The sequence below is a fragment of the Peromyscus maniculatus genome, chromosome 20, assembly GCF_049852395.1.
Source record: "Peromyscus maniculatus bairdii isolate BWxNUB_F1_BW_parent chromosome 20, HU_Pman_BW_mat_3.1, whole genome shotgun sequence".
In the NCBI taxonomy this organism is placed as follows: domain Eukaryota; kingdom Metazoa; phylum Chordata; class Mammalia; order Rodentia; family Cricetidae; genus Peromyscus; species Peromyscus maniculatus.
Window position 1 is genome coordinate 68,600,057 of NC_134871.1, and position 141,245 is coordinate 68,741,301.

General features: G+C 47.5%; 5 protein-coding genes and 2 long non-coding RNA genes across 10 annotated transcripts in view; 4 read left to right on the forward strand and 3 right to left on the reverse strand.

Moving 5' to 3' along the window:
* Positions 1-3,491: 3,491 nt before the first annotated feature.
* On the reverse strand, positions 3,492-17,520 carry Lmbr1l (limb development membrane protein 1 like). 4 transcript variants are annotated; one of them, XM_076556727.1, is made up of 16 exons: positions 17,146-17,520; positions 14,445-14,529; positions 13,098-13,131; positions 11,742-11,881; positions 11,526-11,629; positions 10,754-10,880; positions 9,627-9,695; positions 9,475-9,539; positions 9,111-9,183; positions 8,871-9,031; positions 8,124-8,201; positions 7,761-7,834; positions 6,801-6,891; positions 6,513-6,579; positions 4,254-4,415; positions 3,492-4,069 (listed from the first exon to the last, which is right to left on the reverse strand). In XM_076556727.1, exons 1-16 carry the CDS (start codon positions 17,215-17,217, stop codon positions 4,002-4,004), a joined length of 1,470 nt encoding a protein of 489 aa, XP_076412842.1. In that variant the 5' UTR covers positions 17,218-17,520; the 3' UTR covers positions 3,492-4,001. The 4 variants fall into 4 exon arrangements, with proteins under 4 accessions (XP_076412842.1, XP_076412841.1, XP_076412843.1 ...); XM_076556726.1 differs by lacking the exon at positions 17,146-17,520 and adding an exon at positions 16,819-17,110; XM_076556728.1 differs by lacking the exon at positions 17,146-17,520 and adding an exon at positions 16,646-16,846.
* Positions 17,241-22,415, forward strand: LOC143269817 (uncharacterized). Its single transcript, XR_013046581.1, has 2 exons — positions 17,241-17,361; positions 18,206-22,415. It is a non-coding gene; the product is annotated as an uncharacterized LOC143269817 (long non-coding RNA).
* A 9,255-nt stretch (positions 22,416-31,670) lies between these two features.
* Tuba1b (tubulin alpha 1b) lies at positions 31,671-34,785 on the reverse strand. Its single transcript, XM_076556730.1, has 4 exons — positions 34,630-34,785; positions 33,197-33,419; positions 32,920-33,068; positions 31,671-32,822 (listed from the first exon to the last, which is right to left on the reverse strand). Exons 1-4 carry the CDS (start codon positions 34,630-34,632, stop codon positions 31,842-31,844), a joined length of 1,356 nt encoding a protein of 451 aa, XP_076412845.1. The 5' UTR covers positions 34,633-34,785; the 3' UTR covers positions 31,671-31,841.
* On the forward strand, positions 34,729-42,207 carry LOC107400885 (uncharacterized). The gene is made up of 3 exons (XM_076555690.1): positions 34,729-34,793; positions 34,855-35,148; positions 41,597-42,207. Exons 1-3 carry the CDS (start codon positions 34,729-34,731, stop codon positions 41,718-41,720), a joined length of 483 nt encoding a protein of 160 aa, XP_076411805.1. The 3' UTR covers positions 41,721-42,207.
* Positions 42,208-58,146: 15,939 nt separating this feature from the next.
* LOC102927592 (tubulin alpha-1A chain) lies at positions 58,147-61,906 on the reverse strand. The gene is made up of 4 exons (XM_076556731.1): positions 61,721-61,906; positions 59,858-60,080; positions 59,581-59,729; positions 58,147-59,331 (listed from the first exon to the last, which is right to left on the reverse strand). Exons 1-4 carry the CDS (start codon positions 61,721-61,723, stop codon positions 58,351-58,353), a joined length of 1,356 nt encoding a protein of 451 aa, XP_076412846.1. The 5' UTR covers positions 61,724-61,906; the 3' UTR covers positions 58,147-58,350.
* LOC121824250 (uncharacterized) lies at positions 61,841-94,599 on the forward strand. The gene is made up of 3 exons (XR_013046582.1): positions 61,841-61,970; positions 84,797-84,873; positions 94,399-94,599. It is a non-coding gene; the product is annotated as an uncharacterized LOC121824250 (long non-coding RNA).
* Positions 94,600-133,738: 39,139 nt separating this feature from the next.
* LOC102916382 (tubulin alpha-1C chain) overlaps positions 133,739-141,245 on the forward strand; it is a 9,243-nt gene continuing 1,736 nt past the window's right edge. Inside the window, exons 1-4 of the mRNA XM_006974390.4 lie at positions 133,739-134,052; positions 134,167-134,245; positions 139,293-139,515; positions 139,644-139,792. Coding sequence (XP_006974452.1) covers positions 134,243-134,245; positions 139,293-139,515; positions 139,644-139,792 — 375 coding nt within the window. The 5' untranslated portion in view covers positions 133,739-134,052; positions 134,167-134,242. The remainder of the gene's footprint in view (positions 134,053-134,166; positions 134,246-139,292; positions 139,516-139,643; positions 139,793-141,245) is intronic.

The window sequence follows — 141,245 nt, forward strand, 5'->3', positions numbered from 1 at the left end:
TAAAGGACACAGGTTCTGCTCCCAGCTCCCAACCATCCATAACCCCCGTTTTAGGGGATCTGACACCTTCTGACCTCCCCGGGGGAACCAGGCACATGCACGGTAAACATACACACACACATACAGAGGCAAAACACTCACATACATAAAATAAAAGCAATAAAAATCCAAAGCAGAAGCCTCAAGGGGGGAACCTGGAGGAAGGACCCAAAGCAGAGGCGATGGAGGAGTGCAGGCTTGTTTTACTGTTTCCTCGTGCAACCCAGGACTGCCTGCCTGGGTTAGCACTGCCCAGTGGGCTGAGCCCTTCTGCATCAACTGTTAAAGAAAATGGTCTAGAGTTGCCTACAGGCCAATCTTATGGAGGGGATTCTCAAGTGAGATTCTTTTCCCAGGTATATCTAGATTTGTTTCAAGTTGACAAAACCAACCAGGACAATAACAAACTCTGTTTGCTTCTGGAAGGCAATTAAAGGTGGAGAGATGGGTCACCTGCTTCTCCAAAGGACCAAGGTTTAACTCCCAACACCCACTTGGCAGCTGATCAGTGGTCCGTATCTCCAATACCAGGGGATTCAACACCTTCTGGCCTCCTCGGGCACTGAATTCATGTGGTGCACAGACATACATCCAGGCAAAACACTCATAAGCATAAAATCAAAACAAAACCTAAATAAAACATTTTAAAGTCAATTAAAAATTTAAACTCAAGCCAGGCGGTGGTGGCCCATGCCTTTAATCCCAGCACTCGGGAGGCAGAGCCAGGTAGATCTCTGTGAGTTCAAGGCCAACCTGGACTACAGAGCGAGTTCCAGGAAAGGCACAAAGCTACACAAAGAAACCCTGTCTCCAAAAAACAAAACAAAACAAAACAAATTTAAACTCGGGTAATTGGAGAGATGGTCCAGCATGTAAGACTGCTTCCTGCTTTCACTGAAGATGCAAGTTATCTCCTAGCTCATAAGTGACTGTAACTCCAGCTCCAGGGCATCCAACACCCTCCTTCTCTGGCCGTTAAGAGCACTTGGTGTTATTGCAGAAGACCTGTGTTGGCTCTTAGCATCCCCTTGGTGACCCACAACTTCCTGTAATTCCAGTACCAGAGAATATGATGCCCTCTTTTGGACCCTCTTCTGGAGGCACCAGGCATGCACACAGTACAAACACATGCATGCACACAGACATTCATACATGAAAGCTAAAAACAAATAATTTTATTTATTTTTGTTTTTTGAGGCACGGTTTCTCTGTGTAGCCTTGGCTGTTCTGGAACTCACTCTATAGTTCCAGGCTGGCCTTGAATTCACAGATTTGCCTGTCTCTGCCTCTCGAGTGCTGGGACCAAAGGCATGTACCACTAATGCCAGGCTAAAAGCAAATCTTTTTTTAAAAAAAAAATTGAAGCCCTGTGGCAGTGGTGGCACACGCCTTTAATCTGAGCACTTGAGAAGCAGAGACAGACGGATCTCCGTGAGTTCTAGGCTATCCTTGTCTACAGAGTGAGTTCTAGGACAGCCAAAGCTATTACACAGAGAAACCCTGTCTCGAAAAACAAATAAAAATTCTAAGATAGAGTCTGTGTATCCCTGACTGTCCTGGAACTTGCTATGTAGACTAGGTTGGCCTTGAACTCAGAGATCTGCCTACCTCTGCCTCCCACATGCTGAGATTAAAGGTGTGTGCCAGTATACCTGGCCAAAGTTTATTTCCTTTTGTTTTTTTTAAAGGGGCTCAGCATGGTGTTGCACAACTTTAATCCCAGCACTCAGGAGGCGGCAGCAGGTGGATCTCCGAGATTTGGAGGCCAGCCTGGGCTACATAATGAGACCTCAAAACCAAACAGGGCTGGGAAGATGGCTCAGTATGTAAAGCACTTGTCACCAGACCTGCTTCCAACCCAAACTCATGTGGCAGAAGGAGAACCAAATCAAGTTGTCCTCTGATCTCTACACTTGACACCATGTGTGCCCATGCGCCCATGCGCCCAATAAACATTACAAAGTTAAAAACAAAAAACCTTCCTTGATGTCCTGACACTGTGACCTACGTCCCCTTGTAGGGCCCCGATTCACTGCCACAGCACTACAAGTATTAAATACTGGCATCCTTTAGACAAAGCAACTCTTCAGCCCAGGCTTGTTTATCGGGTATTCCAAGGTCGTCTAGCTTAAAGTACTGTACTTGGCAAGTATTTGTGGAATCTACACTTTCGTATTCCACGTTCACCCTCCCTCCACCCAGTTCCAAGGCTAGCACTCAGTGACTTTCTATGAACTAGGAGAAAAAGCTGAAAAAACCCTTCTGACCTCTGACTTCCATCTACAGGGAGATGATCATGGTGATGGCCATGTAGCTCAAGGGTAGAGCCAAGTGCCTAGCAAGTGTGAGGGCCTGGGTTTGACACCTCCCCCAGGGCTGGAAAGGTCAGGACAGGAGGGCCAGCCCAGCAGACAGAGGCATTTGTTGAATTTGATTCCCCAGGATCCACAGACTGGGAGAACGGACTCAAGTTATCCTATGAACTCCACACACACCATGATATTCCTGATCCCAACAATAGAATTTTTAAAGTTCTAGGGACAGATATGGTAGGGTAGTACACGCCTTTAATCCCAGCACTAAACAGGCAGGAACAGGTGGATCTTTATGAGTTCCAGGCCAGCCTGATCCACACAGTGAGTTCCAGGCCAGCCAGGGGCTACATAGGAACTCTGTTGCAAACAAAACAAACAAAACAAATAACTATGGGGAAATGGCTGCCTTTGAAGCTCTGCAATGCATAATCTGTAGATGTCTGCAGAAGGTTTGTCCTTGAGGACATCAAGGAATTGATAGTCTTTACAAAAATGAAGTCAGGTTCTTCTCTAAGGGAGGAATAAAAACCGTCAGCCAATCACTTTTACTCTACAATTGTTAAGTATGGGAGGTCAGGGCTGAAGGTGTAGGTGGACAGAGGATGGGATCCATATGCCATAGTACCCCAATTTCCAAGGTATAGAAACAAAGCCCCAAGTAGTAGAGTGCATCCAGGAGACTAGCCAAGTTTGTTTGTTTGTTAAAAAAAAAAAAAACAAGCCAGGCGGTGGTGGCGCACGCCTTTAATCCCAGCACTCGGGAGGCAGAGCCAGGTGGATCTCTGTGAGTTCGAGGCCAGCCTGGGCTACCAAGTGAGTTCCAGGAAAGGCGCAAAGCTACACAGAGAAACCCTGTCTCGAAAAACCAAAAAAAAAAAAAAAAAAAAAAAAAAGAAACGAGGTCTCACCATGTAACCTTGGCTGGTCTGGAACTTGCAATTAAAAAATAGAGACCCCTTCACTCCTGAGCGCTGGGATTAGAGGTGTGGGTCGACACACCAGCTGAGACCAGCCAGCTTGAAGTGAACCAAGGAAGAACAGCATCTCTCTGCACTGGAAGCACTGAGGGGGAGGGAAGGCTTTCCTCGGCAGACTCAGGACCAGCAGGACAGGTGTTACAGACACAGAGACAGGCTCTTTACAAAAAACCAAGAGAACCCTGGGATCAACTTTATTGCTGATGGGTGCGGCTCTTCCTCCCTGCACCCTTGGTCTCTCCAGTGGTCCAAAGCCCCTCCACAGGATAGCACAGTGCTTAGGCTCTGCTGGGCCGGAGGCAGGGCAGACAGCCTGTCTCCAGACCCTACCCCGGCCTAGACCCCCCCCCCACTCCCACCCACCCTATTGCACATCATCATGTAAACATGGCTTCAGGCATGGCCTGGAACAGGATTGAGGCAGATTGATGTGTAAACGGATCTGGGACCAGGAACTAAAGCCAGTGCCCCGGCTCCACCTTCTGCTGAGGCCACAGCTCCGTCTGAAAAGGCCGGAGGCCGGGTCCCCAACTCTGGCTCAGATTACGCAGCAGTACAGATGGTTCGGTTCCCTCCTCCACCCACCCTCTCAGATTCCAACCACCCTGGCTCGCCTCCAGGCCTAGGCAGTGTCCAGTTTTCTCCTTCTCAACCCCTAGCGAGGGGTCGGTCACTGGTGCTGTTTCTTCCCGGAAGCCCGGGGGAAACCAGAGACAGGCAGTGGCAGTCTGTCCAGCCCTAGAAAAGAGAAAGCAGACAGACAGAGTGGACACAGGTCCAGCTCCTCAGAGGTGAAGCAGCCAGGGCATGCAAGGGCTGAGCGAGACAGGTAACATGCAAACAGGGAACACACCCTCTCCTCTGCTGGGGCTACCCTTGGTTCAGAATGAACATCCCTAGCCCACAATTCAAACTCCCTTACCAAAGGCTCGAATCAGCTCTGCCCTCACAGCTGCAGTGAAGGTCTTCACCAGACAGAGTGTGGTGAGGCCAGCAAAGGCTGCATTGTAGAGGAACACGATGTAGAAATTGCCCAGCCAGTTGAAGCGTCCGAAGTCACCCAGCAGGTCAAAGCGAGTCAGCCCTGAAGTACAAAATCCATAAGAAGGGGGAATCCCCCAAGCCCTCTCCTCAGAGGAGCCCAGCTTTCTGCTGCCCCCTCGTGGCCACATCCGAACATCACATCGGCTAGCATGGCGGTGCATGAACTGCTACTCTCAAGCCCATTCCAAGGCCAGTTCAGGACTACTGAATGAATGCATCAGCAGCTAAAGTTGCTCCTGTTCCTCCTTCCAGAGACTCGAATCTTTTCCGTCAGTAGGGCTGCCTCTAGCCTCAGGTATCTCTAGGAGTTCCCAGGATGACAAGTGGTTCCTAGCTAAGAGTCTACAAGTTGGCCATTAAGTTTTCAGTAGTGCACAGTTCAGTAACTAAGAAAGACTAGAGTGCAAACTCTGTCATCACGCCTTTTTTTTTTCAATCCCAATTCCACTTCTCCATAGCTGGGTGATGCATGGCAAGTTCCTTAAATGCTCTGGACCTCAGTTTCCTCAATCTTAAAACAGAGAAAACAATGGGCTATAATAATTAAGGCAATACACACATTTACCTGTTTGTACCAGGCACTCTTACAATCTCCCCGTCCCCTTTTTTCTCTCTTCTGAGACAGTCTCCTGTGTTCCAGCCTGGCTGTGCTATGTAGCTGAGGATCACTAAGAACTTGAGGTTTGTTTGTTTGTTTGTTTTTTCCGAGACAGGGTTTCCCTGTGTAGCCCTGGCTGTCCTGGAACTCACTCTGTAGACCAGGCCGGCCTCAAATTTAAGAGATCTGCCTGCCTCTGTCTCCCAAGTTCTGGAATTAAAGGTGTGAGTGTGCCACCACCGACTGGCTCCTGCCCTCTTCTAGCCTCTTCTGGAACCAGACACACAAATGGCACATAGACACACATGCATATACAACAAACAAAGCCAAAAACAAGCCCCCAAAGCTTGGTGTAGGCCTTTATGGAGCTACCTTTTCTCCTTCTGCACAGCAGGCAGCAGCTCTTTGTGGGTGTTTTGTGGACACTAGGGAGCACATTAATTACAAAGCACTTTTTCTTTCGTGTGTGTGTGTGTGTGTGTGTGTGTGTGTGTGTGTGTGTGTGTGTGTGAATGCACATGCATGCACAGGTAAAAGACAACTGGAGACAGTGGGTTCTCTCCTCTCTTGTGGGTTCCAGGGATTGAACTCCAGTCAAGAGGCTTGATGGTGGCAACTGCCTTTACCCCCTGAGATATCCCCTTTTGACCCTGACCCGTGAATACCTTCTTTGAGTACGTACTCAAAAAAAAAAAAAACAAAACAAAAAGCCCGGGGCTAGAGCTGGTTCATCAGTTAAGAGCACTGGCTGTTTTTCCAGAGGACCCAGGTTCAATTCCCAGCACCTGCATGGCAGCTCACAACTGCCTGTAACTCCAGTTCCAGAAATCAACACCCTTACACAGACACACATGCAGGCAAAACACCAACGCATACAAAAAATATTTCAAGAAAAAACAATTCTGGGACTGGAGAGATGGCCAGTAGTTAAGAGCACATGCTGCCCTTGCGGGAGTACCTGGGTCAGTGCCCAGCAGCCACCAGTGGCTTACCACCATCGGAATCTCCAGTTCCAGGGCATCTCACCCTCTTCTGGCACCTCCACAGGTACATGCATGAAAGAGGTGCAAACATGCATACAGGCAGAACACTCACACATAAACTAACAAATCTTAAAAAAATAAATCCCAGCTGGGTATGGTGTTTGGTGTTATATCACATAATTCCAGCATTCTGGAGGCCGAGGCAGAATGATTAGTGAGACCTTGGAAGTTCTGTTCTGTTACAGGGTCTCCCTATGAAGCCCAGACTGGCCTTTAAAACTCGTTTGTTTTTAAACTGTTTTTTTTTTTTTTTTAATTTTTTATTTTATGTGCATCGGTGTTTTTCCTGCACATCCGTGTGAGGGTGTCAGATCCCCTGGAACTGCAGTTACAGACAGCTGTGAGCCACCATGTGGTTGCTGGAAGTTGAACCCAGGTCCTCTGGAAGAGCAGTCAGTGCTCTCAGCCACCGAGCCACCTCTCCAGCCCCCAAACCTCATTTTTAAAGCTATGAAAACAAAGCACATCAGTTCTCTTCCCGACTGCCAGTTCTTACCGAGGGTCCGAGAGAAGACTGGAAGCGCGGAGCTCAGGACCAGAAGGCAGACGCAGTTCCCGATTATCTGTGACAGAAAACAAAGAGGCAGCAAAACAGTAAGAGCTGCCAGCACGCAGAAGGCAGAGGCAGGCCGACTCTGAGTTCCAGGACAGCCAGGACTGCACAGAGAAACCTGTTGGGGGGTGGGCTGCCAACACCCAGTGCTCACCCACCCAGGAGGCTTCCTCTTTCCCCAGCATACCTGTGTCATAGCTGTGTCATGCATGTGTCATAGCTGTGTCATACCTGCGTCATAGCTGTATCATGCCATCTAGGCCTCAGGCTTCGGAAAAGTGGAGAACTGTAGAAACCCACGACCGAAGACACCATCAGGTAACTGTTGTCGCTGGGTTAGGGAAAAACTGGCCAGCTTCTAAGTAACAACTGCCTGTCTCAGAGAAAGGACTCCTCAGACCTCTTTCCAAGGCGAAATTTTTCTGTGTGGGGTATGTAATGTCCATGTGTATGCAGAGGCCACAGGTCAAGGCTGGGCGTCTTCTCCTATCATTATTAATTTTATTTACTATTATGTTGCGTTGGTGTGTGTGAGGGTGTGCTACAGAGAACAACTTTCAGGGGTCAGTCTCTCACACCACTGTGAGTTCCCAGGGGTAGAACCCAGGTTGTCAGGCTTACAGGGTAGACACTTTTACCTACTGAGCCATCCTTTAAAAACACTTTCCTCAGTGTGTGTACGTGTGTGGGGTATGTGCATATGAGTGTGGACACCTACAAAGGCCAGAAGAGGGAGTCAGATCCTCTGGCGCTAGAGTTACAGGTGGTTGCGAGCCACCTGAATTCGGGTGCTGGGAACTGAACTCGGTGCTCTTGCAAGAGCTGCTATCAATACCCCTCCCCGCTGACTCCTCTCCCAGCCCTTGCTCAACCATCTCGCCAGCTTACTTACTATTTTCTGAGACGGGCTAGTTCAAGCCTAGAACTTACCAGTTTGGCTAGACTGGCTCTCGAACAAACCACCAGATCTTCCTGTCTCTGCCTCCCAGCACTGGACTACAGGCAGATGCACTTAGCTGACTGAGTTATCTCCCCAGTTCTCAAGATCAAATATTTCCTTGTCTGAACCCAAGTTAGATGAAGATTTCCCCCTTCCTCCTCCTCCTCCTCTTCAGTGTTCCCAAGGAGTCTATTGGAGTCCTGGGAGGCAGGTTTGGTAAACAGAAGCCATGGGAATTTCCAGAAGGATACAAGATCAATATGACCTGGATGATGGCACCAAAGGATCCCAGTTTGGAGAAGGAGACCTGGCCCAGGGAGGCATCCTGTGGAGGTGGGGTGGCATGATTTAGGGACATCCCCACCATGAGTACCACCAGCTCTACCCAGCCTCCCTTCTGTCCTCGGCTTCTGTTTCTCTCTCTCTCCAGCATCCCCCCCACCCCTCTTAAGACATTATACACAATGTAGCCCATTCTGTCCTCAAACTTGTGGCAATCCACCTGCTCCAGCCTCCAAGTGCTAGGATAATAGGCCTAAGACACCATATCCAGCTTCCCTAGCCTTTCTCCATTAAGTCCTCTCCAAAAGTGGTGGGAAGGAAGAGCCCTGTACCTGAATGCCCCGCGGCATGGCGGCCTCGTCGATGAGCAGCTCCAGGATGTGGATGGCCACAATCAGCACAGACAGGCCCTGTGTGCAGCAAGGGCACCAGCTCCCATCACCCCTGCTCCAGCCCACAGCCGTGCTCTGAGCTCCACGGTAAGAGCATTCTCTTTAGTTCAGCGTTTTGTTTGTGAGAGTACTGTCCAAGCAGCGTTAGGGACCTCCTCCAGCTGCTGCTAGCAACACAGCACTCTGAGGATAGTACTGGATGGACGGACTGCAAAGCCTAACCAGAGAGCACACCTATGGGGTGGGGGTGTAACTCTGCAGAGCTCTGAATACATGCCAAGGCCTGGTCCAACCCCAGCCATACACACACACACACACACACACACACACACACACACACACACACACACACACACACAACAGACTGGAGAAAGGTACTGTTTCCTCTGAAACTATTCCTGAAGTCCTAATCCAGTACAGAGGAGACACTAGATTTCAACCTTTGTTCTCATTCCAAGGCCAATCTGTGTGTCTTCCCAATGACTGTGTGGGATGTGGGGCAAGTCAGCTGTGTTTCTTCCTCTACAAAATGGGGATTAATGCTCTTAGCACAGGAAGGGACACAAAGCAGGCACTCTGACAGGCATCTACCACAATGGACGACAATCATGTGCACGTACACCTTCGTCCTCCCTGGGATGCTCAAGGACCCGTACTCCCCATGCCCACCGAGGCCGGTGAACCCACCGTGAGCAGCAGCAGGCACAGCATGGCCAGGGGGTAGGCCAGGTTCCGCTGCCAGGCTGAAGCCTTCCGCCGCTTTTCCAGGAGGACCCTCTGTGTCTGCAGGGCCAGGACTTGTCTGTGCAGCAGCTCCATGTCCAAAGGCAGCCAGCAGGAGGTGGGATCTGAGGGCAGAGAACACACTTCCCTTCAGCGCTTGCCAAGGCCAGGCCACCACCCAAGCCAGGGAGTATTTGAACTCACTGCAGATTCTTCGAGTCAGAGCTGCCTCCTCAAACGCTGAACAGTTCAGCTGTTCTTCCAGATCTTCTAGTAGCTGAGGGCAGGGGGGAGGGGGCGCTGTCAGGGGCTCTCTGACCCCGACAGCCCTCTGCAGCCCCAGTCTTGGCTCTAACTCTCCTTCACACCCCGTGCCCAGCAGCTCTGTCCTATCCCTTCCAATCCCTCACGTTCTGACCGGCTCAAGAGGATGGGGCAAGGGACACGGAAGCCAACCCAGGCGGTGGCCCTCTGCAAGCCGTGCACAGCACAAATGCAGGTTCATTTCATGGCTCGGCTTCAGATGCACAAGATTCACCCTGTACAGAAGGCAAGGGGCACGACATACCCGAGGCTTGACCAGCAACTTCCCAGTGACGGAGAACATGCGGGCGAGACCCAGCGGAGTGCACACTGTGGGACAAGAGCTGGTCAGTCACCCCTCAGATCCTTCCCTGCCCTTCCCCCCCCCCCCCCCCCCCCCCCCGACTCTGCACTCACCCAGGAGGAGGAGGACTCCGAGGAAGGAGATACAGGAGTAGAGGTAGGGGAGGTAGTACTCCCAGAAGTCTAGAGACAAGGAAAGGCATGTCAGCTTGTCTCACGCCTCCTGAGTACCAGGTGACAAGAACACGATTCAAACACCGCAGGCTACAGGCAAGGAACACACATGGGGAGAGCCGGTCCAGGTGAGCGGTAGTGCTGGGCCAACTAGAGACCCCGAATTACACAAGACACAGCTGCTGTCAGGTCCAGGTGAGCAGGGTTAAGTACAGCCAGATCCTCTCCCTTGTCAAGCAAGGCAGAAACTGAGATGAAACGTCTCAGTTCTAAAGTGGGAGGCCAGGTATGGTGGTACACATGCCTGGTAACCCCAGCAGAATCAGGAGGTCGAGGCAGAAAGATTTCAAGGCCAGCCTGGGCTTCATCGTCAACAATTGGTTATCTATTATTTATTTGTTTATTTTTAAACAAGGTCTTTCTATGTAGTCCAGGCTGGCTTGGAACTCACAGGGGTGCACCTGCCCCAGCCTCCTAAATGCTGGGATTAAAACTGTGTGCTACCATGCCTGGCTGATTATCTATTTTTTAAAATCACTGAGTGGACCCAGGGGAATATTTCTATGTGTTGGATGTGTCCAAAGTCCATCAGTTTGGAACTTCAGCCTACAGGAACGCTACCTGTCTTCTCCACTTAGGAGGACTACAGCTGACCAAATGCACATGGCCAATTCAAGGGCCAGGATTTTTTTCTTTTCTTTTCTCTTCTTTTCAAACAGAATCTTAGATGGGTGGGTGGTGGTGGTGGTGAACACCTTTAATCCCAACACTTGGTAGGCAGAAGCAAGCAGATCTCTGTGAGTTGGAAAATAGCCAAGGTTTCTTTGTGTACCAAAAGAGAGAGTGAGAGAGAAAGAGTCTCTTCCTCTGTATCCCAAGATGCAAACTCACTGTATGAACTCATGGCAGTTACCCTTAGTCCCAAGAGCTCAGATTACAAGCTCTGAAGAGGAGGTGGAAGGACACAGCCCATAAACCAGAGCCGAATGACCACAGATCGAAACCTCTGAACCCATGAGCCAAAACTGTTCCTCCTTTAGATCCGTGACAGAAAATTGAACTCTCACCATAGAGTGATTCCCTGCTGGCCTTGTCATTATCTACAATGGCGGATGCCACCCACACCATGCCCAGGACAAGCAGAGTGAGGAGTATCAGCATCACCACTGTCTCGTAGACCCGGCCCAGGACACCCTACAGGAGGAAGAAACGGGGAAAGCAGAGGAGAGGGGGTCAACTTTACAGAAGGAAGGAGACATTAGAGCTGTGGCTGGGGGTGGGAGACCAAGGAGGTCTGGATTCAGCAGGCAGGAGGGGCTGTTTCTCTCTTCTAATTCTGAATCACTCTGCCCTCCTACTCCCCAGTCTGGGTTCATTCCATATCCTGGGGATCCACTTGTAAACCCATCCTCAAGTCATTCAGTCTCCTCGTGTGTTCCGAGGAGATGATCCCTGACATCTGCATCACACAGGCTCTCTGCTCTGACTTCTGGTTCGGCCTGCCCAATGCAAGGATCAGCGGGGAAGTGGAAGGCGGTGGAACAAGTCTGGGATTTCCCACGCTTTCTTTCACCTGTGGCATAATGGCTCCCAGCAGCAGCTACGACAGTTAAGACAGTAACTTTTCTGCTAAATGAGCTCATGTTCTCAATTTTACCTGCCAACAGTTCCAGAAATGCCCTGTAGGCTAGGGGTGACAATGACTTCTCATGTTGCTACAGCCTCAGACTCCCTGTTCCATCCCTTAACTCTGACTGAAGTCTGCAAATTATCTCCTGTGTCAACTCCCCAGACCAGAGTTCTGCTTCTGGCCTGAGTTGACTAATAGTCCCACATTACCTTTCTGGAGCCAGCGAAGCCCTCAGACTCTGTGAAGAAATATGCAAAGGGCATGAGGAAGATGAGGGACAGGTTGGAGAAGAGAAAAACGAGGTTCCAAAGACCTAGAGCCAAAAAGGAAAAGCAGAGTTGGTCATTAAGGGGACAATGGAGGTGGGCGCCATGGCTGATTACCTGCCCTACTCCCTGCCCCAGCTCCAGTCCAGGGCCACGTACCGTGGATGAGGGAGCCGTTGAGCCACTGGATATAGTAGTTCCGTGGCAATGAGAGCAGCACCTCATTGCTGATGATGGAGAAGGGTAAGAGTAAGACGGCCCCCAGGGCGACTGCCAGGGTAAAGGTGCACAGCTCCAGCCTAAGAAGGGAAGAGGACGGGTCGGCCCAGCACTCACCGCCCTGCTGCCCTAGAAGGCCCATTTCCCCCAAGGGCATCCATGGCTTCTAGAACCAGCCAGGGCAATGGGAAGGAGCTATCCAGCTGGGCTCTGCCCACTGCTATCCCACCCTAGTCCTCACCTCCAGGGCAGCCTTGGCACCCGGGATGGATGCCAACTCAGGCATCCATGGGCACCTGATCACCGGCCATGTCGCTTGTTTAGCCTATCCTGGGAATGTGATCTTCCCATACGAGTCCACAGGGCATGCCAGGAATGCTCACAGAGCCAGGGGCTGGCCCCTCCTCTGCTCAGGGATACAGATTTCTGAGCTTGCCTCTTTCCCTACGGCTAAGAGCTCAGTCCCTCCATATGGCGATGCCGTTTAAGAAGGCATTAGTGCAGAGGATAAAGACAAGCTAAAACCCAACTTCACAAGCAAGGCCTGTGCCATGGGCTACACCAGCCGGAAACAAATTCAAAAGGAGAGTGCTGCCTTCTAGTCTGTCAAGGCAGAGGGCGTCTCCACATTTCCTCTGTATGTGCTGCTAGTGAATAACAACTGTCCATAGGAGGCTGGAGACATGGCTCAGTGGTTAATTCCCAGCAACACACGGCAGCTCACAGCTGTGACAGTTCCAGGGGACTTCACACCCATGGCAAAACACCAATGCATATAAAATAAATACAAATAAGATTTAAAAAAATGTCCATAATAAGGGTCTTCCTCTAAGAACCAAGCATTTTTTGCCCTCAGGGTGTGTGTGTGTGTGTGTGTGTGTGTGTGTGTGTGTGTTTTGGGAAAGTGGGCGTTTGAGACAGGGTTTCCCTGATCCCTCAGGGGTTTTTTGATCTTCACCAAACCCTGTCCTGTTTCCTTAGCCTGTCTCCCCCTTCCATTCCCCACCCACACTGACTGCTGGGAAGTGAGGCCAAGCTGAAGCCATTTCTTGGTGACTCAGGCAGGTCCCAGCCAACATCCTGATCATGAAGCTCCTGGCCCAACCAGGGAGACAGGAACAGCAGCTTTTCTGAGCATCCCCAGCATAGGGCAATGCCGGAAGAAGTCAGAGACAGGGTGGCAGTAGGAACTCTTTCTCTCTTGGGCAGATGACAGCTTCTCCCGCTGCCCTAGAGGACTTTCTAGATCCCAGCGGTTAAGTCACTGGACTGGGGGGTTGAGGGAGCGACACTCACGCGATCTTGTTAACGGTGGCATCTTCATCATCCACTGCAAGAGACAGACAGGAAGGGGCTCAGCAGGACAGCAGCGGGCAGTTCTGGCAGTCAGATGCATCGTAACGTGTCCCCTGTCCCCACCATTGACGACAGTGCTGAAGAAGAGGCTCTGGGGGATCTTACATTATAAACCTCACCCTGTTCTCCAACCAAGGCGGCAGTTTAATCATCAGTGGTCCTAGGTACACAGAATATAAGCCCCAAAGTCCCCTCCTCCTCCCTCTCCTCCCCCCCTTCACTGTCACCACAGGTTCCTCTTTAGAGAGGCTCAGACTGCAGTCTGTGAGGTTGTTCACATCAGGGGCTGGGTGAGGGGAAGAGGGGATTCACAGAGAAAAGTCCCCGAGGGGCAGCACTACTGGAGACAACTTGCTGAGTGTGTTTCTCCAGCCCCACTGAGATCTATGGGACCCAAAGCCACACTCGGAGAAAACTCAGCCTCTCCACAAAGAGAAAGATGAACGTTGCCAACCCTCGGGAGGTGCCAGGTGCAGTGGGAAAGCACTAGGAAAGAAGATGGCACAAAGCAAGTGCCCCTGACACTCAGCCGGCGGCTGCCCACTTCAGGGTCGCAAACGGCTCTCATTTGGTCCTCCCAGTGACAAAGTACTAGGTGGACTTAATTATGCCCATTTTGTAGGGTGAAACTGAGGATTAGAAAAGCTACATGGATGCTGGCCAGTGGTGGCGCACATCTTTAATCCTAGAACTTGGGAGGCAGAGGCAGGTGGATCTCTTGAGTTCAAGGCCAGCCTGGTCTACAAAGCGAGTTCCAGGAGGGCCAGAGCTACCTAGAGAATCCCTGCCTTGAAAGGAAAGACAGGAAGGAAGGAAGAGGGAAGGAAAGAAAAGAAGGGAGAGGGAGGGAAGGAGGGAGGGAGGGAGAGAGAGAAAGAGAGAAAGAAAAGCTACATGGATAGGGATGTGGTAGCACACACCAATACACCATGAAGCTCAGTATTTGGGAGGTAGAGACAGGAGTTCAAAGTCACCCTTAGCTACATAAAGAGTTTGAGGCCAGCCAGGACTACATGAGATATGTCTATAAAACAAAATACAACATTATTTTGTACTCTAACTTAAAATATATAGAAATAAAGTAATTAAGTAACAAGAAAGAAACGAAAGCTATTTCCATCTAGGCCACCTTAGCTCTACCCATGGAAGGACGGGCTGAGGCAGCCAAGCTTCCAGCCCAGCCCAGCCCAGCCACCTCTCCTGTCCCCACAGGCACCGTCACCCCTCCTCTGAGGCTAGCTCCATGGCAACTGGCACTCTGGCTGAAGGTAGGGAAGTCAAAAGCACCTGTGGTGAATTCAGCGGGCTTCTTGAAGCGGGTCAGGAAGACATGGCAGAGGATGTAGAGTGTCGCAAACAGAAGTATCGAGATCTGTGGCAAAAGACAACCTGGAATGAGAACTTCTATAGTTTCCAGCACATTCCACAGCCCCAAGGGCCTCAGTATAAAGCTCCATACATCCGGGGATTCTACAATTCTCACAGATGCCTTCCTTCTAGATAAGAACCAAACAGAGGATGTCCCAAGTCCCTGGGGAAACAGTGCCAACCCAGCCCCAGTACTCTGCTGGAGCGACAAGCTTCAACCGTATCTTTAGAGGGGACAGAGACACTCCTAGAAATGCATATACTCATGCACACCCCATACCCTAAATCAGGCCATAGAACAAGAGAGACTGACTATACTTTGAGACTATCTGGGAAAGTAACAGGCTTGAGGAGAGGTGTGTGCATTGTCTTGGTATGGCCTCAAGGGAGAGGATACTCCATGAACTACTATGTGAGAATCGCGTCTCTAGACCACATCAGAACTTCTACTGTTTCCTCAGGGCCTGAAACATCAGGTCTGCTCTGTGCTAAACTAGAGCCCGTTTAATTATCATTTAGCCTGAGATGTCAGGCCCAACATTTCCAGAGCTGGTTTTCTGCCACTTTAGTCAGTCCTCAGACCCTACCACAAGTGACGTCCAACTTCAGGGCCCCCTACCCACGGCCCTGAGTGGTTAGACCTCCAATTGACAGGACAGATAATTAGTGTGTGGGTTACATCTCTACACTACCTCAAAGCCGGAGAATGCAAAAAAAAAAAAAAAAAAAAAAAAAAAATGTCATTGCAGCTGAGGTAGGCAAAGGCAAGATCAGCCTCATGTGTCTTCTAGTCCCCAAGAGGAACCGACCCTATAGGAAATCTGTACAGTGACAAGGAGAAAAGAACCAAGGAAGTCCTGTACCTAGAACAGAGCTGGAGCTTTTGACTCAGGGAAGCCCACAAGACTGTAACTGCATTTTTACAGCCAAGTGCTCTGCCTTATTCCTCCCTGAACTTGCGTAATAGCCAAGGAGGCAGAAGGGCTCAAAAGGTCAGGCGTGGGGTTCCACCCAATCCCAGTAGATAGAGGAAAGGCTGGTGCTGTCTCTCTCTCTTTCCTCTCTCTCTCTCCCTCCTTCCCGGGTTCCTCTGTGTAGCCCTGGCTGTCCTAGAACTCACTCTGTAAATCAGGCTGGCCTCGAACTCAGAGATCAACCCTGCCTCTGCCTCCTGAGTGCTAGGATTAAAGGCGTGCACCACCACCACCTCCACCTGGCCTAGGTTCTCTAACTTCTAGATGGGAGCCATGTGGAGGAGGTAGCAGAAACCTTCAGCTGCCCTTGGCTGGTGCCGATGTCCTAAGCTAATGCTTTAGAAGGCAGCAACATACGAGCAGTTTCTGAGGGCTCATCCCTCCAGGTTGTCAGCCCCTATACAGCATCTCAAGGCCTAGATGTGCCTTCGTGATATGTCCCAATGAGTACCTCTCTACCAAGGAACACACCAGGGATGCTACTTGATTCTTACAACTCACAGGCCATACACTTGTACTTTCTAGCCCTCACTGATAAGGCAGACCTAGGTATATCCTGTTTCCCTCTACCTTCTCTTCAATCTAAGCATGCCTAGGGGTAGCCTAAAGCTCAGCCTGAGAAAAATGAAGGATGACTCCATCTGTGTCTCCCCTCAATTTAGTAAGACTTCTTTTCATTCCTCCAGACCCTTCTCTTTTCATTTAATACGTGCAGAGCTCTGTGGGAGAAACAGCCGACAGAGAGATGATCCAAGGAAAATATGTTTCCCTCGGTTCCACTGGATGTTGCTATCCTGGAGCAGTATACCACTGTGCCTTGGAAGGTTCAGCTGCAATTACGGACTACCCCGAAGGAGTAAGAAGAATCCACTAGATGTGCTCAGGACTACTGCGGACCCCCTCACAGAAGAACCCCCTGAATGGCCAGAAAGCTGGACACCCAGTCTTCCAGAGTGTCAAACCAATGACCAGGAAGTGTTGCGGGGTGTGCGTCACTGTGTTGGCTTGTGTTTGGCATGCTGCACGCCAGAGGCCCAGGGTTCAATCACAACACAAATGAAAACAAACCATCATCCCAGAAGGGGAGAGAAAACAGGCGCCGCCGAGACTCCGGGGTTTCCCCATCTCCCTATCTGACAAACCCACCCCGGACGGGATAACTTTCCTCCTCAGTGGGAGGAGGACCCGCGGCATGCCTACTCTGCTTCCCTCGCGCCACCAGAGCAGGTCCCTCGTTAACTGCTCAATGTGACCGGGTCTCCGCTCCAGCACCAGCTACGATCGATCGCCCTCCATCTACTTTCAAGGGGAACACGCACATCATCAACTTGTCCCGAAGCAAACCCATCCTTTTCCAGAAGATCGGACTCTTCCCCGCAGGAGGACCCACCGCCAGGAACGCCCACCGGGGTGGAGTAGAAGGGGGCGGGGGGAGGGGCGAGCAGCGGAGGAACGGAAACCCTGCGGCTTTGTTTACGGCTCAGGGACCCGGCAGACCCGACTCCGGAGTTCGCCATCCCGGCCCCGGGCCCTCTCGGGGACCCAGGGGCTGGGAGCCCAGGCAGCAGGACTTCCTGTCCCCGACGCGGCCCGCCCGGCCCCTCCCACCTCGGCCCGGCCCCTTCCCGCCCCGGTCCCGCACTCACGATGCACTCGCGGACCCTGTCGTGGAACAGCTGCTCTCGCACGGATAGCACTTCGTAGTCAGCTGCTTCCATACTCTGCTCAGCATGACTGGGGCGGGGGTGTCTCCGGGCCCGGGGAGGACGAGCGGGGATGAGGCCGCCGCCGCCGCCGCCGCCCGCCAAGCACCCGGACCCAGCCGAGGAGCCGCTCCTCGCTGCCCGTGACGGAAACTCAAGGTAATCTGGGGATCGTTTTCAGCCGTCGGACGCCCCGCCCTTAAAGGGGCAGGTCCCAGCCCGCCTGGTCTTAAAGGGCTCTGGTCCCCCCGCTGCCCCCTCCCCTTTAAGGCGGGGCCACTCACAGTCACGTTTCAACGCAAGTACCGGCCGCCCAGCTACGCGGAAGCGCCCGGCTCGGTGCGAGCCTTTTAAGAGGCCCGGTGACGACACAAGGCATGGGCGGGTTTCTTCCAAAGAGCGGAACTGATTGGCTCCTCGTCGGCCGTCGCTCATCGCGAGGGGTGCGCTGATAGGATATTCTGGGAAGGGAGGTGGGATATTTTTGACCTGTCGAAGCTGTTCCAAAACTTAAGAATCCACTTGATCCGCGGGTGAGATGGGCTGGTTCCGGGATACTAGTGAGTGTCAGCCGCGATTTTAGTTTAAATGAATGGTTTGCATCCGGACAACCAGTCTAGATGTAAGAGCACCACCGAGCTTTGAGAAAGAGCCGCTGCCCTGGCACCCGTCAAGGGCCTATAGCTTTTTCTCGAGGTGCGTTTGCATTGGAGTCCCCCCAACCACTCCTGAAAGCTTTCACTCAGTCATTTGTATGGAAGGCCTAGGGTATCAGAGGACACATAGTAAAAGCAAAACAAAGACTGGATGGGGAAGCCTTTCATCCCAGGAGGCAGAGACAGGTGGATCCCTGAGTTCAAGCCACCCTGGTCTACAGAGTGAGTTCCAGGGCAGCCAGGGCTACACAGAAAAGTCCTGTCTCGAAAACAAACCAAAATTAAAAAAAAAAAACGGATAGGAGACTACAGAAAAATGTCACAAAACTTTTGTTTTGTTGAGACAGGTCTTGCTATGCAAACCAGGCTATCCTTGAATTCTCAGCGATCTTCCTCAGCCTCCCAGTTGATTGCTAGATGATAGGCATGTTCTACCAGGCCCGGGGTTTTCCTGAAACCCTGTGAGGAAATGTCCACAGGGAATACTGGTGAGCGGATTGAGCCAAACATTAACTAACTACCAAACATTAACTACCTACCTGCTATGTGCCGTTCTCTTTATAGCCTTTATCTGATTTTAACATCATAGCAAGAGTTTGAGACTAGAAAAGAAAGGTTGTCACGGTCCTACTTAAGACTTAGATTATAGCTGGGCATTGTGACAGATGCCTTGAATTCCAGCAATAGGAAGGCAGAAGCAACTGGATCTCTAAACTCAAGGCCAGCCTGGTCTACATATCCAATTCCAGGCCAACCAGAGTAACATGATGAGAATCTATCTCAAAAAGCAAAAAATATATGCAGATATATGCGTGTATCTGTGTGTGTAGCAACAGTTCATGTTGGACTATCTTTGGATTGCCAGATAACAACATGGAAACTTATTAATTATGAAAACTTGGCCTTAGCTTAGGCTTTTCTCCAACTCGCTCTTTTTTTTTTTTTTTTTTTTTTTTTTTTTTTTTTGTATTTTTGAGACAGGGTTTCTCTGTGTAGCTTTGCACCTTTCCTGGAACTCACTTGGTAGACCATGCTGGCCTCGAACTCACAGAGATCCGCCTGGCTCTGCCTCCCGAGTGCTGGGATTAAAGGCGTGCACCACCACTGCCCGGCCCAACTCGCTCTTATAACTTAAATTAACCTATCTTTATTAATCTACCTTCTTCCACATGGCTCGGTTGCCTCTCCTTTGTACCATATGTCTGACTTCTTCAGTGTCTTGTTGTTGTCTCACAAGATCCTAGATTCATCCCGAGTTCCTCTCCCTGCCCAGAGGTCCCACCTATTCCCTCCTGCCTAGCTATTGGCCATTCAGCTCTTTTTTTTTTTTTTTTAAGTTTCTTTTTTTTAAAGATTTATTTATTTATTATATATACAGAAGAGGGCACCAGATCTCCTTACAGATGGTTGTGAGCCACCATGTGGTTCCTGGGAATTGAACTCAGGACCTCTGGAAGAGCAGTCAGTGCTCTTAACCTCTGAGCTATCTCTCCAGCCCCTCAGCTCTTTCTTAAACCAATCACAGTGACACATCTTCACACAGTGTAAACAAATATTCTGCAACATGTATATGTACGCATAGTTGGCCCTCCATATTGTTGAGTTCCACATCTGTGGGTTCAATTAATCTCAAATTTAAAAAATCTAAAAAAAGCCGGGCGGTGGTGGCGCACGCCTTTAATCCCAGCACTCGGGAGGCAGAGCTAGGTGGATCTCTGTGAGTTCGAGGCCAGCCTGGGCTACCAAGTGAGTCCCAGGAAAGGCGCAAAGCTACACAGAGAAACCCTGTCTCGAAAAACCAAAAAAAAAAAAAAAAAATCTAAAAAAAAAACAAACCTTTGGGAGGGGTAGCTGTCAAGATGTCTCAGTTGGTAACATGCTTCTCTGCAGGTAGGAGCTAAGATCCATTCCTAGCAGCCACAATTAGTAGTGGGTGCTGGTGAACCCAGCATTGGGGCTAGGGAGGTGGAGACAGGAGGATCCCCAGGGCAGGCTGCCTAGCCAGCCTATTCTATTCATATAGCCCCAGGTATAAGAACATTTGGAGTACAAAGAGGGAACCTGTCTCAAAAAACAACAGCAAGATACATTTGGGGTAAATGTAACTCAGTAAAGAACTTAGCATGTGCAAGGCCTTGTGTTTGGTCCCTAGTACCATGAAAAAATACAATTTGGGAACAAATCATGTCAGTACTGAACATGTATAGACTTTTAATTTCTTGTCATTATTCCTGAAACAATAGAGTATGATAACTATTTACATAGCATTTACATTTTATTAAGGATTGTAGGTGTTCTGGAGATGGTTTCAAGTATTCTTCTTTTGTTTTTTTGTTTTTTTGAGACAGGGTTTCTCTGTGTTATTTTGGTGCCTGTCCTGAATCTCGCGCTGTAAACCAGGTTGGCCTTGAACTCACAGAGGTCCACCTGGCTCTGCCTTCTGAGTGCTGGGATTAAAGGCACCACCACCGCCCAGGGGTTTAAAGTATTCTGGAGAATATAAATAGGTTACATGCAAATTCTACCCCCCCCCTTTTTTTTTTTGAGACAAGACCCCCCTCTCTCTCTGTGCTTTCTTTCCTGAAATTTGATATTTAGACCAGGCTGACTTCAAATTCACAGAGACCTTCTGCCTCTGTCTCCTGAGTGCTGGAATTAAAGACATGTGCCACCATGCCCTACTCTACACCATTTTTAAATTTAAGTTTTACACATATTATACTTGTGTGAGTGTGTATGTGCACACTCACAAGTGTGCACAAGAGCAAGTTCATGCCAAAGTGCATGTGTGGAGGTCACAGGACAACTTGTGAGAGAGAGTTTTCTCCTTCCACAGTGTGGGTCCCAGAAATTGAACTCAGGTTATCAGATTTGGCAAGCAAGTGCCTTTATAGGCCAAACCATCTGAGTCCTCAGATAATTATTTCAACTATGAAAAGCATTGTGCTTTAATGACTGTATTGAAATGCAAGTCAAGTTGAGGTCGCATGTGTTGGTACATGCCTGTGATCCCAGCATATGGAAGGAAGGCTGAGGCAGAAGGATGTGAGTTGGCCAGCCTGGGCTAATGAGTTCCAGTCCCACCTGGGCTACCTAATATGATCTTGTCTCAAAAATAAAGAAATTGACATTGTCTCAACAAAATAAAGCAAAAATAACTAAAAGACTTAGAGCAACAATCATACCACAAAGATACATGCTCAACTATGTTCATAGCAGCACTATTCATAATAGCCAGAACCTGGAAACAACCTAGATGACCGTCAACTGAAGAATGGATTAAGAAAATGTTGTACATATACACAATGGAATACTACTCAGCAGAGAAAAACAATGACAGCATGAAATTTGCAGGGAAATGGATGGAACTAGAAAATATCATCCTGAGTGAGGTAACCCAAACCCAGAAGGACAAACATAGTATGTACCCACTCTTAAGTGAATACTAGATATAAAGCAAAGAACAATCAGACTGCAACCCACAGATCCAGGGAGGCTATATAGCAGGGGGGACCCTAGGATGACTGTGGCTTAGAATAAGTTTTGGTTTTACTCAATCACTGAACAAGCCTAAGTGAAACATTTCACTATTAGGATAAAAATTTCGACTGTATCGAGCTTATAATAGAAAAATAAACAAACAAATAAATAAGTAAATAAAATGAAAAAAAAGACTTAACATTTCATTCATATTTACTTAATTAGCATGCATAATATTAAGGTCCATAATGTGCCAAGGACTAGGCATGGATAGTAGACAGAAATGAAGGATGGAGCTCCTGCCCTCATAGAGCTTAGAATAATAATAAAGATCAGTGAGAAGGAGCTTGCAGCCACCTGTGACTCTAGTACCAGTGAGATCCGATATTCCTGGCCTAGGAAACACCTGCACTCATGTGCATTTACCCAACATACAGACCCACACGTTGTGGTGGTGTGAATGAGAATGGCCCCCATAGGCTCATTGTATTTGAATGCTTGGTACCCGAGTGGTGGAACTATGTAGGGACTTTTCTCTGTCCTACCAGCCAGGGCTCCAATAACCACACAGAGACTTCTTATTAATTATGAAAGCTTGGCCGATAGCTTAGGCTTCTTTCTAACTAGCTCTTATAACTTAAATTAACCCATTTTTATTAATTTATGTGTTGTCATATGGCTCACGGCTTGTTACCTCATCTCCGCCTCTGGCTGGCAAGCCCTTTCTTCTCAGAGTTCTCTCTGCCCCCCAAATCCTGCCTAGTTATTGGCCATTCACCTTTTTATTAAACCAATCCAAGTGACACATCTTCCCAGTGTACCAAAGATTATTCCACAACAGAACTCTTTGGGAAGGATTCGGTATGGCCTTGTTGAAGGAGGTGAGTCTCTAGGGGTGGACTTTGAGATTTCAAAAAGCCCAGGTCACTCCCTCTTTATCTGCTTCCTGCTTATGAATCAGATGTAAGTTCTCATCATCTGCTCCACAGCCATGCCTGCCAGCCTGCGGCCATGCTCCTCACCACGATGGTCATGGACTCACCCTCTGAACCCCCCAATAAACTTTTTCTACAAGTTGCTTTGGTCATAATGCCTTATCACTTCCATTTAAAAGTAACTAAGATGTAAATTGGTACCAGGAAGAGGGTTATTGCTGTGACAGACCTAACAGTGCTGTATTTGGAGGAATGTGGAAGACTTTGGGACTTTGGGCTAAGAAGTGGTTGAATGCTGTAATTGGGGCCTAACAGTCAATAGTACTGAGAGCAATTTGGACTATGGAGACCCAGCTCAAAAGGTTTCAGAGAGAAACATTAGTAATTATTGGGCTAGACTCTCTTCTTGGGATATTTTGGTTAAGAATGTGGCTGTTTTTTTTTATTTTTATTTTTTGTAAGAATTCACCTGAAGCTAAATTAAAGAGTTTTGACCTAATTTCGTTGGCAGAGGCGATTTCAAGACAGCCCCAATACTGACTTTGTCGATTGGTTATTGGTGATCACTCTCATGCAGGTCTACATTGGAAAGGAGCAAATGGGTCAAAAAGAGATTCAACATGTACAATTTGAGAAAAAGAGCACCAGGAAATTTAATGTTGGAGCCAAAGCTTGTGCTGGAGGACAAAAGGAGAGACCTGATGCAAAACAGAAAGAAGGGCGTGTCCTCAGGCCAAGACCCCCAACTCAGCTCATTCTGCATCTGTAAAGAGGAAAACTTATCCAACAAAGGGAAGCAGCCAATCAAAGCTTATGCAAATATAATTGGGGAGGGGGCAGGTTCCATCCCAAACAGGCAACCTAACAGGCAACATCAGCCACATGGTTCTTTCTTTCTTTTTCTTTCTTTCTTTCTTTCTTTCTTTCTTTCTTTCTTTCTTTCTTTCTTTCTTTCTTTCTTTCTTTCTTTCTTTCTTTTTCTTGGAGGTGGGGGCTAAAGACAGGTTTTGTGTAATCCTGGCTGTAGAACTCATTCTCTATAGACCAGGCTGACCTTGAACTCAATAGACCTGCCTGCCTCAGACTCTGGAGTGCTGGGATAAAAGACTTGCGCCACCACCATCCCCTGGCTGGTTCTTTCTTGAAGGATATAGGAGTGTTGAAGAACAGAGGAGTAAAGAGACTATAAATCTGTAGCTAGAGTTTTCCTGCCTTGCCCACAGTCAGGACAAATCTCTGTCACCCGCCAGTCCCACAGCCGCTCAGACCCAACCAAGTAAACACAGAGACTTATATTGCTTACAAACTGTATGGCTGTGGCAGGCTTCTTGCTAACTGTTCTTATAGCTTAAATTAATCCATTTCCACAAATCTATACCCTGCCATGCGGCTCGTGGCTTACCGGCATCTTCACATGCTGCTGGTCATGGTGGCAGCTGGCAGTAACTCTCTCTCAGTCTTCTTGTTCCCTCCTTTCTCCTGTTAGTCCCGCCTATACTTCCTGCCTGGCCACTGGCCAATCAGTGTTTTATTTATTGAACAATCAGAGCATTTGACATACAGACCATCCCACAGCATAAATCCTCTTCCACCGTCAAGGAAACCACCGAGGCCAGGTGTGTGACAGGGAATCCCTGCCTGCAGGCCAGAATAGGCCATTTCATGAAGCTGTGGACGTGAAGCCTGGATTGCATCGGAGACCCCAAGATGTTGAGGCTGCTATAGCTGTGAGATATCTATCTACCAAAGAGAACTTCAAACGGGAGTGGGACCGGCCTAAGAGAGAAAGATGTGTTGCAGGCAGCAAAGCTGGAAAGAATGAGCCATGGGAGCCCTGGGAGCCCTGTGACACAGACATGGAGTTAGAGGTTTTGGAGTTCGCACTGCTGAGCTTTCTGTTTTGTTCTGGTCCAGTATTTCCTCACTACATCCCATTATTCTTTTGGAATGGTAATGTATATTTTGTGCCATTGTACACACACACACACACACACACACACACACACACACACACACACACATACACATACATACACACTCATGCTCTCGTAATTAAAAAGAAATAAAAATATTTTTAAAATAAATTAGGAAAAGGAACTTGTGACAAAGCATGCCAAGTTAATTAAGGGAGATCAATTCGTGGGGGTGGGGGGAGATTCCTCTATTGTTAAAAAAAAAAATTTCATGGCTCTCAGAGGTTGTGCAAGAGTGACAGAGGCTTCGGGCTGATTTGGGTCAGTCTTTTTTTTAAATCAAATCTCAACCATAGGAAATGATCAATCTGTGTGTGTGTGTGTGTGTGTGTGTGTGTGTGTGTGTGTGTTTGTGAGATGCTGGGGACTAAACCAAGGATCTTGTGTGTGGTATTGCTAGCACTCTACTACTGACCCACACCCTAGCCCAGAATTTTTCTTTCTTTCCTCCTCCTCCTCCTCCTCCTCCTCCTTCTTCTTTTTTATATTTCTATTTAATGTATATGAGTGACCAGTCTTCAGGGACACCAGAAGAGGGAATCAGATCCCATTATAGATTATAATGTTATAGATGGTTGTGAGCCACCATGTGGTTGCTGGGAATTGAACTCAGGACCTCTGGAAGAGCAATCGGTGCTCTTAACTGCTGAGCCATCTCTCCAGCCCCAAAATGTTTCTTTTTTTTTTCTTTTTTTGGTTTTTTGAGACAGGATTTCTCTGGAACTCGCTTTGTAGACCAGGTTGGCCTCGAACTCACAGAGATCCGCCTGGCTCTGCCTCCCAGGTGCTGGGATTAAAGGCGTGTGCCACCACCACCCAGCTCCAAAATGTTTCTTAAAGAATGATCTGAGCCAGGTGATAGTGTCGCACACCTTTAACTCCAACACTCCAGCTGCAGAAGCAGGTGAGTTCAAGACCAGCCTGGTCTACAGTATGAGTTCCAGGACAGCCAGGACTACTCAGAGAAACTCCATCTTGAAAAACCAAAAACAAAATGACAACAACAACAAAAAAACCAGAAATCTGGCAGACCGGAGGAATCAGAGCCCTGGCTGTACAGATGGGACAGATGTGTGCACTGGCCCACACCCCCATCATGTCGTTCCACACCTTACCGGATTTTCTGTTTGTCAGCTCAGATATTGTATTTATGATCTAGATCTTTTCTCTTATAACCTGTAGAAGGCTTTTTTGGATCACCAGCTCCTAAATCATGACATGAAAACTTCTTATAATTATGAAAGCTTGGCCTTATCTTAGGATTGTTCCTAACTAGTTCTAATAATTTAAATTAACTCATATTATTTTAATCTATGTTCTTTTATGTCACTTGATTACTGTACTGCCCATCCTGCTTCCTTCGAGTCTGGCTGGCAACTCTGCCTTTGTTCCCACAGTTCTCTCTCTGTCCTGAAGTCCTGTCTACACTTCCTACCTACCTATTCAGCTCTTTATTATACCAGCAATATATTTTTCACACAGTGTACAGGAATGTTCCAAAACAGTAACCTGGCTTTATCCTCATTCTAGCTTTCTATCAGTCCCTAGTGAACCTTGCCAAGCCCTTTCCAATCTCCGGACTCTGGATTTATTGTTTCCTTTATCCAAGATAACTCTTTTTCCCTTCCCAGTTTTCTTCTGTCTGGCTCCAGGGCCCAGGATGACCTTGAACTTCTGATCTTTTCCTCCCTTTATCTCCTGGTTTAAATGTTACAGCTCAGAGGAGTCTTCCCCCACTACCTTATCTAAAGCAACCTATTTTTTAATGTTTAAGTTTTATTTATGTACAGTGTGTGTGTGTGTGTGTGTGTGTGTGTGTGTGTGTGTGTGTGTCTAGGTACATTACTGGCATTATAAAGTATGGAGGTCAGAGGACAACTGGCAGGAATGGGTCTCGTGGGTCTTGGGGCCAAACTCAAGCCATCCCATTTGGTGGCAAGTACGTTTTCTTGTTAGGCTGTTTTGCCAGCCCAGGCAACCTGTTTTTTCTCATGTTATCAGAAGCTGCCATAATTATAATTAGCTTGTTTACATTCATTTGTTGGCCTCCTCCCATATAGACTTCTCTGGAGAAAGAATCATGTTTGTCTTGAACAGAGTGATTTTCTTAGCTTGTAACCTGGTGCCCAATCCATGAGGACAAACATAGTAAGAAAAACACAGCCATCGTTAATATAATCAAAAGATCTAGGTTCTGAGTCTATTAGTCTGTTGTCCAGAGCTACACTTCACTTTGCCTCATCTCGTAGTCCAATTGTTTTGTTTTTTTTTCTAACTCTGTGTTGGGGATCAAATCCAGGGCCTAATACATGCTAAGTAAACACTCCATTGTTGTTGAGCTAAAGACCAGACCTCCAGACCCTACTTTTTTTTTTTTTTTTTTTTGCTTCAAGTCAGGGTTCTGCTCTGTAGCCCAGGCTAGTCAGAACTGTGCTATGTAGTCTGGGCTATCTTCAAACTCCCAGAGGTCCTCCTGCTTCTGATTTTCACGGGCACTCCTTGTTATGGAATCTAAGTAGACTTTTCATTTACAGCTTAGGGATGTGGAGAACCGATGTGAGCCTTGTTTATTTCTTTTGAGACAACTGTGAACCCAGGCTGGCCTCTAGTGCTGAACTACAGAAGTACAGTACACCTGGCCTGAAGTGAACTTGAAAAGGCAAAACATCAGGAACTGGAGAGATGGCTCCGTAGTTAAGGGCACCTGTTGCTCTTGCAGAGGACTTGGCTTGAGTTCTGAGCACCTATATGGTGGCTTACAACTACCTGTAACTCAAGTCCTAGGGGAATCCAGTGCCCTCTTCCAGCCTGGCCTTCCTTGGGCACATGCACACTTTGCTTTGAGAAAGGGTCTTGCTGTGTGACTCTAGCTGGCATGGAATATGTAAACAGGGCTGGCTTCAAACTTACATGTCCAACAAAAGTAAATCTTTTTTTCCTCCCAAGACAGGGTTTCTCTGTGTAACAATCTTGGCTGTCCTGCAACTCACTTTCTAGACCAGGCTGGCCTGGAACTCGGATCTGCCTGCCTCTGCCTCACCAGTACTGGGATTAAAGTTGTGAGCCACCACCACCTGGCTACAAGCCAATCTTTTTTGACATGGTCTACATAGTGAATTCCAAGCCAGCTAGGGCTATTAAAAAAAGAAAGAAAAGAAAAGACAGGCAAAGTGTATCAAAACAACGAGTGGTCAGAACTGTATAGTATATATATTTTACTTCAAGCAAAAACAAAGAATTTAAAAGACCTCTTAGTAAAAGTGGTTGAGCCCAGCAGCAACCTGTGACCTGTTTCCTAATCCATAGAAAGCACAATAACTTTTTTTTTCTTTTGTGACTAGATCTTCCTAGGTAGCCTAGGCTAGCTCAGCACTCACATTGACTAAATCTTCTCTCTTTATTAATTAGGCTCTTTTTATTGGCTTACTGAGGACAATAAGAGGCTGAACCTGACTTGGGGCACAGGTTGTGACCTCCAAGTTTGGTAACACTATCTCTCCAGACCCCTATTTACTTCTTATACCCAACTGAGATATCTTCCAACCCCTCAAAGGGATTTCTGCCTCCTCTGAGTTTCAAAAGCAGAACTGAGCAGCAAACATCCATGTTGTGTACTGTCATAATACTCCCTGTGCAGGTCTCAACTGTTCTTCCCGCCTTATATCGAATGCTTAACCTTACAAGCATGTACCAACCAAGTCCTTTTCTTTAAATGATGATATCAAAAACCTCCTGTTTAGATTATCCTCATTGTCATTTTATATTTGTTTCAGCACAAGAGTGCCTGCTTGGTATGCATGAGGCCCTGAATTTCGTCCTCAGTACCAATAAAAAAGACAAAGAAGAGCTGGGAATGTAGCTCTCTTGTTAGAAGGGTTGCCTAAAAGCTAGTATAAGGCCCTGGGAAGTACAAAAAAACCAAACACACACACACACACACACACACACACACACACACACAATTGTAAACATGACTCTGCCTTTTTGTTGTTTTTTGTTTTGTATGTTTGTGTATTTTGAGACAGGGTTTCTCTGTGTAACAACTCTGGCTGTCCTAGAACTCACCGTGTAAACCAAGCTGACCTCAAACTCACACGAGATTCACCTGCCTCTGCCTCCCGAGTGCTGGGATCAAAGGCGTGTGCCACCGCTGCCCCGTGACTCCGCCTTCCTTATTTAAGGTTTTCATTCTGAACACATGAACACAGTAGCATACAGCAAGCTGTCGGTTGGGCGTGGCTTGTGGACCAGGTGGCGGAGAGGAGGAAGCTAGTCTTAGCAACATACTGACAGAAGTAGCAGCAGCGAGATGATCCTCGGTGATTATTACTTTGTATCATTATTGAGTTTATGTAATGTAGCAACATTCTCTCCCTAGTTTATGTGGACCCCAAGGCCGTGCTTTTCAATTGTCCTGGAGGAGGGGTGGAGGTTGGAGCTCGCCTCTTGGGTGTGGCGTTGCCTCTGGCTGCCTGAGTCACAGTGACCTAATACCGGGCACAGCTCCCTCCACTAATTGTCAGAACAAACTGACAAGCCTGGGAATGCTAGGGATGCCTGTCAGTCACTTCCTGTTTGTTGCATTTTTTTGAGTCTTAGCTCCAAGGTGATGGCAAGGGCAGAGTTCACACAGCTCAGCTCGGAGCTCCTGGAGGGAGAACTCCTTGTCGGTGGTGCCATCTGCAGGGCATTAAGGAATTTGCTAGGCATTTTATGGGATTGGGAGGGGTCAGTGCCATCTCAGGCTAAAATATTCTTCCTGCCTTCCTCCATTAATTCTTTTACTCTGAGTCTCTACCCTGGATCACAGCATGGATTCCCCCTCAGGCTGAAAGACTGATATTCCCTCTGCTCTCTTAACAGGCAGTATTTAAGGCAGATCACAAAGCTGTGGTATCATTGCCTTTCTTCCTTGCCAATTAAATCTGTCATCTGTAAGATGAAGAACCACCTGGAGTCTTCCCAATTTAATACTGACCTCAAGAAGGGGAAGAATGCTAAGCTCTGGATGCATTTTAGCATTGTGTGTTTTCTGTTGTTGTGGTGTGTTTTTTTGTTTTTTGTTTTTTTTTTTTCCCCCTGAGACAAATTTTCTCTGTGTGGCTTTGGAGCCCTCCCTGGAACTCGCTCTATAGACCAGGCTGGCCTCGAACTCACAGAGATCCGCCTGGCTCTGCCTCCCGAGTGCTGGGATTAAAGGCGTGCGACACCACGGCCCTGCCTGTTGTTTTTTTGTTTTGTTTTGTTTTGGCAAATATTTTGGCCAATGAGATGTCAAGTTAGATCATCTAAGTGTGATCCCCAGAATCCATACGGTCGAAGGAGGGAACTATTTCCTGCTCCGCTCGTAAGCTTCCAGGACCAACAGGGTCTGTCTCTACTTGTTAACTCCTACGAACAAGGCGTGGTTATGAGAATCTGTAGTGCAAATGAATAAACGGGCCCAGAAGGTCTTGGGCTTCGTGACAGAACAAGAGTCAAGTCTCTCTGATCCCTAGGGATAGGCCTCTGGGACTCACCTCTGATCCCTAGGGATAGGCCTCTGGGACTCACCTTCTCTGATCCCTAGGGATAGGTCTTTGGGACTCACCTTCTCTAGAAGTGCTTATGGAGGACCAGGGCTGTAAGGAATGTGTGTGTGTTATAAAATGTTGAAGTTTATGTTGACTAAACAGTAAAGATCCTAAGATGGCCACATGCAGTTGTACTTGCCTGTAATGCTAAGATTTGGGAAGCTGAGTCAGAAGGATAAAGTTAAAGATCGGCCTAAGAAGGATAAAGTTAAAAAAGTTGGCCTAAGAGGGGGATCACCCTGATTTCTTCTTTGTAGAGCCTTCAGTACACCACAGGCTTTACCAGGTACTGCACCTTGAACAACTTCTGATCCCGGCCTCCACCCTGTGAGTGCTGAGAGTTTAGGCCTCAGCCCCCATGCCAGGTGGAGTTCAGAGCTAGGGATCGAACTCAGGGTTTCGTGCACACTAGGCAGACACCTACCAAACCGAGCTACAAACACAGGCCTGCAATCCCTAAATTTGTTGTTTTGAGACAGGCTCTGTGCAGTCCTGTCTGTCCTGGAACTCAGTGTGAAAGAGGCCTGCCTTGAAATCGGAAATTCACCTGCCTCTGCCTTTTGCGTGCTGAGATTAAAGGTTTGCAGCACCACCCTGACACAATCCCCCTTGTAAAAAGATGTGTTCTCTGTACGCATGTGTGGATGTGTATGATCGTACACAAGTGTGAGCATGTGTGGAGGCCAGAGGTCAACTTCAGCGTTTTTCAGTTGTCCACCTCGTTTAGGTTTTTTTAGATTTTTATAGTATGTGAGTGGGTCACGTGAGTGCTGGTGTCAGAAGTCTGAGGGGTTAGTCCTCCCTGGAGCTGCAGTTAGCCAACAGATATGGCTGCTTGGGTGAACTTGGGTCCTCTGAATAAGCACTGTCCTCTCATCTCTGTAGGCCCTACCTTGGTGGTTGTGATAGCACCTCACTGGGATGCGGGGCTTGAGTAGGGTAGACTTGCTGCTTCTCACTCTTGAGGCACTCTTCCTTAACTTACTCAGCCACCGCACCTAGTTTGTGTGGTTTTGTTTTCCATTTTTTCTTGGGACAGGGTCTTCTGTAGCTCAGGCTAGCCTTGTATTCCTGATCCTCCAGCTTTTACTTCTGGCAGAGGTTCGTGTCTTTAATCTCACACTCTGGAGGTGGAAGCAGCCCTGGGCTACAGACTGAGTGGATAGCAAGACCAGCATGGCAATGAGACCATCTCAAAGTGAAAGAGGTGCAGCCTTTGCCCAGCACGTGAGGCCTTTGGCACCATCTCAAGTACAAATTTCCTCACGCTTAGTGGTGTAAATTGAGTCCTAACACTGACACACGTTCCCACTGCCTGCAACGCAACCCTTACCAGGAGACTGGACTATGTATTCTTTGGTTCTTTCTTGGTAAGAGACGACCACTGTTAATTTACACCTCTGGAGACTTGGGCACCAATCATTGAACACAGGTCTTATGTTGTTCCATAGGTCATAATCCTCAAACAGGGCTGTCCATCACCCTCAAGATTGTTCTCAATACACACTTCCCAGTACTGTGTAGCTCCAGCTGGCCTATAACTGTTTTTGCATCCTAAGTGCAGGTATTAAAGGCTTGTACCAAGCCAGCCTCAAGGATCATTGGACATTTTGGTAGTGTGGGGTCTGGGTCACTAACATGTCACATGGACTTTCCCAAGCATCGTGACTTTAGAATAGCACAGTAGTTAGGGAATGCTGTTCACTGTCCAGTGCTCCCCTGACACACAAGCAGCACTCAATCGGTGAGTGATAGTGATTACTACCCCAGGGCATCAAGATTGTAGGATTAAGTAAGGCTGGTCTGGGACACAGGATACTCATACCAAACAAAAAAGTATACAGAAACCAATTTTCTTAAAGCTTTTACTTTGAGACATCATGGAAAACACATACAGGGACACATGGAGAAGACATGATCACAGAATTGAAGGTAACACGGTCAGAAGCATCATCAGTGCTGCCTGTCAGCTAATGTTGAAGTTCTGGGAGTTTGACATGATCCAGGGGTTTACAGGATGCATTAGTATTCCTCTCCTTCTTCCTCACCCTCTCCTTCAACAGAATCCACACCCACTTCCTCATAATCCTTCTCCAGGGCAGCCATGTCCTCACGGGCCTCAGAGAACTCCCCCTCCTCCATGCCCTCACCCACATACCAGTGCACAAAGGCACGCTTGGCGTACATCAGATCAAACTTGTGATCTAGGCGAGCCCAGGCCTCAGCGATGGCTGTGGTGTTGCTCAGCATGCACACAGCCCTCTGGACCTTGGCCAGGTCCCCACCAGGTACCACGGTGGGAGGCTGGTAATTAATGCCAACCTTGAAGCCAGTGGGGCACCAATCTACAAACTGGATACTGCGCTTGGTCTTGATGGTGGCAATAGCAGCATTGACATCTTTGGGAACCACATCACCACGGTACAGCAGGCAGCAAGCCATGTATTTACCATGGCGAGGGTCGCATTTCACCATCTGGTTGGCTGGCTCAAAGCAGGCATTGGTGATCTCTGCTACAGAAAGCTGCTCATGGTAGGCTTTCTCAGCAGAGATGACAGGGGCATAGGTGGCCAGAGGGAAGTGGATGCGAGGGTAGGGCACCAGGTTGGTCTGGAATTCTGTCAGGTCAACATTCAGGGCCCCATCAAATCTGAGGGAAGCAGTGATGGAAGACACAATCTGGCTAATAAGGCGGTTAAGGTTAGTGTAGGTTGGGCGCTCAATGTCGAGGTTTCTACGACAGATGTCATAGATGGCCTCGTTGTCTACCATGAAGGCACAATCAGAGTGCTCCAGGGTGGTGTGGGTGGTGAGGATGGAATTGTAGGGCTCAACCACAGCAGTGGAAACCTGGGGGGCTGGGTAGATGGAGAACTCCAGCTTGGACTTCTTTCCGTAATCAACAGAGAGCCGCTCCATCAGCAGGGAGGTGAACCCAGAGCCAGTACCACCACCAAAGCTGTGGAAAACCAAGAAGCCCTGAAGACCCGTGCACTGGTCAGCCTGTAGGAGAAAAGAAAATGTATTGTTGTATTGGCAAGCACACTCAACACCAGAACCCTCTAACTGCATTTTAAATGTACCCATCTATGGCATTTACCAGCTTGCGGATTCGGTCCAAGACAAGGTCAATGATCTCCTTGCCAATGGTGTAGTGGCCCCGGGCATAGTTATTGGCAGCATCCTCCTTGCCTGTGATGAGCTGCTCAGGGTGGAAGAGCTGGCGGTAGGTCCCAGTGCGAACTTCATCTGGAAAAGGAGAAGCAGTCAGCCACCCACCAACAATCCGCACACGCTCACTCACTGTTCGGTGTCCGAAGAGACTCTGAGTCTGTGAGCAGGACAGAATGCCTCAGGGAAGCTCCTGGTCCATTTACCTATAACCGTGGGTTCCAGGTCTACGAACACGGCCCTGGGCACATGCTTGCCAGCGCCTGTCTCACTGAAGAAGGTGTTGAAGGAGTCATCTCCTCCCCCGATGGTCTTGTCACTGGGCATCTGGCCGTCAGGCTGGATGCCATGTTCCAGACAGTAGAGTTCCCAGCAGGCATTGCCGATCTGGACACCAGCCTGGCCAACGTGGATGGAGATGCACTCACGCTGTGGAATGAGAGGAAGGTGGGGGAAAAAAAATTAGCAACGCCAAAAGCAGCTGGTGTTCTAGCTCACAGGCACAACGTGACCTTAAAACTCGCAAGCATTTCTTTATTTAAAGCAAAAAAAAAAAAACAAAAAAAAAAAACAAAAAAACAGCCGATTTCCCCTTTTCACACCTAGGAGTTCTTAGTCATACTTCCTCTTTTTAAAAACCAAGACACCCTCCGTCCTCCGAGTTCTCCTTCTGCCTTGTGTCCCGATTTCCGGACAGCTCTAGGCAGAGGAAGCGGGTGGCTGAGCAGTGAGGGGAGATGTCTCGCTGCAGCAGGGACAAGGGGCAGGGCTCTGCCGAACCAGACAAACGAGCCAGGAGAGCAGGCAGCCAGGCGCCCGGGAGGCTGCTGGTGGGCACCGAGCTCAGCTCCTCCACCTCTGCTCCGGTCCGGCAGGAGATGATCAACCGCCCAGGTCCCATTTCTGTTCCCCAGAAAACCCTGCAGTGTGGCCCCCTGGCCCCCCATAAATTCCTAACTCGAGACCGCTGGGACTCCATGCTGTGGGCGAGTTGCGCATGGTGGAATGCAGTTGAGGAAACCCTCCCCATATTCCTCATTCCCTTCGTTAAAAGCAAAAGGAAGGTCAAGGCTGAGGTTGTACCTCGGCAGCTTAGAATGCGAGGGCCTGGGTTCGTCCCCCGCCCCGCCACCCCCAAACCCACAGGTCCAGGGAGACACACCCTGAACGGAGGAAACCCGCAGTGCCCCAGCGCGCACGCGCACTCTGCAGAGGCGGTTCCCGCCGCGCACTGGCGCGCACTGGCGGCGGCGGCGGGAACCTAACGGTCGCGCATGCGTCCTTTGTCCCCGGCGCCTTCCCGCCCCCGCCCTTTGGCGCCGAAGAGGAAGTGAGGGCGGGGAAGAGGCTCGGTGCTCGCGCCCGCGCAGCCGAGCGTGGGGGAAGGGCCCGCGGGCGGGAAGGCTGGGGTCGGAGAGCGCCATGCCGCAGCTCCTGCACCGATACGGATGCAGACCCGGAGTCCGGGAGGATCCGGGGGCGCCCCTTCCCGCACGCCCCCCCCAACGCCAGACCCCGGGCGTCGCCCCGCAGCCTGGGCCCCACGCTCTCCGGTTCGCACACGCCCGGGCCCCGGGGGCCCCAGCGAGCCGCCCTCCCGTCCCCTCCCGCTCCCCCTGCCCACACCCGATGCGCTCACCATGGTAGTAGCTACGGGTTAGAAGGCGAGGGTGAGAGAAGCAGAACACCGGGTCCCGGTTACCGTTCCCGACAGCTAAGAGTCGAGGTAAGTAACGCAATGAGGCAGAGGCGGCGGCGCGGGCGCCTCTTAAGTAGCCGCCGGGGCGGGGCGGGCGCGGCCGGGTGGCCACGGTCCCTCCCCCGGCCAGCCGCGTCCATTGGGCGCCCGGCCTGACCGCCGCAGAGGCGGGCTCGGCTCGCAGCCTCCTCCCCGCCGGGTGCTCGCCGGGGCGGGGCCGCCGCCGGGGCGCGCGCCGCCGGGGCTGCGGACTGGGGCGCGCCGCTGCAATGCGGAGCGGGAGCTGGGAGCGGGCGCGGGCGCTGCGGCAGGGGGAGCGGGCCTGGGGGCCCCCGGGAGGCTGCTCCCGCGATCTGGGCGGACCCCGGGCCTGAGAGGTCCGCAGGGGTTCAAGGGGAAGCACCCTAGAAGGCAGGAACGTGTGGTCCCGGTAGCTCAGCCCATTATTATCCGGGATGCGTGAGTTTTGCCTTTTCTCCTCGCTTCCTTTAAAGGCTGTGCGTTCCCTGCTTACCTGCTACTGTGAGGGCCCTTGATAAAGCCCGGCAGCTACCCTTGGTGTACTGTGATGGCTCCTTCTCGAAACTAAAGGGAGCCCCAAGTGCTGGAAGCAACTTGAATCATCCAAATGTTAAAATAAGGACCGGCTAGGCCCCATCTTTAGCCTTAAGCTACCAACTTGATGGAGAAGCCCTAAATCTTTCAAAAAGATTTTTAAAACATTTGAAACGGTAGCTAAATTTGAAGGAGTGAGGAACTAGAAGGAAAATGTCTCATCCAATATAGAGAGCGAGGATTTCTTGTGCTATACAAATTTTCTTAAAGGATTGGATTGCTTGGCGTTGTGTTGTGTGCTATGATGACCAGATTATAGTCAATCAACTACCACTGACCATAGGAATTCGTAACGTGGTTAGGGCTAACATGTGGCTTTGAATTCGCCCTCACGGAACAGATCGCAATTACTAAACTATTCAAAATGTCTTCCTGGCAGTGGCAGCCCGGAACACAGCCCTTGCCGGCCGACAACTCCCCCTTTCAGAGCCGCGGGCGCCTCTTAGTCAGGTGCCCTGGGATTCCTGACACAGTGCAGCCCAGGCGAATTCCAAGAGTCCCAGTAAAGGAATGCCTCAGCCAGTTAATTAGGAGAAAGCAGACACCTGATCTGAGGGGCTAGGGTTAGAAGAGGAAGGCCGGAAGCGCTTCAGCAGCAACTATGTAGGTAATTCCGGGGGCCTTTTGGAGTTACATTGTTTAAAAGAGGTGATCTGGGCTGAGGAAATCGCTCAATTAGGACCTGAGTTTGATTCTCCAGAACCCGAGGGGGAAAAAAAAACCCCATCATGGTGGCTTCTGCTTGTATTGCTCGTGCTGCAGAACTGGCAGACCCCTGAAGCTTAGTGGCTAGCCAGGCAGGCCTTTCTGGGCTAATTCCAGGTCAGTGAAACCATGTATCAAAAGCAAACAAGGGGGGAACAAAAATATACCCACCCATAAATATGTAAATGTGATAAATTTAAAACAAAACCAAAAAACCCTAAAAATTGATCACATGCATGCTCACACACATGTGCTCACCCATGTGCCCATGTAGGTGATGCTCAGCCTTAGCTTACGCTTGTCCCATTAGCTCTTATAACTTAAATTAGCCTGTTTCTCTTCATCTACGGTTTGCCTTGGGGCTTTTTACCTTTCTCCCCTCCTGTATGTCCTACTCTGTGTCTGGCTGGCCCTGGACAGCCCCCTTTCTTTCTCCACCGTCTTCTCTCTTGTTTTCTCTCCTCTCTCCTATTTGTTCTCCCTGCCTGCCAGCCCTACCTGTCCCTCTCCTGCCTAGCTATTGGCCATTCAGCTTTTTATTGGAACAATCAGGTGCCTTAGGCAAGCACAGTAAAACAGCAACACATCTTTACATAATTAAACAAATGCAGCATAAACAAACGTAACACACCGTTATATACCTAAAGTAATATTCCACAACAGGCAGGGCATGTGCAGCTGCCACGTGTGGAGGATAGAGGACAACTTTTGGGAGACAGTTCTCTCCTTCCACGTTTCTGTGTCCCAGGAATCAGATTCAGGTCATCAGAATTCTGAAGCAAATGCTTGACCCTCTGAACCATCTTAACCAAGACAAACTTGTTGTTGTTTTTGGAAACAGTGTTTCTCTGTGTAGCCCTGGATGTCCTGGAACTTGCTCTGTAGACCAGACTGGCCTCAAACTCACAAAGATCCACCTGCCTCTGCCTCCCAAGTGCTGGGACTAAGGCAGGCACCATCATCACCCGGCTCGAAGACAAACTTTTTAAACAACTTTTTATTATATTTATTTATCTGTGCATATGTGGTGTGTGCCGCAGAGCACATATGGAGGTCCTAGGACAAATTGCAGGAATCCGCTGTCTCCTCTACCTTGTAGGGCCCAGGGATCCAACTCAAGTTAGGTTTGGCAGCAGATGCTGTTAGGTTTGGCAGATGGCACCTGCTGAGCATCCTGTGCCACATCCAACATGGCCCCAGGGTCAGACCTGACTGGGGCGGAGAGGGAATGAAGACAAGACATACATAGACAGGAAGCTGTGATGGGGTGGTGTGGGCTCGTCTAGAGAAACGAACGGCAGCCTCTGGAAGCTAAGCGTGTTTGTTATGTCGAGTTGAACAGAGAAGTGGGGTTATCAAGTACAGAGGACGTGGGGCAGGGCCTACGGTGTCCAGCTGGGTCCAGGAGAGGGCTTAGCTGATCTCACAGGAGCAGTGTCTGTAGGGGAGCAGGCTTCAGGACATAAATACAAGGGTGGAAGAAGCTGTCTGGACATTTTCTGCACACACACACACAAACACTGGGACCCGGTCCTCTGAGGAAGACTTTGCTTTGCCTCTGGACCTCACTCCAGGGTGAAGATCTATTCCATAGACCTGAGGCTCTGTAGTCCTTGACTTGGCCTTACGCATGTCATTAGCACGGATTCACTGAGGACTTGCTCCATTTTCTAGAGTCCTGTGTTACGCATGTATGTAATCCTGAGCATGAATTTCTCTATCTTAATGGTGTTGTTTATGATGTTTTTAGGAAGGGAATATAATTTCTGTGTAAAGTTTCTATGTAGGGGGGCTGGAGAGATGGCTCATCAGTTAAGAGCACTGGCTGCTCTTTTAGACGACCCAGGTTCAATTCCCAGCACCCACACGGCAGCTCACAACTGTCTGTAACTCCAGTTCCAGACTCCAACACCCTCACACAGATATACATGCAGGCAAAACACCATAAAAAGAAATTAAAACATTTAAAAAAAGAAGAAAGAAAGAAAGAAAGGAAAAGTTTCTATGTAGGACAGTCTCCAGTCAACTGTATAGAACTTCTGACGCAGTCAAGTGCGTGTCGGGAAGGACGAGGGCTCTTTGCTGTATCCCTCCAACCTCGTCCTGTCTCCTCTCCTCAACAGTGATGGTGTAAAAATAACAGGGTGGATATAGCAGTAAGAATTCCAGTTCATATTAACTTGTTACCTTCGTGAGATTTGGTGAAGCCTTCACCCATTGCTTCCTACGGACAACAAACTTACACTGTTAATAATGTGGTGCATTTTGTAGAGGTGTGTAAATGCACGTGCATGCCTTCCACCTGAATCTTGCATGCAGATGAACTTCTTTCATTTTTTTCCACCTTTGGATTTTTTTTTTGGTTTTTTTTTCGAGACAGGGTTTCTCTGTGTAGCTTTGCACCTTTCCTGGGACTTACTTGGTAGCCCAGGCTGGCCTCGAACTCACAGAGATCTGCCTGCCTCTGCCTCCCGAGTGCTGGGATTAAAGGCGTGCGCCACCACTGCTCGGCTCACCTTTGGATTTTTTTAAAAAAATTTTTTTGGCTTTTCCAGACAGGGTTTCCCTGTGTAGTTTTGGTGTCTGTCCTGGATCTTACTCTGTAGACCAGGCTGGGCTTGAACTCAGAGAGATCCGCCTGGATCTGCCTCCTGAGTGCTGGGGTTAAAGGCGTGCGCCACCACCACCCAGCATTCACCTTTGGATTTTTTGAGAAAGGATCTTGAACTGCAAATAAGTGGACTTGGAACTCACTCTGTTTTCCAAGCTAGCCTTGAACTCTGGTCTTCCTGCACTAGTGTCCCAAGCGCTAGGGTTACAGGGATGACCCACCACCCCTGGTTGCCTCGCTTCCCCTTACTTCTCTTCTTCCTCTTCTCATCAGGGGTGGTTCTAGGAATTGAACCCAAGGATTGATGCATGCTAGGCAAGTGCTTTACCACTAGAACTCACTGAAGAGCCCAGGCTGGCCCTAAACTGTTGGCATTCATCTACCTGAAACTTTCAAGTATTGGTATGAGCTAGCATTCCCAGCTTCATTAACTTTCATTTTTGGAGACAAGGTCTCTAGCCCAGTCTGGCCTCAAATTCCCTACACAGCCAAGGATAATACTAAACTGCCAATCATCCTGCCTCCACCTTTTGATTGATAAGATTACAGGTGCAGACCACCACGGTGCTGGGGATTGAACCAGGGCTTACGATTTCTAGGGCAACAAGCACTCTACTGACTGAGAAATATCTCCAGCCCCTGAGGTGACTTTGTTTAGTTTTTGATTTTTGGTTTTCAAGACAGGGTTTCTCTGTGTAGTTCTGACTGTTCTAGAACTCACTCTACAGACCTGGCTGGCCTCAAACCCAGAGATTTCTGTGCCTTTGTCTCTTAAGTGCTGGGATTAAATGATCTTTTTTTTTTTTTTTTGGGGGGGGAAACTAAAAGAACTAATAATTTTATTTTCACATGCACAATTAATTATACATTAAAACTGCTGGGGCTAGGCCAGGCGGTGGTGGCTCACGCCTTTAATCCCAGTACTCGGGAGGCAGAGGCAGGCAGATCTCTGTGAGTTTGAGGCCAGCCTGGGCTACAGAGTGAGTTCCAGGAAAGGTACAAGGCAATACAAAGAAACCCTGTCTCAAAAAAACAAACAAACAAACAAAAAACAAAAACCTGCTGGTGCCCAAATAGGCAGTGGTGGCACAACACTTAGGAGGCGGAGGCAGGCGGATCTCTGAGGCTGTCCGGTCTATAGAGCAAGTTCCAGGATAGCCAGGACTACACAGAGAAACTTATCTCAAAAAAAACCAAAAACCTGCTGGGGCTGGAGAGTTGACTTAGTTAAGAGCACTTGTTGCTCTTGCAGAGGATCCAGGCTCAGTTCCCAGCATTCACATAGTGGCTCACAATAGTCTGCAACTCTAGTTCCAGGAGATCTGGTGCCCTCTGACCTCCAAGAGCATCAGGCGTGCACGTGGTACACAAACAGTCATGCAGACAAAACGCGCAAATACATAAACACATGGAAACTGCATTCTTTATCCGACTTCCCCCTCCAAAACCCTTCTCTTTGACAGGAAGAGGGAGCATGTCCTCCTTGTCATACTACTGAAATCACTTAGGCACAGCATCATGATCCACGGGTGGAAAGGAAGAGAAAACGTAAGACAGAGCAGTGCCACCACTGCCTCCCTTATGTCCGGCTGAGTCATCCCTGGCCAAGTGAGTACCATCTGTGGCAAGTGGGAGGGGCTAGCTACACACTTTTAATCTCAGTTTCTTAGAAGGCTGCGGCAGGAAGATAATAAGTTTGAGACCAGCCTTGGGGACACAGTGAGCACCTGTTTCTCAAAATGAATGGGGGTGGTGGTCCTTACAGGAGCATCACTATCAGGGAGGGACAACGTTATCAGAAACCCTGCCCCCATGGCTTGTTTTTTATATCCCATTGGTCAGAGCCAGGTTCAGTTCTGAAGGAGGAGGCTAGGAAGGCAAGTGTTGGGAGCGGAAAGGTTTGCTCTGATTTACCCCTGGGAACGAGCACTGAGTACCTTTCTCTCAGCTGGAAAGAGTGGGAGAAAGGACACCCTAGATGCTTACTGTGGCTTAGGCTTGAGTGTCCCCCAGACGCCCCAGTGCTGAAGGCATGATCCCCAGCAGTGCACTATTGGGCGGTAGGAACTAGAGGAAGGAATATCAGTCATTGGGGGCATATCTTTGAAGTGGACACTAGGATATGACCCATTGTCTTCCTGTCTTTCACTTCCTGGCTGCCGTGAGCTACATCTGCTAGGCACTCCAAACATTGATGGACTGACTGATGCAGTTGCGTCAGTGAAAAGGTTACCCCAGTATAGGAGAAAGTCCCACAAAAGCTGCATCCCTGGAGTTCCCTGCACACTTTGCATGTGTACCCCCCAACACACACACACATTCTAAATAAATGTTTAAAAAATAAAATATAGTTGAAGTAAAATGCACCGGCCCAGGAAATGGCTCAGCAGGCAGAATCTGCTGCACAGTGGTGAGGACATAACTTTGATGCCCAGTAACCACATAAAAGCTGGGTCTGGCAGTGTGGGAAGCAGGAACGGGGGAGAAGTACCCCTGGTGCTCTCTGAGTAGCCACGCTAGCCGCGTCTAGGAGCTCTAGGCTCAGTGAGAGACCTTGCCTAAAAACTAAGGTGGAAGGGCTAGAGCTACGGCGCAGCGGTTGAGAAAACCCGAGTTGGGGTCCCCCACCTCTACCAGGTGCCTCACAACTGCCTGTTAACTCAGCTCCAGGGGATCCAATGCCTCTGGCCTCCGGGCACCTGCATTCATGGGTGTACACACCAGGGACACATGCATTCACAGAATTTAAAAAATAAGTAAAAAGAAAGGTAGAGGATGGGCGTGGTGGCACATACCTTTAATCCTATCACTCGGGAGGCAGAGGCAGGCAGATCTCTGTGAGTTCGAGGCCAGCCTGGTCTACAGAGTGAGTTCCAGGACAGCCAGGGCTACATAATGAAACCCTATCTCAGAAACAAACAACAAAAAGGAAAAGAGTTTCTAACACATACATCTCTTCTCTTTTTTCTTTCCTAGAATGTGGGGCAATGACGGCCATGATGATAAACATCATGTCATATGGTACGGTGGAGGAAAGTGGGATCTAGGTCCCTGTGACATCGCGGAGCTACATGAGCCTGGGACTGCTTCATCAGTTTGAACACGTTAATGATAAACTCCTTTAATCCCAGCACTCGGGAGGCAGAGCCAGGCGGATCTCTGTGAGTTCGAGGCCAGCCTGGACTACAGAGTGAGTTCCAGGACAGGTGCAAAGCTACACAGAGAAACCCTGTCTCAAAACAAAACAAAACAAAACAACAACAGCAACAATAATAATAATAAAAACTCCGAGTCACCAATAATGTGTCTGAGTCTCATTAAGGAAGGCGATGAAAGCATTTCCCCTTTGTGTCGTTTAACCCAGCGTGAGCCTGGGTTTGAACTCCACTAATCTCCCTGTGTCTTCTGTTTCCTTCATCTATCCGTTGTGTGAGTCTGAAGCTGTGCTAGCCCGAGTGCTGCTTGGACCTGCCCCTGTGTCTGTGTGCCTGGTGTGTGTCCCTAACAAAGGGCTCTGTTCCCTCTACTGACCAGCACAGACATGGGGAAGGAATGAAGGATGCTTCACAGAAGTCTAGAGTGTTACAAGGGATAAAGTCACTGACCCAGATAACAAACGCTATCAAGCAGTACCCAAGTGCTGCTTCAGCACTTGTGATGGATATTTGTTAATAAAGTTTGCTTTCTAGCCTGGTGGGGTGGGAGGGTCGGGGATGGCTCACACCTTTAATCCCAGCACTCAGGAGGCAGAGGCAGGCGGAGCTCTTGAGTTTGAGGCCAGCCTGGTCTACAGAGTGAGTTCCAGGACAGCCAGGGCTGTTACACAGAGAAACCCTGTCTGGAAAAACAATAAAATTGCTTTCTACTTGCAGTCAGTCTTTCTCTGGACAGCCAGTCCACGGATAATGACACAGATTTATATTGTTAATTATGAAAGCTTGGCCTTTAGCTTAGGCTTGGTCCCAACTTATAACTTAATTACCCTGTTTTTATTAATCTACACTTTGCCACATAGCTTTTTACCTTTTTCCCATTCTGTATGTCCGACATGTTCCGCGTCTCACTGGCGTCCTCTGTGCCTACATTCCTCTTCCAGTTCCTCTCTCTCCTCAGAAGTCCTGCCTGTTCTCTCCTGCATAGCTATTGGTCGTTCAGCTCTTCCTTGAACCAATCACAGTGACACATCTTCACACAGTGTAAGCAATATTCCGCAACATCTGCCTGTGTGCTGTTTTCAGCACTTATTACCATAACACACACACATACACACACCAACACATGTGCATTACCCGTGGGTCAGGGGTGTGGAGGAGTATATAACTGAAGATTTAGGTTATAAAAAGTGATTATATGGAAAATACAAAGCAAGAAAGTTCGCTTGTTACACTGTTCTCTTAAAGGCAGTTTAAACAAACAGGATATCAGGCTTAAGTTTTAAGTGACCCACTCAGGGTGTGTTATAACTCTGGTTGTGAGGTCCAGCAAAGGTTCCACTCTTTTAGAATATAAGAGAGATTTTCATGGAGGCTGGAGAGATGGTTAAGAACACTGTTCTTCCAGAGGACCTGGGTACAATTCCCAGCATCCACATGGCAGCTCAGAACTGTAATTCCAGTTCCAGGGGACCCGACACTCATAGCAAAACATCAATGCACATAACATAAAAAGAAAAATATTTCCATAACACTGTGTTGCCACAGACTACCTACCTCTGAATTCCTCATTACAGAAGAAAATAAAACAGTTTGTTTAGGTATTTGGTGATAGTTCTTTGTGCCATGTACCTGTCATGTCAGCACTTGAGAAAGCAGAAGTAGGAGAATGGATATTAGTTCAAGGCCAGATCGGTTACATAGTAAGTTCTTAGCCAGCCAGAACTGCACAGATGCTTTTGTTTGTTTGTTTTGAGACAAGGTTTCTCTCTATAGCCCTGGCTGTCCTAGAACTCACTATGTAGACCAGGCTAGCCTCAAACTCAGAGATCTACCTGCTTCAGCCTCTCAATTTCTGGGATTAAAGATTAAAGGCATCTTCTCCTACACCCTAGCCTGAGATCTATGCAAAACAAAAACTGAGCTAAAATGCTCAAAACAAACACAAACATAATATTAAATAAAGCATTGTTCAAAAAAAAAAAACTAAACTAATAAAAACTGAGTCGTGGTGGCACATGCCTTTAATTGTAGCACTTGGAAGGTAGAGACAGGCAGATCTCTGTGAGTTTGAGGCCAGCCTGGTCTACAGGGTGAAATCCAGAACAGCCAGGGCTACACAGAGAAACCCTGTCTTGAAAAACAAAAACAAAAAGAGAGAGAGAGATGTTCATTGTTTAAGAGGTTTTTTTTTGGGGTGGTGGTGGGAATGTTTGGAGACAGGGTTTCTCTGTGCAACAACCTTGGCTGTCCTGGAACTTTGTAGACTAGGCTGGTCTCAAACTCACAGAGATACACCTGTCTCTGCCTCTCAAGTGCTGGGATTAAAGGCAAGAGTTGTTTTCTAAATCATTTTCATCTCAATTAGTGACAATATTTTTGGAGAATCTATGAGACCAGTTCTCTCTATGTGTGTGTAAACCCTTTCAGCTACCTAGTCTTTATATGTAACCAATCACCTCAAAACTTACCAACTTAAAACAATTACTTATAGAAAGAACAAGTATGTGTTATTTCTCTTGGTTCCGTGTGGTGTCATCCGGCTTACTCAGCAGCTTCGTCCAACTGGGACGTCTAGAGTGGCAGATATCTTGGCCTTTTGTTTTCTGTTGGACGAGATACAGTGCTTGTCCACATGACCTTTCTTTCTCTCCACATGTTCTTTTATCCATTGTTAATCTAGCTGGAGCTTTTTTGTAGGGTGGCTTGCCTTTAAAAGAAAGAAAACAAAGCCACCAGGCTTCTTAAGGGCTTGACCCGGTTCTGGCACACACACTCTTCTGCCGCTAAGTCACGTGCAGCAAGCACTTAGAAGCTGCTTTTGCTAAAGAATATTGACTCAAGGATAAAGGCACAGCGACAAGTCATTGTCCTACACCTGCAGTCACCTTGGGTTCCAGGAAGAAGCAGAAAGTAAGCCTTTGAAGACGGACCCCCTCCATGAGTCCAAAGCTGCATGCTGGTGCAGAGGTCATCACCTCATAGAAACCCAGGATTCACAGGTTAACAACAAAAGATCAGGTTAGCAGTTTACCAACTGCCTTGCAGGACTGGAGCTGAGAGAGTGATAAACAGGGCCACTCCTGAGCAGTACTCTTAATTCTGCATATCTCTTTCTTCCTGCCCCAGATCTCTGCTTAAAGCAAAGCTTCTGTCCGTACCCTGGAGATGAACTTGGAGCTCTGGACTCACTCTCTGTGCTCCTTTCCCTGAGAGTGATGAAATCTCCTTCCCTGCCTTACACCATTATTTACTGCCTTGATTGTTACACTGGGATGAGTGAGCACGCCTGACTTGTTAGAGCTGCTGGATGAGGTTCCTGCTCTAAAACTCCACTTACAACTTGGGTGAGTCACACGCCTTGGGGCATCCGCCACTAGTGACAAGTAACCCTAAATGCCTGGGAAAGATTAATGGCCCCATACAGATGTTGGGATCACTTTTATTACAGGGACTTTTTCTTTTTTTTCCCCTCTTCAGACATGGTCTCTCACTGTAGCCTTAGCTTTCCTGGAACTCGCTCTGTAGACCAGGCTGGCCTCGAACTCAGAGATCCACCCACTTCTGCCTCCCAAGTGCTGGGATTAAAGGTGTGCGCCACCACCTCCCGGCTGGAAGTATCTTAATTTATGGCTTTCTTGGTTGTGTTACTATAAAAATTTGATGAAAACTCTTACCGTATTGGAACGTGGTATTCGGGGTAACCTGAATCCATATTCCAGTGCAATGGTGGACCGTATTTGGCTTCCAGAATAAACTCTTACTCTCTGGGTTGTTCTTGTGTTGTTTTACACTGATACAAAACTAGAATCTTATGCTCCCTGTCTAAAGCAAGTAGGCTTTTTTTTTTTTTTCTCTCTTTCTTTTGTTTTTGGTGGTCCTCAAACCCAGAGATCTGTCTGCCTCTGCCTCCCAAGTGCTGGGATTAAAGGTGAATGCCACCACGCCTGGTTGTATCTAAACTTCTAACATACAAAATTGGACAATAAAATGCTTTTGATGTTTCTACTGCCTATAATTAGAACTTTTTTTATTTGCTTATGTGCTTCAGCCTCTGTGGCCTGTCCCCTTCTTGTGGACTAGTTTATCACCCGGCCAAGGAACCTAGAGAGCCAGATTAGCAGATATCCCAGTTCCCTCAAGACTGAGGACTGTTCAAACACAAGGGGAATTGAAACAGAAGCTACTTTTGTTACAAACTATTAACTCTTCACTCGGGCCACAAAGCCGAAGGCACAAAGGTAAGTCCTTGTCTTAAACCTGCAGTCTCTTTGGATTCCAGAAGTAAACCATCAGCCGACCCCTGCCCCCAGCCCTTGTCCCCCAGGCCTCCCCCCCCCCAACACACACAGATGAGGGCGATTACTTATAAGGGTAAGCTGCACTCTGGAGCAGAAATAATCATCTTGCTGGAACAGGAAAACAGTTTATCAGCCACCCTCCTGGATTGGAGCTGAGGGGATACAGACAGGACCACACCTTCAAGACTGCTTTGTTATCACACTCTTCGCTCATAGCCCGACAGTTCTTCCTCTGTTTGAACCTAAAGTCTGTTCCTTCTCCCCGATGCATCCGTTAAATCTCCCTTCTCGGCTTTCCCCATTCGGTGTCTCTTTGGTTGGCATGTTGGAACCAGCAGGGGAGCGGAGAGACTGGAGACTCCTCCCCTGAAACTGCAAACAAAGTAGCAATCATAAAGGCCCAGTGGATGGTATTTGATTTTGACACAGTGTCTCAATCTGTCACTCCAGCTGGCCGGGAACTTGCGATACAGATCAGGCTGGCCTCAGGTCACAGAGATTCTCCTGCCTCTGCCTGAAATCAGAGTGCTGGGATTAAAGGTATACACCACTATGTCCCAAAGTAGTGTGGATTCAAAGAGAGAGGGATAGTGTCTACCTTTCTATTTTGCTTGTTTTCTCTTTCTATTTAGTTATTTTTTTATCTTTTCTAATTGATTATTATTGTGTGTGGACGTGGTGTATGTGTGGACGTGGTGTATGTGTGGGCATGTGTGGGCAGAGGCCAACTGTGTGAAGTTGCTCCTCTTCTTCCTCCTTTACATGGGTTCTGAGGATTGAAATCAGGTCATCAGGCAGTATACATGCTTGGTCCTGGGGGGGGGGTGTCAGAAGAGGGTATCAGACCCCCTAGAACAGGAGTTACAGATAGTTGAACCATCATGTGGGTGATGAGAATCCAACCTGCTTCCTCTACAAGAGCAGCAAGTACTCTTAACCGATGAGCCATCTCTCCAGCCCTTGTTTGTTGGTTTTTGAGACCATCTCACTATGTAAATCAGCCTGTCCTTGGTTCATAGAGAGCCACCTCTGCCTCCCGAGTGCTGGCATTAAAAGCGTTTCAAAAATTGTGTATTTTTATGACTATTATTAGTTTATGGTTTAGATGATCTGTTTTGTTGGCAACATGCAAAGCATCCCGTTCAGGAGCCAGCTGAACATGTGCGTTCTATCAGGCCTGAGCAGGGTGTTGGCTCAGGCTACACGAGTGTCGTAGATTTTCTGCACAGCTGGTTTGCTCTGGTGCCTGTTGGCCTTGCATCCCCAGAGAACACAAGTCTGCTGCCTTCTCGCTCTGTTCTTTATGGCTGAGTGGTCAGGGGAACTTCGCGTCTTCCTGGGGATGCTCTTGTGAGGTCTTGTGAGGGCACTTGGCCTGCCTCTCAAGCCACGGAAGGTGAGGATCTTTGTGACTGTGGTGCCTTTCTGCACTGTTCTAGCTTTCACTGGCTTCATTTTGCTTTGGCTTTGGTTGGGAGCAACTGGGCAACACAAGTCTCCTTCTTTTAGCACCCTCTTTTTTTTTTTGGTTTTTCGAGACAGGGTTTCTCTGTGTAGCTTTGCGCCTTTCCTGGAACTCACTTGGTAGCCCAGGCTGGCCTCGAACTCACAGAGATCCACCTGGCTCTGCCTCCCGAGTGCTGGGATTAAAGGCGTGCGCCACCACCGCCCGGCTAGCACCCTCTTAATGAAAGAAAAAAAAAAAAAGTCTTTTGTCAGTGTTCTAGTGCTGTAAAGAGACACCATGACCTCCATAACTCTTGTAAAGGAAAGCATTTCATTGGGGTTGGTTTACAGTTTCAGAAGTCTATTATCAGCATGATGGAAAGCATGGCAGTACACAGACAGAGAAGATGAGAGTTCTACATCCGGACCCACAGGCAACAGGAAGAGGGAGGCACTGGGTCTGGCTTGGGCTTCTGAAACCCCAAAGCCCACCCCCAGTGACACACTTCCTCCAACTAGGCCACACCTCCTAATGCCTCTTAAGTAGTGCCACTCCGTAATGACCAAGCATTCTCAAATATATGAGCCTACAGGGGTCATTCCTATTCAAAAATCAACTTTGTTTTTTTGAGACAAGGAAAAGAAAAGAAACCAATAAAACCTCTTATTTGGGAAGAGGGAACTGGAGAGATAGCCCACTGGTTAATAGCTCTTGCTGTTCTTGCAGAGGACTTGCATTTGATTCCCAGCTCCCCCAGGCAGTTCACAATCATCTGTAACTCTAGCTCCAAAGGATATGACACTATGACACCCTCTTCTGGCCTCCATGGATACTGCACTCATTTGCACACACACATATACACTAATGTTTTGTTCTAAAAAAAAACAGCTGGATGGTAGTGGTAGCTAATGCCTTTAATCCCAGCACTTGGGAAGCAGAGGCAGGGAGATGTCCGTGAGTTCAAGAGTAGTCTGGACTACAAAGAGAGTTCCAGGACAGCCAGGGGTACACAGAGAAACCCCGTCTCAAAAAAAAAGAAAAAAAAAAAAAAAAACCAACAAAAAGAACAAAAACTCCTCTTATTCAGCTTGACCTGTTAAGTTTGTACTGTTTCCCTACAGCATGGACCGAGGGCCCAAGACATTTGGAGACATTCCAAATCAAAACAGCAGCAGCCAAACGCAGCAGTGGTGGCCCATGACCTTTAATCCCAGCACTCTGGAGGCAGAGGCAGGCAGATCTCTGAGTTTGAGACCAGCCTGGGCTACAGAGTGAGTTTCAGGACAGCCAGGGCTATCTCTGAGTTTGAGGCCAGCCTGGGCTACAGAGTTCCAGGACAGCCAGGGCTGTTATACAGGGAAACCCTGTCTCAGAAAAAAAAAAAAAAAAAGCTATACTATCTCCCAGCACCCCTTTACCCCTGGAACCACAGTGAAAATGTGGGAGTGGCCAGCAAGGCAAGTTGTAGACTGAAGTTTTTCACACTAGGGTGGTCCTTCTCCCTTTTTTTTTTTTATTACTTTTTAGTTTGTGTACATGTATGTGTGTTGCCTGTGTGTGTGTGTGTGTGTGTGTGTGTGTGTGTGTGTAAGACAGGTCTCATGGGGCCAGAGAGAAATTACTGTTCTACAGAGGACCTGGGTTTCGTTCCCAGAACCCACATGGTGGCTCACGGCCACCTGTAGCTGCAGTCCTAGGGGATCTGAGCTCTGCAGGATTCTGTATGCCATCACACACAAAACACGCATACACACACACTGAAAATAAATAAAAGACATCTCACTCTGTAGCCCACACTGGCTGGCCTGAAGCTCACAGCAATCCACCTGTCTCTGAGTCCAGAGTGCTGGGACTAAAGGCCTGCAACTGGGACCGCCAGCCTCTAAATAATGACTGGAAACTTATTATTAATTATGAAAGCTTGGCCTTAGCCTAGGCTTGTCTCAACTGGCTCTTATAACCTAGATTAACCCATTTATATTAATCTACATTCTATTGTGATGAGTGAGTCTATTTAATGGGTATTAGGGATTCATTAAGATATAAATTGAGCCAGGCGGTGGTGGCGCATGCCTTTAATCCCAGCACTAGGGAGGCAGAGTCAGGTGGATCTCTGTGAGTTCGAGGCCAGCCTGGGCTACCAAGTGAGTCCCAGGAAAGGTGCAAAGCTACACAGAGAAACCCTGTCTCGAAAAACCAAAGGAAAAAAAAAAAGATATAAATTGAGGAAATACAGAATGGAGTAGATGGCTGATGTCATCCTCTGACCTGACCAGAAGTGAATTCACTCGCAGGCAGGAGCAGGGAGAAGGGGCATGTGACCCTTCTCCTACCCTTATAATAGGTCACTCACAAAGGTAAGAAGCACTGCTTCCTTCAGGCCCTATAGCCCAAGGCCATGGGCGCAGCAAATACCACTACAATATTATGTGGTGTGCTTTACCTCGCCTTTATCTTGCACCTCCTGTTTCTTCTCTGGGTCTGGCTGGCGATTCCTCCTTTCTTCTTTCCAGAGTTCTCTCTTTGTCCGGAAGTCCAACCTGTATCTCCTGCCTAGCTGTTGGTCGTTCAGCTTTTTATTACACCAGTCACAGCAATACATCTTCACACAGTGTACAAATATCTTACCTTAGTTTTTGAGGGTTTCTTCCGGAACCAGGAGTTCGTTGACCAGCTGTACTGGCTAGCTATCAAGGAAGCCTCAGGGATCCAATGGGATTACAGGTATGCGCCGCTATACTCAGTTTGTTTTTTTTGTTTGTTTGTTTGTTTTGTTTTGTTTTGTTTAACATGGCTGATGAGGATCTGAATTCAAGTCCTCATATTTACACAGCAAGTACTTTGTCCACATCCTCTCAGCTCTACTTTTGACTTTTATTTATTTATTTATTGGTTTGTTGTTATTTTTGATTTTTCAAGACAGGTTTTTTTGTTTGTTTGTTTGTTTTTGTTTTTTTTTCCCTAGCTGTTGTGGAACTCACTCTGTAGACCAGAATTCACAAAGATCTCCCTGCCTCTGCCTCCTAAGTGCTGGGATTAACGGCGTGCACCACCACCGAGAAGCCTGCTTTTGACTTTTAATATCACACTGTACTGAATAAGTATGTGCAGTAATCATATACCTACTAAAAACTTTAGCCTGCTAATCGCAGGATATTGGGGGTAAGAGGATTGCTTCAAGTTTCTTGTATAATATTAGAGGGACCAGCCTTAATATTATACACCCCAGGGGCTCAGGAGAGAGAACTACTAACAGTGAGGACTATTTTCGGGAAATAGAATCTCAGCACACCGAGCTCTATAGTCCACTTGCTTTAATTCTTCTGGCATAACATCCTATCTACACAGCTTCAGTTCTGTTCTCGTGCCTAGCTCCTTTCTTGCCTGATTTCTCTCTGATTATCTACTGTTCCCTCTTAAGTTCTATCTTAACTCTGCCTCATCTAGGTCCTTTTCATCTTGTTCTTACCCAGCTAGGGCTTACCCAGCTAGTCCCATCTGACTCTTCCTCATCTTCCATCTCGTTCCTCTAGTCCTCTCTTCTAGCCCTTCAATCTAGTTCTTCCCCATCTCAGTTTGTTCCTCTCAAGTTCTTACCCATCTAGTTCTTCCATTCTCTTTTCTCTTCTCCGTCCTCTTGTGCCCCAGAAGTCCTGGTATATATACACTTACAAGCTGTATTCCCTTAGCAGTGCAAAGCCAGGCTTCCAGGCTCAAACAGAGGGGTGATAAGAATCACATAGAGAGGCAGTAACCATTAATTATCATTTGCAACCCCAAAGGGAAGTGACCAATGGAGAAATGAATTAACTAAAGGCTAAATTCGGGTAATATCTAAGAAGAGGGAATCTTATGTGCTCAACTGTAGTCTTAAACGTTATTTGTAGAAAGTGTTAAGAATGTATACGTTGCCGGGCGGTGGTGGCGCACGCCTTTAATCCCAGCACTCGGGAGGCAGAGGCAGGCGGATCTCTGTGAGTTCGAGGCCAGCCTGGGCTACCAAGTGAGTTCCAGGAAAGGCGCAAAGCTACACAAGAGAAACCCTGTCTCGAAAAACCAAAAAAAAAAAAAAAAAAAAAAAGAATGTATACGTTACTAGGTCAATGGGAGAAAATAAAACTGTCTTCTTTTTTCCTGTGCCTCATATCTGTCCAAGCTATCTGCCGTTTTTCTGCAGGGTGGGGGAAAGTGTGCTGGGTCGCTAGGCAATCTATACAGCTAGATGCCTCTGGTGATAGTTAAAGGGAGATCTGGAACTAGAGGTAAGGTTTGGGAAAGGAGGAAGTAAAGCTTAATTGGCACATCCGCCAGGCCTTCTCAAACAAGTAGCCTGGATGCTTAAGTCTGTTCTTAGAGAGTACAGAGGTATCTCTGATAAGGTACTTTCCTCCATCTGGGGATGGACCTGGCTGAATGCTGCCAATGGTGATAATTACAGGGAGGCTTGAACTGGGGTTCTGGCTAAGCATAGCTGTCAGTGCAGAAGGTTATCTAAATATTCCTAGAAGTGGTTAGGTAAGGAGTTAGAGATCTATAAAGTTAGTAAGGCTGTAAGAAAGGAGGCTCTGAGGATTGATCTCCACAATATATAAAGAACTCAAGAAACTAGACATCAAAGTACTGAACAGTCCAATTTAAAAATGGGCTAAAGAGCTAAACAGAGAATTCACAAAACAAGAACTACAAATGACTGAAAGACATTTAAAGAAATGCTCAACATCCTTAATCATCAGAGAAATGCAAATCAAAATGACTCTGAGATACCACCTTACACCTGTCAGAATGGCTACGATCAAAAACACCAATGACAACCAATGTTGGAGAGGATGTGGAGCAAAGGGAACACTCCTCCACTGTTAGTGGGAATGTAAACTTGTACAACCACTGTGGAAATCAGTATGGCGATTTCTCAGAAAATTAGGAATCGCACTACCTCAAGACCCAGCCATCCCACTCTTGGGCATATACCCAAGGATTGCTGATTCATACCATAAAGATACATGCTCAACTATGTTCATAGCAGCACTATTTGTAATAGCCAGAACCTGGAAACAACCTAGATGCCCATCAACGGAAGAATGGATGAAAAAAATGTGGTACATACACACAATGGAGTACTACTCAGCAGAAAAAAACAATGAAAGCATGAAATTTGCGGGCAAATGGATGGAACTAGAAAAAATCATCCTGAGTGAGGTAACCCAAACCCAGAAAGACAGTCATGGTATGTACTCACTCATAGGTGGATTCTAGATATAAAATAAAGAACAATCAGACCACAACCCATAGAACCATAGAGGCTATATATATATAGTATGGAGGTCCCTAGGACGACTGTGGCTTATAATAAATTTCAGTTTTACTCAATTATTGAAAAAAAAACAGCCAAATGAATGGAAACACATGAACTATGAACCAAAGGCTGAGGGGCCCCCAGTTGGATCAGGCCCTCTGAATAGGTGAGACAGTTGATTGGCTTGATCAGTTTGGGAGGCAACTAGGCAGTGGGACCAAGTCCTGTGCTCATTGCATGAGTTGGCTGTTTGAAACCTGGAGCTTATGCAGGGACATTTGGCTCAGTCTGGGAGGAAGGGACTTTAATCCCAGCACTCAGGAGGCAGAGCCAGGAGGATCTCTGTGAGTTCGAGGCCAGCCTGGTCTCTAAAGCGAGTTCCAGGAAAGGCGCAAAGCTACACAGAGAAACCCTGTCTCGAAAAACCAAAAAAAAAGAAAGTGGCCAAGGGAGATACCTGATTTCAGAGAAAGCCTTTCCTGAGGCTGTTCACCAAATACCTGGAATGTGTATGTCCAGAGAGTGATCAGTCCACACTGTTAGCCCTTCTTAGGGAAAAGTCAATTGGGAAAACTATGAAGGCACACATGATTTTCATAACAGAATACAGCTGATATATAACAAGCCAAGTAACACCAAAAACTCCTTGGGACTTGGCTTCCTCTGGAGGAATTCCCTGATCCCTCCAGGTAGTGACTTTGCCATAACCAGCTGAGTTCTTAGGATATATTCCTGCGGCCTGCAGCACAAGTTCAAGTCTAGCCTGAGCTACATAGTGAGCTCCAGATCAACCTGATCTAAAGGAATGAAACTTATCTCAAAACAAATCACAGTTAAATTTTAAAAGGGTTCAGAGAGACAGTTCAGCAGTTTAGAATTTACCGCTCTAAGAGGTGTGTGTGTTGTTCCCAGGACACACACGATGGCTCACAAACATCTGTAATCCCAGTCCCAGGGGATCTGATACGGTCTTCTGACCTCTCCAGGCTCCTGCATGCATGTGGCACACGAACATCCACCAGGCACACACACAGACGAATAAGATAAATAGTTTTTGAATGAGCTGTAATGATGACTCAGGGTCAAGAGCTCTTGTTGCTCTAATAGAGGACCTGGGTTCAATTCCCAGCACCTACATGGCTCCCAACCACCCCTAACTCCAGCTCTGGTCTCCTTGGTAGCAGGCACACATAGTTGCTTGTGTATAGGCACGGACTACCCCACTCACTTCGGCCTTACTTCTTAGGCAACATTGCTTTTTGTTTGTTTGCTTTCTTTTTCTTTTTTTTAAATTTTATTTATTTATTATGTACACAGAAGAGGGTACCAGATCTCATTACAGATGGTTGTGAGCCACCATATGAATGCTAGGAATTGAATTCAGGACCTCTGGAAGAACAGTTGGTGCTCTTAACCTCTGAGCCATCTCTCCAGCCCGCTTGCTTTATTTTTCAAGACAAGATTTCTCTGTGTAGCCCAGGCTGTCCTGGAACTCACTCTGTAGACTAGGCTGGCCTTGAACTCAGAGATCTGCCTGCCTCTACCTCCTGAGGGCTGGGACTAAAGAAAGGCGTGTGCCACCACTCCAGGCTATGACATTATTTTTATTCACACATTAAACTCAAACTTCAGTGACTATTACATGTTGATATTGTTTTTTTTTTTGTTTATCACACTGGTCTTGAACTCACAGATACCCACGTGCCCCTGCCTCACAAGTGCTGGGATGAAGATGTGTATCACCATTCCCAGCTTAAACAAACAAACAAAACCCTCTTTGGTTGTTGTTAATTAAAATTGTTCTTACCAGGCATGATGGCACACACCTTTAATTCCAGCACTCAGGAGACAGAGGCAGGTGGATCTCTGTGAGTTCAAGACCAGTATGTCTACACAGCAAGCTCCAGACCATCCAGAGCTGCATAGTAGGACCCTGTCTCAAAAAAGCAACAACAATAAAGCAAAAAACAACATTAAATTTTTTAAAGCAGGACTGGAATTTATTAAAAGGATATATTTTTAAACAGATTTAAACACAGGGTGCTCAGAGAGAGAGTGTGGGGATGGGCTTGTCTGAGAAGTGGCAGTAGTCTGTCCTCTGACAATGTCATACTTGTGTATAATGCAATCTAATCACTTTAATCCTCTTCCCTCTCAGCTCTCCCTCCCACCCCTCAGTCCCTTCTCGGATCTGCAAATCCCTTTCCTACATTCATTTGGCAAACCTGTTTTCATCGTACTTCATTTTTTATTTTGTTTCCTTTTGTTGACACAGGATTTCTCTACGTAGTCCTGGCTGGCCTTGAACTCACAGAGATCCGCCTGGCTCTGCCTCCGGAGTGCTGGGATTAAAGGCTTGGGCCACCACGGCCAGCATCACTGCACTTCATTTTAATTAGTGTGTGTGTGTGTGTGTGTGTGTGTGTGTGTGTGTGTGTGTGTGTGTGTATGCGGGCAGGTATGAGTCAGGGGACAACTTTCAGAAGTCAGTTCTTTCCTTCCACCACATGGATCTTGAGGACAGATTTGGTGATAAACACTTGACCTGCTGAGCCATCTCTCTGGCCCCCACATTCATGTCTTTCTGTTTTTATTTTATGACTCACTGAGTTTAACCAAGGCCATTTGTATAACTGTGGGTTCAGTACTAGCCTTTGGGCTGGGCATGGTGGCTCAAGCCTTTAATCCCAGTACTGAGGAGGCAGAAGCAGACAGATAACTGTGAGTTCGGAGCCAGCCTGGTCTACATAGTGAGATTCAAGATAGTTGGGGCTATACAGTGAGACCCTGTCTCAAAGAAACAAAAACAAAACCCCAGCTGTCTACTGGAGCTTCGTGGGCTCTTCAGTGAACACACAGCCGAGAACCTGAGTAACTACAGTACCATTCACACCCCTCTTAGTTGACAGTGGGTCAGAGTAAAAGTACATTATGAAAGCAGTTGATACAAAAAATATAATTTGTTTCCACTGAGTGGTATCTCAGAGCAGAAAGAAATGGAATAGTGTTAAGGACAGCGTGCTCTTCTGCCCAGTTAGACTGACAGGTTTCCATGTTTGGAGAAATCCTTAGTCTGAAACTGTTTCTGCGACTGTGTGATGGGAGGGCTCAGCAGGTGAGGAGGTCTATCACCAAGTCCAGCAACCCGAGTTCAATTCCTGAACCACACAGTGGAAGGAAAACTCTGCCTTCCACATTGCTGCGACATGTGCTGCACAGCCCCATGCACACAACATAAATAAAATGTCATTTTCAGGCCAGGCGGTGGTGGCACACACCTTCGATCTCAGCTCTTGGGAGGCAGAGGCAGGCGGATCCTGTGAGTTCGGGGCCAGCCTGGTCTACAGAGCGAGATCCAGGACAGGCACCAAAACTACAAACAGAAACTGTCTCGAAAAACAACAACAACAAAAACCCCACGTCATTTTCAAACTCAGCTGTGTGGGAGTGGTGATGCTGGTACCTGAAGGTTTGCAGTACTTTTCTTCTTTGAATTTATCGGCTCATATTGCAAAAAGAATATCCTTAGAGAGTTATTCAGGTTTAATTAACATTAGATTGAATAGATTCATTAGGGTTTCAACATGGCATTCAGCTAGAGATGGGTTTAGCAAAAAAGATTAAAGACCTAGGTCAAACGTAGGAGGCACTTGCTTGGAGAACAGGCGTCTTTTGGGAAATTTGGGCAGCCGGAGCTTGTGGCACTAGACACATGCTGAGGAGTCTGGGGAGCCTAGAAAAGAGAGCCTGGAGAGCAGCTTCTAAAACCGGAGGACACATTTACAAAAGTCACCATTTTATCTGTTAGCGGCATAAGGCCAGCAGTTAACCAAACACTGTGACTGTAAATTAGCGGCTTTCAACTCAGAAAGTTACTGCTTGGTAGTGCTTTAGGGAGCCTGAGACATCCAGACATAGAGTTCAAGGACAGCCTGTGCTACCTAGAACGGCCTGTTAGAAAAAACAAAACAGGAGCTGGAGAAAAGGCTCAGCGGTTGAGAGCACTGGCTGCTCTTCCAGAGGACCCGGGTTCAATTCCCAGAACCCACGTGGCAGCTCACAACTGTCTGTACTCCTGTTCCTGGGGATCTAATGCCCTCACAGACAGATCTTCAGACAAAACACCAATGTATACGAAATAAAATTAAAGAAAAAGACGAAGCAAAGCAAACTGCCAGGTTAAGTGACTTTAGTGAAGTGAAAATGTAAATACTGAAAAGTGTTTTATTTTTAGTGTAATCTTTAATCTTTATGATGCCCTTTCTTGCTTTCTTCCTTTCTTTTTTCTTCCTCCTTTTCTTTCTCTTTCTTCTCTACTCTCCCGCCCCCCCCTGCAACCCCCCAGGCAAGGTTTCTCTGTGTAACAGCCCTGGCTGTCCTGAGACTTGCTTTGTAGACCAGGTTGGCCTTGAACTCACCGAAATCTCCTGTATGATGGCTTTTTCATCCTTATGTACTACTCCACTGTGTTCTCATTCTCCTCACTGTCCTGTTCCCCATCACACATTTCCTTTGTTTTCCTTCTAGTGGTAATCCTACACATATACTTTATATTAAGAGAACTTAAAACATAACTATAGCATATACATAAGCTACTAGCAACAGTTCTATTATTTAAATATTTAGTGGCCTGGTCTTATTTGCAGCCCTGGATGGCCTGGAACCTGCTAGGCAGACTAAGCTGTCCTCAAACTCAAGAGATCCATCAGCTTCTGCCTCCTGAGTGTTGGGATTAAAGGCGTACACCACCACATCTCACTTATTTTTAAAAGTTATCTTTATGTAATTATGCATTTTATTTTCCAACCTTTTTTTTTTTTTTTTTCTAAACTCTCATGTAGCTCAAGCTGGCCTGCAGTTTGTTATACAGTAGATGACCATTTAGTCCCCCTGCCTCTGCCTCCCAAGTGTTGATACTGCAGGCCTACACCAGCAAATCTTTCTGTTCTTCATTATTCTTTCTTGAGTACTGGATTTTCATACCCTGTGGTGGTTATCAACTTCACACAATATGGAGTCATATAGGAAGAGAGAATGCCTCTGTCAGAGAGGCTCCAAGCAAGTCTTTGGGGGCATCTTCTTGATTACTATGGGTGTGGCTCTGTGGGCGGTGCCAGCCCTGAGCAGGTGGTCCCGGGTCCCATTGAAGGGCAAGCAGAACAATGGAGTGCTAGTAATCAGCATTCCTTCACTGCCTGTGCTTCAGATCCTGCCTCAGTTTCCCCTGATGATGGACAGTAAACCCTTTTATCCCCAAATTACTTTTGGTCAGGAGGTTTATCTCAGTAAAAGAAGGAAAACTAGGACACACCCAAATATAAACACAAGACAACTTTTAAGACAGGGAATGTTTTATTTAAAACCCATCAGTGAGATGGACAGCTTGGGTCTATGACAAATCATTCACGTTTAAAGCATAAGTCAGTAACTGTATGAGAGCACACATTGCCACATACAAATTAACTGATCAGACCACAACTTTCTATGTCGGAACAGAATAACTTCCCTGTAAAAGCAGCACCTTCATGACATTTAATTTAGTATTCCTCTCCTTCCTCCTCACCTTCTCCTTCAACAGAATCCACACCCACTTCCTCATAATCCTTCTCCAGGGCAGCCATGTCCTCCCGGGCCTCAGAGAACTCCCCCTCCTCCATGCCCTCACCCACATACCAGTGCACAAAGGCACGCTTGGCGTACATCAGATCAAACTTGTGATCTAGGCGAGCCCAGGCCTCAGCGATGGCTGTGGTGTTGCTCAGCATGCACACAGCCCTCTGGACCTTGGCCAGGTCCCCACCAGGTACCACAGTGGGAGGCTGGTAATTAATGCCAACCTTGAAGCCAGTGGGGCACCAGTCCACAAACTGGATGGTACGCTTGGTCTTGATGGTGGCAATGGCAGCATTGACATCTTTGGGAACCACATCACCACGGTACAGCAGGCAGCAAGCCATGTATTTACCATGGCGAGGGTCGCATTTCACCATCTGGTTGGCTGGCTCAAAGCAGGCATTGGTGATCTCTGCTACAGAAAGCTGCTCATGGTAGGCTTTCTCAGCAGAGATGACAGGGGCATAGGTGGCCAGAGGGAAGTGGATGCGAGGGTAGGGCACCAGATTGGTCTGGAATTCTGTCAGGTCAACATTCAGGGCCCCATCAAATCTGAGGGAAGCAGTGATGGAAGACACAATTTGACCTATCAACCTATTTAGGTTAGTGTAGGTTGGGCGCTCAATGTCGAGGTTTCTACGACAGATGTCATAGATGGCCTCGTTGTCTACCATGAAGGCACAATCAGAGTGCTCCAGGGTGGTGTGGGTGGTGAGGATGGAATTGTAGGGCTCCACCACAGCGGTGGAAACCTGGGGGGCTGGGTAGATGGAGAACTCCAGCTTGGACTTCTTTCCGTAATCAACAGAGAGCCGCTCCATCAGCAGGGAGGTGAACCCAGAGCCAGTACCCCCGCCAAAGCTGTGGAAAACCAAGAAGCCCTGAAGACCTGTGCACTGGTCAGCCTGTAGGAGAAAAGAAAATGTTTTGTTGTATTGGCAAGACATACTCTCAGCACTATTTTTAATTCCTTTAGATGGTAAACCATATTTACTTGAAAGAAAATAGTGAACTAGTATTAAAAATTATCTTATGGCCTAAAGACCATGTGTACAAGTCTAATTAATTAATGTAGTGAACAGACTTTATATATTTTGGCAGGTACCAACACTCCCCCACAATGCATTTTAAATGTACCCATCTATGGCATTTACCAGCTTGCGGATTCGGTCCAAGACAAGGTCAATGATCTCCTTGCCAATGGTGTAGTGGCCCCGGGCATAGTTATTGGCAGCATCCTCCTTGCCTGTGATGAGCTGCTCAGGGTGGAAGAGCTGGCGGTAGGTCCCAGTGCGAACTTCATCTGGAAAAGGAGAAGCAGTCAGCCACCCACCAACAATCCGCACACGCTCACTCACTGTTTGGTGTCTGAAGAGACTCTGAGTCTGTGAGCAGGACAGAATGCCTCAGGGAAGCTCCTGGTCCACTTACCTATAACCGTGGGTTCCAGGTCTACGAACACAGCCCTGGGCACATGCTTGCCAGCGCCTGTCTCACTGAAGAAGGTGTTGAAGGAGTCGTCTCCTCCTCCAATGGTCTTGTCACTGGGCATCTGGCCGTCAGGCTGGATGCCATGTTCCAGGCAGTAGAGTTCCCAGCAGGCATTGCCGATCTGGACACCAGCCTGGCCAACGTGGATGGAGATGCACTCACGCTGTGGAAAGGGGAAAAAAAATTATAAAATTAAGCTGTATTTCTATTTTAAATTTTAATAGATTTCTAAAGTGTTTCTAATAATACAAATATTGTTGAAATTTATTTGAAGTCATATCCTCATACAACAGAAAGAATAAGGACCTGCAACAAATACTGCAAAGGGGTGTGGTCTGAAGAATGTCACCTTAATACATATTTAAGACATGGTGCAGACCCATTGTTCCCACGGCCATACTTGAATAGAAGAGCTTTCATATTTGAAAAATATTCAAAGCACAGATTCTGTAAAATGAGATTAATTGTCTGTTATTACTTTAATGGCTTCTTTTCCTGGTAAGGAAAGACCAATGTTTCATCCTATAAGGATCTGGTATTTCAAGAGGGACCTCTACTGCGGCTGAGGCCAGGAGCCACACCCTTCTGCAGAGTATCTGCAGAATCCATCAGTGCTCTGAGGTTAGAGGCTAGACAAAGTGTGACTTCTGCATTGCTGTGTTCTCTGTCTGTGCCTTGTGCTAGCCTGTGCCCTTTGTTACATTATTTAACAGAGAAAGCTCTATTTCCAGCAACTGTCTATACGATCTCTTCACTGCTTTCTGTGTCCTAACCCTGCCTGGGTCATTTGCCTGAATTCATGAATTAGTGGAGATATATTAGAACAAAAGACAGTTGGATACAGAGTATAATTTTTTCTTTGCAGCATTTTCATTATTTTCTGAAGGTTTTCCAGAATCTTTTCCACTGTATGGACCCGAAATATCCTTAAAGCTAAGTTAGAAACAAGCGCCAACAAAAAAAACCTGAAGAAAAAGATTAACATTGAAAACTAGAAAATGGTATTTTTATTCGATCAATTTTTACATACCACATAATATATTACTATTATTTCATGCTATAGAGATATTCTTCTATGGTCTTTAGAGCTACAACTTTCATTGTCTGCGGGGGTTGGGGGGCGGGGAAGGGCGTTTCCCGGGGTTCTGACAATCAGCGTACTCGGGCTCCACAAAGTGGGCTTTGTCCCTCGACAACCATCCAGCCCCCTCCCCCCAGCGAGACGTCCCCGTCGTTAAGTAAATCGGACTTTTGATACTCAAGCAAACACAACCTCTTGTAAGACTACATTTCCCCAATTTTTAAAAAATAAAAGTACAAAACCCGCTCCCGAGGGAAGTCGAGAGAGGGCGAACCCCTCCCGAAACGCCACGGAAGCAAGAGACAAACAACCCCGCCCCTGCGCCTCCCTGACACCGGCTGCCATGGATCCGACGCAAACTAACCCTTTTCCCGGAGAAGTGGGGCGGCGTTCCCGGAGTGCCGGCTCGGCCGCCGCCCTGCCCGCTCGCCCTGCCCGCTCGCCCGCCGCAGCGGACCCCCGCGCCCTGCGCCCCCGCCCCGCGGCCCCAGGCTGTGCGAGCAAACACCGGCCGGCGCCTTTGTTCTCCCCCGGGTCTGGGCGTTCCCGTGTCCCGCACTGCGGCGGCGGCCGGACTTAGGGACTCCGCGCAAAGCTCACCCTAACAAAGCATCGGGACCACCCTTCCCGCAGGGATGACAAAAGGCTTAGGCTTTTCCTGGCAGATCTCGGGCGACTGGCTCCCCCACCCCGTGACCGAGGGCCAGAGGAGGCTGGCTCACCATGGTTGCTGCTTCGCGGCTGCCGGGAGGATGGCGGAGGCGAGGAGGAGGAGGTGTTGCTTCTTACAGCGCGACTCTTAGGCGGTCGATGTAAGAGAACCTGCGGCACATGGGCGGATGCAGCTCCTTATATACAGCTCGGTCACCATGGGGATGGGCCACGGCCTTTTCCTGTTGGTCCAGACCCCTCTGTCTGCCCAGAGAAGCCGCGACAGGAGAGTGCTGATTGGTGCAAGCGACATGGTATGAGGTAATCTCTCCCCCACCCCTTCCCCCTAGCATCCGTAGACTTTTGCATCCTTCAGACAAAGGCTGTGCAGAGGCGACTAGCCGAGCATCCATTATGGGGTGGGGCTGGGGAGGGGAGGGGAGAAAGAAAATTGGGGTTGGATGATTATACATGTCTTAAACCTTAAGCTATAGTTAAAATAATCTAAGGTTTTCCCCACCACTTAATCACAGAATTTACATTGAGATTTTTTTTTTATGGAAAATTCTAGCGTTTCATTCATAGTATACTAAATTTGAATACTTCCGTCAGGTTCCAGTATCTTTAATTGCTTAAAAAAAAAAATAGCAGAGAAGATGGGAATGATGGTCAAAACGGCTTGGGTAAATGCTGATTTTTACAATTATTATTATTATTACTTGAACAAGATTCAGAAGCCCAGTATGAAGAGGCCACGCCTGTAATCTCAGCAGCACCTGGGAGTCTGAGGCAGGAAGAGCTGCAATTCAAGGTCATCCTAACTGGCCTTAGTGGCTCATGCACGCAAATCCCAGCCTTGAAGGCTGAGGCTGGAGGATTGCAGCTAGTTTGAGGCCAGCCTGGATTATAGTGTGAGATCATGTCTCAAAAAGCAAAAGAGAACAAAACCAAAGAGAAATAATGTACAAAACAGAACTTAGTAATTTACTAGGAAAGCTTTCTTTACCGATAGTATTCTGCATCTCCGCTCCACGCCCACTTCCCTCATCCCCCATCCCCTACCCCCACCGCCCCGGGATATTTTATCCCTAGAAATGAGCCACCCTTTCTAATACAGGATTCAGAAACTGTAAGGAGAAAGAATTGAGTTTAAAAACTAGCTCTTTCTTTGTGTGGGCTTATATTTCTACATTGCTCTTTTTGGGGGGGAGGGGTGATACCAAGTAAAAAAATAACTGAGATAGCAAATTAAAAAGGGGAGAGTTATATAATATAAAAGGAAACCATTTTGTGATGTTGTTTTCATGCCCCAGACAACTGCAATGTCAGCCGACTGCAGTTCATTTTCTGTAGTTCCCTGAATTCCGTAAATAGCCCCGTCTGTAGTTGGGCTTCTAACTGTGGGAACAGGGGCTCCTCACAGCACTGCTATTCAGCTAGAGACTGTGGTGGTTGCTCAATTGCCCCTTGGGACAAAAAAATGCCTCGCTTTCACCCCTAGGAAATGGATTACAGTGGCATTCTTTTGCTATTTAGAAAGCCTCCATTATCAGCAAGGATGGTCTATAGAGAGTGAGTCTCCCGAGCGGCAGACCACTGAACATTTGCTGGATAAAATTTCAGAGGTAAAGAGATGTTTGTTGGGGCACCAAGCTGAAATTTTGAATTTTGACAGATGGTTTCCCTTTTAGTTTTCTGTAGCACACACAGTCGTGGTTGTCAGCCGCACTATTTCCAGTTTCTATGGAGTCCATTCATCCGGCAGGGCTGGCAAGGAGCGGGTGTGGGAGGGGGGGAGGGCCTTGGGAAGAGAGCAGCTGCAGGTTGTGAGGCGACAATGGTGGCCGAGAGTTCTTCCAGCCTGCCCTCCACAGCTCTGCTTTTCTTGTTTGAGTGCATTGTGAAAGCCTTTTCTAGAGGAAAGCACATCAATAAAACCAACACACAGATCGTTTGTTTGCTTCTTGCATATTTCATAGGAGAAATGATCCCCCACCCTCGCCATCATTTTAGGAAATAAAAGTTTATTTTAGTAAAGAATCAGGAATAAAGATGACTACTTCTAATCTGTAAGTACATTTAGCAAGGATAAGAATTAACTGATGGCAGCTCTCTCTTAAAAAGCCCACACCCCTGCTTGGTCTTAGAGAAGACCACACCCACTCTCTTGGGTATTTTTCTGACCGCTTCTCTCTTAACTCACATGCTTAAAAATCTATTTTAAAATCCTTTAATAAGCCCCAGCTCTGCTTCATTAAAAAAAAAATGGCATCGATAGGGATTGATCAATAGCTTATTGAAAATATTGTCACAAAGAAAAATGATTGCATTTATCGCACACATTTGTGTGTGTGTGTGCCACAGTATGTTTAGAGGCCAGAGGACAGCTATGAGAGCAGATTCTCCTGTCACCATGGGAGTCCCAGGAATAAAACTCAAATTCCCAACCTTGGTGACCAGCTAAGCCTCCTCTCCTTCCCCGAAATTTTAATAATGAAAAAAATATCATACACTAGAGGGCCGTGATGAAGTGTAATACAGACCCACCCCTTTTTTTAAGTACAATGATGCATTTCTATTTCTTTCCAATATAAAAGGCCGAGAAATGTCTTCTTTCCCCAATGCTCAGTTCTTTATGATTTTACAGAGGATGAAAAGAGGATTTGTAGGATCATTCTTTGTCACTCTGCCTCAGAACCATTCGGTTCCTTATGCAAACGAGAGGCGTTTTTCTCTCCCCTTGAGCATAAATAACCGCAAGATCTGGGTCAGAAACAGACTAAACACTGCCATCTTGAATATATAAGTGGAGATCAGCGTGGGTGGGTCAGTCTGCTCTTTTTGCTCCTTATGTAGTAGCTTTCAAACTGTGGGGTGACGTGTGTATTTGTTTACATATTGCTAGTTCTAATTTGACTGTTGATTTCTTTATGTGCATCCACAAGCAGGTATATAATACATTCTGCTAACAGGTTCATTCTGTACACAGAGATATTGGCATAAAAACTTTGTTTCTTACTACTTCTGTGGTTTAATTATCTATTTGCATGTTCAGATGTTGCCCTTTACCAAGCCTTGTGCATGCCGGGCAAGCGCTGAGCGCTTACCCCTGAGCTACATCTCAACCCTAGATGAGGTCTCTCCTTAGCTCCAGTTTGTCTTAGCTTTCTCAAGTATCTGATATTGAATGTGTTGCCGTCTCAAATACTCAGCTCTGAAAGGTTGTGTTGCTCACTAGTGGATCAGTATACACCTGGCTTCTGAAGTCAGAAACAGCCGTTATTGGCTTCTCTCTCACCTGTTTTGGGCTCCCTGGAATCACCCACTAAGTCAGGTCAGGTCTACTTCATAAGCCTTTTTGGTTTGTTATACTGAGAAATGGCTCTTGCCGCCTGGGCTAGCTTCACACATGATTCCATGTGTAGCTATGACTGACTTGAATACCTGATCCCTCTGCCTTCGTTGCCCAAGTGCTGATTTTAGGCATATGCCTTCATACCCAGATCTCAAATCCCATTTTTTAACAAAAAATTCAACGTACTTATGTATTTATTGTGTGTGTTGACATGTTCATGTGTGAACACACACACACAGTGAAGGTCAGCTATAAGACCAGCTGATACTGTCTTTCCCACAGATCCAGGGATCTAGACTCAGGTTGTCCGGCTGGACAAGCACTGATTTATCTCCCAGCCCACATTTTTGTTTTTGGAGTATGTCTTAGTTATTTTTCTATTGCTGTGATAGTATACTATGACTATGCACACCTTTAATCCCAGCATTCTGGGGGCAGAGGCAGGCAGATCTCTGTAAATTCAAGGCAAGCTTGGTCTACAGAGTGAATCCCAGGACAGCCAGGACTACATGGAGAAACTGTCTCAAAAAACAAAAACAGCAAACTAAAAAAACTATGATGAAGGCAATTTATTTATTCATTTATTTGGTTGGTTGGTTTTTTTTTTTTTTTTTTTTTTTTTTTTGGTTTTTTTTTTTTTTGGTTTGGTTTTTTAAGACTGGGTTTTGCGCCAGGCGGTGGTGGTGCACGCCTTTAATCCCAGCACTCGGGAGGCAGAGGCAGGCGGATCTCTGTGAGTTCGAGGCCAGCCTGGGCTACCAAGTGAGTTCCAGGAAAAGCGCAAAGCTACACAAGAGAAACCCTGTCTCGAAAAACCAAAAAAAAAAAAAAAAAAAAAAGACTGGGTTTTGCTGTGTAGTTTTGGTGATGAAACTCACTCTGGAGCTCAGGCTGGCCTCAAACTCACAGAGATCCATTTGCCTCTGCCTTCCGAGTGCTGGGATTAAGGACATGTGCCACCACCACCCAGCTCCAAGGCAAATTATAAAAGAAAGCATTCAATTGTATTCATGGCTCCAGAAGATTACAGTCCATGATAGTGGAGCAAAAATATGGCGACCAGAACAGCTGAGCATCCACATCTCACTGGGAATAGTACTAGTCTTTTGAAACCTCGAAGCTCATTCCCGTGACAAATCTCCTCCAACAAGGACACACCTTTTAATTCTTCCCAAACAGTTCCATCAATTGCTGACCAAGTGTTAAACATACGATGTTTATGAGGGCCATTCTTTCATTATATATTTATTTATTGTTTGTTTGTTTGTTTTTCGAGACAGTGTTCCTCTGTGTAGCCCTGTCTGTCCTGGAACTCAGTCTGTAGACCAGGCTGGCCCAGAACTCACAGACATCCACCTGCCTCTGCCTCCCAGTTGCTGAGATTAAAGGCGTGCACCACCACCGTCCGGCTTTCACTCAGATGATTTTAAGCAGAAGATGTGCTTCTGGTATGGAATTGAAAGAGGTGAATTAAGGATTTGGGATCATCATTTTATACACAGTAGGGAGTCATTGGTCTACTTTAAACACTAAAATGGCGTGATCTGTATTCTGTAGCATGATCTGTCGTGTATATGCACTATACTAAAAGCAGTATGACCATTGCGTGGAGGTTCAGGCGAAGGGCAGTGGGAGAGAAGAGGAAGAGGAGGAGGGGAAGAGGAAGAAATGAACTTGTGAGAAGGAATTCCAATTTGGAATTGGAATGGGGAGTGTATTCATGTATGAAATTACCAAACACACACACACACACACACACACACACACACTGGTGTTTGAATTAGAGTGGCCCTTATAAGCATGTAAACATGGAGAAGTCAGAGGATAGCCTGGGGTATGGGCCCCCCCACCCCACTTTTAGAACAGAGTCTCTGTCTTGTTTCCTATGAACTCTCCCAGGGTTATGTGATTTCTAGGGATCCAGACATGGGTCCTCACACTTATACGGCAAGCATATCTTACCCACTGAGCCCTCTCCCCAAGCCAGTTCATTTATTTTTTTAGACAAGAGTCTCACGGATTCCAGGCTGGGCTCAGACTTGCAATGTAGCTGAGAATGACCGTGAACATGCCAGCCTCCTGTTCTGTGCTCCAAGTGCTGGGACCATAGCCATTTAACACCATGCCTGTTTTTATGTGGTGCTGGGAACCGAACCCAGGGCTTCGTGAGTGCTAGACAAGCACACTCCGCCAACAGAGCCTCACCCCTAGCTGCACACACTGATTTTCAAATACAGTCAGTGTTAAATAAATGTCCTAGAAGTTGGTGTGGCAAACAGTAGGCTCGGTGGAGGCCCCAGGACTGAAGGAGTCGTGGAAAGAACCTGGGGCTCGGCACTGTGAGAGGCGAGAGGAGGTACTGGTGATGGAGCAGCCTCAGCTGCAGTGGATGGAGACCCCAGGGTATTGGAGATGCCAGGACCATGGGGCATTCACCACCGACAGTGGCTGTTGTGGAAAGGATTCTGCCTGAGCCTGTAAGCCAAACTCTGTGCTGTGGATGGCAGAGTCAAAGCAGAGAGCCGATCCAAGCCCTTTGGAGTCCAGAAATTCATAAGTGAGCCCCAGATTCTGGACACTGAGCTTTTTATATAGTCAGGTTTTGGTTTTATGTTGACCTGATTATAATTTCCCCTTGTTTTTCCCTGTTTGCATAAGAAAGTATATTTGTTTGAGATAAGGTCACACTGTGTAGCATTAACTATCTTGAAATTTACTGTAGACCATGGCTGGCCTTGAACTCACAAAGTTCTAACTGCCTCTGCCACCCAAGTGCTGGGATTAAAGGCATGAGCCAGGAGGCCCAACTTTTTTTTTTTTTTTTTTTTGGTTTTTCGAGACAGGGTTTCTCTGTGTAGCTTTGCACCTTTCCTGGAACTCACTTTGTAGACCAGGCTGGCCTCGAACTCACAGAGATCCTCCTGCCTCTGCCTCCCGAGTGCTGGGATTAAAGACGTGTGCCACCACTGCTTGGCCCAACTTTTTGTTGTTGTTGAGACAAACTTGTTTTTGATTTTATGGGAGCCCATAGTTGAGAGACATTAGAATTTTAAAGAGATCTTGGGTTGTTTTTCTTTTCTTTTCTTTCCGTTCCATTCTCTTTCCTTTTCTTTTCTTTTGAGGTCTTAGATTTTTAAAGTGTTGAAAGGTTATGGTTTGAAGTGACATGTTTATGTGTCAAGGTTGACTGGGGTAGGAGATGGGGATGGAATGTCACAGTTATCTTCAGCTTCCAGCTTATACAGACTTAGTCACCTGGGAGGAGGAAATGTCAACTAAAAAAATATCCTTTAATCAGATTGGCCAGTGGATGTATCTGTGAGACATTTTCTTCATTGCTAATCAATGTAGGATGCCCCAGCCCACTGCGAGTGGTACCATTCTAGGCAAGTGGGATTGTGCTGTATAGGAAAGGTAACTGAGTAAGCCAGAGGGAGCAAGCCGGGAAGCAGCATTTGTCCATTTCCGTGTGAATTCATATGTACACTGGTCATGTTGATTTAAAGGACCCTGTTTTCTTGTTGTCCCTCATCCCTCTGGCTCTTATACTCTCTGCTTCCTCTTCTACAGGAGCCCTGAGGGGACAGATTTCATGGAGATATCCTGTGTAGAGCTGAGTGTTCCTAGGTCTCTCACTCTCTGCAAAATGTCTGGCTGTCTTTGTTTCTATGAGTATAGCAGAATATCATTAGGAGTCTTGTTTCCCCCCCAGACAGGGTCTCTCTGGGTAGCCCTAGTTGTCCTGGAACTTGCTTTGTAGAGCAGGCTGGCCTTGACCTCAGAGATCTGCCTGCCTCTGCCTCCCAAGCACTGGGATTAAAGGTGGACACCACCATTGCCCGACAGTTTTCATTTTATTGATACTTTTGTTTTTGTTGTTTTTGTTTTTTTTTGTTTTTTCGAGACAGGGTTTCTCTGCGTAGCTTTGCGCCTTTCCTGGGACTCACTTGGTAGCCCAGGCTGGCCTCGAACTCACAGAGATCCTCCTGGCTCTGCCTCCCGAGTGCTGGGATTAAAGGCGTGCGCCACCCCCACCCCCACCCGGCATGTTCAACTTTTTAAGGATCCCCGTGCACATATGCAGGTAGACTTACGGAGCTACACCACACATGCTCTGATTGCGTGACTGCCCTGCGCACAAGCAAGACACAAGACGCCTTGCTTAGCTACTGAACTGCGCATGCTTGGTCATTCAGCTGGAGGAGTGGCAGAATTCTAACAATACTAGTGCATCCAGCACCAGAACAGATCATTCACCAAAATAAATGAACAAACAAGCGAATGAATGAATGAATATTAAAAGGACTCTTCCTTTCCTGAACTACACTCTATCATTTTTTTCTCCCCCAAGACAGTGTTTCTCTGTGTAGCCTTGGCTGTCCTAGATCTCACTCTGTACACCAGGCTGGCCTCAAACTCACAGCAACCTGCCCTCCTCTGCCTCCTGAGTGCTGGGATTAGAGGTGTGCACCACCACCGTCCCACAACCACTCTATTCTTTTAAGCTGTTCACGCTTCTCCTTTATTTTATAACCTAACCGCTTTGCTCCTCCTCCTCCTCTCCTTTCTCTTCATCCTCCTTGTTCCCTTGGAACAGTTTCATGTACCCCAAACTAGCCTCATACTTGCTCTATTGCCAAGGATAACCTTGGTCAATGTCTCATCCTTCTGCTTGCACTCCTGAATGCTGCAGAGACAGGTTCTTACGACCACACCCAGTTTTGCCTGATGCTGGGGAATCAAAATCAGGGCTTCCCACATCCTAGGCAAGGACCCTACCAGCTGAGCCACATCCCCAGCCAGCTGGAATCCCGGTTTTTGTAAAAACACAATTGATAACTTAGTTGCCTTTCATTGACTTAGATGATGCTCACGCACCAGCAGACTGTATGCTGGACCACCTTTGTTCAGCTCCCTTTGTTCTGCGGAGCAGATGGAAATTAAGTGGCAGACTGGGAAGGTTGCCATGGTGCTCTGGCTACAGGGATTTAACAGCCATCAAAGGAAACGCCGGGCTCCCCTCCCCCACACACCCAGTACCGGTTTCTCACATTTCTCCCCAATCCTTATCTTTTGTTAGCTCAACTGCCTGGTCAGTGGTCCCCAGAGATCCTCTGTGTCTACTTCCTCGGTGCTGAGGTTACCGGCATGTGCCACTGTGCCAGGCTCTACGGTCTGGGTGCTGGGGGTTGAACCCGGGCCCTCGTACTTGTGTGGCAAGCACATTGCTGTCTGAGCCATCCCCCAACCCCTCCCGTCACTATGGTGAATACGTCATTATATTTATTTAAAATTAATCTCACCAATCATTAAGTCCTGTCAACTATATTTGAAGATCACCTTAATAACACTTGGAACCAGCCAATGACAAACTTGTAAAGCTTGACCCATTTTGTTAGTCAAAGGGCCTAATGGAAGACACGATGTAGCATAATCTTTGACCTCTTTTAACATTGTATTCGTTTTCTAATACAGTTACTTCTGTGTTGCTATGGAAAAACATCAGGACCCAAAGTAACTTATGGAAGAAAGAATTTATTTTGGTTTAGCCGCAGAGGGAGAGCCTTGATGGCCAGGAGTCATGGCAGCAGACGCAGGGCAGGAACCAAAGCGGAGGGTCACATCTTCAACCTCAGACTTGAAGCAGAGCAAACTGAAAGTGGGCCAAGGCTCAGAGCCCGGGGACTTTCCAGCAAGGCCACACTCCTGAAGTTTCCATAACCTCCCCAAACAGCACCAAGGCCAAGCGGCTTCACTCACTGGGCACCAGAGTTCAAATACCCGAGGCTTTCAGAGACGTTTGCCATTCCAACCACCACAAATATGTAAATTCAAAGAGAAGCCAAGCTTCTGAATGGTGTTGGAGTGGCCCCAAGTGCCCGGTTCTTCCTCGGCGTACTGAAGTGCTGCTGAAGATTTCTGTCTCCTTCCCTGGAGCTATTCAGTAGTTCTTATTCAGCCAATCGGATTCTTTTTTTTTTTTTAAGATTTATTTATTTATTATATATACAGTGTTCTGCCTGCATGTGTCCTTGCAAGCCAGAAGAGGGCACCAGATCTCATTACAGATGGTTGTGAGCCACCATGTGGTTGCTGGGAATTGAACTCAGGACCTCGGGAAGAGCAGTCAGTGCTCTTAACCACTGAGCCATCTCTCCAGCCCCTCAGATTCTTTTAGAATTAGTAGTTTACCCTTTTGGAAACTTCAAAGTTTTGGTGCAATTGGTATGGGTCTGGTTTTTTCTTCCTTCCTTCCTTCTTTCCTTTCTTTTTCTTTTTTTGTTTTTTTTTTTTTTTTTTTGGATTTTTTTTTTTTTTTTTTTTGAGACAGGGTTTCTCTGTGTAGCTTTGCGTCTTTCCTGGAACTTACTTTGTAGACCAGACTGGCCTCGAACTCACAGAGATCCACCTGCCTCTGCCTCCCGAGTGCTGGGATTAAAGGCGTGTGCCACCACCACCCGGTCTTCTTTCTTTTTTGGGGGGTGGGTGGGTAGGGTAGGTTTCCAAGACAGGGTTTCACTGTGTAGCCCTGCTGTCCTGGAGCTCACCCTGTAGATCATGCTGGTTATGAACTCACAGAGATCCACCTCTACATCCTTAGTTTTGTGATTAAAGGCATGTGCCACCACTGTCCAGCTGGGTCTGTTGTTCTAAACTCTGATAATTCCTAGATGAATTGGCTGAAAATTGCCCGCTTTGTGATAATTATTCATAGATACAAAAGATACAACTCCCAGTGATGCCTGACCTTAGGGGTTGTTTGTTTTACATTCATTTATGTGTTATTTATGTATGTTTACATGTGTGGGTGCACGTGTCATGGAACACTCCAGAAGTCAAAGGACAACTTTAAAGAGTCAACTCTCAGCTGGGCGGTGGTGGCGCACGCCTTTAATCCCAGCACTCGGGAGGCAGAGCCAGGTGGATCTCTGTGAGTTCGAGGCCAGCCTGGGCTACCAAGTGAGTTCCAGGAAAGGCGCAAAGCTACACAGAGAAACCCTGTCTCGAAAAACCAAAAAAAAAAAAAAAAAAAAAAAAAAAAAAAAAAAAAAAAGAGTCAACTCTCTCTCTACCATCTGGGTCCCAGGGCTAAAACTCAGGTTTGGGGGCTTGATGGAGAGTTCCCTTGCCTGATAAGCCACATCCCAGGTTCCCTGCTAAGCCACACCCCAGGTTCCCTGCTATCCCACATCCCAGGTTCCCTGCTATCCCACACCCCAGGTTCCCTGCTAAGCCACACCCCAGGTTCCCTGCTAAGCCACCCACACCCCAGGTTCCCTGCTATCCCACATCCCAGGTTCCCTGCTAAGCCACATCCCAGGTTCCCTGCTAAGCCACCCACACCCCAGGTTCCCTGCTAAGCCACACCCCAGGTTCCCCGCTAAGCCACACCCCAGGTTCCCTGCTAAGCCACACCCCAGGTTCCCTGCTAAGCCACATCCCAGGTCTGTCTGTTTCTTCCAGACAGGGTTTCATGTAGTCCAGGCTGGTCTTGAATTACTTCCCCTCCTGCCTCTACCTCCCAAATGCTAGGATTATAGACATGAGTCACTGCATCCGACTTAAGGGGATATTTAAGAAAAATATTTCTCCATCTTCTTTTAGATTTAAAAATTAAGAATTGAACCCAGGTCCCAGAGCACCCACTGAGCCGTCTCTCCAGCCCCCGAACTTGGGTTGACAACAAAACAAAATACATTTATTTAATTAATGTGTGGGGGTTTCATGTGGCACACACGTAGAGATCAGAGAACAGCTCTGGGAGGTGGTCATCTCCTTACTACGTGGGTCCCAGGAATCATCAGCACTGTTACCTTTGGAATCATCTCGGCAGCTCTCCCCTCCCACGAATTTAAGCACTGGTTATGGACACACAGAAGCAAAAAGATTTTAAAAGGCTGCAGGTTTCCCCATCCTGCTTCTGACAACAGCAGATTGTTCCAGGGTGCACGCTGTAAGAGGTGTAGAGGTTCACCCGAGCTAATCCCTACGACGGTCTCTGTATTTAGTATATTTTAATAAAGAAGCCCACCGTTGAGTCTTTTTTAAAAATGTTTTCTGTATTTTTAGATTTGTACGAGTGGTTGCATGCTCACCTCTCACGTTGCTAAGCAACAAACCGTACAGTTGCTAGGAGACGGACTAGCAGGGTTGGGGGTAATTCTCAATCCAGTCACCTGACTTGACAGCTTCAGGCAAAAGAGAAAGCAGTTCATGTCGGATAAAAAGGTTAGGGAGAGGCAGGAGCCTGGTGGTCAGGGACTGAGATTCGGCAGCTCGGAAGGATTGGAGAGCAGAGTGTGCCGGTTCTGCAAGGAGAAGCTCTAACGCAATTTCCTTGCATGAGTCATGGAAAAACCTCACACTGCCACGCTGAATTTCATCTTCTGCATGCTTCTACCTTATCTGAAAACAAATTAGAGAAGAAACTCGGGGAAGAAACCTTCCAGTTACCATTCCTAAATGTGTACAGGAGAGTGGAAGTCAATAGTAACGCTCACGGAAGACCGGCCATTACAAAAATGTTTACGGTTATTTAGAAAGCCCACGTCTAGAGACCAGGATGCAGCCGGCCTCATAAACTGCTTGAGTAGCTCAGTCGGCAGCATCCCGCAAGGTCGTCTTCTAACACGAATTGAGTTTGAGGCCTGCCTAGGACACACGTGACTCTGTCTACTACGTACAGGGTCTGCACAGCTTCAAGTGACAGGCTTCTAGCAGAGAGGAGAGGATGTGGACCCGGATCTCATCCCTAATCAAGACTGTTTGCAATTAATACCTGCGGGCAGAGGGAAAATCAGTGTCCTCCAGTGGAGTGTCATTGGGTCTATCAACCACACTCGAGGGCGCGCTTCATGCCCAGAAATAGTTAGCAACACAAAATGAACTCTGTATTTCTTTTTGTGTGGGGGCATTTTATAAATATAATAAAGTTTATAAATAGAATAATTTAGTTTTGTTTGGGCATTTTCATCTTATTGTTTTGGCTTTTTGTTTTGTTTTGATTTTTTTTTTTTTTTTTGAAAGAGAGAAAACATAAAGTTGGGTAGGTGGGGATGATCTGGGAAGATTTGGGGAAGGGAAAAACATCATCAAAATATATTGTATGAAAAACCTATTTAGAGGAAATCGTGATGACCCAGTGGAAAAGTCACCTGCTGCCAAGCCTGTGTTCAATCCAGGGACGTACATGGTAGAATTAGAGAATCTACTCACCAAAGTTTCCCTTCAACCTCCACATCCACACATATGGACAAATAAATAAGTAAAAGAGTAGATCAATAAAGGAAAGCTAAGAATACAGGAGGAAGCAGCTATTGTGCGCTACCTTTGCTGTGTCTGAAGTAAGAAACCAGCCCCAGGCTTCTGAGTACTCGGTAAAAGGCTGAATCTTTGGGGTTCTAGGTAGTTACTGTTGCTAGCAACCAGGAAGCTCTGGGCTACTGTTGCAAAGTCCCCACTCAGAGCCTCTGTTTGCCTAAACGTGGAGCTAGTGCCAGAAGCACTGGAGATAAAAAACATTGCAAAACATCCAGCTTCCTATCCCCCGTGATTTTATGCAAGCGGTCTGTTCTGTGTCCTTCGACAATTTGTGTAAAATGGAGGCTTCGAACAAGGGCTCATCGGCATCTTCATGAATGTCAGCCCCTGCAGAGCGCTAGGAAGATGTTGGGGAATAGATTAAGATATGATACCTGTTCTTCTGTTGTGGCCAGCTTTAACTTAAAGCATAATAACAAATCTGAACACAGACTCGAGGAGGAGGGGCAGCGGATAACCGCGCTGCTAAGCCTGATGACCTGAGTTTGATCCCTAGAAACAACAGCACAAGGTATTCTCTGACCTCCAGAAGCAAGCTGTGCATATGTGTGTTATGTGTGCACAAATGTGACCATACAAACACATATACACAACAACAACACCAGCAGCAACAATGACAGAAGAAATAAATGTAATGGAGAAAAAAGGACCCTGGAACTAGTGTGTGCAGTAGGGGATGTGTACCTCCATGCCCAGCTCAGTAATAAGTTTTTTTTTTTTTTAATTTTGTCTTATTTTGCCGGGCGTTGGTGGCGCACGCCTTTAATCCCAGCACTCGGGAGGCAGAGCCAGGCGGATCTCTGTGAGTTCGAGGCCAGCCTGGGCTACCAAGTGAGCTCCAGGAAAGGCGCAAAGCTACACATAGAAACCCTGTCTCGAAAAACCAAAAAAAAAAAAAAAAAAAAAAAATTTTGTCTTATTTTATCTTATGGGTATAGAAGTTTTGCCTGCTGTATGTCTGTGTACCTGGCCCTGGGCATGCCGGAAGAAGAGGTAGGACCCTCTAGAATGGAGTTACAGATGGTTGTGAGCACCGTGTGGGCACTGGGAACTGAACTCAGGTCCTCTGGAAGAGCAGCCCGTGCTCTCCACCACCGAGGCGTCTCTCTAGCCAGAGAGATGCAAATGCACGTGTTTTAAAGTAATTACTGTACCCCAGACTCCGTGCCGGGCGTTTTGCTCTGTAGCCCAGGCAGTCTTTAGATTTGTGACCTTTTTGATCACAGCTGTACAGGACTGTGTCGTGGGGCCTAGCATGTTGTTGTGTAGAGTCTTGCTGTATAGCCCAGGTTGGCCTGGAACTGGCTTCTGTTTACTCCAATCTGTTCAACTGGAGATCCTCCTGCCTCTAACTCCCGAGTGGTAGCATTGCAGGTGTGATCCACTATATCCAGATGTTTTCTTTCTTTTTTTTTTCCTTTGGTTTTTTGAGACAGGTTTGTCTTTGTGTAGCCGTGGTTGTTCTGGAATTCATTCTGTGATTCAGGCTGACCTTGAACTCACAGACATCCACCTGCCTTTGCCTCCAGATTGCTGGGATTAAAGGCATGCGCCACCATGACAGGTCTATCCAGATTTTTTTTAATTTTAATTTTTATTTATTTTTTTTTTTTTGGGGGGAGGCATTTCTGAGACAGGGTTTCTCTCTGTAGTTTTGGAGTCTATCCTGAAACTTGCTTTGTAGACCAGGTTGGGCTTGAACTCACAGAGATCTGCCTGCCTCTGCCTCCCAAGTGCTGGGACTAAGATGCTGGCCACTAAACCCTGACGACCTGGGTTTGGATCCAAAGTGTACGCAGAAGAGCTGGATGGGCTAGATCAAATCTGTAATCCCAGAACTGGAATGTCAGAGATGGTGGATCTCTAGAGCTCATTGGTCAGCTAGCCTATCCAAATTTACCAACTCCAGGCTTAGTGAGAGATCCCATTTCCAGGAAAAAACACCACCAGCAACAACAGCAAAAATCCTGCATATATTAAATAAAGACATAAACTCAAATCAAGATTTACATTTAGGGCTGAGGATGTAGCTCATTTGGTAGAGTGCTTGCCTGGCATGCATGAAGCACTGCATAAAAATCAGGTGTTGGGAGGCCCAGGACGGTGGCCTGTGCACGCCTCTAATCCAGAGGCAGAAGCAGGTGGAGCTCTATGAGTTCGAGTCCAGTCTGATCCACATAGTAAGTTTCAGGACAGCCAGGGCTAAGTAGAGACTCACTTGTTTATTTGTTTGTTTGTTTGTTTGTTTCTTCAAGATGTGGCCTCACTGTGTAGCTCTGGCTGTCCTGAAACTTCCTAGGTAGCAAAGACTGGCCTCAAAACTCACAGAGACTTTCCTGCTTCTGCCTCCCAAGACTGGGATTAACGATGTGTGCCACCACAGCTGGCTTAGAGACCCTGTCCCAAAAAACCAAAATCTAAACAACCCTCCCCAGCACAAAACAACCCCAGGTGTTGCTCAGACACTCAGAGGCAGGACAGGAGGATCAGACGTGAAGGCCATCCTTGGCTACACAGTAAAGTTGAGGCCTGTCCGATATATGGTACCACGTCTGCCTGTGTGTGAGAGCCAGGTTGTACGATCCACGTTACTCGGGGGGCTGAGGCGGGAAGACACAGTTTGAGACAAGCCTTTGGCAACTGAGTGAGACACCTCACATACACACATTTTCGGGGCACTGGTTCTCTCCACCATGTCAGTTCTGGGCCCGGAACTCAGATCATCACGTTTGGCGACAGATGCCTTGACCTGAGGAGCCTTCTCACCTGCCCTTGTCTTGTTTCTAGTCAGGATCTTGTGTAATGTAGCTCAGGTTGGCTTCAGATGTGAGCTGGGGCCAGCTTTGAAAACCTGGTCTTCTGGTTCTGATATTACAGGCCTGTGTCACCAAAGAGGAATCTCTCTAGCTTTATAGGGACCGAAGTCAAAGCCTGAGACTCTCTTTGTTAGTACTTCCTTCTGGCCCTTCCAGGCCTCTTCCCCTACCGGTGGAACATGAGAGAGGAAATCCGGACTTTAATTTTTAAAGCCCGGGGACACATGCGGCTTGTGTGACCTCGGTGACGAATCAGCTGAAATGACTCACTTTTGTAGAATTCAGCAGATACCTTTGACTGGAATGTTGTCTGCCGTTGAAAACATCGTGCTTGACCTCATTCTGTGAATTTCTGGAGACAGGGATTATGTTCCCCTCAGACTGTATAACTAGAGGCCTGGTTTCAGAGGTTTCCTGTCAGCAATACCGGAGTCTATTTGGACTGCAATTCAGGTTAACTATTTTCTTGTTTGGTTAAATAGGAACTCGGTTGAAGCCACAGCCGGACTGAGTTGCTGCCAGTTCCCTTCCTGTGGCATTGCCCTAGTGAGGGGCATGCCTTCCCTCCTTCCCCCAACTGAAGACTCCACAGAGGCCGATCACTTAGGGCTGGACAGCTTTAAAAAGGCAATTAGCCCAGTCAGGGAGCCTCAGACACCGAGGGGCTGGGACTCCATTTACACTCTAAATGATGAGCGTTGGGAGCAACGGAAGGGAACGATTATTTGGTGGGCATTTAAAAGTAATTTCCCTAAAGCCTCAGGTGTGTTTCCTTTTCATCCTGGGGTGAGGGGCCTGGGCGAAGCTCTTCTAGAAAACCGGGTGCAGAGGAGAAGATTACGTATGACTTACTGGAAGTGCAAAGAGCAGCTTCATGTTGAGAGCAAGGCTGGGTGGGTGCCAGGAGACAGCCCAGGGGCACGGTGCTGCCAAGCATCCGGCACACAGAGAGCTGACCTGGCCCTTTTCTTAACGCTGCCTGCCGCCTCCCAAGTTCTACCAGAGGACTGCACTGAAAGGTCCCGTATGTGTGAAGACAATCATGGCGACTCCAGAGCAATCTGAGAATCTAGTAGCCGGGAAATAGAGAGGTATATCCATCAGCTCTCTGGAATGACTGGCTTGGGTGAGACGTTCGTTGAGACAGCTCCACATGGCCAAACATTCAGTGTTACCATCCTCTCCGGGCCTTTGAAAGGACCAGTTTGAATCCAGACACCCCCAAATGCTTCCTGGACACTTCTTGGGGTCGGGGAAGAGATAAAGAGCACATCATTCTAGCCAGCAAATTTAGGCTTCAAGATGCTCTTGTAATCTGGGCGGCGGCGGCGCACGCCTTTAATCCCAGCACTCGGGAGGCAGAGGCAGGCAGATCTCCAAGTTCAAGGCCAGCCTGGTCTACAGGACAGCCAAGATTACACAGGGAAACCCTGTCTCAACCCCCTGCGCCCTCCCTCAAAAAAAAAAAAAAAAATTATTGCGTTTGTACAGCCAGAACTGAAAGTCAGAGGCTAGAGTGAGTGGGCACACAGGACAAGGAGGAAAGATGTTTTCCTAACTAATCCCCAGTGCTCATCTTACCGATGAGAAATCTTAGCTCAGAAAGGCAGGGTCCAAGGAGGCAGAACCTGGTGATGACTGTCAGGCATGTTCCCTCTCAGCTGGCAGCTGACTCACTGGAGCATTTTAAGAGGTTTGGGCAAAGGAAACCACAGAGCAGGTGGCACTGTGACTCAGTGCGGTGGCTTGCCCGTCCTAAAACAACACATCAATTCTGTTTCCAATCAGCTCTTAATTTTAATCTTTCCTTTGGAAATACGATATTTAAGTATACTAGAGAGCAGGAGTGGGGGGCGGTGGCTGACATCTCACAGATAGTCTTTAAGCAGTTAACTTCCTGCCATCTTTCGTGACGGGATGCATCCTGCACAGGCCTGATGGCCTTCGAGGCAGGATCAGCTGCCAGGGTCACATGTTCCTGGGGCAGGGCAGTCGTCCATCTTCTCCATAGCAACCCAAGACCCAAGGCTTTTACCAGGATGCAATCCAGGGACCACATGAGACACAAAGGCTCGGCCCTTCAGAACAAGCTGGCTGACGCCATTTAAAGTAGTAGGAGAGGCCCATGGTAGCTGGTATAATGTAAACTGTAATAACAGGGTATGCCTGGAGCTTGGCCTTGGGTCTTTAATTACTTTCTCCTCCCCTTTATTATTGTCTTATACTCTACCAGACACACCGTCGCCTCAGCTACAGGGCCGTGGGCGCAGGAATTTACGTCTGTTCTTGGAGAACATGTGTCCAAAAGCAGAGAAACCACACAAATGGGAACTTTTTATGAAAAGATTTATTCACTTTTTATTTTCTGTGTATGAGCATTTAGCCTGCCTGTATGTATGTGCCTTACGTGTAGGCACGGTGTCTGAGGGAGCCAGAAGAGGACATCAGATTCCCTGGAACTGTAGTCACAGCAGGGAACCATCATAGGGGTGCTGGGAATTGAACCCAGGTCCTCAGAAAGAGCAGCCAGTGCTCCTGATCACGAGCCAAGGGGACTTTCTCCGGTTGGTTCTTGGCAGATTAGTGGTAGCAGCCCACAGAATATTCTAAGCATCTCTGTTTTGTTGTCTAGTGCTTGTTTCTGGTGACCCACCCTGTGGAAGAGAGCCCTCGGGGTTCCTCCCCTGGGCTCCACAGGAGGTGCCGGGATGCTTCTCAAACGCCACCACTGCCTCATGAATGTTAGGCAAGCACTCTACCACTGAGCAATATAGCCAGCTGTTGTTAATACTTTTAAAATTATGGTGTGGTTTTTTTTTTTTTTTTTTTTTTAAGCAGAATCTCACATTGTAGCCCAGGCTAGCTTGGAAGACGTGACAGTTTATAGAACTGTCCTGGAACCCCCTGCCTCTGTAAAGTGCTATGTGCCATCCAAAAGAAGCAGGTGCTTTACATTTTTTCTGTTTCTGTTTGTTTGTTTGTTTGTTTGTTTGTTTGTTTGTGGTAGAGCCTCACCATATACCCCAGGATGGCCCGAAATTTTATTCTGTATTAATTTGGGGTATTAGAAAATAGACAAGATGGGCCGGGCGGTGGTGGCGCACGCCTTTAATCCCAGCACTCGGGAGGCAGAGGCAGGCGGATCTTTGTGAGTTCGAGGCCAGCCTGGGCTACCAAGTGAGTTCCAGGAAAGGCGCAAAGCTACACAGAGAAACCCTGTCTCGAAAAACCAAAAAAAAAAAAAAAAAGAAAATAGACAAGAGCCGGGCGGTGGTGACGCATGCCTTTAATCCCAGCACTCGGGAGGCAGAGCCAGGCAGATCTTTGTGAGTTCAAGGCCAGCCTGGTCTACAGAGCGAGCTCCAGGAAAGGCGCAAAGCTACACAGAGAAACCCTGTCTCGAAAAACAAAAAAAAATAGACAAGAGAAATGAAGCCATTTGCTTGATGATGTAGAGATAGTTCTGTGGAATAGCAAGGACTAGAGTGTTGTCGAGTTCCAGAATTTATGGCTTAAAGAAGTATAAATTATAGTTCCTACACTCAATAAATGTGTAATCTAGTTGAGGGAAAGATGACTAACCCACATTTTAAGGAGCCCGGTAAATTATGTAACATAAGCATATATAATTAAGTGTTAAATTAGATGTTGTCAACTGTGAATGCTTCAGGAGGACATGGAGGCCTGGACTGGGAAAGCAAGATCTTGTGGAGGAATGACCTTGAAGCTGCGCCTTCAATGACCTCTGAGATGTGCATTCAGAAAGGTGCTGGAAGCAAGAGTGGACAGAGCCTTGTCTACAAGATGAAGCAGTCAGCCTTCCTGGGTGGGGCTCCTGGCCTGGCCGGTCCAGCTTCGAAGGCCTTTAAGGCAGAGTTTAAACTGACGGCATTAACAAGAATACGTCACTAAAGGCCCCGGATCAACGGAGGGCTAGAACAGAAGGATGTTCACAGCGGAGCTGTTTGTTTGCTCGTTTTGGTGCCTCAGATCTGTAATCCTAGCACTTGAGGCTGACCCAAGAGGGTTGCTGCAAATCAAGGCCAGCCTGAAACCACAGAGTGAGGTAAAAGGGAAGGCCCCTGAAGAGGTGACACACGAGCTGGCCTCTGACACAATTGGCTTCTTAGTGAAAGCGTCATCTTGGCAGAGGCTCTGGGACTGGTGTAAGAGAGAAGCCTGCATGCCAGGCTGAGCTCAAAGAGACCAATCTGCTGGTGAGGGCACAGGAAGAGGGGAAAGCTACCTAAATACAAAAGTGTTTATTTATGACAGTGTGTGTGTGTGTGTGTGTGTGTGTGTGTGTGTGTGTGTGTGTGTGAGAGAGAGAGAGAGAGAGAGATATGTGGTGTTGTGCAGGCATGTGCATACCACAGTACACATGTAGAGGTCAGATAACAAGTGCATCTTGAGTCTTCTGGACCCAATGTAATTATCCATTCTGGGTTAAAGTTTCCCACCACACCACGCCTTTTTGTGGTACTAGGGATTGTAGATGGATTTTTTTTGGGGGGGGCAACAGCTCACAGGAAAGATGACATGGAGACTTATTATTAACTATGAAAGCTCACTTGTCCCATTAGCTCTTATAACTCATTTCTATCCATCCACGCGCTGCCACGTGGCTCGTGGCTTTTACCTCTCCTCCCGTGTGTCCCACTTCCTCGGCATCCGGCTGGTGACTCCGCCTTTCTCCTCCCCTGAGACCTCTCTGCCCCCAGAAGTCCCGCCTAACCTCTTCCTGCCTAGCTGTTGACCATTCAGCCCTTTATTAAACCAATCACAATGACCCATCTTTACACAGTGTAAAGGAATATTCCGCAACAGGGGACCTGTGCATGCTCGGTGATCATTTTACCAACGGAACCATGAATCTCTTACTCCTCAGTCAGAGCCAGGCATGATGATGCAGCCTGTGATCCCGGCACTCTGGAGGCAGAGGCAAGAGGCACATAGCAAGTGTGAGGCCAGCCTGGTCTACATATCAGGTTCCAGGCCAGCGATGCACAGATTGACTCTTGTCTCCAAAGGCAAAACAAAAATATTGGTGGCAAAGCCAGGCACACATGGCATTTGCTGGTGTCCCGGCTGCTTGGTAGAGAGAGAGAAGGCAAGGGTCGTCTGAGCCCCGTAGTTCAAGAGCATCGCGAAAGACACTTGAAGGACCTGATGTCCCCTTCTGGCCTCCTCAGCAGCTGGACAGACATATGGTACACATACATGCATGAAGGCAAAACACTCATTCACATGGATTAAAATTAAAAAGCTACAGCCAGGTGTAATGTCACAGTTCTCTAATCCCAGCACTTGGGAGGTAGAGGCAGGGGGATCTCTGTGAGTCCAAGGCCAGCCTGGTCTGGTCTATAGAGCGAGTTCCAGTACAGCCAGAACTATAGAATGAGACCTTGTTTTCAAAACAAAACAAAACAGAACCCCCCCAAAATAAAAACAATTTAAAATTAAAAAACAACAACCACACAACGCACAGTCTGGATCATGCACTTCCTTGCTTCTTCCGAGGCCCCAGGCAGACTCCTTCAGCTCTTTTCCTGTTCCCATTTCTCACACTGAAGTTTCCAATCTGCCTCTTAAAGGTTGCTTCTTTGTTTGCTTTTCTTTTTCTTTCTTTTCTTTTTTCTTTTTCTTTTTTTTTTTTTTTTTTTTTTTTTGTTGTTGTTTTTGTTTTTTGTTTTTTTGAGACAGGGTTTCTCTGTCGCTCTGGCTGTCCTGGACTCACAGAGATCCACCTGCCTCTGCTTCCACAGTGCTGAGATTAAAGGCATGTGCCCTTGCCACTCAGGCTCTAACAGTCACTTACTGAAACCAAGGTCACAGCCAGGGCCACTCCTGAGCCCGCTGTCCCCAAGAGTCCACTGCTGTTTGATGACTCAGCTTCTGTTGTAAGAGCTCTTTGCAAGGGAAGTAGTTCTGAAAATACTGTCCTGGACTGAGAATTCCTTTCTCAGGGAAAGAAGGATTTTCCTGACCGGTGTGGGATGGGGGCCACGCTGAGGAAAGCCAGGTTGGTACCCATGAATCAGTGTCAAGGGTTAGTGACTGTTAACTAATACACCACGTGCTTCTCAGTTCAGCTTTTTCCCCGTTTTTTAACCTCCCAAACAAAGCTATTAGATTAGATGATCTCATTCATATATGTGTGTATATGAGATTTTGTGTGTGTGTTGGGGGGGGGGGTAGGGCCATGACGTCATGGTGTTACACACTTCCAACATTTGGGGAGCAGAGGCAGGTGGATCTCTTTGAGTTCTGGGACTGCATAGAGCATTCCAGGCCAGCCAGAGTTACATAGTGAGACCTTATCTTGTTGTGTATCTGGTGCGGTGTAAGTTCACTCAGGTCCATGGAATCAAGAGACAGAGGCTTCTCAAGGATGATCCTTTCCTGTCCCAGCTGCAGCGGGGTTTCATCTCTGTGGACTGGTCCACTGTAGCTTATCAAAGAGCCCTTTTACTGGTCTCCAGTTTATACCCTTTAGCAAGTGAATTCTCCACCCCGACACCTCTCATCTAAGCTTCCCAAAGGGAACGTGCCAAATGCAAATTAACATCTGAAGAATGTCTGCGGGGTTCTCAGTTCTTCTTCAACCCAATTTGCATAGGCTTTGCACCTTCAGAAAAGCTCTCCGACAAGATTCACCTAGAGGGTACTTACTGGGAGACAAAAGGTAGCCATCACAAAAGGCAGACTGAGGATGGGTGCTAACACTCTGTAGTCAAACCAGGTGGAGCTCTGTGGGAATTCTCCCAACATTATCTCATTATCTTGTTCAGTTATTTATTTTTATGTATGTGGCATTTTGTGTGTGTGCCACAGTGTGTTTGTGTGTGTAGATCAGATAGTAGTTTTTTTCCTTCCATCATGTGGGTTCTGGGCATGGAACTCAGATCTTAGAACCTTACCCACTAAACCATCTTGCGGGTTTTAGGCTAGATGAGTGCTTGTCTAGCATGTACAATCCCTAGGTTAGATCCTCAGCTGAAGAAAACTGGGCATGGTGCGTCCACTCCCAGTTCAAGGTCAGCCTCAGCTGCAGGGTTCAAAATGAATCTGAGGTCCAGGAGGCCCTGAAACAAAGAATGGAAGGAAGAGCAGGGCGGGGAGTGTGACCCCCTACCCCCTTTCCCAGGCGTGCAGAAAAAACAAAGGTCACAGGGGTACTATGAGCAACATGGAGAATCATTAACAATAGTCCCATGGCCTGTCCAGGCGATTGGTTTCACAGTATTGAGGATAAGAAGATTCAGACTGCCAGGAGCATTTATAAAAAGAGCCAAAGAAGGCAGGGAACAGATTGGAAGCCCACGGGGATGTTTCTGTCATCTGTTGACTAGGATGAGGGTCCCGGATCCCAAGGGCATGACGACAGGGTCAGCCCCATCTCTTCTCTCTGTCCTTGGCAACAGCCTGTCAAGCCAGAAAGAGCAATCTGTCAAATCTAACCAGAGGAGGAGAGAGTGAACAATGGGCGCCCTGCTCCTAACTGACAGCCCCGTTTAATGAGGTGGAGGAGCTGGGGAGGGGGGGGGGGCATGGCATGTGTGCTTCCTGTGCTTGGAAATGGGTCCTTCAGATCAAGTCTTTCCTTAACGCAAGGTGTAAAACATCGCTAACTGGATTCTTATTTACTTCGCCAGAAATCTCCAGGTCTCTTCGCTTTTTAAATTCATGCACATCCAGCAAAGGCAGAAGAGAGCGTGGGTCTGTCTCAAAGGTGAGGCTGAAACAGAATGCGGTTCCATCATGAGTTGCTTGGATGTGGCAGTGCGTGCATGCTGTATGAGTGGGTTCTCTTTTCTTTTCTGCATTACGTTATACCAGGGACATTAGCATTTCTCTGCTTTGAAGTCCTTTTAAGACAAGGCTTACGATTCAACTGCTGAAATTTCAGAACCCTCTGAAGTTTTATTAGTCACGAGTAAACACATCGTAAGTTACAAACATATTTAATTATATTTTTGATTTGTACTTTAAATGGCCTCTCTCATCTGGGTGATTTATTTTTTGTATCAAAAGTAGACTTCATGGGGGAAGAGATCTATTTTTAAAATTCAGCTGAGTGTGTTTCTTAAAATTGAAAATGAATTAGACTATTGATGCTTCAGAAACATGCATTTGTACAATCTAATGTTTCAAATAAGCAAAGCCTATCTGCTAAGCTAATATACTGAATTCCAATGCTTTACTAATTTAACATGACCTTGGTGTAGGCATTTAGTACTGAACAAAGTATAGTCTTAGTGTGGGGCAGCTTAGGTATCTTAAAGGTAAAGGAAAAATTTCTGTGAGGAGGAAGAGACAGGATGGGCAGAGGGTAAGAAACTAGGCGGGAATTCACCTGTTCCAGGTGCCTGCGTTTGATGGCTTGTCTACTTATTGTTTACTTATCTGATGGTGTTGTCTGCTTATTTTCTGATGTAATTGTCACAGCCTTCGGTGGTGTGTGTTTCTAGTCTCTCCACTCAGTAGTTAAGGAAATTAGTCCAACAACACAAAGACAGGCAGGCAGGCCTCCCTCCAGTCCAGGCTGGTCTGCTTCCAAGAGCCGAGAATGTCAGAACTCCTCCGGTTGAGATAAGAAATATTAAATATTAAGAACCACTGAATCCATAATAAGATGGTAACCCGACATCTGTCTTCTGATCTGTCGGTCTCTATGGATACAGATGCAGCTGAGGCTCAAAGCCTGGTGTGTGCATGCCATTTCCTTCTCTGCGTGTGGGTAGTCTTGTATTTTCTTTTTAGAAAATGTTTATTAGATTTATGTTTTGATCTTTTATTTTTGGACAGAGTCTCTGCTCCCCACCCTTGTCCTCCTGTTCCTTTTCTTTTACACACACCTTGTGTTCACAAACTCAAGCCTGCTCCCCGGTGCAGAGAACCACTGTTATTGACAGTTCTCCCTCAGTGGTCAAGGATGTCTGTGCATACGTGCCTCATTGTTCTGTGTGACTCTTAAGAAAACAGGAACGGCTCCATGCTGAACTTTCTGTTTGACGGGCTGTTTTTCTCTCTGTGCCTCTTGGAGCTCCTTTTACGGGGATATTTCCATCCCGTTCCTCTCAGCTGCTGCACAGTGGTGTCCGTGGCCACTCGGGGTCCGTGACCACTCGCGGGGTCTGTGACCACTCGGGGTCCGTGACCACTCGGGGGTCTGTGACCATCTTCACTTGTTTTTTCTCAAGCTGTGCCCTGTGCTCTTGGAATGATTTCACGGCACAAGTCAACACCGAACTGGGTTTGTATCCACAGGGCAGGTTGAAACAGGCATACGCTTTATGGCTGATTGGAGTGTTACTAACAACATACAAGAACCAAGGAGAGTAGCTGGGGGCCCATCTCAGCACCCTGAGCCCAAGGCGCTGTGTTCTCATCCCCCTGCCTCCCGATAGTTCACCCAGCACTCTCCAGTCATGTAGTCCTCATACATGACCTGTTAGTAGTAGCCTCACAAGGGTCTTGTGAAGAGGAAGTGATGGAGCACACGGAAAGATGGGCAAGCCTAGGGTACAGGATTACGTTTGCACTTCTCTTGAGATGGTCTTTCAGAGGAAGTGCTTCGGATGTGGTTTAAGAAGGGTGGTGAATGAACGGAGCTATGGGTGTGACTGGGTGGCCTGGAAGCCCTGGGAAGACGACAGGGTGATGCACACCTGTCACCCAAGCCCCTGGGAGACTGAAGAAGCCATCCTTGTCCTATCTGAAACAAAACAAAACGCCACACACATGCAACAACAACAACAACCAAACAAACAAAAACCCACCACCACCACCACAACAACAACAAAATGAAACTAAAGGCCCTGGAGAATGAATGGCCGCTGGGGTGACTGTTGATCAGCTAGCTGTGTGACATGCGTGATGGGTGTCACATATAAAATAAGGGTAGGAATAATGTGTGGCCTTTTCCCAGTGCCACCTCATTCAATGTCACAGCTGCACCCTGGGAAGGGACTGAGTTGCTAAATGAGGTAATATAGGAACGGAACGCACTTAGCGTATTTTTGGTGTAAGTGATGTATATGGTATTACACTATGCAGACAGTGTGGTCTAAACTCAGAATTCGACCACATTCACTGTCCCTGTAATGCTTTTCTTAGTTGCTTTATTTCCTTTGAAGGGGTCTCAAGTAGCTGAGGCTGTTTTTGAACTCCTGATTCTCCTTCTTCTGCCTCCTGAGTGCTGGGAGTACCCGTGTGTGCCGTCACACCTGGCTAATGCGTGTTTTATAAAGCATGGATCCTTGGATACCTGCTGTATGACTAATGCCCTGCTGTATATGTGCAAAATGTGAAGTGCAAAACAGAGATTTTTGTCCCCAAAATTATGATTTTGATTTTTAAATTGACATTCCCTAAAATGTGAGGTAAGATATTTTGGGAATTTTGAGCCTCACCGTTTAAACGCTGCTAACGACCCACTGTAGAGGTAACTGATCTCAACCAACACAGGCAGAATTATGAACATTCACGCCCAGGATCTGCTTAAATTTTCTTTTAACTACAAAGGTAAATATAAGCCCATGACATCTGCTCTTTTGTTCTAGCTGGGCCTCACCTGTGAAAGGGAGCCTTTGGAGGATCTCTCCAGGGCTAAGGCAGCCGGTTTCAGGGGCTGCCTGAGGCTGGAGCAGCTGCACGCAGCCGCTCTCGAGACTCTTAAGATCTTCCAGCAGCATGCACATTTCCCATTGTTCTGGACACAGCACGAGCAGATATTTAGGGGGCAGATGGAATCCAGTAAGAACTGTATTAAGGAGCTGGACTATTCATGCAGAGTTCAGGAAATAAACCTGTGTTGTTTCTAAAATGTCTGCTTATTCCTCTCAGCTCAGAGAGCGTTCTCTAACCCACAGAACCTGCTTTTAGGGTGTGTGTGAACTCATCCCAGCCAGCCCCAAACTGAAATTCCAATTGGACAAAAAAAAGACCACTTCAGCTGTCGGGAGCTGAAGCCACATGTGAATTTTGGTCAGTCAAGCAGCAGATGGGCTGGGCGCTCAGGGAATGCGATGACTCCCGAGGCCTGAGTCAGCCCCTTTGCCTTAATTCCAGGCTTAGCTCAGAGAGAAGCAATTTGGAATGCTTTTCTTTTAAAGGGGCAGTGGCAGATTTTTCTTTTTGCTTTGCCTTTGGTTTTGGGTGTTGTTTATTTGAGGTGTTAGCGACTGCTCAGGGCAAGCGCTCTCGCTCTCTTTTGTTTTATTTTGTTGACAGGGTTTTACTCTACAGCCCGGGCTGGCCTGAGCTTAGAGATCCGCCTGCCTTGGCCTCCTGCGTGCCTGGATTAAAGGTGTGCGCCACCAGCGCCCAGCTGGGGATATTTCTAAGGGAGTCCTCTTTCTTTTTACCCTGAAGAGATTTCTTAGCAGACGAATTTCATTGACTCACAGCTCTAGAAAGAATAGACTCTTAAATGCAGTGTGTACCGAGTGTAATTATTGAGTTAAACTATTACAAGATACTTAGGTCCATAAATCAACGCTTTAGTTCCTCTATATTCCAAAGGTACTGGTTAAGGAAAATGGATTTGTTATTGTTTAGCTAAACCAGAGAGAGAAAGGCTTCCACTGTCTCTCCTCCAGCAGTATTATGGGGTAGCAGAAAAGATAAAGGAAGGCCGACTGATCCACACGGACAATACGATATGACCTTGAGACCGTTAACCAGTTAATCAGCCTTTTCCTGAGGAGAAGATTTAGGCTCCATCGCGTCACATCCCTCGTTTGGAAGACAAGTTTTGTATTTGAGTCTGGGTCAAGGATGTGGGGCTGTAAAGAGTCCCCATCTTGAGCCTGTGACACAGCAACACTGAAGGACCAAAGGGGATGAAATCTCGGACCTGAATGGAGACTACAGTTTCTGTTGGATGGGCCAATCACCTGGCTCCAGGACCACCTCCAGGAGGGCAGATCACCTGAAGCCACTCGAAAGAGATAGGTGGAATAATTAACCCTAAAACGAGACAAAGTGCCTCTCCTTCCCAGAATTCCCACCCCAGCGCTGTGATCTGCAGGGCTGTGCTCATCCAGTCTCATAGGCCTGAAGGGACACACACACACTGTCCCACTCGAGCACATGGCTCTGGCAGGCCTGGCCTTTCTCCCCATTCCCTCTGCCTGGCTAAAAACCATTAGATGACATTCCTGAAACTGGCCACCAAGGTCTGTTCCCTGATTTCACCACTTCCTCCTCCTGAAGCTGGTCCATCTATCAGTGTTGAAGTCCAGCAATCAGGAGTCCCCTTTGGCTCACCTAATTAACATGCCCAATTAAAATTAAGCACTCCATCCTAACACGGGGTTCCCCCTTTACCTTTATAAACCGCCATTTTCTCATGAGCCACGTCTGTCTCCTCTGTCCCCAGAGGCGGTCCTTCGTGCCCCTCCAGGACAAATACCCCTCCCCCACTTCCCCTTCTCCCTCTCCTTCCATCTCCCGTCTTTGTCTCTTATTCCTGCCCTCTGTCCCTCTGGAGCAAATAAGTCTCCTCTGTGCTGAGAACTTGGTCTTGGGGGTCCTTTTCCTTTCAGAGCCTGAACTTCTCTGAACTTAGGAAAGCATCATTTCCCTTTTCTCCCTCTCTGCCCTGAGTGTCTGCCTGCTGCTCTGTTTCTGACCTCCATGGCGGCTTCGCTCAGATGAAATTTCGGTTTTGATGTTTTCCTTTTCCATTCTTCTCTGGGCAGCTGCTGAGATTTACAGCTTGTCTGCCTGGCCTTGTTTTAATTCAACTTCTGATAAAACTTCCTCGAGCTTCCATTTGAGTCCATTCCTAAGTTATTTTATTAAGGAGACTCAGAACCCCCAAAAGGGGTAGCCAGTTTCTCCAGGATCATAAAGATGGTTCCCTGGGAAACAGCACCTACTGTGAGTGTGTGTGTGTGTGTGTGTGTGTGTGAGAGAGAGAGAGAGAGAGAGAGAGAGGAAGAGCTCTCTCTTTTTAAAGTTTTTTTCTTTTCTTTTTTTTCTTTTTGGTTTTTCAAGAATAATTCAGAATAATCCATGGCTGTGGTGGCCAGCCCTGCCAATTGCTGCCCCAGGGGCATGGATTCTCATTAAAGAACTATTAAATTATGATGCCTGTCTCTATCACAGCCTAAGTAGTGGGGCGTAAGCGTGGTCCCTGGGCTAAATGACCTGATTTAGACCTCACTGGGATGTTAGGTCTCCACCTAGGCCAGAAATTTAACCATGTTTTTTTTTTCACTCTGACACTCACAATAAACAAAATTTTTAAAAAAGTAAAGACCCCCTGTTTTGAAAAAGAAACTAGTATTGGGTCCCATCCATTCTGCACCTGACAGAGTTCTTCCTTGTGTAACAGGGTTTTCTCTGAGGTGCTTAGGCTCCCGCACTCCGGCTCAGCACACCAATTTTGCAAAGGGCAAGGGCAAGGGCAAGGGCAAGGGCGGGATGGTTGAAGTGAGGCTTTCTCTCCCGCTGCGGCTTCAGTTGGGATCAAGGCTGAGCTGCCTCTTCCTGAAGGTGAACTTCGTATTTTATTTCATTTTAAGGAGAAAGGACACACTTAGGAAATTTTGCCTGGAAGCTCAGATTTAAATTTCCAAGGCTGGGAGTGTAGGTGACTGGTAGAGTGCAGAGCCTGAGGAAAAAAAGGGAAACTCACAGCAGGTTACAATTCTAAATATAGTTAGACCTTGCCTTCCACAGAGTTCAGGGCTCCGGAAGATTCGAGGCTCAGATCAGTATCAGTGAGGAATTTATTTTGCCTTCCTCCTCCCAAGAGATGAAAGCAGCTGGTGGAGGAGCAGGTGAGGGGTGGGGAGAGAGAGAGAGAGAGAGAGAGAGAGAGAGAGAGAGAGAGAGAGAGAGAGCTTTCTCTCTTTCTTTTCTTTCCTTTCGTTTTTTTTTTTTTTTTTTGAGACAGGCTTTCTCTGCATAGCCCTTGGCTGTCCTGGAACTCATTCTGTAGACCAGGAGACCAGGCTGGCATGGAAGAGACCCTCCTCAATAACAAAGAAAAAGAGGCTTCCCTTCACCACCACCACCCCCTGCCCAGAGAAGGGCTTGGCTTTGTGTGAGCCGACTTCCTCTGGGGACTCCTCCAGGGCGGTTCAAGCGGGGTCCTTGCCTTAGTTTAGTAACCTTTGGTTCAGTAGTCCAGGGTCATGCCCGGAGATGTGTGCCTGCATTGTGTTCAAGTTTTCAGCTACTGCGTTCCTGTATCTTCTCTCTGAAGGACACAATAGAATAACAGGGAGGCATTCCCTCCTTCCTCTCTGCAGATAAACAAATGTCAAACATCTTCCTGGATCTGCCCCATTCACTAAAAGTTACTAAATATCCCCCTTTGTCCTCCAAACAAAGAACTCCTGGTATTCATCCTGGTTGGATCCAGATTGTGAGCGCTGCTGCCCAGACACTCACCTATGAGACCTACTAACCCAGCTTCCTTTGTCCTGCTGTGAGCTCCTAACTGGGGTTTTTCTGGCAGGGCTGCTGGGAACAAAAGCCCATAATGAATGCTTACAGATGGGCTGTGATGGGAAACACAATCTTCAAGTCACACAGGGACCCAGTAAATATCATCATTCCTTTTATTTCCCCCCTTTTAATGGACTCTTTTCTTGTACTGAATTTGTTCTTTAACCATTTCACACAGCTGGGCATGGTGGTGTACGCCTTTGATCCCAGCACTCCGGAGGCAGAGGCAGGTGGATAAATTTCTGTCAATTCAACCCCAGCCTGCTCTACATACTGCGTTCCAGGGCAGCCAGAGTTACAGGAAGAGACCCTGTCTCACACCAACAAAACCAGTTTCATATATATATATATATATATATATATATATATATATATATATATATATATATATATATATATGAACACACACACACACACACACACACACACACACACACAGTGCATCCTGATTACTGTTACCCCACACTAATCCCCTCCAGCCCCTAGAACTCTCTCCATTCAAGTCTCCCCCACGCTCATGCCTGTTGGTTCTATCTCGTGGCCCACTGACTTAACCTGGGATGCCTCTGTGACCACAAAACGTTTGCTTCTCTTCTTTGGAACGCGGTGGACTGCTTGGGCACACGGTTAAAGACAATGTCTGCCCCTCCCCCAGACTGCTTCTGTGGCTCAAGAGTTCAGCAGGGAAGCATGGCCTCAAGGGCCTTCCCGGGTCTCTGTTAGACTGCTGACAGCCCTGCTCAACTGCATAATTTCAAGTACAGGCGTCCCATGAAAGCGCCCGTCTGTGGGTCTCCATTCTCTCCCTGGAAGTAAAACGAGGTTGTGCAGGATTCTAGCAATCGCTGTGAGTGGAAGGCACTAAGGAAGACGGAATCGTTGATCAGGTGAAAGACAGCTGTGCATGAGAAGGCCCCTGCTTGAGGAAGGACAGCTAGAAAGAGGAGCTGCACTTGGCATCACCCTGCGGGGTTCCCGACAACCAAGCAGCCCCGAGAGCAGATAGCAAGCCGTCGTCTTTCTGCCGGCTTCAGCCATAGGGGGAAAAGGTGGTACCACCACCCACTCTTCCAGTGGATGATGATGACGTGTTCTAAGGAGATGAGCGCAGAGGCTCCTGTCAAATGAGTGAGGAGAAAACGGAAGTGGGGAGAGGAGGCGGGACTCCAGGAACCTCACCGCAACGCTCCTAGAATAAAAATGACAGGCAGAAATGATTGGCGCATCCACGGTTAAAACGCAACCCCCTGCTCATATTTCAAGTTTGCGTTATAACCTCTTGTAATATTTGGCAAGTCCCATTAATACAGGGTAAGAGAAAATTAAAGCGGACTCCTATGAGGTCCTGTTTTCCATTCCCCACCAGTGTGGTCTAAAATGACAATGCATAAAAATCAAGCCCATCCTTTTTAGCTGTTGGAAGCATTAAAGCCGCTAAAGCCCTCAGGGACGTTGCCTTCCCAAACTTTAGCAGGCATCAGCTTTCTTTTCCCGGCACAGGGGCGGCTCTGGCTGAGTCCCAGTTCTTTACGTTCGTGCTTAGGGCAGAGAATGAGCTCTCTGGAATGTGCAGGGTCCACGCCCTGCAGGCAGCTGCCCGGCGCCGAGCTCTTTGCCGCCTTGACCAGCAGGCGGCGCTGTCCGGACGCTGCGGCCACCGCCTGGCGTCCACCGAGGCCATTTCGGTCGCAGAGGGTGAGCCAGGCGCGGCCACGCCCTGGGAGTCACTCGGCCCGTTTGCTTTAGTCTCCGAAACATCCTGCCTTTTAAAAATAATTTTTTTTATTCTTTTAACGTTTCATACATTTATACAACGTGTATTGATCATATCTATCCGCCACTACTCCCCCCCGCCCCATTTTATTTACTTATTTGTGGATTTTGCAGCTCCTGAGGCCTGAGCCTTGTGCACAAGGATCCTACCACTGGGCTGGATCCCCAGCCGCAGTGTGCTCTCCTGACAATTGCTGCTGTTTGAAAACTTGGGCGGGCCAAATGGTGCAGTGGACAGAAGGGCTTATAGCTCTCAAGCCCTGCTCACTGAGACCGATTCCTGGAACACACTTGGAAAGAGATTTCTGACATCGCAAGTACCAGTGGTACTTTGTCCTCCACATGTGCTCCCACTGGATAGATAGATAGACAGACAGACAGACGGATAGATAGATAGATAGATAGATAGATAGATAGATAGATAGATTGATAGATATAGACAGGCTGACAGATAGATAGATAGAGATAGACAGGCAGATAGAGATAGATAGATAGATAGATAGATAGATAGATAGATAGATAGATAGATAGATAGATGATGGATGGACGGACGGACGGATAGACAGACAGATAGATAGAAAGTTGCCCGTGGGGGTTTTTCAAAAAGAGGGATACTTTGGACTGGAGCGAAGGCTCAGCAGGACAGAGTGCTTACTGATCTTGCAGAGGGCCAGGACTGGTTCCTGCCATCCACATTCATGTAGCTCACAACTGCCTGTAACTCCAGTTACAGTGAGTACCTGCATGCAGGTGGTGCACATAAACTCACAGAGCTATGTACACATAAATAAAAATAATAAATAGACCCTTTTTTTAAAAAGTGGGGAAATATTCTAAAAACAAAACAAAAAAAAACCCCTGCATTTATTTGAGGTATAATCAAGTTTTTTAAAGACCTCCACTTTAATTCCACTCATTCTAATTAAAAAGGGCCTCTGACTAAACAAAAAAGGCAATTTATGCTGAAAATTAGAGTATATTTTTTTAAAAAATCTCCTTCCTGTTTTGTTTTTCCCAGCCTTCTGCGAGCATGGCGTGCACAAGACCTCGAGAAAATTCAGCTGCGCCGCCATCTGCTGGACGTTCGGAGATGCTGCAAGAACCTGCCGGTTGAACGAGGTGTGGTTAGCCGGGCAGACCTGGCATTTCGCCCAGGAAATAGCGCCGCGGCAGTGTTCACATGCAGTCTGCTCATCCAAAAACAAACGAGCAAGCAAACTTTAAAAAACTACCAAACCGGCCCTGTGCTAGAAAACAGTCTCCGTGTTGAGAAGCACTCAGATCTGCGTAGACTGGAATTGGTGGTCTCGGGAAAGCCCAGGGCCACACTGTGGAGAGAGGCGGCATTCTCTTCATTACATACAGCCACGTTCGGCACTGGCTGAAAACCAAAACCTTGTTTTCCATCACTGCACACGGGGGAGTATCAGAGACAGGAATCCCAATGCCCTTGTTCTCCTGGATGGACTGATTTTGCTGAACGGAAAGAATTTAAAATAAAGGGAAACAGAAATAAAAATCAAGCTGGGAGCTGGGAGGTGTTCAGATGTAGCCTTGGTGGGGTTTGGTACAAGGGCACCAAGCCCTGCCACCGTTTTCTAGCCTCTTGAGTCAGTTCTGATTCACTTGAAGATTTTTCTATTTAGGAGCTGTGGACCCTTTTCACACGAGGGTCTAAACCTATTTGCAAACACATTTATACTTGTGCTATCAAATAAACGTTGTTTATTTGAAACAATCTCTTCAATGTGGCTGCGATTCTGCTACAACGGAACTCAGAAGCCTCTTGGGGAACTGGGGAGCAGCAGAAAGAAGATCAGAGGATGGCTGGCCCAGCCACCTGGGAAAATCCGGTTCCACTGCAGAAGCTTTAGTAATGGAAACGCATTAACAAAACATAGCTCTGACCTCAAGGAGCTTCGTGGACACTTTTAACAAGACTAGTTTTTGTATTCTGGAATGAGCTTTTAGTGGTTTTCCTGGAAGAAATGAAATGACTTGACCAATCGTGTGGCTACTGGAGCCTAGCTGATTACAACATCCTTGGGGTCCATGTCAGGTGACTTCCATATCCAGTCAGTGTGTTCTAAGGATAGCCCACATTCCTTCAATAACTCAGCCCTCGAGAGGGAGACAATCTGGTCTTACTGCTAGAAGCCATAGCCCTCTCCAGGGTGCTCGGAGAAGATACTCTGGCAACTAAAACAACAGTGAGAAATAAATAAAGTACCCTATAGCAAGTCAGAAAATGAGAAAATCGAGCGTGGTTTTGTCAGTTATTTTTTTAAAAAGTCTTTCTGTTTCAGGCTAGCCTCAAACTCGGGGCAGTATTGCTTCAGCCTCCTAATATATATATATATATTACATATCTTGTCATATATATATAATGCACTGGTACTCTCTTGTATTGAGTCTCTATTTATCATATAGAGGACAGTAAATGCATACTGAACTTGAAAGTGGCTGATTTTGTGCCCAGGCAAAGAAGTGGGGAGCAGATAGAGGCAGCCAGAAAAACTGAAAGGGGAAAGGTTATCCTGAGAGCCAGGGACCCTCAGAAAACCAGCACTGTGTCAGCTGATGGCAAGAAGTTATAAGAGGAACAGAGACCCTCAGGGCCATTCCACTCTGGGCTGCCTGGGGGCTTTCTACATATGGGAATAAATATAATTATTAAATGAACATTGCCAGCTGGGCAGTGGTGGTGCACGCCTTTAATCCCAGCACATGGGAGGCAGAGACAGGCGGATCTCTGTGAGTTCGAGGCCAGCCTGGTCTACAGAGTGAGTTCTAGGACAGCCAGGCTACACAGAGAAACCCTGTCTTAAAAAACCAAAACATGAGTTCCAGGAAAGGTGCAAAGCTACACAGAGAAACCCTGTCTCAAAAAACCAAGTAAATAAATAAATAAATAAATAAATAAAGCCGGGCGGTGGTGGCGCACGCCTTTAATCCCAGCACTCGGGAGGCAGAGCCAGGTGGATCTCTGTGAGTTCGAGGCCAGCCTGGGCTACCAAGTGAGTCCCAGGAAAGGCGCAAAGCTACACAGAGAAACCCTGTCTCGAAAAACCAAAAAAAAAAAAAATAAATAAATAAATAAATAAATAAATAAATAAATAAATAAACATTGCTAATTGCTATAAGTAGAGAAGGATCCAGACTCTAGAGTATGGTATGCTTACTGGAATAATAATGCAGGTAACTGTGAGGTATTTTTTAGTTCTCTTCAACACACTTTCACCCACGTGCCCTAAAGGGACAGGGGGGAAAGGGATTTTGTTGCTTTGCGATATAGGGTGCAAACGGAGAGCCTCTTTACATGTTCAGCAAGTGCCCCACCACTGAGCTCTATCGCCAGCTGGAATGGCTTTTTTGGGGGGAGGGGGGTTCATTTTATTATTTATTCACATGTCAATTCCTATAGAACTGGAGTTACAGATGATTGTGAGCTACTGTGTGGGTGCTGAGAATCGAACCCAGGTCCTCTGGAAGAGCAGCAGGAGCTCTTATCTGCTGAGCCGTGTCTTCAGCCTCCCCGAGTGGTTATTGATTCCAGGGGAGGTGGCAGGTTTGAGGAAGAAGGCTTACCTACTTCACTGTAAAGTAGAGACGCAAACACTGTCCCGGTCCCGTGAGGAGAGGATTCAAAAGCATGAGATTTGGGGGAGATACAGGGCTGATATGAACTAAGTAAGCCAAACAAGGTCTCCTCCTCAGAAATAAACCATGAGATTTCAGAGGTGAAAGCTCATTATATGTGGACATCTCCCAGAATGGAGCCAGCAAAGCCAGGCCTGTGGACAGGCTTTAACTCCAGCTCCTAGGGAGGCTGAGGCCGTGTTGTGGGTTATCAACCAGAGAAGACTGCTCGGACATGGATTTAAGCCAATAGAAAATTGCCTGGCAATTACACTGGTGTTTGGGATCCCAGTGTAGGACCGAACCTTTCTCAAGGTTTAAGTTTAAACACAGAAAACATGTCCTGGTTTGACATACTTCAGTTAACAAGAACAGTGGACAGAACGGAACCACAGAAGCCAAGAGAGAAGGTTAGTACATTTAGAGACTTTCCCAGAACCACAGACTTTGATGGATTAGGTCTTTGTTTTGGCAGGTGGTATTGTCTACATGCTGAGTTTTATGGCCTGAATCATGGAATCAATTGTGCTGAGGTCTGGGGCCCTGTTACAGCAGGAAAATCTCAAAGCCAAGACCTGCCTGGCCACAGAGAACAGAGCTAGCATGGTATATGTGAATTCCTAACTAAAGGGGCAGGGTCCAAAATACCGCTCAGATAGAGAAAGCAACTTCTAAGGACTCTGGACTGGGTGGGCTGGGTGTAGCTCAGTTGGTAGAGAGCTTGCCTGACGTGCAGGAAGGCCTGGGTTTGAACTGCAGCATCACACAGACCACATACACTGGCACATAGTTGTAATCCTAACACTCATAAGGCAAAGGAGTTCAAGGCCCATCCTCGGCTACAGAGTGAATTCAAGCCTAACCTGGTCTACAGAGTGACACCCTGCCTCAAACAGAAAACTAAGGAAAATGAACAAAAGCCCAAACTTACTTTCTGAGATTTTGATAAAGCACATTCTTTGTATCATAATAGATAAATATGCAAATGTCATTGTGGTGGTTAATGCTAATTGTCAACTTGATAGAATCTAAAATCAGCTAGAAGATGGGTATGCCTATTGATAGGCCTCTGGAGGATTATCTCAGTTGCCTTGAAGTGGGAAGGCCAACCCACTTTGCGAGTGTGTATGTGTGTGTGTGTGTGTGTCTGTGTGTGTGTGTGTCTGTGTGTGTGTGTGTGTTCCCATTCCCTGACTAGATCATGGAATGCTATGGAACAATCCTTCTGTACACTGTGTGAATATATGTTGCTATGATTGGTTTAATAAACAAGCTGACTGGCCAATAGCTGAGCAGGATAAAGTTAGGCAGGAAAGCCAAACTGAGAATGATGGGATGAGGAAGGGCAGAGTCAGGGGAGCAAGATGAGAATGCTGTAGTGAGAAAAGTTGCCAGGCCACGTGGCTAAGCATAGATGAGAATTATGAGTTAATTTAAGTGTAACAGTTAGCTCATAACAAGCCTGAGCTATCAGCCGAGCATTTATAGTTCATATTCAGCCTCTGAGTTGGTTACTTGGGACCAGGCATTTGGGACAGGAAATGTCCATTCACACTGGACTGTGTAAGTGGAGAAAAGGAGCCAAGCAGCAGCCTGCATCCATTGCTTTTTCCTGACTGTGCATGCAATGTGTCAAGCTCCTGGACTTCTCTGACATGATGGACTGTTGTGGGGGGTAGTCTCTGCAAACACCAGCAGAGCATCTGTCTGTGGGAGGCAAGAAGAAAGTCTGCTTTAACAGGACTTTCTGGAGTCTGACACCAGGCACTTGATTTCAGGTGTATTTAAGTACAATACAATTTGGAAAAAAGTTTCCTAGTGTAACCCAATCCTGTGTGCACAATAAAGCTTAAGGCACAATTACATCAAAACTCTTTTAGAAGTCCATGTCACTCTTCCATAAAGACGTGTTCTGTAGATGGACTACATGTGTCATCTTAAGGGTCTGGGAGAGGGTCTGGTGTGGTCTCAGTCATATAGAGAGGGCAGAGGTCACCTAGACTATTAACATTCCCAGCCTTCTGGGCTGAAAACAGGTTATACATTTCTTCCTTTGAAGGGACAGCCCTAGCTGGGTAGTGGTGGTGCATGCCTGTGATCCTAGTACTTGGAGGCAGAGGGAGGTGAATCTCTGAGTTTGAGGCCAGCCTGGTCAACAGAGTTCCAGGGCACTTAGGGCTACACAGAGAAACCCTGTCTCAAGAGAGAGAGACAGAGACAGAGACAGAGGACCTTGTGTATTTAACATCCCTGGTGTCTCTAGAGCAGAGGTTGTGGAGGTTGTATGTCAGATATTCTGCATATTTACATTACAATTCAAAACAGTAGCAAAATTACAGTTATGAAGGAGCAACAAAACAATGTTATGGTTGGGGGTCCCCACAGCATGAGGAACTGTGTTAAAGGGTCACAGCATTAGGAAGGTTGAGACCCATGATTCTAATGCTTGTCTGTGAGGATAAGGACCTTATACCCTCTACAGACTCTACCCTTGTGCTGTGAGCCAGAATAAACCGTAAACCCTTGCTCCATGAAGTTGCCCTCGGTAGGAGAAAGTTCTCCGGTCCCACCTGGCCCTGTGGTCCTGACGAATCTCTCGTAATCATTCAGAGAATTAATATTAATTACAAGCAGTATGGCCTAAGGCTCAGGCTTCTTGCTAGCTGGCTCTTAACCCATTTCTATTAATCTGTGCATCACCAGGTGTTCTGACTTTACCTGTGTCCCATTACATGTCGCTCCTTGGGCTCTGGGCTGGCGCCTCCCCCCATCCCCCATTATTCTCTGTCTCTCTTGGATTTTCCCGCCTGGCTCCATCCTGCCCTGCCATAGGCCGTTGCAGCTTTATTTATTAGCCAATGGGAGCAACACATGTTCACAGCCTACAGAAAGACACCCCACAGCAGCCTTTGTCCAAATGTTTTATCACAGAATCAGGAAAAGGAACTATGACACACATTTTAAGAAACTCTCGGGGCCGGGCATTGGTGGCGCACGCCTTTAATCCCAGCACTCGGGAGGCAGAGACAGGCGGATCTCTGTGAGTTCGAGGACAGCCTGGGCTGCCAAGTGAGCTCCAGGAAAGGCGCAAAGCTACACAGAAAAACCCTGTCACGAAAAACAAAAAAAAAAAAAAAAGAAACTCTCGGACTGGAGAGACGGCTCAGAGGTTAAGAGCTCTGGATGCTCTACCAGACGTCCTGAGTTCAATTCCCAGCACCCACATGGTGGCTCACAACCATTTGTAACAAGATCTGGTGCCCTCTTCTGGCCCACAGGCAGAACTCACTGTATACATAATAAATAAATAAATAAATAAATCTTTAAAAAATAAATAAATAAATAAAAAAGAAACTCTCTTTGGTGGTGGTGCATACTTTTAATCCCAACAGTCAGCAGGCTGATCTCTGTGAGTTGGGGACCAGCCTGGTCTACAGGGCGAGTTCCAGGACAGCCAGGGCTACAAAGTGAAAACGAACAAACAAACAAAGAACTCAGTCACGGGGGCTGGAGAGATGGCCAGAGGTTTAGAGGACTTGCTGCTCTTGTAAAAACTGAATCTCCATTCCCAGCACCCACAGCAGATGGCTCACCACTTCCTTTAACTCCAGCTCCTGGGGCTCTGATGCCTCTGGCTTCGAGGACCCCTACCCTCATGAGCGCATGCCCACACACAGGAACACAAAATGAAAAATCATAAATCTTGGGCGGGAGAGAGGACTCAGAGAGGAACAGGATGAGAGGCTCTCCAGCGGACTGGAGCTCAGTTCCCAGCACCCATGGGGGCAGTTCACAAACTGTAACTCAGCCCCAGAGGCCCAGAGGACCCAACACGCTCTTCTGGTGTACACAAGTACTGCATGCACAAGTACACACCCACACAAACACACACTCATACACAACTTTTTTTTTTAATGTAAATCTTTTGTTTGTTTGTTTGTTTGTTTTTGAAGACAGGGTTTCTGTGTATAGCTTTGTGCCTGTCCTGGAACTCGTTCTGTAGACCAGGCTGTCCTCGAACTCACAGAGATCCACCTGCCTCTGTCTCATGTGTGCTGGGATTAAAGGTGTGCGCCACCACCACCTGGTTGTTATACATTTTCATATGAAATAAAGTGTCTTAGGGTTTCTATTGCCGTGAAAAGACACCATGATTACACGACAACTCTTATGAATGAAAACAGTTAACTGAGGTGGCAGCTTACAGTTTCAGAGGTTCAGCCCACTATCATCATGGCAGGACATGGTGGCATGCAGCCAGACATGGTGCTGGAAAAGAAGCTACGTCTTGATCCTGCAGGCAACAGGCAGTGGTCTGAGACACTGGGCATGGCTTGAGTATATGAGACCTCACTGCCCACCTCCACAATGACACACTTTCTCCAACAAGGCCACACCTCCTAATAGTGCCCCTCCCTATGAGCTTATGGGGGCCAATTACATCCAAACTACCACATAAAGCAAAAGAGAAAACAAAACACCATGCCATGTGACCCTTCCCCCCAGGTGTCCCTGTCCTTCCTTGCTGGTGACAGGTAACTTGTCTGTGTCAGCAATGTCCCAGCTCAGGCAGCAGGAGACTGTGGACAGCACAGGTCTGGCTTTTTTTTCTGTCCTGTCTGGTAGGATCTGTGTTAGTGTGCAGTGAGGAGGGACCTTCAACATCACGGGGTGGGCGGGCTTTGCGAGGGCTGCTCTCCAGGGCCTTACAAAGCGGCTTGAACTTGTCTTTCACTTTGGTGAATGTCTCTGGAAGACACTTCCTGGTCCTGGCCATCACCCCCTTCTGTTTGGTCTGGGCCTTGTCTCCCGAGGTGTCCCCAGACTCCCCCATTTTCCCTGTAGGCCACTCAGCTCGGGCTGGGCCTGCGTCTGACTGGGTCAGGACAGCTGGAGTAAGCTTGGTTTGTGTGCTCAGACTGTCCTCAAACTCTCTGTGTAGCCCAGGCTGGCCTGGAACTTGCTGTCATCCCCCTGCCTCAGTTTTTGGTTCTCTGGAATGTTGAGAACTAGTAGTTCTCAACCTTCCAGATGCTGTGACTTTTACTGTGTTTCCTCACGTGGTGACCCCCAACCATAATATTATTTTCATTGCTACTTCACAATTGTAATTTTGCTACTGTTATGAATTGTAATTTTAAATATCTGGGCTTTCTGATGGTCTGTCTGTGACAGTGTCGCTGAAGGGATTGAGACCCACAGGCTGAGAACCACTGGTCTAAAGTCTTTTCCCCTGCCTTGTGGACCTGCTGAGTGACAGCAGATTTCTCAGACAGAGTAGGTCTGCAGGGATTCTCACTGAAGCCTGGAAGGTTCCAAAACAGCTTATCTGGGTTTTCTGAGGAGTGTGATTTTTTTTTTTTTTAATTTTTTTTCAAGACAGCACTTCTCTGTGTAGTCCTGGATGTCCTAGAACTTGCTTTGTAGACCAGGCTGGCCTCAAATTCACTGAGATCTGCCTGCCTCTGCCTCCCTTCTCCAGAGTGCAGGAATTAAAAGCATGTGCCACCACCACCCAGCCTCATCCAGTCTTTTAAGAATCACACTCCCATGCCAGAGGCAGAGGCAGGTGGATCTCTGTGAGTTCCAGGTCAGCCTGGGCTACAGAGTGAGATCCAGGACAGTCTCCAAAGCTACACAGAGAAGCCCAGTCTCGAAAAATCAAAACACATATACAAAAAAAGACTGGATGATGCCTGTTTCCACCTTTGCTCACGTGAACTCTGGAGCAGGAAGGCCCAGTGTGTTATTAATTATACACATGGGAAACCCTCAGCTGGCCAGGTCAGGGTATCTCAATCATGCAGGGAAGCATGCTGGGCAGATGCAGTGATGGGCTGGGCAGATGCACCCCATGAGGGCATGGTGGTGGCAGCGGCAGCCAATAATTCGCAGCCAAGAAACTGTATCCATATGGAGAGTTTATTATAACAGAGAGATGAAGAAAAAGGTAGGAAAGAGACAAAGAGAAAGGAGAGGGAGTTTAAGGGGTGGACACCTCGTGGGAGGAAAAGCAAAAGGGAGAGAGAGAGAGAGAGAGAGAGAGAGAGAGAGAGAGAGAGAGAGAGAGAGAGAGAGAGAAAGGGGCAGAGTTTTTCTCAAAAAGAGCCATTTATGTCAGGACACAGGGTGGCCCCAAGGGGTGAGATTTCCAGGGGGCAGGTCAGAATATTACACAATGTCCCAGAACACTAGGGCTGGTAGAAGCCTCAGAGAGGGCGCTGTCCAGTGCCCTCGGGTTGCTCCTGTGGAAACCCGGGCCTGAGACGAGCTCCTAGGGGAGCTACAAAGGCCCAGAGGAAGAACACAAGCAGGTCTCCCATCTCTGTGATAACAAACAGACTTATGGTAAGTTCTGGAAAATTTCAACCACAAAGTAAAATCAGCTGTCTACCCAGGGTTATTTTTATTTGAATGCAATGCCAGGATTTTTTTCCATAAAGTTCCAGCAGGGGGCAGCAAACATAAGCATCGCTCTCAGTGCTTACCAGCAGAGGGCAGCAAACATAAGCATGGATCTCAGTGCTTACCAGCAGAGGGCAGCAAATATAAGCATAGCTCTCAGTGTTTTCCAGCAGGGGGCAGCAAATACAAGCACAGCTCTGGATGCTTACAATTATTTTACAGTGTAAGAGTACTTTAAAGGAGTTTATTTAAAAAGATTATTTTTGTGAGTGTTTTGCATGCATGTATGTATGTGCACCATGTGTGTGCCTGATTGCCACAGTGGTCAGATGAGGGGGTTGAATTCCCTGGACCTGGAATTAGGGCTGGTTGTGAACCACCATATGGGAGCTGGGATTCATCCCCTGGGTCCTCTGTAAGAGCAGCTAGTGCTCTTAGTTACCAAGAAATCTCTCCAGCCCCAAATTAAATCTTAAAAGAAGAAAGAATTTCCACATGACTAGACCTATGCTTTTATCTTATCAAGCTGTAATGTCCAATGCGCCTCAGAAGCTGCCCTATGATCTCATGTATGAAAAGAGAGGGGAGAGGAGAAGGGAAGGGGATGGGGTGGCTAGGGAAAGGGGTGTGGTGGCACTATCCTGCAACCCCAGCACTTGGCAAGTGAGGGCAGAAGGGTAAAGGCCAGCCTCAGTTTTGTGAGACCCTGTCTCAAAACCAAAAGCAGCCGGGCGGTGGTGGTGCACGCCTTTAATCCCAGCACTCAGATGGCAGAGCCAGATGGATCTATGTTGAGTTCAAGGCCAGCCTGGCCTACAGAGCCAGGTTTGGTTTTCCCCTCTCCTGCTTTTGGGATTGTAATGTATAGCCTGTGCCATTATATGTTGGCAGAATGCAACTTACTTTTCAAATTGATCGGGGGTTACAGTGAATAGATTGCCTTGAGTCTCAGAAGAGACTTTGGACTTTGAAATAGTCTTGAGACTGTGAAGAATTATGGGGACTTTTGGAGTCGTATTGAATGCATTTTGCGTTGTGATTCAGCTGCAAGCCTGGGTGCCAGGGTGTGGAATGTGGTGGTTTGAATGAGATTGGCCCCCATAGGCTCAGACGTTTGAATACTTGGTCCCTAGTTGGTGGACTTATTTAGGAAGATTAGGAGGTGTGACCTTGTGGGAGGAGGTGAGTCACTGTGAGCAGGCTGTAGGGTTTCAGAAGCCCGAACACTGGGCCCAGTTTCCCTCCTCCCCTCCCTCTCTTTCTCACTCTCTCTGCTTCCATCATCTTGCAGATCAGATGTGAGCTCTCAGCTACTGCTCCAGCACCATGCCTGCCTGCCTGATGCCATGCTCCCCTCCATAATGTCATGGACTAGTCCTCTAAACTATAAGCAAACCCCAAATTAAATGCCTTCCTTTAAAGTTGTTTTGGTCATGGTGTCTCTTCATAGCAATAGAAATAGAAAAGTAAGACATACAAGCATACATGTGCACATGCACCCCCACAGACACACATGCGCGTGCACACACACACACGCACACACACACACACACACACACACACACACACACTGGATCTCTGTAAGTGTTTGGCCCTGCACAGTGGGTCCTGGGAACCTGACTCAGCAGACAAGGGAAGAAGAAAGACATGCAATAGGCCATGCTCTCTGCTGGAGACCTAGACCACCAGCAGCTGGAAACTAGGCATGTAAACATCTGGGAGGGTTGGAGAGACAGCTCAGCTCAGAGATTAAGAGCACAGACTGCTCTTCCAGAAGTCCTGAGTTCAATTCCCAGCACCCACATGGTGGCTCACAACCATCTGTAATGAGATCTGGCTCCCTCTTCTGTATGCATAATAAATAAAAAAATTTAAAAAAAAACATCTGGGAGGAGGAAGCTGTGGTTAATACATCTGTACACACACCAGCCAGGGGAAGGTCTTGCCATTCCAGGGGTCTAAGGTGTTGGCAGCCTTGATGTGGCCGTGTGCTCACGTCAACAACACACAGTCACTCAGGCCTTCATCTGCTCCACACACCTAGGTTGTGTCGACCTCAGACTTGTGATCTCTTCTGCCTCAGTCTCCTAGCAGCAGTGTTAAAGGCATGTTCCACCATGCCCCAGCTTCCACTAGTCATCTTTTCCAGGTACTTGTTTTACACCCCAGAACAACCAAAGGCTTCCTTGTGACTGGGAATTTCCGAGTCTATTCTTCTATCAGGTTGCTCCCTCCCCCTGCCGTGACCTTCAAATTTTTATTTAAGTCTCAGACTTTGCAATGAATCCTGACCACCAGTTTCTCAGCTCCGTTCACTTTTCTTTTTATAACAGAGCAGACGAACCCAGACTGGCCTGGAATTTACCATTTTTGTCTCCTGAGGGCTTGAGTGGCAGTTATACACCAGAATATAAATAGTTATAAACCAGAAATAAGCTATGCTGTTAAAAATTTGTGTGTGGTGTGTATGTGTATGCAAGTGTACGCACACATGTAAGGGCCAGAGGTTCCTGTGGCGTGCATTTCCCTCCTGTTCTTTTTGTTTATTTACTCTCAGTTTTTTGAGACAGTTTCTCTTTATAGTCCTGGCTATCCTAGAATTGGCTCTGTAGACCAGGCTGGCTTCGAACTCACAGAGATCCACCTGCCTCTGCCTCATGAGTGCTGGGATCAAAGGCGTGCGCCACCACCGCCCGGCTTCACTTCTTATTCTTTACCTTATTTATTTATATTTTTGTATTTTTGAGACAGGGTTTCTTTGTATAGCCCTGGTTGTCCTGGAACTTGCTTTTTAGACCAGCTGGCCTCAAACTCAGAGAAACCTTTCCTTGGAGCAGGGCTGTAAGCTGCTGTGCTTACAGTGACTTTGTGGTGTTCTTGGCTCCCTGATGCCAGGAATCCTTTCCATCCGAGCTGTAATGCCGACATTTGGTGTCGTGACTCAGATAGGCTCTCTTCGTGCCTGTGCCCTGCACTGTGGTCTGAGCTGCACTGAGACCCCACCCCTCATCTCCAGTTCACCTGCAACAGACTCACCTTCTGCCTCACCGATCGCTCAGCGCCCCATCCACCAGCAGCAATAGGGTAAGTTTCCCCTTTGGTAGGTGGGAACTTTTCCCTGAGTCCATGGAAGTGACCACTGAGTGTCCGGCACCCCTCTGGTACTCTTGGAGGTGGAGGTACCCCAGCCATGGTCTTTAGGGCTACGGCTGGCCCTCTTCACCTGACCCCACCCCACCACCCTCGGAGCAGCAAACCTAGAGTTTCCTTAGGCCCAACCGGGCTATTGGGCCCTCTCCTGGCCCCTTCTCCCTCTTCCCTCTGGAGCTGCCCACAATCCCACAGCTCTTCTAGGTCCTTGTGGCTTTTCCCATCCCTGACCCTTTCCTGTGGATGTGACACCCCCCCCCCACCAGCTCAGTTTTTGCCTTCACCTTCTGGTCTCTATGAAAGCCCTGGTACCACACACTGAGTCTCTCCTCTGGCGTCGCCAGGTATCCCTCTGACTCCTGAAGAGTGTGGTAATGACCTTCGGAATGGATTGGTCCTCATTTGGTCCTCCCTGAGTCCTGGGGACACCCATGATCTCAGGCTGCAGTGACATTTCCTTCTCTCATCCATGGGAACGTGTCTTCTATAACCTTCTCATTCCCCCTTGGAATGCCTCTTAGAAAACCTCCAGCCGCTACACCTGACCTGTGACCTGAAGGACCCTAAACTTATGCACATTTGCCATAAAATTTGGTGTCAATACCCCTTAGATCCTTAGATAATCAATCCAAATGGCTGCCTAGCAGTGTCCTAGGTCTTTTTTTTTTTTTTTTTTTTTTTTTAGTATACAGTGTTTTATCTGCACGCCAGAAGAGGGCACCAGATCTCATTACAGATGGTTGTGAGCCACCATGTGGTTGCTGGGAATTGAACTCAGGACCTCTGGAAGAGCAGTCAGTGCTCTTAACCTCTGAACCATCTCTCCAACCCCCAGGTCTTAATATTATTCGAGACCTTAGCCGGGCGGTGGTGGCGCACGCCTTTAATCCCAGCACTCGGGAGGCAGAGCCAGGCGGATCGCTGTGAGTTCGAGGCCAGCCTGGGCTACCAAGTGAGCTCCAGGAAAGGCGCAAAACTACGCAGAGAAACCCTGTCTCGAAAAACCTAAAAAAAAAAAAAAAAAAAAATATTATTCGAGACCTTTATGAATACTGTGAGTGAGATTCCCCTTTCCCTATTTTCCTTCTTTCCTTCCTTCCTTCTTTTTTTTTTTTTTTTTTTTTTTTTTTTTTATTTTTCAAGACAGGGTTTCTCTGCGTAGCTTTGCGCCTTTTCCTGGAACTCACTTGGTAGCCCAGGCTGGCCTCGAACTCACAAAGATCCGCCTGGCTCTGCCTCCCGAGTGCTGGGATTAAAGGTGTGCACCACCACTGCCCAGCCCCTTTCCCTATTTTTAAGCTTTCTTTCAAGCTTTCTCTTTTTTTCACTCCAAGCCCAGTTTTTTGTCTGGTCTTCCCACACACACACACACATACACTGTGTAAATGTCCTGTCTTTTAAGTTGCCATTGATGGATCTGTACGCTTTTGCAAAGTGGGAGCTAGAAGCTGGATCTAGTAGGGGGAGAAAGCAAAGAGGTCGACCTGCTGCAGCGTGCACACACCTGCACACACTCCTTCCTGCATGGTGCATGTCTCAGCTCCTTCCTGCATGGTGCATGTCTCAGCTCCTTCCTGCATGGTGCATGTCTCAGCTCCTTTCTACATGGTGCATGTCTCAGCTCTTTCCTGCATGGTGCATGTCTCAGCTCCTTCCTGCATGGTGCATGCCTTAGTTCCTTCCTGCATGGTACATGTTTCAGCTCTTTCCTGCATGGTGCATGTCTCAGCTCCTTCCTGCATGGTGCATGTCTCAGCTCTTTCCTGCAGTGCCCACTGTCTGTGACTGGGCATCAGAACTCTCCCATCTAGAAGCCCTCTTTGTTCATGGCTTACTGGACTCGGTTTTATGGGGATTCAGGTGTCTTTTAGGTATGAGGGGCACTGGACTGTTGTTTTATGCTGTCCCATTTCAATGAAAAGCTGGCTCTGGAGTTGGGGAATGGCTCCCCCTCTTCTTGACCCAAGCACGCTTGTTTACAAGGTTTCCTCCAAAATCTCCGTCCCATATCAGGTGAGCCATGTGCTATGTGACAGAAAGGAGAGCAAAACAAAAATAAAGGGACAGATTCTTCCCAGCAGGGGCTATTGCTGGTCATCAAATACGCTTTGGTTTTGTTATCTAAAACTTTTGCTGAGGTATGGATCTTACCTCAAGATCTGGAAGCACACTGGGTAAGGTTACAAATCTAAAAAATCTGTAGGGAGCTGGAGAGATGGCTCAGAGGCTAAGAACAGGTCATGAGTTCAATTCCCAGCAACCACATGGTGGCTCACAATCATCTGTAATGAGATCTATCGCCCTCTTGTGGTATGCAGACAGAAAACTGTACATAATAAATAAATAAATGTATCTTTAGGAAAAAAAACCTGTAACACTGGGGTTGATAGTGAAAAATCTATACTGAGGTAATCAGCAGAAACCATGTGGTGTGATATCATTTTGGTATAAACTACCCAAGGAGGAAATAGCTCCTCCTAGCTATGAAGCCCAAACCAGAGGATTCCTCCACTATTTTCCATCACACTAGCGAACCTCCCCCTTATCAGCCTCAATCCACAGTCCCTTCTCTTCCTCTCTAACCTCTCTGGTTTCCCTTTCTCCTCAGCAACAGGCTGTCCACCCAGTCAGGACTGAGTATGTGCCATTAAAGCAGAGTACGCAACTATGGAGTACAAGGCCTTGTTCTGTGTTAACCAATCTTACAACCTCACCTTCCATGATGTTTATGATTCTCGACAACAATCTTCTCCTGGAGGAGCACAGGCAAGTCTGGGACCAGGCTAGGGCCCAGGCCGATGAAATCCACCAAAGTGTCAACACCCACCTGACTGGGCCTAGGGCAGTCAGTCCCCCACCAGGACCCTGAATGGGATTACAATACCCCAGAGGACATCCTAACTAGAAATCCATTTTTAACTTGCCTCCTGGCCAGTTAAAACTTGCCTGCAAGGCCTCCCTTAAGGTGGTAAATTATGATAAGGTCCAAGGGTTCATCCAGGAAAGGCATGAAAACCTGTTGTAGATGTAACCAACTGTCTTATTAAATAAGAAACACAGAACCAATGTAAAAGAGAAAGCCGAGAGGTCAGAGCTCAGAGCTAAAATCTTACCCTTCCTCCTGCGTGCTCCTAGCTTCCCGAAAGAGAGCTATTTCCTGTGTGTAAGTCATTTCATAGTCTTTTGTTCTGCCTTCTCATTGGTTGTAAACCCAAACACGTGACTGCCTCGTCACTGTCTGTATGTACAGCCCCCCAGGTCTTAAAGGCATATGTCTCCAATGCTGGCTGTATCCCTGAACACACAGAGATCTATGGGATTAAAGGCCTGCACCACCACCGCCACGCTCTTGCTATGGCTCTAATAGCTCTGACCCCCGGGCAACTTTATTTATTAACATACAATCAAAATCACATTTCAGTACAAATAGAATACCACCACAACCTGTCTCAGTTCCTAGACTGCCTCACAAAGGCCCCAGAGGAGAAGCACCTCCTTATGACCTTCTTTCCCCAAAGTTTCCCTGATGTTAGGGCCAAATTTAAACATCCATAGAGAGGGCCCCTGACTCCACAGGCAAAAGTCTTAACTGTGGCCTTCATGGTGTACCATGGGAGGGATGAGAAAGCCCCCAAACAAAAATACCCGATGATGGCTGAGGCTTCTCAGCAGCCAAAGCAAAAGTCCATGCTCTCTGGCCTCCTAAAGCCCGAGAACCTCCACATCCCTGCTTCAATTATAGTCAGGAGGGTCACTGGGCCCGGGCCTGTCTAGACCCTCATAAACCACCTGGATCATGTCCAAGGTGCCATCAAGAAGGGCACTGGGGTGTTGATTGTCCCCATGTCCCTCATCTGCTCTAGCCCAGATCGCCCTTGATCTGACTTCCTTGGTCTGGCCATGAATGACTGAGGGGCCCAGGTTAGCTTGGCCTGACTTCCGCCATCTCCTACAGGGGGCCTTGGGAAGTCATCACAGTATCAGGGTGATCCATCTCCTTCCTTCTGGACTCGGGGCACACTTCTTCGGTCTTGATAGAGTTCTGGGGACCCACCCACTTCTCGTTCCTCTATTGTTGGAGTAATCCCACCAATCCCTGAGGTCCCTGAACTCAAAATGCCACCAACCCCTGAGCATGAAATCCCAGCAATCCCTGAGCTTGCCCCAGAATCAGACCACAAGAATCCACCTAGGAAAGCCCTCCCCCTGTCCCCATAAGAATCCCTATATAAGCTCTGTACTCTGTTCAGTCTGCTGCTTCTTCTCACCCTAGAGGCAGCCACCCTCCTAGATTCTTCCTTCCCAGTAAATCTCTCCAGTGAGGTTTGTTGTGGGATGGTGTGACATTTTCCCCGGAGCAGAGCCCAGCTGTAACAACTTTTACCTGAGCCAGAACAGAGCCGAGTGGAGCAGAACTGTAATATTTTCCCCTGGGGAAGTTTTCCCCTAGCAGAACAGAGTTGGTACACTGTGGGGGACCCAAGCTTACAGGGAGACCTTGTCTCAAAACAAAAAACAAAAACACAAAACCAAAATGCTACGCCTCGGAATCACCCAGCTCTTTCCTGGTCTCTCTCCGCCTTCTGCCTGGCCAGTGTCCTCCAGCACCTCCACAGCAACCAGGGTGTCCAGATAGAGAGGGAGGGGTACAGATCTGGGCCTCTTTGTGGCACTAACTAGGCAGCTCCAGCCACAGCTCTGTGGAGACCAGCTTGAGGGGCAGGAAGGTGCAGAAGCCTCCTGAGCTTCTCTGCAAGCTGGTCACCGGTGACCAGACCAGCTCTGCTCCTCACAGGACATACCCGTTCCCACGGGGTGACTGCCCTCGTCATCACAGGTGTGGGTTTTCCCTCCATCTCGGCAGAGACTTCCTCCAAGACCTCTCTGAACATTGGTTTGTTGTGCAGCTGAGACTATCTGTCTCCAGGAGGACATGCTCGGATTTTTAAAGAAAATGAACAGTTCACCGCCTCCTCCCCGCTGACCTGGCCCAGGGTTCTGCCTCAGATGCCGCTGCCTTCCCTTCCTACAGTCCGCTCCATCCATGGAGTTGGTTGGAGCTTTTGAGCCCATCAGCACCCTCTGTGCTAGTGAGGCAGGTGCTAGGAAAGGCAGAGACAGGCAGATGATTAGGAGTCTGAGGCCAGCCTGCTGTACATAGCAAGTTCTACTCCAGTCAGGGCTACATAGTGAAAAACTCTGTCAAACACACACAAAGTAATAAAATAGAATTAAATGTATAAAAAAAGAGTCAGGCACAATGACTCATGCCTATCATTCCATCACTTAGGAGGCTGAAGCAGGAGGATTGCCATAAAGTTGAGGTCATACTGGATTATACACAGTGTATTCTAGGTCAGTCTGGACTATCCAGAGACCTTTAAAAAAAATCATCGCTCAGCTGTTAAGAGCACTGGCTGCTCTTCCAGAGGTCCTGAGTTCAATTCCCAGCACCCACATGGTGGCTCACAACCATCTGTAATGAGATCTGGTGCCCTTTTCTGGCTTAGAGTCATACATGCAGATAGAGCACTCCTATACATATAATAATAAATCTTTTTTAAAGATCAGCAAACATGTTGTAATCCTAGGACTTTGGAGGCAGGAGGATCAGGAGTTTGAAGGCCAGCATGGGCTTCATGAAACCCTGTCTGAAAGCAGAAGATCAGTGAGTGTGTGTGTGTGTGTGTGTGTGTGTGTGTGTGTACGCGCGCGCGCGCGCGCGCACGCACTCTATTCTGGTTTTTGTTTTGTTGTTTGTTTGTTTTTTATTTGGGGGGGGATACAAATGGTGACCAGTACAGGAGCTATCTGGTGTCTTTCATGTTTCCCTCCTCCTTACTCTGTCTAGATGTCTTGAGCAGACACAAGCAGCCTGACAACTGTGAGTCAACCCTGAGAAGTTCCTGAGTAGAAGGGAGTGTCTCTCTCTCTGAAGTTGCCCTCAGGGCCTCTGGCTTAGGCGCAAAGCTGGGAGAAATGAAGCAGGGCTCTCGAAGCCCCTCAGTCCCAGCGGTGGCACAAAGGGGCTGGGAGATGGTCTGTAGGCTGTGGGTGTGGCTCTGATTGGTTGATAAATAAAACGCTGATTGGCCAGCAGCCAGGCAGGAAGTATAGACGGGTTAAGCAGATGAGGAGAATTCTGGGAAGAGGAAGAGCTGAGTCAGGAGTCACCAGCCAGACACAGAGGAAGCAAGATGACAAGGCAGAACTGAGAAAGGGCACCAAGCCATGTGGCTAAACATAGATAAGAATTATGGGTTAATTTAAGTGTAAGAGCTAGTCAGTAATAAGCCTGAGCTAATGGCCAAGGAGTTATAACTAATATAAGCTTCTGAGTGATTATTTTATAAGCGGGCCACAGGACTGTGGGAGCCTGGTGGGACCAGAGAAACCATCCAACTACACAAAGGATGACTTTGCAGAAATGTTTTCTCATCTCTGCTTCTGTATTTCTCTGACTTGCTTACTTGGGAGCGCCTTATGCCTAGAACAAGCCACACCCACAGGAGCTGCCAGTCATCTCCTCAGATGCTCCAGGAGCGTTCCCTGTGCCATTTCTGCAAAACTTTCTATAAAAGGCTCAGCAACTGGACTCAGAGTTCAGATATTTGTGCTTGGCAACAAGCGAGGGAAAATGTTGTTAGAGATGACCTTTCCCTTGACTTCTGGCTTATTCTGCAGTAGGGCTTGGAGAGTTTACGGCTATTCTCTGAAAAGTATGAACTAGATTGAAGTTTTAAGATCCTAGAGATAAGCTGTTCTGAAACCCTTGGTGGGAAGATCACTTGAGGCAGGAGTTGCAGGACCCCCCCTGAGCCACATATTAAGTCATCCATCTCCAAAACAAACAAGGTCAAAACTCCCTGGGCCTGGTGTTGGGAGTAATCCTACCTACTTGGGCTGCTGAGGCGAGAGGGTCACAAGTTCAAGGACTACCTGGGACATCGGTGAGTTTACATCCAGTCAGGAGAACTTGGTGAGAACCTGTTTCAAAATAAAAAGGGGAAAAAAAGAGTCGGCCAGCATATATCTTCAGTCCCAGCACGTGGAAGGCAGGGGCAGGCAGATCTCTGAGAGTTCAAGACCAGCCAGGTCTACCAGGAGACTTTAGACCCTGTCTAAAAAGATGAAGGGAAAAGAAGAAAAGATAATGGGGCTGGAGAGGTGGTTCAGTGGGTGAAGGCACTCACTTGTCACCGAGCCTGAAAACTGGAGTTTGATTCCTAAGGTCACGTGGTGGGAGGAGGGAACCGATTCCTGCAAGTTGCCCTGTGACATTCACACTCAAGTCATATACACACACGCAAACAAATAAAGAATGTTTAAAAAGTAAAAAGAGCCGGGCGGTGGTGGTGCACACCCTTGATCCCAGCATTTGGGAGGCAGAGGCAGGCGGATCTCTGTGAATTTGAGACCAGGCTGGTCTACAGAGTGAGATCCAGGACAGCCAGGGCTACAAAGAGAAACCCTGTCTCAAAAAACAAAAAAAAAAAAAGAAAAAAGAAACATATATTTGATCTATCCTTCAAGTTCCTGGTACCGAACTCCGAAGTTCCTGGGTGATAGAGCATCTTTTAAAAAATTGCTTCTGTTTTTCTTATTTATTTGTTTATTTATTTATTTATTTATTTATTTATTTATTTATTTTCAGAGCTGAGGACCGAACCCAGGGCCTTGCACTCGCTAGGCAAGCGCTCTACCACTGAGCTAAATCCCCAACCCTTGCTTCTGTTTTTAATTATGTATATGAGTATGAACGTGTGAGCACATGAGTCTTCAGAGGCCAGGGGTGTCAGGTTCCTGGGTGCTGGTGTTACAGGGAGTTTTGAACTATCTGCAGAGGTGTGCCCACCACCAGGCCCAGCTGCAACAAGTGTTCTTAACCACTGAGCCATCTCTCCAGCTCCAAGAATAATATAATTAACATTTCCAGAAAAATCTTGACCGTTTTCAGAGCTCAGTATAGAATAAGTGCATCTTACAAACGATGAAAATGTGGGTCGTTCGGTTATTTGTCCTGAAGCCGGATCAGGGTTTCTTGAGCCCCAGTCCAGCAACCCCGGCTGTTCCAGGCCGAGTATCATCCTTCCCAGACACGCGGGAAACTCAGCACAGATACACCGGTCCAGAGCTGGGGCCTTTCCGAGCTCCTGGCGGTCACAAACGGTTCAGAGGCTTCGTGCTTGTCAGCGGAGGACTCAGCCCTGCTCCTTCCCCACCTCCCCCCTCCCCACCTCCCCTCTCCACAGTCCTCCCCACAGCAGAGGACTCCTCTGCTCCTTCCCCACCTCCCCTCTCCACAGTCCTCCCCACAGCAGAGGATGCCCCTGCTCCTTCCCCACCTCCCCTCTCCCCACCTCCCCTCCTCACAGTCCTCCCCACAGCAGAGGACTCCCCTGCTCCTTCCCCACCTCCCCTCTCCGCAGTCCTCCCCACAGCAGAGGACTCCCCTGCTCCTTCCCCACCCCCCTCTCCGCAGTCCTCCCCACAGCAGAGGACTCCCCTGCTCCTTCCTCACCTCCCTCTCCGCAGTCCTCCCCACAAGCGCTTCTCCGGGCCCTGTCTTCAGGGACTGCGGTGGTCGCTAAGAAACTACGCTTTCCCCGTCACCCCGACTTCCCTTCTTACCATTCCCTAACAATGTACTCGGAGTTGGTCCATGTGGTCCAAGAGGCCGCCAAGACCCCCAACGAAGGAGCACACGGGCACCAAGAACACAGGGTTTTATAGCTTGTTTTACAGCTTGTCCGGCGGCCTCTAGTCCAGGTTAATTTTTTCTCACCGTGAAACAACTTGACTTACTGCTGCTATTCATCTGTCAGCAGAAGGCGCAAGATGGCCAAGCAACCTGAATTTTAAGTTTGTTTCTTTGTTTTGAACACAAAGGAATTTTTCCCCCTCCACAGTATGTGAGCCAGGCTCTGTCCCTTGGGCTCCATACAAATACGCGGAGCTGCAGCGGGGAACTGTGTGTAAGTTGATTTTTGTGGTTACAAGCTGTTCCACATCAACTATTTACAAGGTCAGCAGGGACCACGGCTTACCAAAACAGAGAACTATGTAATTTAAAATGAGGAAATCTTGATCTACCAGAAACATGAGACCTTTCAGGGTTTCTAAATAGCCTATATCCCAGACTCCGCTGGAACAAAATATGCTGGAGGGCACGGAAAAAGTACAGGGACCGCCGTACAGGATAAAATAGCAAAGAACTTTCAAAATAAAGGCCTCTGAACATAGCTCTCCTTCATTCAGTGTATCTCCTCAGGGGATGGACCAGTCTAGATATGGATGACTGGGGAAAGAGATGTGGGTCTATACTAATATGGTTTTTGTTGTTTTGATATACTTATGTAATTAGTGTGTGTGTGTGTGTGTGTGTGTGTGTGTGTGTGTGTGTGTGTGTGTGTGTTTGTATGCACCACAGCACGCCTTGTGAAAGTCAGAAAACTGTTGGAGTTGGTTCTCCCCTTTTATCATGTGGATCCTGGGGATCAAACTCAGAAGCTGGGTTTTGTGGAAAGTCCCTTGAGGCACTGAGCCATATTCCTGGCCTCCTTTAGAGTTTTTGAGAAAGGGACTCACGGAGCCCAGGCTGGCCATGAATTCACAGTGTGGCTGAAATGGGCTCTGAGTTCCTGATCCGCCAGCCTGCACCTCATAAATGCTGGGACAGCATGTTTATTACACCTGGCTGTACACTCGTGTTTGGACAGTGGACAGTACCACACCAGGATTAGCTCACTCCTTGAACCTCAGTCGTCAGGGGCTCAGGCAGAAGGACTGACAGGTTGCATAGAAAAACCTGATCTCAGCCAGGTACTGTGGCACACATCTGGAATTCCAGCACTCAAGAAGCAGAGGCAAGAAGATCACCACAAATTCAATGCCTGGTCTGCATAGTGAGTTCCAGACCAAGGCAGAACTACATAGTGAGACCCTGTCTGTCTCAAAAGACAAAACAAATACACAAATAAGTTTTTAAAAGATCCCGTTACTCCCCACCCCCAAATAAAAGCCAGCATGGTGGTGTCCACCTATAATCATAGATAATGGTAGCACTTGAGAGTTAGGGGCAGGAAGGTCTAGAGTTCAAGCTCATCCTTGGCCATCTTTGGCCATCTTGACGCTAACCTGGTTTGCATAGGACCTGTCAAAAAAAGAAAGGAAAAGGGTGGAGAAAGAAAATAAAGAAAAAGAGGGAGAAGGGGGGAGGGAGGAGAGAGGACCTGGGTTCAGTTCCCAGTACCCACATGACAGCTTGCTATGCTCAGATCGCAGGGACCCCAAAAAGACCACCACAGAGACCAAATCCCGTATGTACAAGCAAAGAGCTTTTATTCAAGCTCGAGCTGGGACTCCCAGCTGTCTGACATAGCAGTGAGAAAGGAGGATGCCCAGCCCAGACGGGGTGGAGTTTTATAATGGTACAGGTTGGGGGTGAGGTGATTTCCAGGGTTTAGGGCCCTGATTGGCTGACATTTGTCTAGGGATGTATTTGGTAAAAAAGGAAATAGATGTGTGTTGGGGCTAAAGGACACCTGAGGATATCTATAATGGCTAGGATCTTAGGTATTTATTCTGAAACATTAAGTATTTTCTTCAGGGATGCTGATTGGCCCATTCCTGGGTGATGCCAGTTTATGGCTTTTTCCTGGGGACCAGGTGGCACCTGCCAGTAAGCCTGACATGGCAGCTGTGTCTGGTCCCCCAAGCCTGTCATGGTGGCTGTGTGGTCAAGCTGTTTTGGGTCCCCCACAAGCTCACGACTGTCTGTAACTCCAGTTCCAGCTGACATCCTCACACAGATATACATGTAAGCAAAACATCAATGCACATAAAATAAATATAAACAAATCATTTAAAAAAAAATCTTTGTATGGTGGCACAGGCCTGTAATCCCAGCACTTGGGAGGTGGGCAGTGAGATGTTATTCATTAAGCAGCACTGTTTACTGTGTGAGGAAAGCCACGAGGCATAACAAAACCCACTAGGAGAGTTTGCTAGAGGAAGGAACAGAGGGGGATGTGCTTTCGGCCTGTGGAAGGTCATGCATGGAGAGAGGGGAGGAAGGAGAAGCGGGAGGAAGTGGGGATAAGTCTGTGACCCGCTCTTTATGGGTTCCCCCAACATGCGCACATGGGTTTACAGAGCTAAGACACGTTCGCGCAGGGATTTCATGATCACGCCACATGTACGAGACCACGAAGTGCACGGATTACATAGGATGTGAGGCCCCTTGCTCGGCTACTGAACATGGCATTGCAGTCATTTAGCAACAAGAACAAATAATTGGAGCCTGGGAATTCCTTGGTATAGGGATGACCGCCCAGTGGGTGACCTTGGCCCTCCTGTGGAGGGCTGGGGTGGAAGGGGGCAGTGTAAGAGGTGGGGCCGTTTAGATAAAATATTTGGGGGAAATGAGGGCTGGGGGTGAGTGACGGAGCAACACACGCTTGGAATGTTGGAGACCCTGGGTTCAATGCTCAGCACCAAAAGCACAACAAACCTACCCACCCAGAAGGAGCTGATGGTGTGTGTGTGAGGGGGGGGGGGTACATGACTGAGAGGTGAGAGGCGGGCAGCTGCTTCTGGAGGGAGCAGGCTGAGGTTCCGGTTTCAGCTGGCTATGAAAACAGGATTCAACCCGAAGCCAGTGAATGAGCCAGGTTTTGAAACTAAAAAAACCATTTGAAGCAAATAACAAAAGAACTAAGAAAGTAAAAGTAACCTTAACTTGGTCTAGGGTAGAAGCAGGGGCAGTGATATGCTCACTGTAGGAAGATTTTTAAAATTTTTTTTTTATTTATGTGCATTGGTGTTTTGCCTGCATGTATATCTGTATGAGAGCGTTGGGTACCCTGGAACTGGAGTTACAGACAGCTGTGAGCCGCCATGTGGGTGCTGGGAATTGAACCCAGGTCCTTTGGAAGAACAGTCAGTTAACCTCTGAGCCATCTCTCCAACCCCCAGATTTTTTTTTAAATTTACTTTTCCCCTCAGAAGGTTCTAGAATTTAACCTATGACGTGAACTGACAATATAGAGATTAGCAGGTGCGGGGTGGGGTGGTCATACAACTTTAGTCACATGAATAAGCATGAAGGCCATACACAAAGCATGAGAGCCAGGGAGCAACAAGATGGCCGAGCCTCCCTTGGAACTTAAAAAGGCTCAGGGGCTTAGGCCTCTGGGGAGAGGGTTAAGAGGGCAGGGTAGGCTACCAGCTGTGGGAAAGACGTGCCCAGTCAGCCCAGGTTATCTGACTATGAAACGGCCTCCTGGAAACTCCCACTCTGTCCAGGAAAGTGCCAGGCACCCACTTTCCATAAAGATGGGCTCCTAGACTCTGAGAAAAGCCTGTGCCTACAAGGCTGGGTACTAAAGTTGACAGATGTAGCAGTAGCGCCTGCGTTACCACCAACCGTTCACCATGTCTGAGCGAAGGGCTGCGGATTAAAAAATAGAGACAAGAGACAGCGAGTCATTCGTACGTTTGGATGTCGAATGCCGTTTATTGAAAGAGGGAGGAAACCTTAAATACAGGCTTACAACACAAATGGAGGATCCCCTGAGGGCAGAAGTTCGCTACCAATGGTCTACATTCTAGACCCAAAGTTCTGCATTCTTGCATCTAAGTTGTTTACACCAAATACAGGATGCACCTAAGTTGTTTACATCACAAGCAGGATGTAGGAACAAAGAACCTCCGGTAAGCTCTCCGATGATCCTAAGGTGAGAAGGACATCGGCAGGGAATCTGAATAGGAAGGACACCTGGTCAGGCAAGCAAGGCTACAGCCACTCACAGTCGGGGGTCAGGGCCCATGGCGCCCACAGGTCCCCCCTTTTTATTAAATGAGCTTCTGACTTAGGTTGCGTGGGACCAGCAGACCACCTTACCCGTCATAGAGACACTTGCCCAGGCCACACAAGTGCTTTGTCTTAGGTTGGAGGCAGCGGCCCAAGCATTACCCGTCTCTGAATACTCATTATCATACAGACTCAACCATGTGAGCTGTAGAGTGACTGCCGCCAAAGATCTCAAAGTGGCACTGGGCTTGCAATCTGTGCGACACAGAAAAGACCAGCAGGAGTCCTAACCCACCCATAGCCAGAGGGCTACAGGCAATTGAACCATTCCCTATTTAAACGAGCCTTACCGCAAATAGGAGTCCTGTAAGGTGGTATCCTGAGCAAATGGAACTTGAGTTTTAAATAATTTACAACTTACAAAGCCAATTATAATGTATAAAAGTGGAATTAAATTTATCATGCCCAATAAGAAGAAAGATTAACTAACTGTGGTAGCTACTTTTGCTGCCAGGGTCTCCATTGTGCTAGCTGTAGTAACCAATTATGAAATAGCAATCCCAGAAACAATAGCAGCAGTGGCAACAGCGATGTCAGTGTCTCTTCTGGAGCGTGTGAGCATCATCTGTGTCTAGCTGCCACGGTCCACTGGCATGGACACGGCTCCAGGAACACGAACCACCAAGGCCCATTTTTCTTGATCCCAGCACTACTTAGGCTGGCAGGTCTGCAAGAGAACAACTGAGAGACATAAAGAAAACAGAAAACAAAAACAGCAAACAAGGAGCAGAACTAATGGCCTCAATAATGGCTACATTCAGGCTCACAAATTTTGAGGTATCTTCAAAAAGGCTAGATGAATTTCAGGAGGCAAATAAATGTTGCACAGAGCCATTCCTGAAAAGTAGGTACTACACCAGCTTGAGGGGGGTTGCAAAATGCGAAAAGCTTAGCTGGCATGCTACTGTTAGCAAATGAAGTTCATTGACCTTCAGAGTTATCCTTGATCTCCAAGGTGTGATACATTCTCAATGTTTTTTGAAAAAAGTTACCATACATTACCTTCTGAAGAATCCAACCACATGGCTACAGTTCCTAGGCTTACAATAATGTTTGCCAAGGCTGGCCATATTGGGCTCTCAATCCCCATTGGCATCAGAAGGGGAGAGTTTTTTACGAAGGCCCAATAGGTCTCTGCCATGTTGGGATTCAGCAGCAGCCACAGAGCGTACACAGCGTTCAGGAACCCACAGAGGAATTTCATTGTCCTGCGGAAAGACACAAACAGATCCCCGGGCCCACACCAACACTGGATCGGGTCCCCTCCAAGTGCCAGTAGAAAGATCTTTCCATCGCACCAGAGGATGATTTGCAACAGGAGCCCTCCAGTGCTTATCTGCAGCAGATACTCCAGCAGAATCCACCGATAAAAAATTTAAAATATATAAAACAAGGGAAAGAATAGAATGTGGAGAGGAGAGATGAGCCCCTAACTCCCCCCTTTTTACTTTAGCAATATAAGTTTTTAAGGTACGATGGCAGCGTTCTACTATAGCCTGCCCTTGAGGATTATAAGGAATACCAGTCTTATTAACAATAGAAAAATCTTGGCAGAATTTTGAAAATCCCGTACTACTGTAGGCAGGACCATTATCAGTCTTTATGCATTTTGGCACTCCCATGTAAGCAAAAGCATGAAGACAATGATTCTTTACATCCTTAACCTTTTCCCCTGAATGGACAGAAGCAAAAATTAGAGAAGAATATGTATCAATAGACACATGGACATATTGTAATTTTCCAAAGGAAGGCACGTGTGTGACGTCCATCTGCCACACATGATTAGGTAAAAGTCCTCGAGGATTAACTCCCAAATGAGGAACAGGTAAAAATTCCACACAAGTAGGGCATGATTTAACTATCTGGATGGCTTGTTCCCGGGTTATGCCTGTATGATAACGGAGAGATCCAGCATTAAGATGATAACGCTGATGTAACTGAGTAGCCTTATCAAAGGCAGAACAGACTAATGTGACAGCCATACGAGTAATGGCGTCAGCCCTCTGATTACCTTCACTTAGAGGTCCAGGCAATTGAGTATGAGCTCTGATGTGGCCCACATAAAGGTTATGAGAGCGAGACCATATAAGTCCTTGCACTTGCAATAAGTATTCATGAATGGAAGAAATGGATGGTATGTAGGCTGTTGTTTCCAAAGGCATAATGGCATGTGCCACATATTGACTATCGGTATAAATATTTACACTCTCATTAGAAAACATCTGTAAAGCAAGCAACAGCGCCTGTACCTCTGCCACCTGGGCAGAAGTGCCCTGGACTTTTATTCTCTTTACTATGTTACCAGAAACCACCACAGCAAAACCACGTGAAGTGCCATCAGTAAATACCACACGGGCCTGAGGAATAGGAGTCATTTGTACTATCTTGGGAAATATAACAGGATGCAATTTAAAAAATTGACACACATCATTGGAGGGGTAGTGAGTATCAAACTGACCCTGCATGGAGCATGTCAATATGGCCCAATCATTATCATTAGCTTGCAACCATGCTACTTGAGACTGGGTGTATGGGGTCACCACAATATCTGGCTCCTTACCAAAAGTTTGAACACTGATCTTGATTCCCTTAAATATAATCTGAGCAACAGCTTGTGGATAAGGAGTGATGATTTTTGCTGGAGAAGCTGGGGAATGTACCCATAAAATAGGACCTGTTTGCCAAAACACTCCAGTAGGTGAATGAGTAAAACAAAATATCAGATACAATAAGGGAGAATTAAGATCTATATACTGTACGTGAGCCTGTTCCAGGGCCTCTTGTACACGTTGTAGGGCTACACGTCCTTCAGCTGTTAATTTACGGGGAGATGAAGGGTCAGGGTCGCCCTTTAAGACATCATACAAGGGGCGAAGCTGACCTGTTGGAATTTTTAAAGTGGGCCGAAGCCATTGAATATCTCCCAGAAAGGTTTGGAAATCATTAAGTGTGCGTAGCTGATCCATACGCAGAGTAATCTTTTGTGGGCGTATGCCCGTGCGTAACAATTCATGACCTAAATAATGATAGGGAAAAGATACCTGTACCTTTTCTGGGGCTATCTGTAAATTAGCCAAGCTAAGAACCTCTTGTAAATAAGAAAAGGCATCAAAAACAAGTTTTTTATCTTTAGCAGCCATTAATATATCATCCATATAGTGAATTATATAAACACCTGGAAAAGCTTTTCGAACTGGAGCTAGGGCCAAAGACACATAAATTTGACATATAGTAGGACTATTGGCCATTCCTTGAGGCAATACCACCCACTGATATCTCTGATAAGGTTCCTTAAGATTCTCTGAAGGAACACTGAAAGCAAAGCGAGGACTGTCCTCGGGATGCAAAGGAATGGTGAAGAAACAATCCCTCAAGTCAACCACAATTAACTGCCAATGCTTAGGAATTGCCACAGGGGCAGGCAGGCCAGGCTGTGTTGCTCCCATGAGAAGCATGGTTTTATTTACAGCTCTAAGATCCTGTAACAGCCTCCATTTTCCTGATTTCTTTTTAATAACAAATATAGGTGAGTTCCAAGGTGAAGTGGAAGGAATGATATGTCCAGCATCTAACTGCTCCTTAACCAATGCATACGCAGCCTCCAATTTTTCCTTAGCAAGGGGCCACTGCTCCACCCATACAGGGTCATCACTCTTCCAAGTGATTTTTATCGGTTGTATTATTGAAGGCTGCTGTGCAGTGACCCCTACGGAAAAGATCCTAATCCTCTAGTATCGCCAGGACCCCTAGTGACACAGTTTTTGTCTGCCGCAGGGAGCGGGTCTCCTTGCAACATTTTCCCTAAGCCTTTGCCCGGGCAGTAGCCCTGACTCTTCAGCATCTGTTGTACAGGCTGTGTAGTAAGCACCGCTCCCATGCCATCCAACACATCCCGTCCCCACAAGTTCACTGGAATGTCAGGTAGCACAAAGGGTTGAAAAGTTCCTGTATGACCTTCCTCATCCTTCCAATTTAAAAGTAGCTTGCTCTGTAATGGCGACTGAGCTGTGCCGATACCTTGTAGGTGAGAGGTAGAATCTTTAAGGGGCCAAGCTTCGGGCCAATGTTTTAAAGAAATAACTGAAGTGTCAGCGCCAGTATCTAAAAGACCCTGAAAATTGTGATCATTAACTTTTAAATTTAGCATGGGTCTTTGTTCTAAGGTGGAAACCCAGCACGCTAGAGGGCCCGTAGAGCCAAATCCGCCCTCACCTCTGTGTGGTTTAAGAAAAGGATTATTAGTATGAAAGCGGGGCATCAAAAGCAGTTGTGCTATGCGAGCACCCTGGGGAATAATAGTCACCCCTTTACCAGCCTCAACCATGATTCTAATTTCCCCTTCAGAGTCTTCATCTATCACTCCTGGAATTACTCTAATACCTTGCATAAGAGCGCTACTCTTGCCCAGAATCAGTCCTAAAGACCCTGCAGGTAGTGGACCCATAACTCCAGTACCGAGAGCCTGGGGACCCATCTGAGGTGTTAATACTGTTCTGGTGGAGGAGCAGAGGTCCAATCCTGCGCTTCCAGGGGTGTCTCTGATAAGGTCTTGGACAAAAAGGGGTTCCTTCGAGGAACAAACTGGATGGGATGGTGGGAAACTGGGGATGGGACAGGTGTATCCAGGGCTCCGTACACCTGGCTTTGGGGGGTCCGGAGCGGACCCCGCTGTCCGTTTCCCGACGGCGGTAACCTATTTTCCTGAGCATCAGCCTTAGATCGGCACTCATTACTCCAGTGATGCCCCTTTTTACATCGCGGGCAAAGTCCCGGTGTCTTTGCCGTTGCTTGGGCTCCAGGACAATTTTTCTTAACATGACCTTGCTGGCCGCATCCAAAACAGGTTTTTGGGCGGTTTCCTCTAGAATTAATCCCCCTCATGGCTGAGGCCATTACCTGTCCCATGATGTGATGCCCATCTATATCTCTACATAGTTTAAGATAATCATTTAAGCTCTTATTTTTATGAGGCCTAATGGCCTCCTTGCAATATTTATTGGCATTTTCAAAGGCCAGTTGCTTTACTATGGGCATGGCTTGATCAACATCCCCAAACACTCTCCCTGCTAGTTGAAGCAGGCGATCTACAAATTCTGCAAATGGTTCTGACGGCCCTTGAATGACTTTAGATAGTTGTTCACCAGCAGCTTTATTAGGTAGCCCTTTCCACGCTCTGGTAGCGGCCATACTAATCTGTGCATAAACTGCAGGATCATACAAAATCTGTGCTTGTAAAGTGGCATACTGCCCTGAACCCGTGAGCATCTCAAGATTACGAGCCGGGAAGCCTGCAGCAGCATTTCTATTAGCTGTAGTTTGACAATGTTCTTGAAACTCACTCCTCCAAATTAAATAATCCCCCCCAGAGAGAGCGGCGCGACACAGCTGCATCCAATCGCTAGGGGTGCAATTTGAGGCAGAAAAAGATTCAAGTATAGCGATGGTAAAAGGAGCATGGGGCCCATATGACATCACAGCTTTCTTGAGCTGTTTGATGCTTTTAAAATCTAGAGGATTGTGTTCCCTTTGTCTCTGCCCTTGAGCATTTTGAGTCTCTATAACCGGGTAAGCAACTCCCCCCGTCAATCCCTCCATGGGTGCGGAAGGAAGGACCTCCGTGTTGCAAAAGTCAGGATTATAGGTTGGAGGTCTATCCTTGTGAGAAATCTGTGATTTCCCTCTTAGGCATCTAGCATCCTTTTCTGATCTGACTTCTACATCATCACCCTCTAAAGATGACTCTGCAGAATCGGAAGACGACTCTGCCGAATCAGAAACATCAGAAGTTTGAAGGGTTCTGAGAGCCTCCTCTATCTGAGACTCCTCCAACACAGTTTTAGCTTTATTTAAATGTTCTTGGACTTCAATATCATCACTAAGCAATGCATCCTTAACCAAGCGCCACAAAGAAAAAGTAGCTAAGGATACGGAATCCGGTCCTTCTTTATGCAAATATTTCTGTAAGTCAACCTTGACCTGTTCCCAATCTGGTATATTAAATCCTCCGGAGACCAGAAACCAAGGACTAGCATTCTGGAGGATTTGAACAAAATCTTTAGCCGTCTTGCTCTTAATGATAGTGCCTTGTCGCCTCAACAGTCCAATTAATTGTTCCTCGAGGAGCGACTGTGAGCTGGCAGCACCCATTCCAATCCATTCTTACCGTAAAATGCCGGCCGGCCTTCCAAGAGTGTCCGTCAGCTGGTCCTTTCTTTCTCAGATCTCGGTGGGACCTCCATTTGTAGCAGTAGCGCCTGCGTTACCACCAACCGTTCACCATGTCTGAGCGAAGGGCTGCGGATTAAAAAATAGAGACAAGAGACAGCGAGTCATTCGTACGTTTGGATGTCGAATGCCGTTTATTGAAAGAGGGAGGAAACCTTAAATACAGGCTTACAACACAAATGGAGGATCCCCTGAGGGCAGAAGTTCGCTACCAATGGTCTACATTCTAGACCCAAAGTTCTGCATTCTTGCATCTAAGTTGTTTACACCAAATACAGGATGCACCTAAGTTGTTTACATCACAAGCAGGATGTAGGAACAAAGAACCTCCGGTAAGCTCTCCGATGATCCTAAGGTGAGAAGGACATCGGCAGGGAATCTGAATAGGAAGGACACCTGGTCAGGCAAGCAAGGCTACAGCCACTCACAGTCGGGGGTCAGGGCCCATGGCGCCCACAGACAGAAATAAACCTCCTTTGACCAAAGCACAGCTTTCTGAGCCATTCCCATGTCTGCAGGGGGCGGGGGAGCGGGGGAGCGATCCTGAGAGTCAGGAACCCTCAAAACCAGCGTCGCCTCTGTTGATGTAGAGAAGTTATAAAAGGAACAAAAACCCTCAGGGGCATTCCACTTTGGGCTGCCCGGGTACTTTCTACATGCAGGAATAAATACAATTATTAAATAAATATTGCTATAATTAGGGAAGTTTCCAGACCCCGGGGTATGGTACGCTTACTGGAATAATAATAATGCAGATTAACTGAAAAATGTGAGTAGGTATTTTTAACTTTCTGCAACAGACTTTTAACCATGTATCTAAAGTCAGAGTGATTTTCCTTGGTGGTGGTGGTTTGTTCTCAGGATTAAACCCAAGGTCTAGAAGTCTTGAGGAAGAGAGCTTCTGTGCTGTGTCGGAACATGGACAGAGAGGGCATTGTTTCATCAGAAATGAAACATGATTTCCTGTAGTTATCTTTCAGAATGGAGCACAAAGCCAGGCCTGGTGGGAACAGCTGCTAGGGAGGTGGAGGCAAGATCTGCCTGGCCACAGAGACCAGAGCGGGTACAGTATATGCAAATCCTAACGACCGGGGGCAGGTACCGCTCAGATCAAAGAAGGCTGTTTCGGGATATTTGATTGCACTGTGACACTCCGAGACTGTTAATAAAGTTAAACTTTGAATCAAGGGCTGGAGTCCATGACAAGCTGACTGGAATCTGCCTTACAGATTCTGGAAGACTTTGAAAGATTTTGGAAGAGATAGAGAGGCAAAGGAAGAGATAGGGAGGGGGTTGGAGAGATCCTTGGCCTTTTTGACCTGGGTAGGTGGAGAGAGGGTCAGCTAGTCTTTCCTCCACTGCTTTCTTGATCTATCAGGTTTGTACCCCAATATCTGACTCCCGAGTTTTTATTAATACTAGAACAACGTAGGTAAAAGCTTCAGAATTCAGCAGCTTCTAAGGCCTCTGTGCTAGGTGGGCTGGGATGTGTCTTAGCTGGCAGAGAGCTCATCTAGCATGCAGGAAGATCTGGGTTTGAGTACCAACACCAGAGAAGCCAGGTATGATGGCGCATAGTAGTAATCCTGGCACTCAGAGGGTGTTCAAAGCCATCCTTGGCTACATAGTAAATCCAAGGTCAGCCTAGTCTATAGATCACAATAAAGAATAAAGTAAAACAAAAAGCCTCACTCATTTTTAAAAAGATTTTAATTTTGTTAATGTGTCTGTGTGTTACATGTGTGTGGATGTCCAAGGAAACCAGGAGAGGGTGTTGGGTATCCCGTAGCTAGAATTACGGGCAGCTGTGAGCCTCGGACATGATGCTGGGAACTGAATTAGGTTCTCTGGAAGAGCAAGAACTCTTCATCTTCATCACTGAGTCTAGCTTCCCAACTCCATCTTTTTAATGTTTGATAAACATATTTCCAGCATCACAATAAGTAAGAAGTAAAAACACAAACATACAAGAAACACATTATGATGGTTATTGTTAATTGTCAAATTGATGGAGTCTTGAGTCACCTAGGAGATGGGTTTCTGGGCATACCTGTAATCCCAGCACTCAGAGGGCAGAGGCAGGTGAATCTCTGTGAGTTGGAGACCAGCTGGTCTTCCGAGAGAGTTCCAGGACAGCCAGGGCTGTTACACAGAGAAACCCTGTCGTGAAAAACAAACACAAACAAAAAAGAAAGCAAAAGAGAAAACTGCCAGAGACTTGCTTCAGCTGTGTGTGTGTGTGTGTGTGTGTGTGTGTGTGTGAGAGAGAGAGAGAGAGAGAGAGAGAGAGAGAGAGAGAGAGAGAGAGAGAGATGATCTGAGGGTGAGTCAGGCTGGCTGCCAGCAGCCTTTAAATGAGAAAAGATTACACAGAGGATTAAACAGAAGAGGCCTGTGAGGTGAGCTGGGGTGTGCCCTGAGATCAGCGGTTGAGGGACCTACCATTGACCTTGACAATAGGCAGCAGTCTTATGTTAATGAAGGGCCACAAGTCCCTCTTGCTAGAAATAAGAAGTTCTGCTTTATCAAGCAAGAACTTTCCTCAAGCTCTCAAGGGAATGGAGACCCTTAATCCAAATGCCTGACCTTGGGAAAAGGACTTCGTCTGGGGAACAGACAGTACACTACAATTTCTTAGTCTTACTATATGGGCCTGCTCCCCTCATAACGCTCCCAAAATAGAAGGTCCTGATGTCTTACTCTTTCCCATTTATACCATACCATTCTGATTTCTCTGTATTTATTAACAGAACTCTTGTCTATTAAGCCTGAGGCTCCAGATCTGAATTGTAGGCATTTCATCCTTGGGATTGGGTGTATCTAATAAATCTCTAACATTTCTGTTCTTGGTGTAATTAGGAGGGCACAGTGGAATTCCTGGTTCCATGGTGGTGGGGATTTTCCAAAGAATTTTGCTTCGAGAGTCTACCATTGTGTGGGTGGCCCCAAAACAGCTTGACCACACAACTGCCATGACAGGCTTAGAGGCCCAGACACAGCTTCTGTGACAGGCTTCCTGGCAGGCAACATCCAGGAGAAGCCATGAGCTGACCCCACCCAGGAAGGGCCTGCATCTAAGGGGAAATACCGGACATTCTAAACATTCCCCATACCCCTAGACAAATGTAAGCCAATCAAGGGTCCTGAACCCTGGAAATCCCCTCACCCCAACCTCTGCTATGATAAAAACCCCACCCCACCTGGGCTCAGGGCTCTCTGCTCACCATTGCATCAGGCAGATAGTCCAATGCTCTGAGCTTGAAATAAAGGCTCTTTGCTTTTGCATATGGGATTTGGTCTCTGTGGTGGTCTTTTGGGGGTCCTCTTGATCTGGGCATAACACCTTGTACACATTTTTATCCTTTTACCAAAGCCCACACAAAATTTCCAAAAGGGAAAGGCATAAATATTGAGAATCATTAAAAATGAAAGTAAGGCCGGGCAGTGGTGGCGCATGCCTTTAATCCCAGCATTCTAGAGGCAGAGGCAGGCGGATTTCAGTGAGGTTTTTTTTTTTTTTTTTTTTTTTTTTTTTAAGATTTATTTATTATGTATACAAGTATTCTACCTGCATGTATTCATGCAGGCCAGAAGAGGGCACCAGATCTCATTACAGAGGGTTGTGATCCACCATGTGGTTGCTGGGAATTGAACTCAGGACCTCTAGGAAGAGCAGCCACTGCTCTTAACCACTGAGCCATCTCTCCAGCCCCTGCAGTGAGTTTGTTAGGCCCAGATCTCAGGGACCCCCCAAAGACACCACAGAGACCGAATCCTGCATGTAAAAGCAAAGAGCCTTTATTATTTCAAGGTCGGAGTCTGGACTCTGTCCGATGCATCTGTGAGAACAGAGAACCCCAGCCCAGGCAGGGTGGGGTTTTTATCATAGCAGAAGTTGGGGTGAGAGGATTTCCAGGTTCAGGACCCTGACTGGCTGACATTTGTCTAGAGCATGGGGAATGTTTGGAATGTCAGGTATTTCCTCTTAGCCGCTGGCCCCACTGGGTGGAGTCAGCCAGAAGCTGTGTCTCTAAGCCTGTCATGGCAGCTGTGTGGTCAAGCCATGGTGGGGCCCTTCTACAAGTTCAAGGCCAGTCTCTGTGGTTTACAGAGCCAGTTCCAGGACAGGCTCCAAAGCCACAAAGAGAAACCCTGTCTCAAAAACCAAAATAAACAAAAACAAACGAAAGTAAAAAGGTGCTGGCGAAGTGTGGTCTGCGGTGCTGATGTGCTGGGATTTGACAAACAGCAACGGTCGCCATGCGGTCCACGCCATCTCCCCTTTTTACTTTTTAACTTAGATGTCTGGAAATCGCTGAAGAGATCTACTAGGGCTTGTCAGTCTCGAGACGACAACGACAGGAAGAAGGATGGAAATGAGCACAAAGGCTGGAATAATGTCCAAATTGGTGAAAAATGACCAAAAGGTTTTCCCTGTCACACAGGAATTTAAGGAATTCATAAATCTTTCCACCGCCATGGAAGCTGAAATTGTGGCATGACCAACTGTGGTAATTTGGCCATGCTTACATAACCCAAATGTCTGGATTATATAAGGAAGAGCCTCTGGGGAAGGGGCAGCCCAGCCCTTGGGTCGCAGAGTTCAGGGTCAAGGTCAGGGTATGTGAGCCATACCCTGTAACAGATAGGGACTGAGGGATGCTGGGAGAACCTGGCAGCCAGGTCCAGCTTTGATATTTTAAATGGCATCTTAGCCTTTTGTCCTGGGTTTGAAATTTAACATCCCAGTCAGTCCTTTTGCTGATCAAGGACAACAATCTATCTATGACTATTTCCTATTGATATTGGGACACCATTTGGGGACCCGAAAACCTGGAATGTTGACCAAATCCAGGAAGAGCAGCTTTAGCTGTTTCACTTGTCCAGGATCCTCGGGAACTTCTGGAGCTAGGAAAGTGTAGCCAGCAGATGGAGCAGTCGGCTGCCTTAATTGATTGGAAATCTGCTGCAACAGATACCTGTCAGGTGCAGAACATAAAGGAACAGGCAGGTGGGAGACAGTCTACTGACTGACAGTACTTAACCAGAGTCCATATGAGAGGTGGCTCCAACTCGATTCCCTGAAGCTTATGAGAACCTTTTCTAAGTTCACGAAAAGTTCCAGCCACGTTAGCATTATCATTGTTTGTAATCTGTATTGAAATTCACCTTGTAGAAAAGTCTTAACTGGTGTCTGTAAAACCGCTGGAGTCGATTCATGCCTCCAAGTCCTAGCAAAAGCTAGAGCTTTGGGTTCAAAAGGATGAACATGGTTTTCTGTCTAGAGAGCCAGTTTGGACAGAGATGTCTTTATTCTGATGAGAAGCACTTCTAAGTCTATCCTAAGAGGACAACCAAAGGGAACTTAAAAGTTTGAGCTCGTGACTACGGTAGCAGTCAGTGCTTACCAGATTAATAGCTTGTCAGAACTCTATTGATTAGTGTTAAGACTCTGAACTTTTGAAGTCTCACTGGAACAATAGCACAGTGAGGGGAAATCTGAAGCATTTTTCATTTTTCTTTTCTTTTTTCTTTTTTTTTTGGTTTTTTGAGACAGGGTTTCTCTGTGTAGCTTTGCGCCTTTCCTGGAACTTGCTTTGTAGACCAGGCTGGCCTCAAACTCACAGAGATCCTCCTGCCTCTGCCTCCTGAGTGCTGGGATTAAAGGCGTGCGCCACCACCGCCCGGCATCATTTTTCATATCTTGATCCATCTTTTTAAACCTTCACAAGTTGTACCTACACACCTCAAAATATTCTCAGACCCTCACAGTCCAAGCTTTCCTGTCCTCAGATCTCTATGACTTGCATTTACACACCTTAAGTCACTTCATGTCCTCAGACATTTATACACACCTTAAAACACCTTCTTAGACCTTAAAACATTTTGTTCTAGGTCCCTGCAATTTAAGCTTTACCTTACACAAACTTGACACCTTTTTCTTCTCTCTCTCTCTCTCTCTTTTTTTTTTTTTTTTTGTGGTTTTTCAAGACAGGGTTTCTCTGTGTAGCTTTGCGCCTTTCCTGGAACTCACTTGGTAGCCCAGGCTGGCCTCGAACTCACAGAGATCTGGTTCTGCCTCCCAAGTGCTGGGATTAAAGGCATGCGCCACCACCCAATCATTTACCATAAGACACAGGTGGTTGACTGAAGCAGTCACTGTAAAGTGAGTTACTTTAGATAACAGTAAAAAGTTACATTGAAATCTGCTTTAACAAACAAGCTTATGGTAAGTTCTGGAAATTTTCAACTACAAAGTAAAATCCACTAACTTTCCACCCAGGGTTATTTTTATTTTTATTTTGGTATAGAGATTTAGGGATGAAACCCAGAGCCTTTACAATGCTAAGCAAGAACTCTGCCGATATCCAAAGATCTCCAGCAGGGGGCAGCAAACTTAACCATGTATCTTAACGCTTAAAATCATTTCACAGTACACATACAGGTTTTGTATGTTTATTGGAGAGGGCCAGACAGGGTTTCCTTCATACCCCTGGTTGACCTAGAACAACAGACTTGAACATTCAGATATCTCCTTCTGTTTCCACATCCTGGATACTAGGATTACAAACAAGATTACATTTAAACTTTTTTCCCCATTGTGTATGTGTGTGAATACCCACATGCCACAGTGTGGGTGTCGAGGTCGGAAGATAGATTGCACGAGATGGTCTGTCCTTACCATGTGGGTCCTGGGTTTGAATTTAGACCATCAGGCTTGGCAATGAACATTGTTACCCTAGGAGCAATTGTACTGGCCCAAGAGGACACTTTTTAAAAATGATTTATTTATTTTTATTTTATGTGCATTGGTGTTTTGCCTGCATATATGAGACAGAATAGCCTACATTGACCTGGATGGAATTTACTATTCTTGTCTCCTGAGTGCTGAAATACAGGTATGCGTTACCACACCAAAATAAAGATTTGGGAGCCGGGCGGTGGTGGCGCACACCTTTAATCCCAGCAGAGCCAGGCAGATCTCTGTGAGTTCGAGGCCAGCCTGGGCTACCAAGTGAGTCCCAGGAAAGGCGCAAAGCTACACAGAGAAACCCTGTCTCGAAAAAACCAAAAAAAAAAAAAAAGATTTGGGTTTTTTGTTTTTTAATTTTATATGTGGTATATATGTGTGTGTATGACATTCTTGTGTGTGTGTATGACATTCTTGTGTGTGTGCACAGGTGTATGCTTAGGCCAGAGGTCAGTATGTGCTGTCTTCCTTAAACAAGGTTCTTCACTGAACTTGGAACCCTCTGATACTGGAAGACCAGCTGGCGTCTGAACTCCAGGGTCTTCCTGTCTCTTATTCCTCAGTGTGAGGATTTCAAGCAGCCACCACTACGGCGGCTGCGGCGATCTGAACTCAGGCCCTCACACTTTTCCAAGGAGCCATCTCCTTGGCCCAGTTAGATGGTACTTCTGAGAAACCCACTTTGCGGAGTCCTTCAGAAGTCTGTTTAGTGTGGGGCCCAGTGCTGGAGGGAAGCTCCACTTCTCCCGTGTGAGACCCTCACCTAATGTGGTTCCCTGAGCCGTCATCTCGTCTGTAAAATGGGGGTAGCAGCCTCCGGGTTCTTGGACCAGATCGAATGAGGCAAGGCCGGGCCGACAGTCAACTCTGCACCCCACAGAATCCGAGAGGACCACTGGAAGAGCAGCCGGTGCTCTTAACCGCTGATCCATCTCTCCAGTCCCCAGAAATCACTCCTGTAATGGACCGAATAATTCTTTGTACCTACGAAGGTTCTCTTAAGGATAAGGAGGGAGAGCTGAGGGCTGAGGCAGACTCGGGCCCCAAAAATAAAACCTGTGGAAAGGGCGCTGGGGCTGCGCTGGCAGAAATCCAGTACTTGGGGGCCACAGGAGGGAGGGGGTGAGTAGAGAAAGTGCTTAGGAGCCGCTGGCTGCAATTAAGACCTCGGTTAGGAAACAAGGTTGACCTCAGGGGCCGCACCCGGGCCGCTGAAACGCGGCTTTGGCGTAGGCGAGCTGCAGCTCCGCCCCTCCCACTGTGCCGTCAAGTAAACTGGGCGTTTCCATCCTGGGCCCCCCGAAAAAAGCAGTCGCAGTCACCCACCAGCCTGCGGGCAGCGGCTAGCCTCCGGCTCGGCTCGCCGGCTCACTCTTCCGGACTCCCAGGCCGGGGTGGGGCGACCAGCTGCGAGTCCCTGGAGGCCGAACCCGGCCGTCCCCTCTACCTGGGACTTTTCCTCGGGCCAGAGCTGCACAAAGATCTCGCTGTCCTTCAACTTCCAATCGCCTTTCCCCTCGCCCCACCTGGCGCCGGCGTCCACCCTCCGCGTCTCCTCCCCTCCTGGGTTCCAGCCCCTCCGACCAGAGTTTGGTTTGAACTTTCGAACCCGCCAATCGTCGCCCTCGGTGCGGCCCAGGGCGGGGTTCTGTGTCCGCCCTCCCCGCGCGTGGCCCGGGCCAGGATATATAAGACCCTCTGCTGGAGGCGGAGCTCACACTACTTCTCCCCGGGACTCCTAGGTAGTCTGCTAGTGGGAGCTTTCCCGTCACTCGCCCTCTCTGGCTCGGGCTTCGCGGACCACTTCAAGGACTAAATATGGTGAGTGTGGTGGTGGAGCGGCGACGGGAGCGTCTGCAGGGACCGCGGGAGCTGCGGGCTGCCCGGGGTGGGGGGTGCCGGTGCCTGCGACAGCCCCCGACGGCCGCCCCCGGTTAGATCGGCTTCTGGTGGCCAGGGTGGGATAGCCTGGTCCGCCAGGCTGCTCTCGCTTTGGTCTGGAAGGCTGGTCCCGGGTACCTCCCTCCGGGTGGTCCTGGGAGAACATGCCGTCCGGGCCCCCCGCCGCCCCTGGAGCTTGCACATCGCCCGCAAGAGACTGGAGAAACCAAAGGGTCTCCTTTTTTCTCAAACGATGTCGCTTTCCCAGCCGGGGTACCCCAGAGGACCTCGTGCGCTCCGGCCGGACTGAGCAAACACTTCCGGGCACCGGCTCCACGCCCTGTGACTCCCTGCTGAGTCACCTGTGGCCAGTCCCGGGACCTTCCTACCTGTGCACCTGGAAAGGCCAGCGCCTCCATAGGCGGGGATAATTAACCGTCGAATAAATACCCGAATCCAGCCGATTTCTAGCGTTAGTTCAGTGGCATATTAAGTGAATTTAAACACGTCCCTAAAAATTTTTTATTAAGCTAGAGTAAACTATTAACCAACAAAATATATTTTGTTTGTATTTTGGTTTTTGAGACATGTCTCATCTAGCTCATGCTGGCCTTTAAATCACTGTGTGGCCAAGGATGACCTTAAATCCAAGATTCTCCTGTCTCCAACACCCAAGTGCTGGGATTACTCATCTGACTCAACAACATATTAGTCAGTTCTCAAGAAACAGGAACTCGCCTGAGCCCGTCGGTGGTGGCACTTGCCTTTAATCCCAGCACTTGGGAGGCAGAGGCAGGCGGAGTTTGAAGCCAGCCTGGTCTACAGAGTGAGTTCCAGGACAGCTAGGGCTACACAGAGAAACCATGACTTGGGGGGGAGGGGAGAAAAGAAAAAAAAGGGAACTCAGGATGGGGGTGGGCAGCCTTTAATTGCTGGGCTCTGGAGGCAGAGGCAGGTGGGTCTCTTGAATTAAGTTCAGCCAAGGCTACACAATGAGACCCTGTCTCTCAAACAAAACTACCAGGAACTGAGTCCAGCTTGGGGGAGGGTGGCTAGTTTGTGTAACACTTGGGTTTGGGGGAAGAGGGGGCTGAGGCAGGGGGATTGTGAGTTTGAGGCATCTCAGGCTCCCTATGGAGTTCCTGGCTAGTGTGGGCTACAGAGTGACTAATCTTGGAAAAAGGAGCCTTCCTGCTAAATAAGTTTAATAATCTGGGAGAGCATTTGCCTAGCCTAGAAGGCACTAGGTTAATCTTCATTCAGTGTCTCAGAAGAGAAGGGAACAAAATCATATACATCTTTAGCTGTCAATAAAAATTTAAGCGGGGCGGTGGTGGCGCACGCCTTTAATCCCAGCACTCGGGAGGCAGAGCCAGGCGGATCTCTGTGAGTTCGAGGCCAGCCTGGACTACCAAGTGAGTCCCAGGAAAGGAGCAAAGCTACACAGAGAAACCCTGTCTCGAAAAAACAAAAAAAAAAAAAAAAAAAAAAAAAAAAAAATTTAAAAGAAACCCCCATACCGGCATTGTTTTTGAAGGTGTAGTTTCACAGTCCAAGATGAAGACTCCATTAACCACCTTTTGACCTAGCTCCTTCCAGAATGCTTCTCATAAAACTATACAGATCAGTTGGTGGTGACCCAAACATTGAATCCCAGCACTCAGGAGGAGGAGGCAGGCAGATCCTAGTTCAAGGCTATCCTGGTCTACAAAGTGAGTTCTAGGACAGCCAGAGAAACCCATCTCAAACAAAACAAAAAAACCATAAAAACAAAAACTTGTCAAGATCTCCACCATTTCAGGTGCAGCTGTTCCAAGATCATCCCAGGGATGATGAAAATTAAGAATGATTTTTGAAGGACTGTGGGAGGTTTGTGGGGGTGGGGTGTTCCTTGTGTGGCCCAGGCCGCCTCTCCGAGTGTAGTGGAGGATGACCTTGAACTGCTGATTTCCAACCCTAGGACTGGAATTAGAGGCCTGTGCCACCACGAGCACAGAACTTCACCCATGCTAGGCAAGACCTCTCCCAACTGAGCTACATCCCCAGGCCCAAAAGCTGGGGATGGACCAGGCAGTGGTGGGGCAGGCCTTTAATCCCAGCACAGAGGCAGGCAGGGGGATCTCTGAGTTCGAGGCCAGCCTGGGCTACAGAGTGAGTTCCAGGGAAGGCTCCAAAGCTACACAGAGAAACCCTGTCTCAAACCCCACTCCACACCCCCCCAAATGGTGAGTTTTTGTTTCACTCGTGTGGGTGTGAGTTTGGGATGGTCGGTATACTTGTAGGGGCAGGAGTGGGCAGCTTTCCTCTGGGTGGAGGCTCCCTGGTAAACCCCTTACCAAATGAGCCGACTCCTCCCACACCCCCACAAACTTGCAAGTATTTGCCTTTCAATTAATTGTATTCTGAAAGGGAGATGCAGTGAGTAACTGTAACAGTAGTTAGGAAAGTATGTAACCACTGCCTTGACTGCTTCTGACCAAGCAGAACCAAAAGGATACAATCCGGAAACGCCCGAGGCTCACCTGTTAGGCAAGCGCTTTTCAAAGACAAACTGCTTACCAGTTCAGGCTGGACTAGATTTAGTGACGCGTTTGCTGCCTTTTCCTATCCCAAATGGCCCTTGACTTTGCCTTCTTAGCTTCCAGGAGACAGGTTGTTTTCTAAAGATTTTAACTTTTTGTTTGTTTTTGAGACAGGGTTTCTCCGTGTGTAGCTCTGGTTGATTAGAACTCACTCTGTAGACCATGCTGGTCTCAAACTCAGATCCATATGCCTTCTGCAGGGATTAAGAGTGTGCGCCACCACTGCCTGGCAGATTTTTAAAGCTTGGGAAAGTTGGTTCCCTGTTCCATTAAGTAGGTCCCAGCAAAATTGAACTCATCCGGCTTGGCAGAAATTGACCTTGACTCCTCCAAGCTGTCTTGGCAGCTCAAAGAGGCAGTATAGACCAAAAGGCTGCCGTACCTCAGACACTGCTTCCTAGGTGTGGTTCTCTGTAGCTTCAGGGGACTGGCGGTTCTAGAGTCCAGGTGAAGGTCACTGGGACAAGAGCTGCACCTCCCCCACAGTGCTCAAGGCTGGACTGACTGGTCCAGATCCTTGATTGTTATATGGGGAACGCAAAGAGGAAGGGACTTGACAGGTCAAAGGTTGTGAGCAATGTCTTGTTTCATTATCCTGGGCTGTGAAACTGTGCCTTTGAGAACCTGGGTGTTGAATCGAGCTGACACACTGGTGCTCCGTGTGCTTGCTTTCTTTTTTTGTTTAGTTTGGAACTCCAGCTCTTAGACTAGTACAGCCCTGTCCAGGATGGTCCTTCTCTTCCCACCTCGGTCAGACCTTCCCGGAAATGCCCTCATAGAAATACCTGGAGGAGGGGCTTGAGAGATGGCTCAGGGGTTAAGAGCGCTGAGTGCTCTTCCCGAGGTCCTGAGTTCAATTCCTGGCAACTACATGGTGGCTCCCAACCATCTGTAATGAGATCTGGTGCCCTCTTCTGGCCTGCAGGTGTATATGCAGACAGAACACTCATACCTAAAGAGTACATAAATAAAAATAAATATTTTTTAAAAAAAAAAGAAAGAAATAACCTGGAGGAGCCTGGTGGTGGTGGTGGCACACGCTTTCAATCCCAGCACTTTGGAGACCGGCAGGCAGATCCCTGTGAGTTCACAAGGCCAGCCTGGTCTACAGAGTGAGTTCCAGAACAGCCAGGGATACACAGTGAAACCCTGTCTAAAAACAAAAGGAAAAAAAAAAGTACCCAGAGAAACCCGGGTGGTGGTAGCTCATGATCCATAGAGTAGGTTCCAGGACAGCCAAAGCCACACAGAAACCATGTCTTGAAAATAAATAAGCAGGGCTGGAGAGTTGGCTCAGAGGTTAAGAGAACTGACTGCTCTTCCAGAGGTCCTGAGTTCAATTCCCAGCAACCACATGGTGACTCACAACCATCTGTAATGAGATCTAGTGATCTCTTCTGTATACATAATAAATAAATAAATCTTAAAAAAAAAAAAAGAAAATAAATAAGCAAACAAAAGCATGAAAGTCACTACTACTTGGGGAAAATAATAGGAAGAGTGGGAGCCTTTTTGTGTGAAGTTTGAAGGTTTTCAAAGTACTCTTCTCACTTACACTGGATTATGATCACCGGTTCCCCTTAAACCTGTGGGTTCAGGGTCTGCACTCCTAGGCCTCCTTTAACTAATGGAACATGGGTTTGATAACTTCTGAAATACTGTGCTCAGCAAGGAAAGGAAAACAAGTTCCCCCACTGTTAAATTCTTGTGATTACTTTCCCACGGTGCCAGAAATGTACAATATAATCTACTAGGGAACAACTACCAATTTCTCCTTCCTCCCCACTCTCCAGCCCCATTTCTGAAGTAGTTGCGGTAAAGTTTTTGGAGCCGGCCTCTAGCCTTTACAATCCTTTCCTCCCACCAGATGGGAGGGAATGACAGTGAAGGAAGAATGTTCCTACAGATTAGAGTCCTCCCTGGGTGGAAGGGATGCCTCTGACCACACTTTAACATACAGCTAACTGCTTCTCTAGCATTTTCCCCGTGAGTCATGGTGCTGGTCTAAGCTGGTTTTAAAGGAGAGAGAGAGAGACAGAGAGAGTTTTGTCTCCTACAGACCTGGATTAAAGAGGCACCACAGTGAGCTCAGGAGAGACACAGTCTATGTGACTCAGCCCTGGAAGGAAGGAGTCTGCCTCAAGTTCAAGGACTTGCCAGCCTGCTTCAGGGGATTCTGGGGGATTGTGGCCTAATCTCTTCTGCCTCTAAAGTAGTAGAAAACTGATCCTGAAGTACAGGGATACAGTCAGTGGAGGGGCCTGGTCTTGCCTTATAGGTCATTAGCATTATGCCTTCCTGAGAGTATGAAGAGTGATTGTCTTTGACGGCTTGTCATTTAGATGTGAGTCTTGCCCTAATTCCTCACTTGTCCTGTTCCGACACTTTCTTTCCCCTTTCCACAGCGTGAGTGCATCTCTATCCACGTTGGCCAGGCTGGTGTCCAGATCGGCAATGCCTGCTGGGAACTCTACTGCCTGGAACATGGCATCCAGCCTGACGGCCAGATGCCCAGTGACAAGACCATCGGGGGAGGAGATGACTCCTTCAACACCTTCTTCAGTGAGACAGGCGCTGGCAAGCATGTGCCCAGGGCCGTGTTCGTAGACCTGGAACCCACGGTTATAGGTAAGTGGACCGGGAGCTTCCCTGAGGCATTCTGTCCTGCTCACAGACTCAGTCTCTCTTCAGACACCGAACAGTGAGGGAGCATGTGCGGATTGTTGGTGGGTGGCTGACTGCTTCTCCTTTTCCAGATGAAGTTCGCACTGGGACCTACCGCCAGCTCTTCCACCCTGAGCAGCTCATCACAGGCAAGGAGGATGCTGCCAATAACTATGCCCGGGGCCACTACACCATTGGCAAGGAGATCATTGACCTTGTCTTGGACCGAATCCGCAAGCTGGTAAGTGTGGTGGGTTATCTGGGAGAGGGTTCTATGTACTGTGTTTTACCAAGATTTGGGGTATTATGCTCATTCCGTAAAGACACTCACTTGTCCAGGTGAGACCCAGCAAGCTTTACCTTCATCATATCCTGCTCCCCATGAAGACTATGTTAAGCCTCTTGTTTCAAGCTCAGACATTCACACACCTCTTTAGGTCCTCTTAGTCACACTGAGTAGGTGGCTGACGCCTGCGTATGACTAATTGACAAAACTCATTTGGAAATCTGGACAGGCATTTCACAATAATAATGTAAGATCATAGCTGTGACCAGAGCTCAATCAGAGCGGTCACCTGGCGGTTATAGGGCCCGGTGTCGGTCCTCAGCACAGAAGAAGCAAGGTTTCAGGGACCAAGAAGCCCATGTGACACCATTTAGACACAGCCTACAGGGCTGGAGAGATGGAGAGATGGCGTAGCAGTTAAGCAGTGATTTTGCTTGTCCAGAGGACCTAGGTTTGATCCCCAGCACCTACACGGTGGCTCACAGCATCTAACTCCTGTTGTGGGGGATCTGATGCCCTCTTCTGGCCTCTATGGGCACCACACACACACACACACACACACACACACACACACACACACACACACACACACACACACACCTACACCCCTCTGCTGGCAGAATAGCACACACATAAAGTAAAATTACAGAGCCCACAGAAGAGTCTCCAACAGAGCTTGAGGTGGAGTTGGGAGAGTATTGGGGAAGCAGGTATGTCCTTTGAAGTTCTAAGATCAGAAATCCCAGAAAAGTAATTCCCTAGCTTTCAGGGCCGCAAACTGGCTCCGGCTGAACATAACTGAGCGACTCTAGCCCTGTCAGGAAAGTTGGTAATTGTGTGTTCTAATCAGATGGCCAGTCTGACCGCCCTTTGTGAGGCTTGTAAGTGATTAACAAAATGAAGCGGGCGGCCAGCTGAGCTGGCGTGGCTTGCTGGGAAAATCACATTATGCTAAGTCCAACCACTACAACTGGCCCCTTCTAAAAAACAATGGCTTTCCTCCCAGCTTCATGCTTTTCTCGACTTCCCTTTGGAATCGGGTTAATTGTTCCAAGGCAAATGAAGTTTCAGCTACACTCACTGACTTGGATACTGGGGACCTGCCTTGAGGGGTACAGAAACCTAGTAAGAGCCATTTACCATTCTGAGATGAGCACGACTAGAAGAATTGCATTTGACCTTGGTGTCGGTGTCTATGGGCTACATGATGGATGTGACGGACAGGGGTCAGCCTGATCGGATCCTCTTGTATGTAATTAGAGTGTGGACTCAGTGAGATGAGTGAACTAAAGGATCAGTAAAAAAATGTCTGCCACCTTAGGACTTTCAATGGAGTACTTTATCTGAAAGGTCATAGTTTGGGGGGGGAGGGAGCCCTGTAGTAGAGTGTACCTGTACAAGGTTCCAT

What these genes read in the sequence shown, in the direction of transcription:
- Lmbr1l (XM_076556726.1), bottom strand. Translation starts at nt 17,016, where the DNA reads ATGGCGAACTCCGGAGTCGGGTCTGCCGGGTCCCTGAGCCGTAAACAA. An exon ending in GCCCGCTGAATTCACCACAG is followed by an intron (nt 13,132 to 14,444) that starts GTGCTTTTGACT and finishes TGTCTCTTGCAG; the next exon opens with TGGATGATGAAGATGCCACC. An exon ending in AGAGCTGATTCGAGCCTTTG is followed by an intron (nt 4,070 to 4,253) that starts GTAAGGGAGTTT and finishes TCTCTTTTCTAG; the next exon opens with GGCTGGACAGACTGCCACTG.
- Tuba1b (XM_076556730.1), bottom strand. An exon ending in CCTGGAACCCACGGTTATAG is followed by an intron (nt 33,069 to 33,196) that starts GTAAATGGACCA and finishes CTCCTTTTCCAG; the next exon opens with ATGAAGTTCGCACTGGGACC. An exon ending in TGGACCGAATCCGCAAGCTG is followed by an intron (nt 32,823 to 32,919) that starts GTAAATGCCATA and finishes TTTCTCCTACAG; the next exon opens with GCTGACCAGTGCACGGGTCT.
- LOC102927592 (XM_076556731.1), bottom strand. An exon ending in CCTGGAACCCACGGTTATAG is followed by an intron (nt 59,730 to 59,857) that starts GTAAGTGGACCA and finishes CTCCTTTTCCAG; the next exon opens with ATGAAGTTCGCACTGGGACC. An exon ending in TGGACCGAATCCGCAAGCTG is followed by an intron (nt 59,332 to 59,580) that starts GTAAATGCCATA and finishes TTTCTCCTACAG; the next exon opens with GCTGACCAGTGCACAGGTCT.
- LOC107400885 (XM_076555690.1), top strand. Translation starts at nt 34,729, where the DNA reads ATGAGGCAGAGGCGGCGGCGCGGGCGCCTCTTAAGTAGCCGCCGGGGC. An exon ending in GGCGGGGCGGGCGCGGCCGG is followed by an intron (nt 34,794 to 34,854) that starts GTGGCCACGGTC and finishes TGACCGCCGCAG; the next exon opens with AGGCGGGCTCGGCTCGCAGC. An exon ending in CCCATTATTATCCGGGATGC is followed by an intron (nt 35,149 to 41,596) that starts GTGAGTTTTGCC and finishes TTTCTTTCCTAG; the next exon opens with AATGTGGGGCAATGACGGCC.